Source organism: Phoenix dactylifera, unplaced genomic scaffold, assembly GCF_009389715.1.
Source record: "Phoenix dactylifera cultivar Barhee BC4 unplaced genomic scaffold, palm_55x_up_171113_PBpolish2nd_filt_p 000222F, whole genome shotgun sequence".
Classification (NCBI taxonomy): Eukaryota; Viridiplantae; Streptophyta; class Magnoliopsida; order Arecales; family Arecaceae; genus Phoenix; species Phoenix dactylifera.
In genome coordinates this window covers 704477-848655 of record NW_024067730.1, presented here as the reverse complement: position 1 = coordinate 848655, position 144179 = coordinate 704477, and the positions used below count along the sequence as shown (strand labels likewise).

At 42.9% G+C, this 144179-nt stretch overlaps 6 protein-coding genes across 8 annotated transcripts; all 6 read right to left on the bottom strand.

Moving 5' to 3' along the window:
• Positions 1-29316: 29316 nt before the first annotated feature.
• On the bottom strand, positions 29317-33785 carry LOC113461325 (fasciclin-like arabinogalactan protein 8). Its single transcript, XM_039117445.1, has 2 exons — positions 29822-33785; positions 29317-29730 (listed from the first exon to the last, which is right to left on the bottom strand). The coding sequence occupies exon 1, from the start codon at positions 33597-33599 to the stop codon at positions 32952-32954; it is 648 nt and encodes a 215-aa protein (XP_038973373.1). The 5' UTR covers positions 33600-33785; the 3' UTR covers positions 29317-29730; positions 29822-32951.
• Positions 33786-38361: 4576 nt separating this feature from the next.
• LOC103697381 lies at positions 38362-39000 on the bottom strand. The gene has a single exon (XM_008779221.1). The coding sequence runs from the start codon at positions 38998-39000 to the stop codon at positions 38362-38364; it is 639 nt and encodes a 212-aa protein (XP_008777443.1).
• Positions 39001-52079: 13079 nt separating this feature from the next.
• LOC113461540 lies at positions 52080-73375 on the bottom strand (the record flags this gene model as incomplete). Its single annotated transcript, XM_039117428.1, has 7 exons — positions 52080-55931; positions 59422-62578; positions 68851-68857; positions 68958-69023; positions 69796-69847; positions 71553-71816; positions 73328-73375. Coding segments are annotated over 7 exons (7446 nt in total), but the record flags the coding sequence as incomplete, so codon positions are not given.
• A 9547-nt stretch (positions 73376-82922) lies between these two features.
• On the bottom strand, positions 82923-84311 carry LOC120105194 (pectin acetylesterase 5-like). 3 transcript variants are annotated; one of them, XR_005507566.1, is made up of 5 exons: positions 83748-84311; positions 83567-83644; positions 83372-83477; positions 83121-83266; positions 82923-83033 (listed from the first exon to the last, which is right to left on the bottom strand). XR_005507566.1 is itself a non-coding variant. In XM_039117443.1 (5 exons), the coding sequence occupies exons 1-5, from the start codon at positions 83764-83766 to the stop codon at positions 83042-83044; spliced, it is 360 nt and encodes a 119-aa protein (XP_038973371.1). In that variant the 5' UTR covers positions 83767-84311; the 3' UTR covers positions 82923-83041. The 3 variants fall into 3 exon arrangements, 2 of the variants coding, with proteins under 2 accessions (XP_038973371.1, XP_038973372.1); XM_039117443.1 differs by having other exon boundaries at positions 82923-83056; positions 83752-84311; XM_039117444.1 differs by having other exon boundaries at positions 83752-84311.
• Positions 84312-106372: 22061 nt separating this feature from the next.
• On the bottom strand, positions 106373-121645 carry LOC113461252 (putative disease resistance protein RGA3). Its single transcript, XM_039117442.1, has 4 exons — positions 120934-121645; positions 111686-114938; positions 111442-111584; positions 106373-106857 (listed from the first exon to the last, which is right to left on the bottom strand). Exons 1-3 carry the CDS (start codon positions 121549-121551, stop codon positions 111490-111492), a joined length of 3966 nt encoding a protein of 1321 aa, XP_038973370.1. The 5' UTR covers positions 121552-121645; the 3' UTR covers positions 106373-106857; positions 111442-111489.
• Positions 121646-138509: 16864 nt separating this feature from the next.
• On the bottom strand, positions 138510-139434 carry LOC103696867 (calmodulin-binding protein 25-like). The gene has a single exon (XM_008778591.4). It carries the CDS (start codon positions 139283-139285, stop codon positions 138692-138694), a length of 594 nt encoding a protein of 197 aa, XP_008776813.2. The 5' UTR covers positions 139286-139434; the 3' UTR covers positions 138510-138691.
• Between the last annotated feature and the right edge of the window lie 4745 nt (positions 139435-144179).

Genomic DNA, 144179 nt, shown 5'->3' with positions numbered 1-144179 from the left:
GCGAAATTGGGGCTAGGCACGCGAGCGCCGCAGATGGCCCCGCGGAGCTCGAGCCCCTACGGTCAGAGCTCGGGACCTCCATCCGAGCAGGCCCAGAAGATTCGACCTGGGCTGCGCTCGCTCCGGCGCCCGCGCCATGTGACGTCCGAGCTCTTTTCCGAGGCTCGAGTGGGGCCCCACCACTCTCAGCGACCCTCTTCTGGAACCGGGCGTAAAGGGCCGCATTCTTTGTCACCATTTTCGGAACATCTGGGAGCAAAAAATGAAAGAAGTCAAATGTCTGGAAAAGAGGAAACAGAGCAGAACAAATAGTAAAAACTACCCTTACCCTGAGGGCGCGCCGAGCTCAGCCAACATTGACCAGAGCGTCCTCGCCCATAAGGTCGTTCAGCAAAATGTCCTCTTCGAGGCCACTAAGAGCGTCGAGGATCTTCTGCTAGCCCTTGGATAAGCTTGGGAGCCTGTTGGCGGTTTTGAGCCGGGCTTGCTCCCATTGAGAATCGAACCCTCACGTCCGCTCAGAAGACAAAAAGAAAAACTTCTCCTTCCATCCATGAATGGATGTCGGAGCACCCCGGAAGAGTGGTCGACCATCCCGAAGGGCAAGGTAAAGCCACTCTCCATCTCCCGGGTTGGACTTTAGCAAGAAGTACCACCGGAAGATGTTGACGGATGTCGGCAACCTGTGCGCCAGGCACAAGGATAAAAAACCGACAATTGTCCTCCACGTGTTCGGAACAAGCTGCGCCGGGACGATTTGGTATGCCGCCAGCAACTCATTCACAAACCCATGAAGAGGGAATCGCAGGCCAGCCCAGAGTGATTCCAAATACACTCCGATTCGGCCCGGAGGGGGCCTCGTCACCCGATCCCCCGACCCCACGAGTTCCAGGCGGAACCCGCACTGAGGAAAGAACCATTCCTCAACCATTTCCACCTCCTCACTGCTAATGGTGGACCCAACCTCGTCAGGACCACGACTCATCCTAAAAAGAAACAGAGAAAAAAAAAGGGGGGGGAGAACAAAAAAGGAGCAAAAACAAAAGCCCCCCGAGTAGACCAGAGGGAACACCTACTAGGATCTTTGCTGAAGACGTCAAAGGATTGGAGGAGAAACGGAACAATTTCGGGAGGCCGCCGGAAGAGATAAAAAAGTAAGGAATGCTAGAGAACAAGAAACAAAGGTCGTCAAATAGAAACCCTCAGAATCGAGTTGAAGATTTATATAAACCTTTCCAGCGGCCCGGATTGGCGAGACAGGACCCCATCTCCCGTCCAAATCGTGCCACGCGTCGGTCTCGGGAGGCCAAAATGGCATATCTGATTCAGATTGACGCTTTGGATAACGGATCAAGGCAGCGTCTCATCGGATCGTGTAGCTCCATCATGAGCCCACGACGCGAGGCCGCTTCAGGTGGCAAAAGGGCGTTGTTCCGCCTTCTCCCATTAATGACACCTCGAAGAGTGTAGAGCGCCGTAAAATTCGAAACTTCCTGGACCCCACCGGTGCGGCATTAAATAGTTCAGGGCGCCTTTAAATATCTACTTCCCACGTCCGAGCTCGCAAGCGGCTCGAACTAGAAAGTCGGGGGGTAGTGTTGGAGGAAAAACTAAGTTATTTCGGAACGACCAAAAAGCGGGCGCCCGACCAGCGAACGCTCGACCTAAAGGCGCCCGATCAAAAGGCGGACGACCAGCGAGTGCCCGACCTGAAGGCGCCCAACCTGTACTGGCCCAGCTCAACGCCCGACCAGAGGCTGGGCTCCGAGACGCCCCGCCCGAACGTTCGACCTCGACCTAACCTCCTTCAGGAGCCTCGCTTCAGAAACCTGACCTCACCACTCACCGTCACCCCTACCCATGGCTCAATCAGAAACCATACCCTGCTACCACCGTCGACAATTAATGCGCATGGCCTCTGCAGGCCTCCGGTTCACTCAACCATTAAAGCGTATGGCCTTTGCTGATCTCCGGTTCATTCAACAATCAATGCGCGTTATCTACGAATCTCAAGCTCTCCACGGCAGGCAATTGAACCACCCCGCCACGTCCGATCAACCACGACAATTCACTGACTCCGGTCTGATCTTCCACGACACTGTATTAATGCCCACGATCGTGTTCAATTATAACAAAGAAGAACCATTTGCCCCGTCACTTCACAGGTAATACAATACCCCTCTATAAAAGGAAAACCCCTCCACCTGAGAGGGGGTTGGACTCTGAAACCCAAAAAAATATATCTCCTCTCTCTCCTCTTACATATTAGCCCCCTCTGACTTAAGCATCAGAGGGCCGACGCCGAAAACTCCGGCCACGGCTTCCTGCAGGTCTCCCGAAGAGAGCCGTCCGCCGCCGCACCACCAGCCGGAGCTTCTCCTCAGCCGGACCACCTCCCCTTGCCATTCAAGTGCCGGAGCTCCTCCTCCTCAGCCGACGGCCGCCCCCGGGTCCAATTTCCAACAACACCTCATATTGATTTGTAATGAGATAACTGCATCAGCTTCAAGCGAGAGAGTTTAGAATATGCACCCTATCAAATCCACCTTTCTATCCAAACCTTCTATCAAATAACCTGTGGTACTAACCATTGCATGATTGAATATGTTTAAATAGAAGTTGAAATGGCTTGCACTATTTATTTGATTGTCCACTGTTAATTAGTGAATGGAAGATTTTTGCATGCTTTAAAATAATGAATGGAGCAAAACATGGACCAATGAGATCTTGTTTGGCAAGGATACAAGTTTTTGAGCGCTACTTATAGATTAAGTACCGTGCACATGCAATGGAAGTGGAATGACATCTATTTTTAATTAGTTTCGTAAATTAAAGTTTGCAGAGCGACCACTAGCTGACTCATATGCTTAGCTCTTCTATGTAGCCGTTAGTTTACAGCATGGTGATTCAACTCAAGGATTGCCCGATATGCGTGGGGTCAATAGGTATCTTGCTTGGATCGGACACTGGGGTAACTTGAATCACAGTGAACAATCTAATTAAAATTGAGCGATCCAACTCAATGACTCACCAAAGATTTTAGGCAAATCAGTGGTTCTACTCAATGCTCTGTGTAGTTATATAATTAATTATTATTTTTCCAACATATATTGCAAATATATTTTTTATTTAATTTTTAGAAAAATTATAGGGATACTCCCTTAACTTTGGATGTGTCTTAGAAACATCCCCTCAACTTTAAAAAGTTTCAAATGGACAATTCAAGTTTCCAAACTATTCCAAACCAGTCTTTCCATTCATCTCCATTCACAAAGAGGCATCCCATGACCATCATATGGAACATAAAATTGTATTATGACCAAAATATCCTTCATATTAGTGTTTGTGGGGTGTAAGTCGTGGCATTAAAATGCAACAAATCACATGACCTCGTGTGATTCATTTGTAATTGTTGGGGGAAAAATGGATTGCTCAAAATGTGTGAATATATCGTCGGCACTTGATGGCGAGCGCGACAGCGGCAACCCTCAAGGCGCCCGACCCTAAGGCACCCGACCTCAGCATGCCCGGCCTCAGAGTTTGCAGCCTTGGTCTCAGTTAAGTTGAGCCCGATCGACCTCAAGCCCAAAGAAGACCCAGTCAAAGAAAGAGGCAGACCCCTCCACTCCACCGAAAATCAAGTCCCCCTCCTCCTCATCTGGAGTCCAATCCCGTGATCTCTGCCTCAACGACTGCCAACGATTAAATGCGCACGATCTCAACGAACCGCCAGCTAGTCCAAAATCTCGGGTCGTCTATGGTAACTCATTAATTCACACGATCACGTCCAATCACTACGGTAACTCATTAATTCGTACAGTCGCGTTACAGGTAACCCATACACCCCTCTTATAAAAAGGAAAACTTCTTCCTTTTGAAAGGAGATCTTTTCATTTACGTAATCTTTCTGCTTGTTCCACAAAAAAAAACCGTCTGACTTAAACATCGGAGGGCCGGTGCCGGAACTTCCGGCCACCGGCTTCTTGCAGGTCCCTTAGAGAAAGCTGTCCACCGTCGCATCCCCTGCCGGAGCTCCTCCTCCTCGGTCCATGGTTACCCCCGGGTTCAGTTTCCAGCAACAGTAATAATTATGTCTAGAGAAACCACAAAGCATACATGGAGGAAAAGGGAGGGTGGGGGAAGGGAGAGAAAGATACCATGGAGGTATCTCGAGCAAGTTATGGTCTTGCGCCAGTGATGTCTACCATTATAGAACAAGGGCACCATTAAGGGCATCATGGATTGGCACGAATCACGGTTGACATTTCTTTGGATGCGGAATGTACAAGGGAATGTTGTCATTTTGTTCCTATTTTCATATTTACTCTTTGATCTTTGTTTTCAATCTCCAATCTCAAATTGGTGTTTCAGGTAAATAGGGTGTCCCGCTCCTGACCCAAGATCATGATCCGAGGATCGCGATAACCACCGCGTACTGATAAAAAACTCTCTCCACAAGCATGCAAGGCATCTCATCTCAATATCATAAAAATGCAGTGGAACAACCTTAAATAATAATATGCAACTTTATTTCAATAACTAACTCAAAATTTTAATACCTCATCATTCTATCAATATTCTAGGCAGTTCATCAATTTAAATAAACTCTAATCTAAGATAATCTGTGCTAATATTCTGCAACTCGCTCTCCTATATTGAACCCCGGTCATGCTAGCTCTTTGGATCTATAAAAATAGTAAAAAATTATGTAATAAGCCAGACAACCCAATAAGTAATGAATACCTTAACTAAACAATTCATGTAATTACATAAATATAAATACAAATTATAATGAATCAGTATAAAGACATAATTAATTCTATTTTAAAGCACAAATCCATTAAAAGCCATATGCTTCAAATATTCATATATGTAATTATAAATTTGATTCAAAACAAATCACATTCAACTCAACAGTATTTAAACTATGACCACATTTATACTGTGGCTAGGCCAAAAATAGAACCGCACTTATACCCTGCGGAGTGGGTCAGAATACTGCACTTATACCATGTAGAGAAGGATAGAATACCATATTTATATCATGTGGTAGGACCAGAAACAGAATCAATAAGCTCAATAATAATCGAAGTACCAATGCATAATCCCCAATTGGCAAGGTCCAAAATATAGTCTAGCTGAGAGTTCAAATCTGATATATATCAAAGTTCTTTTTACAAAATAACATATATATCCTAATCTAATCAATATAACAATAGTCCAGAAAATATTACTCCGAATTACAAATCTATTTTTCATTCAAAACGTCATCTCATACAATCCATAAATCACATACAAATTGATTAACAATTTCTTTGATGTAAAAACAATATTATATAAATAAAAAAGACCAGGCCTAGTATACTGGTCTTACATTCTCCCCCCATAAAAAAAATCCAAAATTTTGTATCTATAGTTCAAAGAGTAGAGAATACTTCTTCCAAATCAAGTCATAACACTACTCAAATCAAAGTTAACTTGTCCGACCAGTTTCAAAATAATTCATTTCAACACGCTTCTACTGCACGACTCTAATCCTAACTGACAATATGCCTGTGTCATGTCTTGTGGAGTGATTGATTAAAACCCCATTTGATTTTGATGAGCTCAAAGCAATTGAGTATATCTTGTGATTACTAATGAATTCAATTGAGTGTTTCAGTGAAAATCCTGTCCAAGTGTTTCTAGACTTGGTTCATAGTATTTTGGATAAGTTAAGAAGTCTGCATGAACCAATGTCTGAGACTCGAGTCGACTCCCGAGTATCACGAGTCGACTCCAAGCGTATCAAGGTCACTGGCACGAGCTCGAGTCGACTCCTGATCAGTACGAGTCGACTCCGACTGAAAACAGACAGAAGGACAGAAGAGCAGTTTTTCAGGTCTGAGATTCGAGTCGACTCCAGTGGAATGCGAGTCGACTCCCAGCGGTACACACAGAAAAAGTCAGAGAGCGTTTTATGGACTCTGAGATTCGAGTCGACTCCAGTGGAACGCGAGTCGACTCCCAGCGGTACACAAAGAAAAAGTCAGAGAGCGTTTTATGGACTCTGAGATTCGAGTCGACTCCCGCAGTACGCGAGTCGACTCCGAGACTGTGCGACCATCGACAGACAGAAGACCATGTTACTGCCTCTGAGATTCGAGTCGACTCCCAGACAGCTCGAGTCGACTCCAAGACAAGCTTCACGTCAAAAGGCAGAAGACCAACTTTCGGAAACTGAGAGCCGAGTCGACTCCAAGGAAGTTCGAGTCGACTCCAAGACTGGATGAGCCAAAAGACAGAGAATCGGGAGTTCGGGCTCTGAGATTCGAGTCGACTCTCAGGATAGTCGAGTCGACTCGAGTGGACAAAATTCAAATTTGGATCCACGGACTACAGAGGATGAGCCGACTCCAAAATTGCCAGGTCAGCGCCAGAAGTTGGCGAGTCGACTCCGGGTCAAGACGAGTCGACTCCCAGTCAAGACGGCAACTTTAATTCAAACTGGGAACAGTTGCCGAGTCGACTCCGGAAAAGCTCGAGTCGACTCCTGCTACAGCCGAGTCGACTCCTGATCGCGCGAGTCGACTCCAACCCACCAACGGTCACATTGTCAGGCTGCGCAGAGTGTGCAGAACGGCCAGAAAAAGCAGAGTAACGGCTAGTTTCCGTGGGGGTTGGCTTAAATAGCCACAGAAGACTGTAGCAAGGTAGAGAACACACATTCCACTCCTAGCATTCAAGTCTTCAAGCTCTCTAAGTGCTCTTCAACGAGAAAAAGGGAAGATCTGCATTTACTGCTCCACCAACATCTTCCCAGCATTCAAAGCTTCCTCCTCCTGCTTTCAAGTCGATCACTCTTTCAAGAGGAGACCGGAGTTCCAGAAGCCACACCTCTTCACCATCTTAAAAGCGTTTGAGGGCTTCTAACTCCTTTACGATTATATTGTTTTAAATCTGCTTTTTGAGAAGCTATTTTCTGTTTTCTTCTATCTCGTGTATTTACTTGATTCAATCGGGAGATTGAATAAAGGGGATTAAGGTTGGTTGGTGAGCCGGTTTAAAACCAACGAGTGTAAGGGTTTGATTGTGATCCCGGAAAAACAATCGGAGTGGTTCTAGTCGGTGAGCCTGGGAAAACCGACCGAGTTCGTTGTGAGCTCGTAAAACAACAAGTTCGGTTGTGAGCTTGCAAAACAACCGGCTGTAATCCAAGGGGGTTATAGTAAAATTCCCAAGTGAGACTTGGGGAGTGGACGTAGGAGCAAGGGTTAGCTCCGAACCACTATAAAACTTTGTGTTTGTAGTGCATTGTCTCTCATCTTCTTCCCCACACATTACTCACAGCACTTAGCTTTAATTAAATAACTGGCTATAGTATTTAGTTAATCATCCACAAAGTTTTAATTAGCTAAGTTAATTTAAAAACCCAATTCACCCCCCCCCCCCTCTTGGGTTGTCTATCTGGGCAACAAGTGGTATCAGAGCCAAAAACTCTTCCACTCAAGAGTTAAAAGATCAAAATGACAACCCCATTTGGATCTTCTCACATTGAGGGTCAGTCCACCCAAAGACCTCCTTTCTTCAATGGATCCGACTACTCATACTGGAAGGCTAGGATGAGAATATTCATCCAAGCCCAAGACTATGAGATGTGGACCATTGTAGTGAATGGCCCATACATCCCATCCACATATGTAGAGGGTGTTAAGGTACCCAAACTAGAAACGGATTGGGATGAACATGACATGAGGAAGGCACAACTAAACTCTAAAGCAATGAATGTGTTTTATTGTGCCTTAGACCGTAATGAATTCAATAGAGTTTCAACTTGTAATTCTGCAAAAGAAATTTGGGACAGACTTGAAGTGACCCATGAGGGCACGAATCAAGTCAAGGAATCCAAAATAAACATCTTGGTTCATAAATATGAACTATTTAAAATGGATTCAAATGAAACAATCACAAGCATGTTCACTAGGTTTACTGATATTGTCAATGGCCTAAAAAGCCTTGGCAAGAACTATACTAACAGTGAACTTGTTAGGAAAATCCTTCGGTGTCTACCAAGGTTGTGGGAAGCCAAGGTGACGGCGATCCAAGAAGCTAAAGACTTGAACAAGCTTCAACTTGAAGAGCTCCTTGGATCCCTGATGACGCATGAGCTTACCATGAAACAACACAACGAGGAAGAGTCCTCCCATAAGAAAAAGGTAATAGCTTTAAAATCTACTTCTTCTAACAAGGACCTGTCTTGCAGCAGCAGCAGTGAAGAGGAAGAAGATGAGGAAGATGGTGGTGAGGCACTTCTTGTGCGCAAGTTCAAGAAGTTTATCAACCACAAGAAGACGTATCATCAAAGGAGAGGTCCCTCAAATTTCTACCGCAGAGACAAAGGTAAGGAAAGGAAAAATGAGGGGATTGGGTGTTACGAGTGCAAGAAGCCGGGACACATAAGAGCAGAGTGCCCCTTACTGAAGAAGGGGAGTAAGTACAAGAAGAAGAAGGCACTTGTCACCACCCTATCGGACTCCGACGCATCATCTTCATCATCGGATGAAGAACAAGAAGAGAAGGCCAATTTCTGTTTCATGGCCAACGAAAATGAGGTAATCTCCGATACGCATTTTGATTTTACATTTGATGAACTTTATGATGCGTTCAATGAATTAATGATTGAGTATAAGAATATAAATGTTAAAAACAGAGAACTAAAAGTAACTAACCAAAGTTATATTCATAAGCATGATTCATTAATTAAGGATAAAGATAATCTCACCAAAGAAAATCTAGAACTTAAGACAAGCAACCAACTCCTAATTAAGAAGACTAACACCTTAACGAAAGATATTGAGAAACTAACAAAGGAATTTTTAGATCTCAAAAACCATAAACAAGTCTTAAACAAGGATCTAACTAAAGAGCTAAATGATCTAAAAACCGAAAATCAGACATTAACTAAAGAACTAAACAAATACAAACCCTTAGTTGAAAAATTCACATATAGTTCTGAAAAGTTAAACATGATACTTAATAATCAACGAGCCGTATTTAATAAAGCGGGTTTAGGGTATAAACCAAGGAATAAGCAAAAACTTCTTAGTAACTTCTTTGTTAAAGCTGGGGAAACTAAAATTAAGAAAATAACTTGCTTTTGTTGTGGAATAGTAGGACATAAAGCAAATGCATGTAATTTTAGGAAAAGTAAAACTAAAAGAAAAAATAAAAGGGTATGGGTTCCAAAAGGAACCAACTTGACTAACCATGAAGGACCCAAGAAAACTTGGGTACCTAAGATGACATGATTTGCTTGTGTAGGAGTGTCTTGCAGCCAAGGTCAACAAAAACTGCTGGTATTTGGATAGTGGCTGTTCAAGGCACATGACGGGTGATAAAGATCAATTTTTCACCCTTGAAGCTAAGAAGGGAGGTGCTGTGACTTTTGGAGACAACAACCAAGGTCACATCATTGGTATTGGTAAAGTTCAAATCACCCCTTCTACCTTTATAGATAACGTTAGATATGTTGATGGTCTAAAGCATAACTTGTTAAGCATTAGTCAATTATGTGATAAAGGATATGATGTTATGTTTAAACCATCACTATGTATTATAACAAATCCTAATGATAATAGTTTAGTTTTTAAAGGGATGAGACGTGGAAATGTATATGTGGTAGATCTAGAAGACCTTACAAAACATAACCAATGTTTAGTTGTTAATGAAACTAAAGAAAATGATGCTAGTTGGTTATGGCACCGTAAGTTAGGTCATGCAAGCATGGATACAATAACTAAACTAGTTAAAAGAGACACCGTGATAGGTTTGCCAAAATTAAAATTTGAAAAGAACAAAATATGTGAAGCATGTCAATTTGGCAAACAATCTAGAAACTCTTTTAAATCCATAAAATGTGTCTCTACTTCTAGGCCTCTAGAATTACTACACATGGACCTATTTGGTCCAACTAGAACAACAAGCCTAGGTGGAAACAAATATGGTCTAGTTATAGTAGATGATTACTCTAGGTACACATGGGTCATGTTTCTAGGGCATAAGGATCAAGCATTTTCTATGTTTAAGAAGTTCCATAAGGAAGTAACAAATGTTAGAGAGTCCTCAGTTATAGCTATTAGAAGTGACCATGGTACCGAATTCGAAAATCAATTATTTGATGAATTTTGTAGTAAAAAGGGGATAACCCATAATTTCTCAGCACCTAGGACACCACAACAAAATGGAGTTGTGGAAAGAAAAAATAGAACCCTAGAGGAAATGGCTAGAACGATGTTATGTGAAAGTAACCTCCCTAAGTACTTTTGGGGAGAAGCCATTAATACTTCTTGCCATATATTAAATAGAGTTCTATTAAGACCCATCATAAAGAAAACACCTTATGAACTGTGGAAAAACAGAAAACTAAAGGTTAACTATTTTCATGTTTTTGGATGTAGGTGTTTTGTACATAATAATGGGAAAGATAATCTAGGGAAATTTGACCCTAAATCTGATGAAGGAATATTCTTAGGTTATTCTACAACTAGTAAAGCCTATAGAGTCTTTAATAAAAGAACACTAGTTATAGAAGAATCTATACATGTTGTATTTGATGACTCTAGTGACATCTCCTCTAGTAAGAAAGCCAATCTTGATGATGATATTGAAATACTTGAAGAAAAGATAGATGAGATGGGATTACAAGATGATAATCAAAAATTGATTGAAGAAGCATCATCAAGCCAAGAGCCTATTGTGGATCATGGGTTAACAAAAGCTTGGAGGTATGCTCATGGGCATCCTAAGGAACTAATTCTAGATGATCCATCCCAACCCGTTAGGACTAGAGCATCCCTTAGAAATTTGAATAACCATCTAGCTTTTGTTTCACACTTTGAGCACAAACATATAGAAGAAGCCGAAAATGATGTAAATTGGATAAATGCAATGCAAGAAGAACTAAACCAATTTACTAGAAATAAAGTGTGGGATCTAGTAGAGAGACCTTCTGAATATCCAATTATAGGTACAAAATGGATATATAAAAATAAGCTAGATGAAAATGGAATTGTTATAAGGAATAAGGCTAGACTAGTAGCAAAGGGTTATAATCAAGAAGAAGGTATAGACTTTGATGAAACCTTTGCTCCCGTAGCTAGACTTGAGGCTATTAGACTATTATTAGCATATGCATGCTCTAAGGACTTCAAGCTATATCAAATGGATGTAAAAAGTACTTTTCTAAATGGGTTTATTAATGAGGAGGTATATGTGGAACAACCTCCTGGTTTTGAAAATCATCAATACCCCAATCATGTGTATAAACTGAACAAAGCACTTTATGGTCTAAAACAAGTACCTAGAGCATGGTATGAGAGACTTAGTAAATTTCTATTAGAACATGGATTCTCTAGGGGAAATGTAGATACAACATTATTTCTGAAAAAGAAAAATAAGGATATGTTATTAGTACAGATTTATGTTGATGATATCATTTTCGGTGCTACTAACAATCGCCTCTGCGAGGAATTTGCTGATTTGATGCAGAGTGAGTTTGAGATGAGCATGATGGGAGAGCTGAACTACTTCCTCGGGCTTCAAATCAAACAATCTGAAGGAGGCATCTTCATCAATCAAGCCAAATATATCAAGGAGATGCTTAAGAAGTTCGATATGGAGGGAAACAAGTCAATCAGCACCCCCATGAGCTCATCATGTAAGTTAGACCAAGATGAATCAGGTAAATCTGTAGATCAAAAACTTTATAGAGGTATGATAGGTTCTTTACTGTATCTTACTGCAAGTAGGCCTGATATTATGTTTAGTGTGTGCATGTGTGCTAGATATCAGGCTAATCCTAAAGAATCACACCTAGCTGCAGTTAAGAGAATCTTTAAATACTTAATAGGAACTAAGAACATAGGGCTGTGGTACTCTAAAGAATCTAGCCTAAACTTAATAGGGTACACAGATTCAGACTTCGCTGGATGTAAGCTTGATAGAAAAAGTACCAGCGGGTCTTGTCAATTTCTAGGAGAAAACCTAATCTCATGGTTTAGCAAGAAACAAAACTCGGTTGCATTATCCACTGCAGAAGCTGAATATGTTGCAGCCGGGAGTTGTTGTGCTCAAATCTTGTGGATTAAACAACAATTAGAAGATTATGGCATTAAACAAGATAAAATCCCCATTAATTGTGATAATACAAGTGCCATAAACCTAACTAAAAATCCAATTCAACACTCAAGAACTAAACACATTGAGATAAGACATCACTTCATAAGAGATCATGTATTGAATGGTGATGTGACTCTCCAATTTGTTTGTACTGATGATCAATTAGCAGATATTTTCACAAAACCCCTAAGTGAAGAGAGGTTCAGTGTACTTAGGAGGGGATTAGGAGTGATTGACCCATCCTAGTGGGAGTTTCCACTAGATTAATTGATTTTGATGGTTAAAATGAGGTTAAAATAGAGTTTCTATTCAATGATCATCAAATCAGATCCCAACTAGGTGATTTTCCCTCATTTGGCACGGTTATAGCATGATTTTTAAGTGTGTGCCAAGGTTAGAGACGACTCGAGTAAGTTTCAGAGCCGGCTCCTAAGGGGGAGTCGACTCGCGCATTTTCTGGAGTCGACTCGAGGTCGAGTCGACTCGCGACTCAGGGGAGTCGACTCGCAGTCGGGATCCGACTTTTTAACCCTAGGTTTGTCGTTTCGCAAACACTTTTTCTCAAGCCGCCACTGTTCACAAAGCCCTAGAGCCGACTCCTAGGTCATCCTCGATCGTCTCCAAGCCCTTTTCCCGTCGATTCTTCGCCGGACATTGAGTTTCCGTCCGTTCCTAGGTCTTTTCAGGTCAGTTCCGAGCTTCCTCTATCGATCCTTCTTCGTTCTCTAGGTTTTCATCTCGTTTAGGTCAAGATGCCTCGCAAAGGAGTTGTTAGAAAGAGGTCCCGTCCCGTGGCCGGTCCCGAGCGGCGCTCCAAGGCGCGGCACGATCCCGCGAGGCAACCTCCTCCGGATCGTTCCCCGCCTAGGGTGGTTCATGTTAGGCCGTTGGCCGGGAAGGCCGTCACCTCCGGGAGGTATGTCACTTTCGACTATCTCTCCCGGGAAGGATTCACCATAGGCGATAGGCTTAGAGCCCAGGGTCTAGAGTACTTCCTCACCTTGGACCTTTCCACCTATCCTGGCCTAGTTCAAGAGTTCTACAGTACCGTCCATCGGGGAGATGGAGGTATTGAGGGCACGGTATTAGGTGTCCCATTGCGTGTCACAGAGGACCTCATTGCCCATATCCTCCACCTTCCATTAGTAGGGGTGGCTCCTGCACATCCTGAGGATAGATTTGAGGCCCTTACGATCGTCTTAGGGCATCCACCTCAGTCTCCCCTAGATGAGGTATCTGCTAGCTCACTTCCTATTGAAGTGAGAATCCTTTTGAGCATTTTGTCCAGGTCCATCTTCCCTAAGACAGGGAGATTTGATTTTGTGAATGAGAGGGACCTAGCTGTTATGTCTTACATTCTTCAGGACACCCCGGTCAACTTCCCCAAGCTCATTTATAGGTATATGTGTGAGCCCCTGGATAGACCTAGGCTCTCCCTCCCATACGGAATGATATTCACTCTTCTCTTTAGGCAGTACGAAATTTCCATTCCTGAGAAGGAACCCTCTCGTGCCTTGCGATGGACTGATCGCTTGGGTACGGGGACCATGCACAGGATGGGATTTCGGAAGAGAGAAGGGATCTGGGTTAGGAAGTCCACTCTCACCGCTCAGACCACCAGACCATCACCCAGTCCTGAGCCAGATTCTGACTACCCAGAGTTCCCAGACCATCCAGACCTTCCATCCACTCCTCCTGCTCCTACCACCTCTGCCGGACCTTCCTCCTCAGCTCCACCATCTATGGAGGTCCGTATTGATCCAGAGCAGCTCCGGGAGCTGCGGCAGGAGATCGTCCGAGATTTGAGGGACGAGCTGCTCCGGGAGCTCCGAGGTTCCGTGCCAGCTCCCACTCCTGCACCCACTCCATCCTCAGCATTGGTCCCATCCTTGACAGCCGTGACAGACATGACGGCTGAGGTGCGGTAGGAGATCTACAACATTAGGACCCTGGTGCAGGCCCAGTTCCACAGCATGAGCGAGGTCACGAGCACCACGAGGAGGATGCGGGATGACATCCGCCGTGACATGCACACCACCACCGAGGGGGCCGAGCGCTTGTCGAATGTGCTCATCGACAAGCTGGACGCACTTCAGACCTCGGTGACTGGGCTTCAGACGTCGGTGACTGAGCTCTCCACTACACATAGCAGAGCCACCACGTCTATTATCACGCAGCTGGGCCATGTTACAGAGGCAGTCGCCCTCCTCATGGAGCAGAGCCGATTGAGAGGAGGAGTCACATCCTCGAGAGGAGGAGCTACATCCTCCAGAGGAGGAGATGTATCCTCGAGAGGGGGAGCCACATCCTCTAGAGGAGGAGATGTATCCTCGAGAGGGGGAGGCACATCCTCGAGGAGGTCATAGATGATTTTGAGTTGTGTTTTGTCTTCTTTTGTATTGTTCTTGCTTTACCTATTGTATGCTCAAATGTATTCACCTTCATATCAATACAATGAGTAGACATCTTATCTTCATTTCTGTGCCATTTGATGATTGACTGTGCCATTTGTGCCATTGATTGTGTGTGATTACCTCCTTTTTGGTATGATGACAAAAAGGGGGAGAAATGTGTAAGTATAAAATATGTAAAAGGGGAGAAATATTAAAAAATATGTAAAAGAAATCAATGAAAATAAATAAAACGATAAACTCTTAAAAACACACATAAATTTGTTCTAAGTGGATTCGGTACCTCGAGGCTCATTATCTCTCTTTTGGGGCTCCTAATGGAGTAATCTCCAGAATCTATTCAAGGGATATTCGGAGATTAGCTGAATCCTACTCAAGAACAAATTGACAGATTTTCCCTCTAAAGATAAAATTCAGTTCAAAAAAAACTTCAAAGCATGAAGAGGAAATTCAGAAAATCAAAATATAGTTGAATGCATATGTTGAGGGAGAGAATCTGAATTTTAATCAAGCTAAAACATTAATGACATATAAGCCAAACAATTGATTGCATAATATGAAGGCTTATATAATTCCAAATGAAAGGGGGAGCTTTAACTCCGAAATTTAATGTTTCACTCCCTTCAAACTTGGATAAATTAAATTATCAGACATTTGAATTCATTTATGGATTTTACTTCATTGTTTTATGAGTAATTCATTTTACATATACTCAAAGTTTTGTCATCATCAAAAAGGGAGAGATTGTGGAGTGATTGATTAAAACCCCATTTGATTTTGATGAGCTCAAAGCAATTGAGTATATCTTGTGATTACTAATGAATTCAATTGAGTGTTTCAGTGAAAATCCTGTCCAAGTGTTTCTAGACTTGGTTCATAGTATTTTGGATAAGTTAAAAAGTCTGCATGAACCAATGTCTGAGACTCGAGTCGACTCCCGAGTATCACGAGTCGACTCCAAGCGTATCAAGGTCACTGGCACGAGCTCGAGTCGACTCCTGATCAGTACGAGTCGACTCCGACTGAAAACAGACAGAAGGACAGAAGAGCAGTTTTTCAGGTCTGAGATTCGAGTCGACTCCAGCGGAATGCGAGTCGACTCCCAGCGGTACACACAGAAAAAGTCAGAGAGCGTTTTATGGACTCTGAGATTCGAGTCGACTCCAGTGGAACGCGAGTCGACTCCCAGCGGTACACAAAGAAAAAGTCAGAGAGCGTTTTATGGACTCTGAGATTCGAGTCGACTCCCGCAGTACGCGAGTCGACTCCGAGACTGTGCGACCATCGACAGACAGAAGACCATGTTACTGCCTCTGAGATTCGAGTCGACTCCCAGACAGCTCGAGTCGACTCCAAGACAAGCTTCACGTCAAAAGGCAGAAGACCAACTTTCGGAAACTGAGAGCCGAGTCGACTCCAAGGAAGTTCGAGTCGACTCCAAGACTGGATGAGCCAAAAGACAGAGAATCGGGAGTTCGGGCTCTGAGATTCGAGTCGACTCCCAGGATAGTCGAGTCGACTCGAGTGGACAAAATTCAAATTTGGATCCACGGACTACAGAGGATGAGCCGACTCCAAAATTGCCAGGTCAGCGCCAGAAGTTGGCGAGTCGACTCCGGGTCAAGACGAGTCGACTCCCAGTCAAGACGGCAACTTTAATTCAAACTGAGAACAGTTGCCGAGTCGACTCCGGAAAAGCTCGAGTCGACTCCTGCTACAGCCGAGTCGACTCCTGATCGCGCGAGTCGACTCCAACCCACCAACGGTCACATTGTCAGGCTGCGCAGAGTGTGCAGAACGGCCAGAAAAAGCAGAGTAACGGCTAGTTTCCGTGGGGGTTGGCTTAAATAGCCACAGAAGACTGTAGCAAGGTAGAGAACACACATTCCACTCCTAGCATTCAAGTCTTCAAGCTCTCTAAGTGCTCTTCAACGAGAAAAAGGGAAGATCTGCATTTACTGCTCCACCAACATCTTCCCAGCATTCAAAGCTTCCTCCTCCTGCTTTCAAGTCGATCACTCTTTCAAGAGGAGACCGGAGTTCCAGAAGCCACACCTCTTCACCATCTTAAAAGCGTTTGAGGGCTTCTAACTCCTTTACGATTATATTGTTTTAAATCTGCTTTTTGAGAAGCTATTTTCTGTTTTCTTCTATCTCGTGTATTTACTTGATTCAATCGGGGGATTGAATAAAGGGGATTAAGGTTGGTTGGTGAGCCGGTTTAAAACCAACGAGTGTAAGGGTTTGATTGTGATCCCGGGAAAACAATCGGAGTGGTTCTAGTCGGTGAGCCTGGAAAAACCGACCGAGTTCGTTGTGAGCTCGTAAAACAACAAGTTCGGTTGTGAGCTTGCAAAACAACCGGCTGTAATCCAAGGGGGTTATAGTGAAATTCCCAAGTGAGACTTGGGGAGTGGACGTAGGAGCAAGGGTTAGCTCCGAACCACTATAAAACTTTGTGTTTGTAGTGCATTGTCTCTCATCTTCTTCCCCACACATTACTCACAGCACTTAGCTTTAATTAAATAACTGGCTATAGTATTTAGTTAATCATCCACAAAGTTTTAATTAGCTAAGTTAATTTAAAAACCCAATTCACCCCCCCCCCCCCTCTTGGGTTGTCTATCTGGGCAACATGTCTAGATTTTCTAAAATTACCAACTTTTTAGTGCATGCATTGATATAAAGGCTTCAGAAATTTGAATGTTCATATTTTTCTTTTGATAGTCATTAAGGAAATGTTTGGCAACCACTTACTCTATTCTAACAATATAATAAGTCATCTAACAAAAGCAGTGGGTATGAGTAATACTCGTATCAAACAATACATATGAATAAACATTAGAATTAGATTTGTACCTATCACTATCACATTAGTAGCTTGTGCATCTTGTTGTGTAAGAGCATAGACTCTTCATTGGGTCTAGGGCTTTTGACTTCCATCCTTATTTTGTTTAGCTATCTTGACAGATTGATCCTCATTTCTTTGTGAACATAAAGCAATTTTATGACCTATCTTACTGCATCAAAAGTAGGCACTGGTGATCCAATGGCAACTCTTGTCAGCATGAGCTTTAGCACATCTACAACACTTGATGCGATCTGTCATCCTAGAATTAACACTTGTTAATCTCTTGTTTGAACTCCCGATGTTTACATTACTTTATCCTTGAGATTCGTTTGACCTTTTTTTTTTCCTTGAGATTCGTTTGACCTTTTTTTTCTTTCGATTTCTCTCTCTCTCGGCACGAGCTTTGTTGCATTCCCTTTTAATTATTAATGCTTTGTTGACCACAGACGCATAGGTAATCAACTCATAAGGTACTGCTTGTTTTCTAATTTAGTCTTCAGTCCCATCTCAAATTTATGCACTCGATCTAACTCATTCTCGACTAACCTTGAAACAAATTTAGCCAACTCTGTAAATTTAGCTTCACATTCTACAAGTCAAACTTCTTTGTTTTAGATGAATAAACTCCTGCTCTTTCTATGTCCTCACACTCCGAGAGAAATACTTATCATAGAATATTCCTTGGAATCTTTTTCCAAGTGAGTGGTTCCCTATCTTTCTCATATTTATGTTCCAACATCTACCACCAGTTGAATGCCCCACCTTGCAACATATATGATGTATAAAAAATCTTCTCATCATCATGGCATCTTTGAACGGTGAATTCTTTCTCCATCTCTATAAGCTAATTTTCAGCTTCCAAAGGTTTTATAGTCCCCTTGAAAGGTGGAGGGGCCAGCTTCTTGAACTCTGCTCTATTACGACGCTGCTCCCCTCATCCTTGTTGTTGTTGTGCATGATGCGGCTGTGTTTGTTGTTGTTAAGTCTGTTGCTGTTGGAGCAACTGCTGCGACATTTGTTGTTACATCTGCATCATACCAACTAAAGTTTGCATAATCTGACCTAAGCCTAGTTCTTGCTATCCTCTCTGAGTATTCTTGGCAGAATAGATGGCTCCTTCCTGCTTAGGAGTGCCACCAACTTGGGTGGGAGTACCGCCATCTTGTTGGTTTGATGCCTCTCTAGCAGCACCTCGAACAGTCTTTTTCATCTGGTGTGGAGGTATCCTAACCTATTTTCATCAGATAGCAGCAAACCCTTAATAAGCTTATCAATTAATTATCAATTATTAGAATAACTTATGTCATAATCATCACAAACAAATATCCCACTATCTCTAATGTCTACCCACCTACACTCATGTTATATCAGATTCTATAACTTATGATTCATTCACTTATGCTCTAATACTATATTAATTGCCACGCCACTAACCCGAGATCATGAGCAGAGAGTCGCGGCAACCGCCGCATACTCATAGAAAACTCTTCCTATAAGCATGCAAAGCATGTTATCATGATATCATAAACATGCAACAGAACAACCTTAAATGATAATATGCAACTTTATTTTAATAACTAACTCAAAATTTAAATATCTCACAATTATAATAATATTCTAAGGTAGTACATCAATTTAAACAAACTCTAATCTAAGATAATATGTGCCAAAGTTCTTCTAGTCACTCTCCCATATTGAACCTCGGTTATGCTAGTTCTTCGAATATGTAAAAACAATAAGAAATTATATAATGAGCTAGACAACTAAGGTCCTGTTTGGGGGAGCTGTTAGTAGTAAAGCTTTTGAAAGTAGAGCTGTCTGAAGCAGAGCATTTATAAAAAGCTGTTTGCTGTTTGGTAACTACATTTCTAAAGTGCTGTGGCACTTTAACATGTGTTTGGTAAACAAACTGAGAAAGTACTTTTGTGTGACAAAATAACCATAAAAGACATTACCAGTATTATACAATAGAGCATAATAAAATATAATATGTATTAATACATAAATATATGATATAGTATAATATTAATGTAATGTAATAAAATATTATTATAATATAGTACTATAACATTATGTATTATAGAATAATAATTTAATATAATATTAAATTATTTAACATAACATATCAATGTATTATGATATAATGTAATATTATATTATATTTATAGTATAATACAATAATAAATATATAAAATATTATAATTATTAGTGTAAATTAAGTTTTCATCCTTCTAATAACCATTTATCTCTCTAATAAATTTTCTAGCTACGTGATAAAATTGGTTAAATAATTACTAATATTATTTATTTATTTATTTATTTAGATCAGATTATTTGCCACTCACTCATTATTTTCCTTTTTATTTATTTTATTTAGTTATTTATTTATTTATTATTTTATTTCATTGAAATATAGAGGCGTCGCCGGCCATGGGTGGTGGCCGGCATGGTGGCTACAACCATGGGCAACCACGAGCTCCCAAAACAAAAAAAAGAAAGAAAAAAAAAAGAAGAGGAAGAAGGAACAGTGACGGCGGCGTTTAGAGGAAGAAGAAGATAGAGAGGGAGAGGAAGGGGATGGGTGAGAGAGGAAGAGGCGGGATGAGGGTTTTGGAGGAAAAAAGTGAGATTTAAATGGGATATTTTGGTCCAAAAAACAGCTTCCCGACAAAGCTGAAAACAGCGTTTTCGGAATCTCAAAAGCTGTTTTCAGCTTCCCGCAAAAGCTGAAATAGCTTTCCGAAAATTTTACCAAACACTATTTTTTATCTGAAAGTACTTTTGGAGGGCCAGAAAGTGCTTTTTGGCCCTCCAAAAGCTCCCCCCAACAGGGCCTAAGTAAATAATGAATACCTTAACAAGATAATTCATTTAATGACATGAAATATAAATACAAATTATAATGATTTAGTTTAAAGAATAATCAATTCCATTTGAAAGCACAAATCCATCAAATTCCATATCTTTGAAATATTCATATATGTAATCATCTAATACGAAACAAATCACATTCAACTCAACAGCCTTTAAACTATGGCCACACTTATATCTTGTAGCTAGGCCAAAAATATAACCATACTTATACCCTATGGAGTGGATCAGAATACCATACTTATACCCTACGGAGGCTGCCAGGTTACCACATTTATATATTGTGATAGGGTGAGAAACAACATCAATGAGCATAATAATAATCGAAGTGCCAATGCATAACTTCCAATTAGTAGGGTCCAGAATTTAGTCAAGCTAAGACTTCAAATATTATACATATCAAAGTTTTTTTTACAAAATAACATATATATCTTAATCCAACAATGTAACAATAGTCCAAAAAATATTACTTCGAATTACATATCTATTTTTCATTCAAAAGACCATCTTGTAAATTCATAAGTCATATATAAATTGATTAAGAATTTTTTTGTTATAAAAATAATATTATATAAATAAAAAATTTAGAAAAGGTAGATCATTACTTACCTTGCATGAGCAATGAATGGACAATCCAACTGGTCCTGAAATCCTCCTTTAGAACTTGGTTCCCAATGGTGATTAGACACAGCGATCGAGATTTGGAGAGAAAACCAAGAGAATCTCCAGCCATGGGCTCCGATCTCGGCTGCAAATCTCCGGTGAGTGGAAGAGGTACCGGGGAGGACTCTAAATAGGCCTTGGTCGTAACTGGAATTAGGCTTAGAGTCGGATTCCGTCCGACCATCTCAGAGAGGAAAAGACTCCCAATTCCGTCCGACCATCTCAAAGAGGGAGTCTTGGGAGTCTCTTCCTTCTTCACACGGGCACAGCACATGCATTTTTTTTTTTTTTTGTTTCGTTTGGGCCAAAAGGACTGGGCTGATCAAGTGGCCCTAACTCAGTTTACTGGGTCTTACATAGGCATTGTGATTTCTTCTGTTGGCACGATCCACCTTCAAATGCTAGAGGCAAGAAGATCATTAACAAGATCATGCAGCAAAATAGAAAGCTTGACGCCCAATTTTCGTGCTGCAAAAGAAGGATCAAATTGGCGGTGTTCGATATGCTAATGTCTTGGGTTGTTGTGGCTAGTTGTTTTATGGTACCTTGATTTTGAATGTTTGATATGTTAAGGATCCCTAGTTGAATGTTTCGTAGTTCGAGGAATGTTGCAGGTTGGATGTTTTGGGATTGTCCCAAGTTATATGTTTTGAGGGCTATCCTAACTTTTTTTGTAATTTCTAAACTATCTATGAAATGAGAATGATATTTAGCTTAATTAAATGGCTTTACCTGATATACTAGGATCTAGTTTGCATTGAAGGCACTCCAAAGTTTTCTGATCCCAAGCATCTTCCAAATACCTTGCACATGTCAACTCCAAAATGAATAACCGACGACACATATTTATCTAATAAAGATACCCTCTAAACTTTTACATTATTCCACTCACAATCCTTCTACTGTTCTATCTGTTTCACTAAGGCCCCCTCGACTTTTTCAGTAGATCCACTGACATCCCCTCTTCTTTTATTCTGTTGGAACAATATCCTCTGTAGTTTTGTTTCTGTTTCACTGGGATCCCTCTACTTTTAAGCTATTGCGGACACACACACCCTCTGTAGTTTGAAAATGGCAAACTAGAGGTACCCTAGTGGTGGGGACCAAGTGTCGGTCATGCACTTCCCACACCAATGGGTTCCCTCTTAGCCTTTGGCGTTGGCCCAAATCAAGGTGTGCCGCCTTGACCGAATGTAGATAGCGCTAAGTCAAAAGGGATAATCGGCACTTTGCTCCTCCAAACTCCAAGTATGCTCGGCTATGGATGGAGTCTTGCACTCCTCCTCGGAATCTAAAGCTTTGCTTGCCAATAAAGACAACTCATTTGAGAATGCAGAGGCATCAAAGGCAACTTTGATTCAATTTGAAAAGGAAATACAATATCTAAGGAGGGATTGATGGTTCCCTTCCTTAGCCAAATCCAAGGGGGGTTGATTTACCCTGCCTTGGCCCAAGTCCCTTAGGACCGAAATTAGGCAATAATGCCTACCCAAGCCTATGGCCGAATGCACTTACAAGTGGCTAACTATTCAATGGTTCAAAAGTTTTTCCCCCCACTTCATTTGGCTCTATTTGTAGACTCCCTACAATGGCCTACAATGGCTTCCATTCGGCTGGCTGTTTGCATGCTATGGCAACTCCTTGGGAACTTCCCTTGCATGGCTTGCTGTCTTGATTCGGTTGCCATTTGGTTGGCTGCTTGCTTGGCTTGGCGGTGGTTGCTGGTGGTTCCTTGCTGTTGTGGCCTTGGCCTGCAGTTTTGGATGTTGGCGGTTTCTTGCTGTTGGCCAAGCTTTGGCTACTGCAGAGGCTGAAGTTGGCTGCTGTTGGCACTTGCCTCTGCAGAAGATGGAACCTGCTGTCATGGCCCGGCGCACTGGCTTTGCCCGTGCCGCGCGCGGTCTGGCGGGCTACGCGTTGGCATGGGCAAACCAGGCGCTGCCTTGGTTTTCCTTCGCCTGACCTTCTGGTTTGTGGTCGGATCCCTTGGCTGCGTTGGTTCTGTCGGTCTGGCCGCTGGGCGCATGGGCGCTGAGCGTCTGGACGCCGGTCGCCTGGGCGCTGGGCGTCGGGGCGCTGGTCGCCTGGGCTCTGGGCGTCTGGGCGCTGGACGCCTAGCGGCTTGCCGGTTGCTCGATGTTGGCTCCCGCGCGCGCATGGGCTCGGTCGGTTGGTGGTTGGCGCGCTCGGGCGGTTGCTGTCTGCGGCGCATGGCACGCGCGCGCGCTGGCGCTGGCGGCCACGCGCCTGCGCGTGCCAGCGGTTGCCTGCCGTTGCCTCTGGCGCGTGCGCGCGCCGGTCTTGGGCGCCAAGGGCCCGCGCGCGCTGGCGGTTGCCGGCCGTTGCTCCAGGCCTGTGCGCGCGACGGTCTTTGGCGCCAAGGGCCCTTGCGCACGGCGCTCCCTGGGCGCGCGGCGGTTGCCGCCCGTTGGTTGCCTCTTGCCCGCGTGCCTACTGTGCCTTGGCGCGCGCGGCCCGCTGCTGTCGGTTGGCCCTCTGTGGCTTGCGCGTGCCTTGGCTTGTGCTGGGCTTGCCTTGGCCGCGCCTGTGCCCGTCCGGATATTGATGGCTTGCTGGTGTGCGCGCGCAATGGCTTGGACCAAAGGCGTCCAATCCTTGCGCGCGGCTGGAATTCTGGTTTGGCCCTGCCGGCCAATGGATTTGCCTTGCGCTTGGTCCTTGTGGCCTGTCGGATGTCTCGGTTGCAGTGGCGCCCCAGCCGAAGGTCTGCGGCCTTGGGCGCGCCACTGCTGTGCCCAGTCGGTGTTGCCAATGGTCCAGCCCTTGCTTGCCAAGGATGGCCGAACCTCGGTTGTGCCCCAAGGAATGAAAGAAGGCCTTTGGGCGGACATGAGCCTTGCTCTTGCTCCGCCTTGGCCTTCAAGATTTGGCTGATTTGGTGAGGTGAATTAGGAGGAACCTCACCATTCCCCCCCTCTTGAAGAACTCCCTTGCCCTCAAGGGTGATGGGTCGATAATCTTCCATCTCAAACAGTGGGCTTCCTTCTTTTCTTGACAAGGCATCGGCTACCTTATTGTCCCTTCCTGGTTGATAGACAATGTTATACTCAAATCCCAATAGTTTCACCAAGAACTTTTGCTGCTCGGGCGTGGTTATCTTTTGTTCTAGGAGATGACGGATAGCCTGTTGATCAGTCACAATGGTGAACCTTCGCCCCAATAGATATGGCCTCCAGATTTTTACTGCATGTACCACAGCCATGAGTTCTCGGGCATAGGTGCTGCTGGCTTTTTTCTGTGGTCCTAATGCCTTTGACATGAATGCAATGGGTCTTCTGTTTTGAACTAGCACTGCCCCAATTCCATCTCCACTTGCATCTGTGTAAACTTCAAAGGGAATGCTGAAATTAGGCAAGGCAAGGACCGGTGTTTGGGTCATCATCCTCTTCAAGTCTTCAAATGCTTTTCTTGCCTCATCCGTCCAAGTGAACTCTCCCTTTTTCAGCATGTTTGTCAAGGGCTTAGCAATCAACCCATAATTTTTGACAAACCTTCTATAGTAGCTGGTCAATCCAAGGAATCCTCTCATTGCGGTGATGTTTTGGGGAAAAGGCCAATCTACCATGGCCTCAATTTTCTTTTGGTCTACCTTGACTCCTTCTCCCGAAATGATATAGCCCAAATACTCCAATTCATGTTGCATGAATGCACACTTGGATGCCTCGATGTAGAATTGATGTTCCTCTAGGATTCTTAGGACCAACTCCAAGTGTTCCAAGTGCTCCTCCACTGTTTTAGAATAAATCAGAATGTCGTCAAAGAACACAATCACAAACCTTCTTAGATAAGCCCGGAAGATGTCATTCATTGCCGCTTGGAATGTTGATGGTGCGTTACACAAACCAAAGGGCATGACTAGATATTCATAGTGGCCCGAATGTGTTCTAAATGCAGTCTTGTGAATGTCTTCATTCTTCATTCTGATTTGATGATATCCGGCTCTTAAATCTAGCCGAGTGAAGATTGTGGCACCATGCAATTCATCCAACATTTCATCCACTGTTGGTATTGGAAATCTGTCTTTGATTGTTGCTTCATTAAGGGCTCTATAATCGGTACAAAATCTCCATGTGTTATCCTTTTTCCTAACCAAGAGGACGGGTGATGAAAAGGGACTAGAACTTCTTCTAATGAGCCCTTGCTTAAGCATGTCGTCAACTTGCTTCTCAATTTCTCCCTTTTGGAAGTGGGCATACCTATATGGTGGCACATTCACGGCCTTGGATTCATCTTTAAGGCGTATAGGATGATCATATAACCTTTGAGGGGGTATGGTCTTTGGTACTTCAAGGACTTTCAAGTGTCTTTCTAGTAATGGCCTCACCGAACTAGGGACTCCTTCTAACTCCTCTTTCATGGGCTTTGGTTCGGTTTGGTCTTGAGTGGCTAACATTATGGCTACACATAGGGCACCCCCCTTGCAAAGTCTTTCTAAGGTATAAGCCTCACATGGTTTAACTTCACTACTCCCTAAGGCAACCCACTTCTTCTTTTGACTACCCAATTTGAATTCCATTGTCATGGATCCAAAATCAGTGATCACCTTCCCCACTTGTCGTAACCATGCATTTCCAAGGACTATGTCAAGGCCTACTAATTGAATCACATGAAGATCAGCCATGATTCTTACCCCTTGAATGTTCATCTTCACTCCTTGAATGACTTCCTTGCATGTTAGCTTTTCCCCGTTGGCCACCTTCACTTCAAATGGTTGAATGCTTGTAGGATGTAACCCCAACCTTGGCACAATGGCTGCATTGATAAAATTGTGGGATGATCCGCTGTCCACTAACAGTGAGACTTCATTTCGGCCGACCCATGCAAGTAACCTCATTGTGCTTGGTTTTGGCACCCCTGTCAAGGCATTCAAGGAGAGTTCTGCATCACTTTCCTCCGCCTGCACTTGACTTGGCTGAATGTGGGATTGCTCTTCATCCGGATCACTTGCTTGGCTATTTTCTGCAACTTCAATTTCTGCATCTTGGACTTCAATTAGGAATGCTTGCCCTGATTTGCACTTGTGATCACGGCCCCATTTCTCTCCACATTTGAAGCACAATCCTTTCTTGATGAAGTCTTGGACTTCCTCCCTTGACAGCCGCTTGACTTGTGGCTGGTTGTTCTTTGGGTTGCTGCCGACTGCATCTTTGGTCTTCCATGGCACTTTGGTTGGCATGGCCTTGGCTTCCCGGCTGATGGACTCCTTGATCAATCTCCTCTCGGACAGAAAGCCATCATCTAGGATTTCTGCAATGCGCATGGCCTCTTGCATGGAATTGGGTTGCTTCAACTTGACCTCCTTGGCAAGCCAAGGTTTCAAGCCATCAATGAAAGTTCCCATCAAGGCTTCTTCGGACCAACCCGTCACCAATGTTTGCAAGTGGCAGAAGTCTTCAACATAGGCCCGCACCCTTCCTTCTTGCTTGATCTTTGCTAGTTGTCCATGATAATTCACAATAGGGGATGGCCCCCATTGAGTCATGAACTCCTTTACAAATGCAGTCCACCCCAATCTCCTTCCTTCTTTTTCATAGATGGATCTCAACCATCTCCACCATTTGCTTGCCTTGTCTTCAAGATGAAAACTAGCAAGTGTGACTTTCTCCTTATGTGGAACTTCATAGACATAGAAGAATTGTTCCACCTTGTCCATCCATTCAAAAGGATCTCCCCCACTGAATTTAGGAAAGTCTATCCTTGGTTTTCTTACTTCTCTTCTAGGCTCTCCCTCATCTTCTTCAACATCTCCATGGTGATGCATTCTCACCCTTTCTTCTCTTCTTCTCCCACTCGGTCTAGTGGCAATCCGGGGCTCTTCATCGGACTCCCTCACACTATATGTTTCTTCATACTCCACTCCTCTTCCAAACCGGTCCACACACACCCCAAATCCTTCCACTCGACTCCCTCTTCTTACTCTTTCACTCCTTCTTTCTCTAACCCGGCAACCACTATAGTTGCTTGCCAATTCTTCCTCACTTCCCCTTCCTTGGTCCTGCTCATTAGCATGCGGCCAAGACTCCTTGTTCTTATTTTTTTCTCCACTCGAAATCCTCCTTTCCAACCTCTCCAAACTATGATTGGTATCCCTCCTTATTTCAGCCATGGAATGGGAGATTTCTTCCAAGGCTTTGGTGATTCGGTTGGACTGAATTTCAAGGGCTTCAAGCCTTTGGCTACCCTCGGCTTCCATGATAATTTTTGTGGTAGATTCAGAACAATCCTTCAAAAGTATTCAAAGGCAATGGCGCTACCTTCAAGATGATCTTCTTGATGAAGTGATCTCTCAATGAAAGCACCAAATTGGTTGGGGACCAAGTGTCGGTCATGCACTTTCCACACCAATGGGTTCCCTCTTAGCCTTTGGCGTTGGCCCAAATCAAGGTGTGCCGCCTTGACCGAATGTAGATAGCGCTAAGTCAAAAGGGATAATCGGCACTTTGCTCCTCCAAACTCCAAGTATGCTCGGCTATGGATGGAGTCTTGCACTCCTCCTCGGAATCTAAAGCTTTACTTGCCAATGAAGACAACTCATTTGAGAATGCAGAGGCATCAAAGGCAACTTTGATTCAATTTGAAAAGGAAATACAATATCTAAGGAGGGATTGATGGTTCCCTTCCTTAGCCAAATCCAAGGGGGGTTGATTTACCCTGCCTTGGCCCAAGTCCCTTAGGACCGAAATTAGGCAATAATGCCTACCCAAGCCTATGGCCGAATGCACTTACAAGTGGCTAACTATTCAATGGTTCAAAAGTTTTTCCCCCCACTTCATTTGGCTCTATTTGTAGACTCCCTACAATGGCCTACAATGGCTTCCATTCGGCTGGCTGTTTGCATGCTATGGCAACTCCTTGGGAACTTCCCTTGCATGGCTTGCTGTCTTGATTCGGTTGCCATTTGGTTGGCTGCTTGCTTGGCTTGGCGGTGGTTGCTGGCGGTTCCTTGCTGTTGTGGCCTTGGCCTGCAGTTTTGGATGTTGGCGGTTTCTTGCTGTTGGCCAAGCTTTGGCTACTGCAGAGGCTGAAGTTGGCTGCTGTTGGCACTTGCCTCTGCAGAAGATGGAACCTGCTGTCATGGCCCGGCGCACTGGCTTTGCCCGTGCCGCGCGCGGTCTGGCGGGCTGCGCGTTGGCATGGGCAAACCAGGCGCTGCCTTGGTTTTCCTTCGCCTGACCTTCTGGTTTGTGGTCGGATCCCTTGGCTGCGTTGGTTCTGTCAGTCTGGCCGCTGGGCGCATGGGCTGGGCGCATGGGCGCTGGGCGCATGGGCGCTGAGCGTCTGGACGCCGGTCGCCTGGGCGCTGGGCGTCGGGGCGCTGGTCGCCTGGGCTCTGGGCGTCTGGGCGCTGGACGCCTGGCGGCTTGCCGGTTGCTCGATGTTGGCTCCCGCGCGCGCATGGGCTCGGTCGGTTGGTGGTTGGTGCGCTCGGGCGGTTGCTGTCTGCAGCGCATGGCACGCGCGCGCGCTGGCGCTGGCGGCCACGCGCCTGCGCGTGCCAGCGGTTGCCTGCCGTTGCCTCTGGCGCGTGCGCGCGCCGGTCTTGGGCGCCAAGGGCCCGCGCGCGCTGCCGGTTGCCGGCCGTTGCTCCAGGCCTGTGCGCGCGACGGTCTTTGGCGCCAAGGGCCCTTGCGCACGGCGCTCCCTGGGCGCGCGGCGGTTGCCGCCCGTTGGTTGCCTCTTGCCCGCGTGCCTGCTGTGCCTTGGCGCGCGCGGCCCGCTGCTGTCGGTTGGCCCTCTGTGGCTTGCGCGTGCCTTGGCTTGTGCTGGGCTTGCCTTGGCCGCGCCTGTGCCCGTCCGGATATTGATGGCTTGCTGGTGTGCGCGCGCAATGGCTTGGACCAAAGGCGTCCAATCCTTGCGCGCAGCTGGAATTCTGGTTTGGCCCTGCCGGCCAATGGATTTGCCTTGCGCTTGGTCCTTGTGGCCTGTCGGATGTCTCGGTTGCAGTGGCGCCCCAGCCGAAGGTCTGCGGCCTTGGGCGCGCCACTGCTGTGCCCAGTCGGTGTTGCCAATGGTCCAGCCCTTGCTTGCCAAGGATGGCCGAACCTCGGTTGTGCCCCAAGGAATGAAAGAAGGCCTTTGGGCGGACATGAGCCTTGCTCTTGCTCCGCCTTGGCCTTCAAGATTTGGCTGATTTGGTGAGGTGAATTAGGAGGAACCTCACCACCTAGTAGATCCAGACTGTAGAAATATATCTGCATAACTACACTTGGATTCCTTCCAGATAATCAACTGATACCTAACATTCAAAATAGAATCACTAGAGAAGAATCAAAACACTTGGAAACCTGTTGCACTTGCTATATCACAAATAATTCAAAATAGAAGAATCTAAACAGAATCAAAACAAAATTCATCATTCATTGTACGACAAAGGCATTAGAATATATCATAATGTACACCAAAAGTATCACAACGTATTACAATCAAAAGTATCACGATGTACACCAAAACAGAATCCTCTCTCCTCTCTACCATAATAGCTGTAGGACAAACATACTGTCAGACACCATGTATACAAGAACATAATGATGGCTATGAGGGTGTTGGCTGGAAGACTGCTGCTGGCTGTGAGGATGATGGCTGGGAGGTTTCTGCTGGCTGCAAGGGTGATGGCTGGGAGGTTTCTGCTGGCTGCAAGGGTGATGGCTGGGAGGTTTCTGCTGGCTGTGAGGGTGCTGGCAGGGAGGCTGCTGCTGGCTGGGAGCAAACAGCTCTCTTCTTGGATGGTCTCTGAGAGCGAGGAACCTCTCTGACCTGAAACAATAAACCAAATATGAACCATTAGTCCATTACAGTAATAGTGGCTGAGTGACAGTAATAGTAATACTTGTTCTCTCTCTTTTACCACCCACTTGGCTGCTGTCTCAACTAGATTAACTAGATCTACTTCCCTGAACCTTCCTCTCTACCTTCTCCTTCCTGGACCCTCTGCAAGTGCTAAAATTATGCCCCCATTGTAGGCAATTGCTACATTTCAGTGAGACGCCCTTTCTTCTAATTCTAGTTGAATCCTTTGGCTCATACTCTTCCTTTTTTCTTGTCTCCTTCGGCTCATCCATTGATAAAGGAGTATTACTTTTTAGAGTGGGAATAATTCCAAAAAAAGAGACTAAAAAATGTACAGTAAAGCAGTCTGCCACCTTGATATAGTTGGAGATTAGGAGAGATAAGACAGGTTTTCAAGAATTTTCACATAATTGCGTCAAAATGTCACCAAACATCATAATCATTTTACCATTTTGGATTTGAGGCATAATCATTTATGAGGAGAATGTCATTGTATTCTCCCCAATAACTTTTATTTTACTTGCAGTTTTCTTTTAGATTTGTTACATCTTGATGGAGCACTAGTAAGCATTCCCCTTTAAATTTTTTATGGCTTTTCCTGTTCTTTCCAAAAACTTCCTAAAATGTAAAAGACATTATTCATATTCATAGGGAAGGTAGTAGGATTGTTGGTACCCATAAACTAAAGTGCCAGCTAAGGATATCATGGGAAAGTGATACAGGATGATCAATCATTTGAAGAAAGCAAGAATGAAGGTACGATATATTGACTAGTATAGAATATGCCATGTCGCATGTTTTATAATTTAATACGACCACTAATATAGTCAAATTACAACTAAAGAATAGTAAGCCTAGTAAGCTTAGTGGCACGTTCAGTGGGATCTTGTGTAGTCATCATCACATTGGTTCCAATAAGACGCTGTGTAACTACCATCATGCCATTGTAAAAGAAAGTCAAGAAAGTAGCTACAAAGAAAGTGGCCGTTGTGCTAAGGCCACTCGTGGAGCGGTATGAATTATTTACAGCTTCAATAGCGGAATGAGTTAAAAAGCTTGTTCCTATAATAAAAAGCTGATATGTTCAACCACAGTCCATTGCCGTATATCCTGTCGAAGAGGAAACTGATCCTATCCTTCTGGTGGATTAATCAATTTTACATGGAAGTATTGCAGTTCCTGAAAAACCCGAATTTGAGGTTCAACCACAGTCCATTGCAGTTTATCCCGTCGAAGAGGAAACTGATCCTATACTTGTGGTGGATGAATCAATTTTACATGGAAGTATTACAGTTTCTGAAAAACCCGAATTTGATGTTTCAGCTCATCAAGAGGTAACTGCTGAATATTATTCAATAGAACTCTTGGAATTCATTAATCAAGGGAGCACAAAAATCATGCCAGCAAGGTTACGTCAAATTGAACAGTCAAAGGATATTTCAGTCAATACTTGGTTAATATTTGAGATTATTGGTCATAGTGAATTGTAGAAGATTGCTAGTGAAGTTAGCAAATCTATGCCGAGAATAATTCTTGACCGCTTGTCCAGGAATAAAGAGCAAAATTTTAATAGCTTTACAGCACCAACAATTTGCATCACAAGGATTAGGGGGAAACCTTATCAAGGGGGGCGACCTTATCAAGGGGTGCATTTGGAGCTTCTCTATGTGATGCATACTCTATATGCCAAGAGGCAGCATGACAATATAGACATCGCTTTGGCCTAATACCCAGCAATATATATAATTAAAGATCCTCATGTGGATTATGGATAATATGGGTCTCAATATTATACGAAAAGCTGCTTGAAGATCGAAATGATAAATTCGATTTGAAAACGAACTAAATAAATAGTATTATATATTATCTAGTTAGGGATTTCACAAATGTTTTGGCCAAAAGGCCAGTACAAATGATAATGCCTTACTATGATAGTTTCCATTCTATAGGCCTTTCAAATTTTTAGTCTCTTCCACTCTTTTTGGAAAACATTGGATGGCGGTTCGTAGGATACTCTTGCTCTCTCTAGGAGTTATAGTTTTCAGTAGCTGTCAGGAGTTATAGTATTATATATCATCTAGTTAGGAGGAAGAAAGATAAGCGTCGAGAGAAAGATGCAATGCCTATTTATGGAGATAATGTGTGCCTTATTAGAAGATAAACCAAAATCCCCATTAATGCAGAAGATAACACCGGATCTCTATGGACACGGAAGATCCTTTGAGTAATGTGTGGGCCATTCTAGTCCATAAGAGTATTCTGTGAAGGAAGACATATGGCAAATCGAGATTATAATTGCGGGATTTTATTCTACAAGTACCGAAGGGATGATGACAGACATTCAGTTGGTCTCTTGATCATTGGCCAACAAGATGTGACGAGCAATGTTTGCACCCATCTTAGCAATCTAGGTGGCACCAAGAGCAGGTGCCACTTGGATCAAGTTTGATGATTCATAATCGATGAGGGTCATGTGACTCTTGCTGAACTGGATAGAGTTTAGCCGTAATAAATTTCACCAAGTGTGAATGCACAGATAGAAGAAAGAGGGTGAGAGCTCAAGATCTATCCATGATCAACTCCAATACATATGAGTAGATCGAGATGATCAAAGCGATCTTAGAGATACTTCCAAGTACAAGAATTGTATTATGGGCTCAAAATAGAGACGACCAATACAAGTCATGTTAGGATAAGCTAAAACTGATGATATATGGCTATCAATTTGATGGTTAATATACTGGAAGATAACTAGCGTCAGTTATTAAAGCCGTTAGATGTAGAGGCCATGCATGGGTAGTAACTACCGGAATGGACAATTATTATATTTTAGTAATTTGTACTCTGTATTAGGATCCTTGGACAATCAAATCAATATATTTTATCTTATCTTAGTTTTCCATAGTTCATACCTTAGGAGTAGCGCTATAACTTAACTTAGATCTATACTACCTAGCCAAGCACTTGGACTCATGCTATTTTTTATCCATCCTTCAATCACCATCACCTTGCTTGTTGATCCGATGCTAGTGACACACTCGGAAGCATCTACTCTCACCATTTGGTCTGTTACCACTAGAGGTGGGCATTGGGCCGGGCCGCCCATGGCCCGGCACGGCCCGGCATGAAGCGCTTGCTACAGTAACGGGTCGTGCTAGGCACGGCTCATAAAAAGGAGCCGGGTTGGGTTAAGAATTTCTGGCCCGCGGGCCGAGCCCGGCACGGCCCATAAGGGCCTGGGCTGGCACGATTCGTAGGCCAAGCACGGCACGGCCCGCGGGCCAGCCCGGAACAGCCCATAAGGGCCTGAACCAATGGACAGATGCGGTGCTGGCGACACGGGAGGTGTCGAGGGAGACGTCGTCGCCGCGGGAGACGACGGAGAAGTCGTACCTGCCGGTGCCAGTGGAGGCCATGGTGGCGATCCGGCCCTTGGCAGTTTTGAGCGAGGATTTGGGGGTGTAGGTGAGGAGGGCGTGGTACTGGAGGAGGGTGACGAGCTCGGCGCTGGAGAGAGAGTGGAGATCGGGGACGCCGGAGGCCTTGAAGGCCTCGTCGTTGGGGGCGAAGAGGGTGAGGCCTTTATCCATGGCGGACTGGAAGATCTTAAGGACACCAGACGAGGCGAGGAGGGAGGCGAAGGTCTTGCAGCCGGCCTTCTCGAGAAGGGCGGTGAGGTTGGAGGAGGCGGCGGAGGGGGCGGCGAGGAGGCCAGGGAAGATGATGGGCGCAGATATCTCAAGGACAGAGAGGTTGTAGGGGACCTCGCGGACGGTCTTGGTGTAGGAGTCGAGTTTGGAGCCATAGGCTAAGCCTGGCACGGCCCGTCTGTCCATGGCGCCCGTGCCAGGCTTAGCCCGATGCCCATCTCTATTTACCACTCTCTTCTGGCACACCCAAACAGGACTCCACTAACAGGTCTCATGGCATGTCCAAACGAGAAGGAAAGCACACCAACAGAAATCGAATTAAATTAATGAAAAATAAAAAATGAAGTAAAAAGCTAAAAATATAAATAAAAATATACAAAAATAATAACAAAGTAAATATGAAAATGTAAAATACTGACAATTATAATAGTATAATGATTGTTACTTAAAAAGTTCATCATATAGCTATGTAATACAATAGAAAGTCCCCCAAAAGAACTATTGTGATTGGTAACAAAATTTTCCTTAGTTAATAATTAATATAAAATTGATATATTTTGGTAAATAGCTAAACAAATATTAGCATTTAATTTAATATTTCTTTTCCAAGCATTCCTTTGTTTTGCTTTCAAAAAAGGGATTAGAATCCTGATTCTATCTCCCCGTCTTCTAGTCATGTTCCATTCCAATTCCAATTCCAATTCTTCATTCTTGTGAACCAAACATCAGAGTGGCTTTGGGATTTGAAGATAGATTCCAGAATTGATGCAATGCCTAAGAGACTTGAGCTATCAATGTGAGAACCTTTTACATTACCTTGTGCTACCATATTTTATTAAAAATCATCATATTAAATTACGAAAAAATATTGATATGAGCATTTTCATTTTTTAAAAGCTGTTTTGTGGATTGTTTTGGTTCTGCTAAAATGGCATTGACTAATTCTAACTAAGATTTACTGGATCCGTATTACTTAAAAGGCCCATTTAAATTTGAAAACAAGCAAACAACACTTACCAGCATGCAAAGGCTATCACATCCACTTGCTAATATATGTGCTGGATTACCTTTTACTGAAAGATGGGAAGATGAAGAGCAAACAGAGTAACATATCAAAGTGGTTGCATTAAAAAGCTTCAGTAATTTCCACAAAGTTGCCATTGCAAAATATACCTGGGCTGGTTTTTGTTAAAAATCAAGAGGATTCACACTCACAAATTATTCTATGGAAGAAAAGTGGAGAGGATTTTAGGCACACATGAATAACTTGTATTCCACTTATTTTTTCTTAAAAAACAACTAGAGTACATGGATATTTATAGGCATCATTAGATGGTCTTTTAACCTTTCTAATTGAATTGGTCATTACACCATTCATAACCCCAAATAAATCTCAAATAACTCCCTCTAAATAAATCCCTTATAACTCTATGTAACTCCCACATGACTAAAAACCCAAAAGACATGTAACTCCCATATGACTAAAATGCAATTACAAAATAAAACCATAAGTTACTAATATTAAAAAACAAGTTTAATAACCAACACCCTCCCTTAAACTTGGTTTTGCAACTCCAAGCAAACTCCTTAACTTGCAAAATGTTTCACTCTTGAGGGGCTTAGTGAAAATATCGGCAATTTGATCTTGAGACTTCATGTACTAGAGCTTCACTTCCTTCTTAGCCATATATTCTCTAATGAAATGATACTTTGTATCGACATGCTTGCTTCGCTCATGAAACACCGGATTCTTGGCTAATGCTATTGCTGATTTGTTGTCCACAAAAATCTCCGTTGGTTCTTCTTGTAACATATGAAGCTCCTTCAACAAATACCTTAGCCAAATAGCTTGACAAACACAACTTGAGATGGCAACATACTCCGCTTCACAAGTAGAAAGTATCACAATAGGTTGCTATTTTGAAGACCATGTAAAAGCCGCACTTCCCATAAAGAAAACATATCCCGTCGTACTTTTTCTTTCATCCACATCTCCGGCCCAATCACTATCACTATATCCAACAAGTGTGAAGTTATCAACAAATGAATAGATTAGACCATAATTAAAGGTACCTTTGATGTAGCGGAGAATTCTCTTGGCCACCTTCAAATGGGATGAAGTAGGAGCTTCCATATACCGACTAACAAGCCAACCCCAAATAGAATATCCGGCCTTGTGCAAGTTAAATATCTTAAACTTCCAACAAGACTTTTAAAGAATGTAGGATCTACCTTTTCTCCATCTTCATATCTTGATAATTTGACTCCACATTCCAGGAGGGTGCTCACCGAATTGCTATCATCCATCTTGAACCTTTTGAGAACTTCTTTAGCATAACCTTCTTGAGAGATGAACATTCCATCTTCCATTTGCTTCACTTCAATGCCAAGGTAGTAAGCCATAAGGCCAATGTCCGTCATCTCAAACTCTTGAGACATAGCTTGCTTGAATTCTTCAAACATAATAGAATTGTTGCCGGTAAAAATCAAGTCATCTACATACAAGCAAACCACGAATATATCTCCATTATCATTGACCTTTGTGTAAAGAGCATGCTCATAAGGATATTTGGTGAACTTGTTGTCTTGAAAATACTTGTCAATTTTGGTATTCCAAGCTCTTGGTGCTTGCTTCAAGCCATACAAGGCTTTTTTTAATTTCAAAACTTTGTCTTCTTGCCCTTTCACAATATATCCCAAAGGTTGTTTCACATAAACCTCTTCTTCAAGAAAACCATTCAAAAAAGCGGACTTCACATCCATTTGATGGATTCTCCAATTGTTTTGTGCCGCCAAAGAAATAATTAATCTAACAGTTTCCAAACGAGCAACGGGTGCAAATACCTCATCATAATCGATCCCAGGCCTTTGGTTGTATCCCTTGACAACAAGTCTTGCCTTGTGCCTCTCGACTTCTCCTCTTGAATTCTTCTTTGCTTGTACACCCATTTGACTCTGATTGCCTTTTGCCTTTCCGGAAGAGTGGTGAGCTCCCAAGTTTCATTCTTCTCTATGGCTTTGATTTCTTCATTCATAGCATCTCTCCACTTCTTGTCGTGAGTTGCTTCTTCAAAGCTTAGAGGTTCACTACCGGCAAAAAGACAAAAAAGTGTTAAATCACTTAATCTTTTCGTTACCTCATCCATGGCATCATATATGTCTTGAAGACTCCTTGTGCCTCTTGGTCCTTCACTTGAACTTGCCTCACTTGATGATGGAGATGATTGCACTTGAGCGGATGATGGAGGTGTTGAAGGTGGAGAAAGGGGCTCCACCTCTTCAAAGAAAGGAAAAAAGTCATACTCTTCTTTTGGAGAATTCCAATCCCATGAACTTGCTTCATCAAATTCAACATCTCTACTAGTGATGATCTTGTGACTTCTTGGATTGTACAACTTGTAGCCCTTGGACCTTGCATCATAACCGATGAAGACCAATTTTTCACTCTTGATATCTAGCTTGGAGCGCTTTTCATCCAGCACATGTGCATAGGCTATGCTTCCAAAAACACGCAAATGATAGACACTTGGTCTTCTTCCACTCCATGCTTCTTGTGGTGTTTGATTTGGCACACTCTTAGTAGGACACCAGTTGGATAAGTACACTGCACAATTAACGGCTTCGGCCCAAAAATCTTTGGGCATATTCTTGCTTTTTAACATACTCCGAACCATATTAAGGATGGTTCTATTTTTTCTCTCCGCAACCCCATTTTGTTGCGGGGATCTTGGAACCGTTAAAGGATGGTGAATTCCATTTTCTTCACAAAAATTTTTGAAAGCATTTGATGGGAACTCACCTCCTCTATCGGATCGTATAGCCTTTATATCAAAACCACTTTGTTTCTCAACAAGTGCCTTGAATCTTTTAAATGCTTCAAACACCTCCGATTTTTCTTTAAGAAAATACACCCAAGTTTTCCGGCTAAAGTCATCAATAAATAAGAGAAAGTACTTGTTCTTACCAAAAGATGGTGGATTGAATGGACCACAAACATCTGAATGAACAAGTTGTAGTGGTTCTCTTGCTCTTGTGCTGGCTTCTTTTGGAAAGCTTTTCCTTGATTGCTTGCCAAAGAGACATCCTTCACAAAGTTGATTTGGGTGGTCAATAAAAGGCAACCCATTCACCATATCCTTCTTGGCCAATAATTCTAGCCCATCAAAATTCAAGTGCCCAAGCCTCAAGTGCCAAAGCCAATTTGGATCTTCAACACAAGCTTTCAAGTATTTAGCAACAACGATTTGAAGGTTGAGCAAAAACATGCGGTTTCTTGTCATTTTAACTTTGGCCACTAAACTTCCGTTTTGATCTCTTATCGAAAGACTAGGATCTTTCATTTGAATATCATAGCCTTTCTCTAAGAGTTGTCCTAAGCTCAAAATATTATTTTTCATGCTTGGGCATAGAAAACATTAGCAATAAATTGATGATCACCATTTCTCAAGCGAATCAAAATTGTACCTTTCCCCTTGATCGATACTTTGGAAGAATCTCCAAAAACCACATTACCGCTTGCAGTTTCATCCAACTCCACAAATTTGCTTTTGTCACCGCACATGTGGTTGCTAGCCGCATTGTCAAGATACCATAAATCATGATCTCCATTTTTTTCTCCTTTGCATGCCAACAACAAAGTTTGCTCCGTCTCTTCATTTTCAACATAGTTAGCTTCTTCGGTATTTTGAGAAGAACTTCTACACTCCGAAGCAAAATGACCATATTTTTGACAATTATAGCAACGAATTTGAGATTTATCATACCTCCCTCCATTTGATCTCGAATTGTTTCCTCTTCCACGTCCTCTTGATTGATACCATTCTTGCTTCTTTTCTTCTTTGTTGGATGATCCACGACCACCTCTTCCTCTACCACGTCCATTTCTACGTCCACGACCTCTTTCGCCTTTCCAACTACGATCTTCTTTTTCTTTCAAAGAGACTTTTGTTTATAACATTTGCTCTAAAGTCCCTTGTTTCTTGACAACCTTCTCTTCATGAGCTTGTAGTGACCCCATGAGTTGATCGATTGTCATGGAGTCTAGATCTTTGGACTCTTCAATGGCTACAACAATAAAATTGAACTTGGGATCCAGTGAACGAAGGATTTTTTCAATAACCCTCGTATCACTCACATTTTCGCCGTACCTCCTTAGTTGATTTACGACGGTCAACACCCTTGAAGAGTAATCCGAGATTGATTCGGATTCTTTCATATGTAAGGCCTCAAATTCACCACGCAAAGATTGAAGACAAATCTTCTTGACTTTGTCAACTCCTTGATAGGAGTTTTGGAGAATCTCCCAAGTTTGCTTCGAAGAAGTTGCATTAGCAACTCGTTGTAGCATGCCATCATCCAAACATTGATGGATGATCATGATGGCCTTCCGATCCTTCTTTCTTGTGGCTTGTAAGGACTCCTTTTGAGCTGGAGTCAAGGAATCTTCATTCTCCGATTCCATGTAGCCTTTGTCAACGATCTTCCACAAATCTTGAGATCCCAAGATTGCCTTCATACGGATACACCAATTTTCATAGTTATCCTTGGTGAACCGCGGCATAAGAAACGGAAGCATTCCATTTGCCATCACTCTTTCTCACAAGAAAAGTCTTGGCTCTGATACCACTTTGTTGGAAATCAAGAGGATTCACACTCACAAATTATTCTATGGAAGAAAAGTGGAGAGGATTTTAGGCACACATGAATAACTGGTATTCCACTTATTTTTTCTTAAAAAACAACTAGAGTACATGGATATTTGTAGGCATCATTAGATGGTCTTTTAATCTTCCTAATTGAATTGGTCATTACATCATTCATAACCCCAAATAAATCTCAAACAACTCCCTCTAAATAAATCCCTTATAACTCCATATAACTCCCACATGACTAAAAACCCAAAAGACATGTAACTCCCACATGACTAAAATGCAATTACAAAATAAAACCATAAGTTACTAATATTAAATAACAAGTTTAATAACCAACTGTTTTCTCAGAAATGATGACCATTTGTAACCGTGCTACCCCAGACAGCATGGCATAATCCATAGAAACTACTGAAACCAAATGACAAATAACATAGGAAGAGAGTATCCTTATAAGGGAATGATATTTCTAAAAACTCAAAATTACTTAGTTCTAATTGACAGCAAATCAAGAGAAGTGAAGACAATTACAGCACTATGGAGTGAAAAATTAAATGACTGTTTCCCTATAAAAGAGTGTATCAGTTTGTCAACAACCGAACACGCACCATCTTGGTGCAAACTGTATAATGAATCATCCAGATAGGCAAGTTATATGCGAAACTCTGCCGATGGAAGGATAAAGCCTAATCAACATTGCAACCTTCACAAAATTTGTGATAGAATGCTGTCACAAGTAATATTCCATCTATAGATACTGCACTGGAGAACAAAAATAAGAATTTTATAATGCGATGGAAAAGAGATATTACACCTAATCTGAAAGTAGATAGATGAGAATTTCAAGATCCTAGAAGTAGTTTAAGGAAATTATCCGAGGTGAGAAGAATATGGTGTATAATGGCATAATAATTATAGAAATAGCATCATTTTGGGTGGTCTTTTTGAGGATGATAGTGGTATTTTGATGATTAATACAATGATTAAGAGTATATTACAAGTTAATTCGATACATCATTAATAAGTCTGTCACTCTCGATACATTAGTATAATGAGATTAAGATGTATTTCAATGATTATTAATGAGATAAAATTTGTGATAGGAAAGAGATAGTGAATTCTAAATTCTAATTCGGCAAAGTTTCAAGTGAAACATACTTTTAAGTGGACAATAGTAATTTTCATTGTTTGGAGTATGTAGCACTACCATGACATATATTCAAAATTGTTTAAAGGTTATTTCATTGATTATATGGATGAATCTAACCTTAAGTTGCAGCAAAGTGTGGATTGAGTCGACCCCAAGATTGATTGAGTCGATTCCGGCACATCAAGAAACCATCTGGCACACTTCTGCAAAAATGGCACGGATGAACAGTACTTGGGTCGACCCAAGAAAAGGATGAGTCGACCCAATCCTCAAGCCTCAAGAAAACAGTTCTCTGGAAACCCTGAGAGGGTCGACCCAAATGAAACTTGAGTCGACCCAAACTTGAGTCGACCCCAAGTTAACATGAGTCGACCCAAAGGCAATGACATTCAAAAATAGGTTCTCTGGAAACCCTGAGAGGGTCGACCCAAGTGAAAGTTGAGTCGACCCAACTGAACCTTGAGTCGACCCAAGTGAAGGAAGGCTGAAATGCAAGGTTCTGTGGTTCTGAGAGGGTCGACCCCAGTAAAAGTTGAGTCGACCCAAGTGAAAGTTGGGTCGACCCCAGTAAAAGTTGAGTCGACCCAAGCACGGGCAGAAGCATAACGGCTAGTTCTGCAGAAGTACTTTTTGACCTCCCAACAGTGAGTAACGGCTAGTTTTTGAATTCTAACCATTGGGGCTTGTCCAATGGATGAAGGAAACTATTTAAAGTGACACTATTCATCAGAGGAAACATCCTTTTGAAAAATATCAAAGCTTACACAAGAAAGACAAGTGCCCTAATCTTCTTCATCCAAGTGCTTCATTCAAGAGTCAAAAGAAAGTGGTTGAGCAGATTCCAAGAGATATTAAGAGCTCCATCCACCCTTGAAGAGTGAAGCATTCTTGACAAAGAAGAGAGAAGTCTCATCAAGCGATAACTATTCTCTAAACTCTTCTTTGTAGCTTATATATGTTATATATGCTCATCTAGGAGCTTCAACTTTCTTCTTTCTTTTTATTAATCACCTTGTAAAAGTTTGTTGGTAAGCCCGCAAAACCAACGGTGTAGGTTTATTGGTGAACCCGTAAAACCAATTGTGAAGGTTCGTTGGTGAGCCCGTAAAACCAACATAGGTTCTTGGTGATCCCGGAAAACCAAAGTGTAAAGGTTTTTGGATTGTGAGCCCGGAAAACAATCCAACTGTAATCCACGGGATTATAGTGAATTCCCAAGGGGTCGCTTGGGGAGTGGACGTAGGTGCTTAGGAGAGCACCGAACCACTATACTTCTTGTGTGTTTGTATTGTACATTGTTCTAATTTCACTCACTCATCAATTGACAGAGGTAAGAAGAGAAACCAATTCACCCCCCCTCTTGGCTTGTCACCTTGGGCAACAAGTGGTATCAGAGCGAGGTGCTCATATAGTATTTGTTGATCTCACAATCAAGAGACAAAGATCATGACAACCCAAGTGGGATGTTCTATGAGTGAGGGGCAATCCACAAATAAACCTCCTCTATTTAATGGCACTAATTACACATACTGGAAAGCTAGGATGAGGATATTCATTCAAGCTCTAGACTATGAAATGTGGTATATTATAATTAGAGGACCTCACACACCCACAATTAGTATAGAGGGCACTATCATTCCCAAACCAGAATGGATTGGAATGAGAATGATAGAAGACTAGCACAATTAAATGCTAAAACAATAAATGTACTTTACTGCTTACTAGATGTAAGTGAATTCAATAGAATATCTACATGCATCTCCGCAAAAGAAATTTGGGATAAACTTGAGGTCACACATGAAGGAACTAATCAAGTTAAGGAGTCAAAGATAAACATATTAGTACATAAGTATGAGTTGTTTAAAATGGAATCCACTGAGTCCATAACTGAAATGTTTACTCATTTCACGGAAATCATAAATGGGCTAAAGAGTCTAGGAAAGTCTTATACTAACTCTGAATTGGTGCGAAAAATTCTCAAGTCTCTACCAAAAGTTTGGGAGGCCAAGGTAACCGCAATTCAGGAAGCAAAGGACCTCAATACACTGCAATTGGAGAAACTTCTAGGATCACTCATGACCCATGAGTTGACTATGAGGCAAAATTCAGAAGATGAGGTCAAGAGAAGAAAGACCATTGCCCTAAAGTCTACCACTCCAAAACAAGAAACTGAATCGGAAGAATCTGATAATGATGATGAACTTGATGAAGAAGGAATGGCTATGCTTGGAAGAAAATTCAAAAAATTTATGAGAGGTAAGAAGAGATTTCATAAAAAGAAACCCTTCTTCAAAGGTAGCTCAAGCAAAGAAAAGGGTAAGGACAAAGAGAAAGAAAAGAAAACACCAATTTGTTATGAGTGTAACAAGCCCGGGCATTTTAAGATAGATTGCCCGGAATTAAAGTGGATGGCAAGGAAACTTAAGAAGAAGAACTTCATGGCTGAATGGAGTGAAAGTGAGGAGTCAAGTTCGGAAGAGGAAGATCATCAAGAGACGGCCCAAATCTGCCATATGGCCAATGACGATGAGGTAGATTCTGAACTTGAATGTGATTTTACTGTTGATGAATTACATGATACATTTTTAGAACTCATGGAAGAACACAAAAAACTGATCAATAAAAATAAAGTTCTAAAAGAAGAAAATCAATCCCTTATCAAAGATAAGCTGAAACTATCTAATAATTATGAAACATTAAGTAGGAGACTCACAAATGAAACCAAGAATATAATTGCTGAAAATGTCAAGTTAAAAGAAGATGCTGAAAAATATAAATCCTTAGTAGACAAGTTTACACTTAGCTCAACCAAATTAAATATGATTCTTTATAGTCAAAAAGCTGTATATGATAAAGCTGGATTAGGATATAAAACAAATAGAAAACAAAAATACTTAAAGAACATATTTGTAAAAGCTAAAAATGAAAATATAACTTGTCATTGTTGCAATAAATTAGGACATAAAGCATATGAATGTAACTATAGAAAGTCTAGCTACAACAAATTGAGTAACAATTATAAGCTTAAATCCAAGAAAGTTGGGTTCCAAAAGGAACATCAAGTACTAACCCTAAAGGACCCAACTTAGTTTGGGTACCTAAAGCTCATTCTTGATCTTGATTGCAGGGGTGTCTTGCAGCTAATAAGGTGGATAAACGATAGTATCTAGATAGCGGCTGTTCAAGACACATGACCGGTGACGTAGACCAATTTATCACCTTGGAGTCTAAGAAGGGTGGAGTAGTAACCTATGGAGACAATGGAAAAGGGTTTATCATTGGAAAGGGTAAAATTTTCATTACTCCATCTACCTTCATAGAAAATGTCTTATTAGTTAATGGTTTGAAACATAACCTACTTAGCATAAGCCAATTTTATGATAAAGGGTTTAAAGTCACATTTGAAGCATCAGTATGCATAATCACAAATCCTAAAGATAATAGCATTGTACTTATAGGACAAAGGCAAAGAAATATTTACATGGTAGATCTTCATGAATTAGGCAAGAAAAATGGATTATGTTTAATTACTAATGAAGAAAAGAAAAATGAAACAAGTTGGCTTTGGCATCGTAGACTATGATATGCTAGTATGGATTTAATATCAAAACTAGTCAAGAAGGAATTAATAAAAGATATGCCAAAATTGATCTTTGAAAAGGACAAAATTTGTGGACCATGCTCATTAGGAAAACAAACAAAATCATCCTTCAAATCAAAGAATATAGTATCAACGACTAGGCCTTTTGAACTCATACATATAGATCTATTTGGACCCACTAGAACTGCGAGTCTAGGAGGGAAGAAGTATGGACTAGTTATAGTAGATGATTTTTCAAGATATACATGGGTTTCATTTTTGGCACATAAGAATGAAGCATTTTCAGCATTCTTGAAACATTATAATAATATCATAAATGAAAAGAAGCTCACCTTAATAGCAATTCGAAATGATCATGGAACTGAATTTGAAAATCAACACTTTGAAGAATTTTGTAATGAAAATGGTATCTCACATCAATTTTCAACACCTAGAACGCCTCAACAAAATAGGGTTGTTGAACGGAAAAATAGGACCTTGGCAGAAATGGCACGCACAATGTTGTGCGAGTCAAATCTTCCAAAGTACTTTTGAGCTGAAGCTATAAGCACTGCTTGCCATATTCTAAATCGGGTTTTAATACGACCTATAACCAAGAAAACTCCTTATGAACTTTGGAAGAATAAGAAACCAACCGCTAAATATCTTAGAGTATTTGGATGTACATGTTTCATTTTAAACAATGGCAAGGAGGATCTAAGTAAATTTGATGCCAAGTCAGATGAAGGTATCTTCTTAGGATACTCCACATCTAGCAGGGCATACAGAGTGTTTAATAAAAGAACTCTTGTAGTCGAAGAGTCAGTTAATATCATATTTGATGAGTCTGATAGTGAGTCTGCTAGGAAAGAAAATATCCTTGATGATGATGCAGGAATTATTAACTTTGAAAAATTGAATCTTGATGACGTGCCGAATCAAGATAAGAAAAATGATCGCGTGCCACCACAATCTCAAGACTTGCCAAAGGAATGGAGATATGCATATGGACACCCTAAAGACTTAATCATTGGTGATCCATCTCAAGGGGTAAGAACTCGATCCTCTCTTAGAAATTTAAATGATTATCTTACTTTTGTTTCACAGTTAGAACCTAAGACTTATAAAGAAGCTGAAAAAGATACCAATTGGATAAATGCTATGCAAGAAGAATTAAATCAATTCAAAAGAAGTAATGTATGAACATTAACTGAGAGACCAAAGCATAACTCTGTAATTGGAACAAAATGGATCTTTAGAAATAAATTAGATGAAAATGGGGTAGTTATAAGAAATAAAGCTAGACTTGTAGCTAAGGGATACAATCAAGAAGAAGGGATAGACTTTAAGAAAACATATGCTCCCGTGGCTAGATTAGAGGCTATTAGGTTACTTCTAACTTTTGCATGTTTCATGGATTTCAAGTTGTATCAAATGGATGTAAAAAGTGTCTTCTTAAACGGTTTTATAGAGGAAGAGGTATATGTAGAGCAACCTCTTAGTTTTGAAAATCATGAATTGCCAAATCATGTGTTTAGACTACATAAGGCATTATATGGACTAAAACAAGCACCTAGGGCTTGGTATGATCGACTAAGCAAATTTCTACTGAATAATGATTTCAATAGAGAAAATGTAGACAAAACACTTCTTCTTAAAAGAGAAGACAAAAATCTGCTAGTGGTACAAATATATGTAGATGACATAATTTTTGGTGCCACAGATGACAATCTTTGCAAAGAGTTTGCTAATTTAATGCAAGGAGAATTCGAGATGAGTTTAATGGGAGAACTAAATTTCTTTCTCGGGTTACAAATCAAACAAACTAAAGAAGGTATCTTCATTCATCAAACTAAGTATACAAAGGAAATATTAAAGAAGTTTGGGAATGAAAATCACAAGGGAGTAGGCACCCCAATGAATCCCACTAGTAAGCTAGACAAAGATGAGAAAGGAAAAAGTATTGATATGAAGCTTTATAGAGAATTAATTGGATCCTTACTCTACCTTACTGCTAGTAGACCAGACATAGTGTTTAGTGTGGGAATATGTGCTAGATACCAATCAGATCCTAAGAAGTCACACTTAAGTGCTGTTAAAAGAATCCTTAGATATTTAAGAGGAACTACAAACATAAGATTATGGTACTCAAGAGACTCCTGTCTAGATTTGCTTGCCTTCTCAGGTGCAGATTTTGCTGGATGCAAATTAGATAGGAAGAGCACTAGTGGAACATGTCAATTTTTAGGAAATAACTTAGTATCATGGTTTAGCAAAAAACAGAATTCAGTAGCACTGTCAACGGCTGAAGCTGAATATATAGCTGCCGGCAGTTGTTGTGCTCAAGTACTATGGCTTAAGCAACAACTAGAGGACTATGGAGTTAAACTAAATAACATTCCTATAAAGTGTGATAATACTAGTGCCATCAACCTTACTAAAAATTCGGTTCAGCACTCTAAAGCCAAACACATTGAAATAAGATATCATTTTATTAGAGATCATGTGCAAAATGGAAACATATGTATTGAGCATGTATGTACTGAGAAACAATTAGCTGACATATTCACAAAACCTAGATAGATTTTGCATGCTAAGGAGGGAATTAGGCATATGTGATCCTTTTGATTGAGGAGATATAAAAAGGAGCAAGCCGTATCATGATACTCTCCTCCCATTTCTAAAAACCCATGAAACATTAGTCAAACTAGTCATCTATAAATTTCTAACTCATGTATCATTGTCCCAGTAAGAATTTGTAAGGATTGGAAGAAAAGAAATTTTTTTTTAAGGGAAAAGGAAGAGAAAGAAAAATTTCTGAACTTGGGTCGACCCAACCAAGAATGGGGTCGACCCAACGTTGAGTCGACCCAAGAAAAATCTAGGGTCGACCCAACGACGGGACCCCACTGTTAAAAGGGGGACCCGTGAGCTATCTAGGGCACTGTATTCTCTTTGTCCTCTTCCGAAAACTCTATTCTCCACTCTCAAATCTCTTCCAATCATCTCCAAATAGTAGATTAGATCAAGATCTTGAAGAAATGGGATCCAAAAGAGCCGTAGCCAAGCGATCCGGGAGGGTTTCACGGACCACCCGTGCGGATAGAGTTGCTACAGAGCCTTCTACAGTGTCTCCACAAGGTGAGACACATGTAGAGCCTCCTCCTCCCTCCCCTTCAGTCCAACTTGCGAAATTTGCGGGGAGACCAGTTACCACGGAAAGATGGATCCACTCCGAGTTTTTGGATCAAGAAGGGTTCCGTTTGGGGGAATGGATCCGAAGGCAATGATGGGAGTATCTTTGCTCCCTAGATGTGGTGATCTACCCAGGATTGGTTCGTGAGTTCTATGCCTTCCTGAAAACTGGAATGGGAGGGCTTATATCTGAACTCCGAGGGGTAAGGGTTAGGGTTTCAGAAGAGAGTTTGAGTGAGTTGCTTCATCTCCCCTGCGAAGGAGCAACTCCAGAAAAGCCCGAAAATAAGTTGAGAGCCTTGCAGTTGATTCTTGAGAATGAAGACTTTGATTATTCAGAAAATGTAATAGCAAGCTCTCTTTCAGCTGAAATGAGGTTGTTGCACAACTTCATAGGTCGGATTTTATTTCCGAAAAGCGGAAGATTTGATCTCATTTCTGAGCGAGACCTGGTCGTCATGGAGCACATTATTCAGAGCATTTTCCTGAACCTCCCAGCTATGATACTCAGGCAGATGAGAAAGGTCATATGCAATTCCAGAGTCTCCCTGCCTTATGGTATGATACTCACCCTGATCTTCCGACAGCATGATATATCAGTAGAGGGAGAGATCTCCAGGCATCTACTATTCACTGACACATACACTGCACGATCCCTTATTCGCATGGGTTATGAGAAGGTGAACGGGCAGTGGGTACGTGCAGGAGCTGGGATTCAGGGTGATGCACCAGAGATTGGAGACCCCATCCCTGAGGATGAGGAGCCTACGGATCATCCTACAGCACCTTCAGAGGCTGGACCTTCGTCATCTGTTCCTGCGGGATACACAGATGAGTTTTGAAGTAGGATGACTGAGCTTATGTCAGCTCAGACGAGGACTATCACTGATGGACTGACGAGCAGATTGGATATTATGACTGCTGAGATTAGCGATCTTAGAGAGCAGATAGAAGCTCTACGGAGAGAGAGAGAGGTTCATGGACCATCTGTGCCCCAGGCAGCTGAGTCAGAGATTTCGGCACAGAGTCATCCAGCTCACCGAGCTCCACGCCAGACTCAGTCCCATCAGGCTCGACCTCCCCTCGCCACTTATGCTAGGAGGATGAAGACTAGATCACAGCCATTAGATACCCTCTAGGCTGATATTAGCATTATGATTAGAGCCTAGGATATGTATCTAGTTCTCATATGTATTGTGTTGATCATGTACTTTGTACTTTGATTGAGGAACATTGTATTTGTTTTATTTTGACATTATTGTACTACAATGTTCCATTTTGATCCATGAAATTGAAATGTTTGTTAATTATTGTGTCTACTTATCTATTCCCATGCACCTATTTGATGATAACTAAAAGGGGGAGAAGCAAGGAAAGAGAAATAAGTTGACAAACAAGTTGAAAATTATAATAGGAAAGGATATACATTTAAAGGGGAGCAATTTGTAACAATGAAAATGTTAAAGTCTAAGATTTAAATCGAATTTCAGAATTTGGCACATAGAATTTCAGAATTTGGCACATACCTTTCACACCTCGATACATAATCTGAAACTCATACTTTATCTCAAATTTTTGAAGTTTCATCTTTAATGAAATATAAAAGAAAGGGGGAGTAATTCAAAAGGTCAAATTGGAAATATTTGGATGAAATAGGGGGAGACTTCACTCTCAAATTTGAAAAGCTGAAAATCAGCAACTTGAGCCCTTCTAAAACTAATTTTAAGATAAGTATCAATAGGCTCATACTCAATATTTTGTAATCATCAAAAAGGGGGAGATTGAGGATGATAGTGGTATTTTGATGATTAATACAATGATTAAGAGTATGTTACAAGTTAATTCGATACATCATTAATAAGTCTGTCACTCTCGATACATTAGTATAATGAGATTAAGATGTATTTCAATGATTATTAATGAGATAAAATTTGTGATAGGAAAGGGATAGTGAATTCTAAATTTTAATTCGGCAAAGTTTCAAGTGAAACATACTTTTAAGTGGACAATAGTAATTTCCATTATTTGGAGTATGTAGCACTACCATGACATATATTCAAAATTGTTTAAAGGTTATTTCATTGATTATATGGATGAATCTAACCTTAAGTTGCAGCAAAGTGTGGATTGAGTCGACCCCAAGATTGATTGAGTCGACCCCGGCACATCAAGCAACCATCTGGCACACTTCTGCAAAAATGGCACGGATGAACAGTACTTGGGTCGACCCAAGAAAAGGATGAGTCGACCCAATCCTCAAGCCTCAAGAAAACAGTTCTCTGGAAACCCTGAGAGGGTCGACCCAAATGAAACTTGAGTCGACCCCAAGTAAACATGAGTCGACCCAAAGGCAATGACATTCAAAAATAGGTTCTCTGGAAATCCTGAGAGGGTCGACCCAAGTGGAAGTTGAGTCGACCCAACTGAACCTTGAGTCGACCCAAAAAGGTGTTGAGTCGACCCAAGTGAAGGAAGGCTGAAATGCAAGGTTCTGTGGTTCTGAGAGGGTCGACCCCAGTAAAAGTTGAGTCGACCCAAGTGAAAGTTGGATCGACCCCAGTAAAAGTTGAGTCGACCCAAGCACGGGCAGAAGCATAACGGCTAGTTCTGCAGAAGTACTTTTTGACCTCCCAACAGTGAGTAACGGCTAGTTTTTGAATTCTAACCATTGGGGCTTGTCCAATGGATGAAGGAAACTATTTAAAGTGACACTATTCATCAGAGGAAACATCCTTTTGAAAAATATCAAAGCTTACACAAGAAAGACAAGTGCCCTAATCTTCTTCATCCAAGTGCTTCATTCAAGAGTCAAAAGAAAGTGGTGGAGCAGATTCCAAGAGATATTAAGAGCTCCATCCACCCTTGAAGAGTGAAGCATTCTTGACAAAGAAGAGAGAAGTCTCATCAAGCGATAACTATTCTCTAAACTCTTCTTTGTAGCTTATATATGTTATATTTGCTCATCTAGGAGCTTCAACTTTCTTCTTTCTTTTTATTAATCACCTTGTAAAAGTTTGTTGGTAAGCCCGCAAAACTAACGGTGTAGGTTTATTGGTGAACCCGTAAAACCAATTGTGAAGGTTCGTTGGTGAGCCCGTAAAACCAACATAGGTTCTTGGTGATCCCGGAAAACCAAAGTGTAAAGGTTTTTGGATTATGAGCCCGGAAAACAATCCAATTGTAATCCACGAGATTATAGTGAATTCCCAAGGGGTCGCTTGGGGAGTGGACGTAGGTGCTTAGGAGAGCACCGAACCACTATACTTCTTGTGTGTTTGTATTGTACATTGTTCTAATTTCACTCACTCATCAATTGACAGAGGTAAGAAGAGAAACCAATTCACCCCCCCCCCCCTCTTGGCTTGTCACCTTGGGCAACACTCTTAGATAAACAATTGAAGTCAAACATACGAAAACAATACAATAAATGAGAAGAAACTACTGGTATGAAATATTAGTTATTTCTTCCCATTTAAATCAGTCAATCCAGTTCCAAGGGAAATATATCCCTTGAAGCAAAAAGAAAGGAGGCACTGTGTGAGAATATGTGCTATGAAGGACAGTAAAAGAAAAGAAGGCATACCACTGACATCGTAGCTGAGAAGAACATAGAGTGCAGATAAAGTAATAAAAAATCTGTAATGAAAAACTTTAATAAAAAGAACTAGGGCAGGGCATCAAGAAAGTTCATATTGAAAATTGGAAATTAAAATAATATGAACAGATATCAATAGTTAACAAATGAAAAAACAAAATTGAGCTCACACCAACAAGAATAGGTGGGTGTATGCATGAGACAGAGGAGGTGCAGTAGTGGATAACAATGTCAGATATGTGACATTGTTGTGAATACAAATAATTATTAAAATATTTATATGAAAAAAAGGAGCATTAACTATTCATGCTCAGTTGCCATAACTATAACAATGGGTCAACAAGAAATAACCCAAAGCCGTCCAATGTCTTTATGAATCCATCTTCACCATCTAGTCCAATCGACGTCTGTGTTTCCAGACAATCTAAGCTTTTGAAATCCTCGGTGTAACTTCCCATCTAATATTGCTGAATTTTCCCCTCATCTTTCAGATCCTTGTATTCAAAATAGAACCCCTGTTGGCATCAAGGCCTCCACTGATCTTTATCGGACTACACTTACACCATCTTAAGCAGTTTATCCATTATGTTATATTTCAGTTAACCTGAAAGTTCACATTATTTCTAGTATATCTCAGAATCTTGAAGTGGAGAACAGAGCAGATATCAGATTTCAGAGATGCAAGAGACATGGGGAAGTTAAAATGACAGTTAAAACAACGGTTATTTCAGAGATTTCCCAGTCACACTAATTGGTTGGGAGCAAGTCCCTTAATGACAAATATAATACACATTCAAGATAGCTCAATTTGACATGATCCAAACCCAAACCTAGAGGAAATATGAAATTCTACCTGCAGCCCAGATCCGCTGAAAATTAAGTCCACAACTCATTGCCCACCCAATCTTTAGCAAAAATAATAGGACAAATTGTCAGGTTGTTGAGTGCCATCTAGGACCCTAATCATCAGTCATGCAATATATTACAAAAAGCTACTGATGGTTTCCCTGACAATTACTTAAACTGAACTATAGAAAAGGAAATGAGAGAAGTGTCTCTAAAAACTAAAAAGGTGAAAAAGTTTAATGGTTGCAAAGGATGAGCCTTGTAATTAAACTAAAAATACTTAGTGGCAGCACGGAAAGAACTGGAAAGAGAAAACCTTGAGAAGAATTGTAGCATGCTTGTACAATGTATTGTAAGCAATTGGAAGCAAGGTTCGCCGTCTCAGTACGGGACCCCATACCGGTACCGCACTAGTAAAGTGTCAGTATGGTACAGTACGGAATTTTTTTTTCATACCAAGTGTCAGTACGTCACCCGTACCAATACCAGTACCAAACCGGTACAATACCGTATAGTCCACCCGGTACTGTCCGGTTCAGTACGATACGGCATACCATGGTTGGAACACATCATATGAAGGACACCACAACACATCAAGAACAACCTGAAATTTGTCAGGGGTGCTTAGGCAGGATTGGTATCCTCAAAGCTATCAATGTTGTTGAAGTCTGAGATCAGATAGTAGATCCTTCTCTGCTTTCAACAAAGCAGCACTGCAGCGCAATTGTCGATAATCGTGATCGCTGACCTGGTCAGTCCAAATGAATGAAGTTCGTTTAATTTTACTTCTGTTACATTCATAACCATAGTAGGCAACAAATTTACTCATTAGAGTGAGGAGTGAGCAACCTCTGCTGCTGCCGCTGTTGTCATGCTCCACTGCTGCCATCATTGACCTGACTGGGATATCTGAAACAAAGCCCCAATACGCTCCTCCTGCCATGCATTGTCTCTCCAAATCTGGACAATTCTTAACCCACAAGCACTTAAGGTTACGAAGGCACAGTAGCAAACTGTTTGGCAATGAGATCAGGTTAGGGCAGTCGGTAATAGTCAATTCCTCAAGTGCATTAAGGCCTTGCCTCCCCTCGGGCCATGAGCTGAGGTTTGGTAGGTCTTGAATTCTAAGGCGTACTAGTGCTGTGCAGCATCCCAGCCCTGCCGGCAAGGAGAAGACCTTAGGGCATTTGGCAATCATTGCTTGCAGAAGCGATTCTGGGAACTCAGGTAATATTGTCATATTTTGGAAGCCACCTAGTTCTATTACTTTCAAAGTGGTGAGGTGTTTTAGTGAGTCCTGTGGAAGGTTGGCTAACTTCTCACATCCTGTAATGGCAAGCATTTCAAGGGAAGTGAGGTACTGCAATTGCAACCCACCATCTACTTCTGATGATGATGAGCCAATTAGGTTGCGACAATAACAAATTCGCAGACATATGAGGGAGCTCAAACCTTGGAGAACCTCAACTGGCAAGAAATTTAGGCCATCACACCATTCTACTGATAAAGACTGGAGAGAGTTCATTTTCTTCCAGAGCCCCAGTGATGATAATGAAAACATAGGCTCCTGACAACCTCTAATCGTCAATTCTTGAAGGGCTGCCCTGGTCTCAACCTCCTCCTGCTCCACAAGCAGTGTCAGTTTGGGACACTCATGCATTTCTAATCTTTCTAGAGTTTTCATACATCCGAAGAACCCTTTGGCAGGAAGGAGGGCTGAGCAATATTCTATATCAAGATTTCGAGTTGTAGGAAACAGTGGAATGTTCTTTAGTTTAGGACAGCTGCTGATTTTCAAGCTAGCAAGCTGAGGAAATGATGGTCTCTCTCTAATGCCCTCCCATTCTTCCAAATTAGCCATATTATGCAATCTGATTTTGCTCAGTGAAGGGAACAGTGTACTGTTTTGGTCTGTGCCTGCACTGCCATAGAAACTGGTGCCACCCATGTACTTCACGGAATCCATATTCTCCATCTCTAGAATTTCCAGGAAAGGAAGTTGTCCAAGCTGAGGAAGATGCTCACATCTGTTGCAGCCTGTCAGAATGATTTCAACTAGATTATTAAAGAGCATTGGATCTTGCATCAACCAAGCTGGAAACTGGGTGCCTCTGTAATTCCGCAATGTGATCCTTTTTAAGCTGTGGGGAGGTTGAAGGGCTTCAAGCACGTTCTCCACATGTCCTTCCTCCTGTAGATCAGCTGACATCCCCCAGTCTAACTTCAGTACTTGAAGATAGTGTTTGGAACCTAAATTGACATCGCGAGCATCTTCTTCACTATTTACATTCTTAAGGTTACACAACTCTAGCATTCCCTGGAGGTTTAAATTCTTCAGCTCTCCTATGCTGCCACTTCCAGACTCATTGCCAAGTATATACCTTGTGAGTGTCCGTAAATGTTTCAAATGCCCCATCCCTTTGGGCATACACCTTAAACTATAACAACCATCAAGGTACAGATGTCTTAGATTGGTCATGTTTCTCATTCCTCTTGGGAGCTGGAGAAGACCTTCACAGTGGATGAGCTTCAAAGTTTGCAAATAAATGAGGCTACATGTGTTTTCAGGTAAGGTTTCAATATTACTGAAAGAGATATCCAGGTACCGTAATAGTTTGAAACGCTCCATAGATATATGACAATCTGATATGCTAGTGTAACTCAAGTCTAGCACTCGCAAATACATGTTTTTTGACAAGGTGGCCCGGGAATGAGGATTGTCAAGTGCACCATGACTCAATAACAATAGCGTCCGCAAGGTCTTAGCAGAGGATAAGGTGTCTATGTTTGATAGGTCTGCAAAATAATTTATGGACAAATGACGGATTTTGCTATTTCTATTTGAAATGCTTTTAGGATTGTCAAAAATATGACATTCATTTGCCATGATGGATGATGCCAGGTCATGTATGAGGTCATGCATCTTGCATATCGTTTTTGTATCACTATCATACCATCTTTTAATTTCCTTTACTTCTTGGAAGAAACACCTCCATGCCAGCTCAGTAAAAATTTCATGGCCCTTCTCCTCAAATTCCATGTTTCCTTGGGTTGGAATGAGACCATTAGCCATCCATAATTGAATTAGATTATCTTTGTCTATTTCATAATCCTTTGGAAAGATGGCGCAATAAGAAAAGCACTGTTTCAAATGGGAAGGCAAGTGATTATAGCTCAACCTCAAAGAAGGTAGGATCCCATCATCTCGTGATTCCCAAATTTCACTCTGCATCACAGACCTCCATTCCCACTCCTCACTCTTGAGGCGCATTAAGCTACCTAGTGTTTTTGCTGCCAAGGGCAAGCCCCCACACTTCTTGACAATCTCCTTGCCTATTGTTGCCAACTTCTGGGGTTCTTCTGTGCTCTCAAATGCTCGCTTCTTGAACAAAATCCAGCAGTCCTGCTCAGACAAGGGAGCCAATTGATAAGCCTCGACCGTACCCACAATTGATGAAACCATCTTACTGCGGGTAGTCACTATAACTGAACTGCCATCTGCGCCGACGGTTAGCAAATCTTTCAACCCATACCATTTCTCTTCATTCTCATTCCATACATCATCTAACACCAGAAGGAATCTTTTTGCGCTCAAGATTTCTCTAAGCTCCTCCTGCAACGGATCCATATCTGAAACCCTGCATTTTTTCTTAGTAGCCGATTCAATAATTGCCCTAACAATCTTCCGGACATCAAAATCATCCGAAACACAGACCCAAATCCGTTTGTGGAAATGTTGTACCACTCTCTCGTCATTATACACCATCTGTGCGAGCGTCGTCTTTCCAAGGCCTCCAATCCCCCAAATTGGAACAACTGTAGCACTCCGGCTTCCACTTTGACTGATGAGCAGCTCCACAATCTTCATTTTATCTTCTTCCCTTGAAATGACTTCTGACTCGCTGATAAAGGAATGGGTTTGCAGTCTATCAGTCATTCCAAGCCGCATAACAACGTTGCCACCACCACCACCAATACCACCAGCGGTGTTCAAGTGAAACTTGGACCGCTCCGCGGCAATGTCATCTATTCTTTCCACCATCTCTTTGATTTTTGGGGCCACTCTAATGCGAAACCAGAGAAAGTTGATGCATGAGGAGAAGAAGCCCTTCACCTTTTCGATCATTTGCCTGTGATGTTGTGCTACTTCCCGCCGCAGATCCTCGTAGTAGAACTCGTCCAGGATGTCGTCGGCGTCGTAGGCGGCATCCTTGAGCTTGGCTAGCCAGGTTGTCAGCGCCCGGTCTGTAGGCTGCTTCTCCTCGGCGTCTTCGAGCACAGCTTGGATGACGGACAGCGTGCTCTGGAGCCTGGCCAGCTCCTTTTCGACGCCCCAAATATTTCCCATGCGACCCTGGATCACGAGAACGGATTTCTTCAGCACCATCTCGACAAAGGGAGAAAGGAACATGGTGGCGTCCATCCTGACTTGGTAGACGAATAAGAGATGGGAAAGGTGGGAATGGAAGAGCAACATGGGAGTTGGGTGTCTTCTCCCCTGATTTCAGAACACTTTCAGAGAAAGTGGATGGGAAAAGGAAAAGGCGAAGCCCCTTTCTCCCTTAGGAAGCAAGGCATCGGGTTCCTCTTTTCCGAAGCCATGCCTGGCGATGAATCGGGTTTCCATCTTTCGTGCGAATCCACCGTTAGATCACCCTGGACACAGATATCAAAGCAATCCTAATCCGCGTGAAAGCTAATTGGGAACTACTGGGCCCGACATCGTAACCGACTCAAGTTGCCGCATCCCCAAATCCACCTAATGGATGCCTTGCAGCGGACGGATTTTCATTTTAATTCTACTAGATATCATGTCCATTATGCATCCTAATTATGTTAGATTCTATATTAGAATATGAGTGTAACTTATGGGTTTAATTAGAATGTCTCCTAATTACAAAATTATAGCCTTCCATGCCTTCTCCACATCATCAATCCAAGAGATCCTTTTTCACTTTTTCTTTGATATGCTCAAGCTTTGCCTAGAGCCCCAAGTTGCATATTTAAAATCTAATCTCTATTTCTTCCACTTCTTTATCTGTTTGATTCTAATAATGTTTCTTATTTTTTTGATTATACAACCCATTGATCATCAGATTAAAATAAGGAGATAATGTATCTTATTTACATTAATCTAGAAAAAATAATTAAAATTATTTTTCTGATGTCTAGTATCTTACTTTTCAGAAAAATATTTTTTAACAGAAAAGTTACTTCCCAAAACTTTTTATGTTGCTCTTTATCTTATCAAAGGATGTGGTTCTTTGACTAATGATAGCCTGATTGATGTTGTACAATGTAATGTTCTATTGTCGTATAATTCTGGACATTTTGTGAATTATGATCAAAGGATTACCAACTTGATTCTCCATTTAGCATGGTGATCTTAAGACGATTCATTGTAAAAAATAAAAGATATCATCAGATTGACTATTTTTCATTGAACAAGAAGAATACGCTGAAAACTCTGCCTAGAATCTTACTTATTAGAAAAATAATTATTTTACGTCAGATTGAATAAGAATCTGATGTACTATAATCCTATTTTTTGGTAGTGTATCTTATTTACAATGAGAATCAGTTCGTCATCATTAAAATAAGATACATCAGATTATATTTTTTCTGATAATATATCTTATTTTTTTGATGTATATATAATTTTGCTTATTTTTTTGATTAAATGCATGATGGTTTCTAAAAACTTAGGATATATGTTTTTCCTAAAACTTTTCTTTGAAACAACTTATCCCGTATTGCCACCCAGGCCTTTCATGTGTAATTCTTAATTCTCAAAAAAAAATTGTTTTAATTCTGATTATTCCTCTTTAGTAAGGAAATGTTTTTAAGTATTCTATGCCTTCAATACTAAATCATGAAGTTTGTAGCACGAAAGCTATATTTTTGTGATTTAGAAAGAAAAAAAAAACTTCATGCAAGGAAAGTAAAGAAAGATTAATGGGTTTTCTTTCTTGCAAAGAAAGATTCTCCACTAGTATTATGAGACCTCTAAGCATTTAATAGCAGAGAAGGGATACTCTTAAAAGTATTTGGTGTTAGCAGTACGTGCCCTGCTTGCTGGTCTAATGCATCAAATTATTTTAGTTGTGCTTCCTTATGTTGTTGTTTGAATATTTAGGCAAGTTAAATTTGTTTTCTATCCACTTAAAAAACATGTTAATCTTTCTCTCTTATTCTACCAATCCTATCAATAGTATGTTTTATTTATCATAAGTGTGTTCATTAAACCTCAATGATTTCGGACACGCGCTGTGAAGAACAAAGCTAGTCATAAAAAGCAAGAAATAACGCATGCGACAAGTGGTAAAAACTTTACATATGTTCGAGAAGAATGGTTACATTGTTGTGCATTTAAAATTTTCGATTTACTATATGTCTATTACCTATTCCCATGATAACTCAAAAACTTTCCAATTTATACATGATGATAGAGGAAGAAGCATGGTAGAGAACCAACAAGGGATAGTTTTTATTATTACACACCGATGCAAAGATGGATCTTTGATGAACATATATTTGAAAAATGTTATTGTACGCTACAATTTTTTTATGCATTATGTTATTTAACACACATACAATGAAATGGAAAATTCAAATGACATTTCGAATCTGTCTATTTGAATTAATTAATTAGTTGTGAATTTATTGGAATTTTTGTTAATCTTAGGCCTTGCATGATCTTTAGGGCACTGCTCTAGGGCTCATGCGGCCGGTCGCGTACCGGACCCGGGTGCTGGGTTCGGGGCGTGAGAATAATACTCATTGCAGGTTGTTCAATTTGACATGATCCAAACCCAAACCTAGAGGGAATATAAAATTCTACCTGCAGCCCAGATCCACTGAAAATTGAGTCCACAACTCATTGCCTACCCAATCATTAGCAAATAATAGGACAAATTGTCAGGTTACTGAGTGCCATCTAGGACCCTAATCATCAGTCATGCAATAAATTATAGAAAGCTGCTGATGGTTTTCCTAACATTTACTTAAACTGAACTACAGAAAAGGAAACGAGAGAAGTGTCTCTAAAAGTTACAGAGGTGAAGAAGTTTAATGGTTGCAAAGGATGAGCCTTGTAATTAAACTAAAAATACTTAGAGGCGGCACAGAAAGAACAGGAAAGAGAAAACCTTGAGAAGAATTGCAGCATGGTTGTACAAAGTATTGCAAACAGTTGGAACACATCAGATGAAGGGCACCACAACACATCAAGAACAACCTGAAATTTATCATGGGTGCTTAGGCAGGATTGGTATCCTCAAAGCTGTCAATGTCGTTGAAGTCGAGATCAGACGGTAGATCCTTCTCTGCTTTCAACAAAGCAGCACTGCAGCGCAATTGTCGATAATCGTGATCGCTGACCTGGCCAGTCCAAATGAATGAAGTTCGTTTAATTTTACTTCTGTTACATTCATAACCATAGTAGGCAACAAATTTACTCATCAGAGTGAGGAGTGAGCAACCTCTGCTGCTGCTGCTGCTATGTTCTGCTGCTGCCGCTATGTTCTGCTGCTGCCATCATTGACCTGACTGGGATATCTGAAACAAAACCCCAATACGCTCCTCCCCTCATGCATTGTCTCTCCAATTCTGGACAATATTTAATCCACAAGCACTTAAGGTTACGAAGGCACTGTAGCAAACAGTTTGGCAATGAGATCAGCTTAGGGCAGTCGATAATAGTCAAATCCTCAAGTGCATTAAGGCCTTGCCTCCCCTCGGGCCATGAGCTGAGGTTTGGTAGGTCTTGAATTCTAAGGCGTACTAGTGCCATGCAGCATCCCAGCCCTGCCGGCAGGCAGAAGACCTTAGGGCATTTGGCAATCATTGCTTGCAGAAGCGATTCTGGGAACTCAGGTAATATTGTCATATTTTGGAATCCACCTAGTTCTATTACTTTCAAAGTGGTGAGGTGCTTTAGTGAGTCCTGTGGAAGGTTGGCTAACTTCTCACATCCTGTAATGGCAAGCATTTCAAGGGAAGTGAGGTACTGCAATTGCAACCCACCATCTACTTCTGATGATGATGAGCCAATTAGGTTGCGACAATAACAAATTCGCAGACATGAGGGAGCTCAAACCTTGGAGAACCTCAACTGGCAAGAAATTTAGGCCATCACACCATTCTACTGATAAAGACTGGAGAGACTTCATTTTCTTCCAGAGCCCCAGTGATGATAATGAAAACATAGGCTCCTGGCAACCTCTAATCATCAATTCTTGAAGGGATGCCCAGGTCTCAACCTCCTCCTGCTCCACATGCAGTGTCAGTTTGGGACACTCATGCATTTCTAATCTTTCTAGAGTTTTCATACATCCGAAGAACCCTTTGGCAGGAAGGAGGGCTGAGCAATATTCTATCTCAAGATTTCGAGTTGTAGGAAACAGTGGAATGTTCTTTAGTTTAGGACAGCTGCTGATTTTCAAGCTAGCAAGCTGAGGAAATGATGGTCTCTCTCTAATGCCCTCCCATTCTTCCAAATTAGCCATATTATGCAATCTGATTTTGCTCAGTGAAGGGAACAGTGTACTGTTTTGGTCTGTGCCTGCACTGCCATAGAAACTGGTGCCACCCATGTACTTCACGGAATCCATATTCTCCATCTCTAGAATTTCCAGGAAAGGAAGTTGTCCAAGCTGAGGAAGATGCTCACATCTGTTGCAGCCTGTCAGAATGATTTCAACTAGATTATTAAAGAGCATTGGATCTTGCATCAACCAAGCTGGAAACTGGGTGCCTCTGTAATTCCGCAATGTGATCCTTTTTAAGCTGTGGGGAGGTTGAAGGGCTTCAAGCACATTCTCCACATTTCCTTCCTCCTGTAGATCAGCTGACATCCCCCAGTCTAACTTCAGTACTTGAAGATAGTGTTTGGAACCTAAATTGACATCGCGAGCATCTTCTTCACTATTTACATTCTTAAGGTTACACAACTCTAGCATTCCCTGGAGGTTTAAATTCTTCAGCTCTCCTATGCTGCCACTTCCAGACTCATTGCCAAGTATATACCTTGTGGGTGTCCGTAAATGTTTCAAATGCCCCATCCCTTTGGGCATACACCTTAAACTATAACAACCATCAAGGTACAGATGTCTTAGATTGGTCATGTTTCTCATTCCTCTTGGGAGCTGGAGAAGACCTTCACAGTGGATGAGCTTCAAAGTTTGCAAACAAACGAGGCTACATATGTTTCCAGGTAAGGTTTCAATATCACTGAAAGAGATATCCAGGTACCGTAATAGTTTGAAACGCTCCATAGATATATGACAATCTGATATGCTAGTGTAACTCAAGTCTAGCACTCGCAAATACATGTTTTTTGACAAGGTGGCCCGGGAATGAGGATTGACAAGTGCACCATGACTCAATAACAATAGCGTCCGCAAGGTCTTAGCAGAGGATAAGGTGTCTATGTTTGATAGGTCTGCAAAATAATTTATGGACAAATGACGGATTTTGCTATTTCTATTTGAAATGCTTTTAGGATTGTCAAAAATATGACATTCATTTGCCATGATGGATGATGCCAGGTCATGTATGAGGTCATGCATCTTGCACATCGTTTTTGTATCACTATCATACCATCTTTTAATTTCCTTTACTTCCTGGAAGAAACACCTCCATGCCAGCTCAGTAAAAATTTCATGGCCCTTCTCCTCAAATTCCATATTTCCTTGGGATGGAATGAGACCATTAGCCATCCATAATTGAATTAGATTATCTTTGTCTATTTCATAATGCTCTGGAAAGATGGCGCAATAAGAAAAGCACTGTTTCAAATGGGAAGGCAAGTGATTATAGCTCAGCCTCAAAGAAGGTAGGATCCCATCATCTCGTGATTCCCAAATTTCACTCTGCATCACAGACCTCCATTCCCACTCCTCACTCTTGAGGCGCATTAAGCTACCTAGTGTTTTTGCTGCCAAGGGCAAGCCCCCACACTTCTTGACAATCTGCTTGCCTATTGTTGCCAACTTCTGGGGTTCTTCTGTGCTCTCAAATGCTCGCTTCTTGAACAAAATCCAGCAGTCCTGCTCAGACAAGGGAGCCAATTGATAAGCCTCGACCGTACCCACAATTGATGAAACTATCTTACTGCGGGTAGTCACTATAACTGAACTGCCATCTGCGCCGACGGTTAGCAAATCTTTCAACCCGTACCATTTCTCTTCATTCTCATTCCATACATCATCTAACACCAGAAGGAATCTTTTTGCGCTCAAGATTTCTCTAAGCTCCTCCTGCAACGGATCCATATCTGAAACCCTGCATTTTTTCTTAGTAGCCGATTCAATAATTGCCCTAACAATCTTCCGGACATCAAAATCATCCGAAACACAGACCCAAATCCGTTTGTGGAAATGTTGTACCACTCTCTCGTCATTATACACCATCTGTGCGAGCGTCGTCTTTCCAAGGCCTCCAATCCCCCAAATTGGAACAACTGTAGCACTCCGGCTTCCACTTTGACTGATGAGCAGCTCCACAATCTTCATTTTGTCTTCTTCCCTTGAAATGACTTCTGAATCGATGATAAAGGAATGGCTTTGCAGTCTATCAGTCATTCCAAGCCGCATAACAACGTTACCACCACCACCAATACCACCAGCGGTGTTCAAGTGAAACTTGGACCGCTCCGCGGCAATGTCATCTAGTCTTTCCACCATCTCTTTGATCTTTGGGGCCACTCTAATGCGAAACCAGAGAGAGTTGATGCAGGAGGAGAAGAAGCCCTTCACCTTTTCGATCATTTGCCTGTGATGTTGTGCTACTTCCCGCCGCAGATCCTCGTAGTAGAACTCGTCCAGGATGTCTTCGGCGTCGTAGGCGGCATCCTTGAGCTTGGCTAGCCAGGTTGTCAGCGCCCGGTCTGTAGTCTGCTTCTCCTCGGCGTCTTCGAGCACAGCTTGGATGACGGACAGCGTGCTCTGGAGCTTGGCCAGCTCCGTCTCGACGCCCCAAATATTCACCAAGCGACCCTGGATCACGAGAACGGATTTCTCCAGCACCCCCTGCACAAGGGGAGAAAGGAACATGGCGTCCATCCTGACTTGGTAGACGAATAAGAGATGGGAAAGGTGGGAATACAAGAGCAAAATGGGAGTTGGGCGTCTTCTCCTTGATTTCACAACACTTCAGAGAAGTGGATGGGAAAAGGAAAAGGCATCAGGTTCCTCTTTTCCGAAGCTATGCGGCTATGCCCGACAAGATGAATCGGGTTTCGATCTTTCGTGCGAATCCACCGTTAGATCACCCTCGACACAGATATGAAAGCAATCCGAATCCGCGTGAAAGCTAATTGGGAACTTCTGGGCCCGACATCGTAACCGACTCAAGTTGCCGCATCCCCAAATCCACCTAATGGATGACTTGCAGCGGATGGATGATGACTTGCGAAAGCTGATTTTATTGACCGCCCATGTGCCCAGGTGAAAGCTAGCGTGCATTTGCCGAGGTACACCATACGAAGTCGCATATATTTTATGATATTTATCCTCCTGTTATTAAAATGCAGATTGTGTGCATATTAAAATTAATATCCATCAATCTTATATACCCTTCTAGCCAACATAAGTCAAAATTTGTCAAATTAAGTCTATCCTTATTTGGTCTGCCAACTCATTATTCTTTGCTTGTATTCATGGGGACAAATTAAAACACGCTATCGGAATAAACAAAGCTTATAGAGATAGACTTTTCTTCTATGTATAATACAGAAAGGTATGGTGTCCGGCATTTCTTATCCCATCCCTACTAGGATTTTCATTTTAATTCTACTAGATCTCATGTCAATTATGCATCCTAATTATGTTAGAATCTATATTAGAATATGAGTGTAACTTATGGGTTTAATTAGAATGTCTCCTAATTACAAAATTATAGCCTTCCATGCCTTCTCCACATCATCAATCCAAGAGATCCTTTTTCACTTTTTCTTTGATATGCTCAAGCTTTGCCTAGAGCCCCAAGTTGCATATTTAAAATCTAATCTCTATTTCTTCCACTTCTTTATCTGTTTGATTCTAATAATGTTTCTTATTTTTTTGATTATGCATCCCATTGATCATCAGATTAAAATAAGGAGATAATGTATCTTATTTACATTAATCTAGAAAAAATAATTAATTTTTTTTTTCTGATGTCTACAATCTTACTTTTCAGAATAATAATTTTTAACAGACAAGTTACTTCCCAAAACTATCTTATGTTGCTCTTTATCTGATCAAAGGATGTGGTTCTTTGACTAACCAAAGCCTGATTGATGTTGTACAATGTGATGTTCTATTGTCATATAATTCTGGACGTTTTGTGATTTACGATCAAAGGATTAACAACTTGATGGGCACAATAACACTTGCTCCATTTAGCATGGTGATCTTAAGATGATTCATTGTAAAAAATAAAAGATATTGTCAGATTGACTATTTTTCATTGAACAAGAAGAATACGCAGAAAACTCTGCCTAGAATCTTATTTGTTTGAAAAATATTTATTTTACATCAGATTGAATAAGAATCTGATGTACTATAATCCTATTTTTTGGTAGTGTATCTTATTTACAATGAGAATCAGATCAATCATCATTAAAATAAGATACATCAGATTATATTTTTTCTGATGATGTATCTTATTTTTTTAATGTATATATAATTTTGCTTATTTTTTTGATTAAATGCATGATGGTTTCTAAAAACTTCAGATATATGTTTTTCCTGAAACTTTTCTTTGAAACAACTAATCCCGTATTGCCACCCAGGCCTTTCATGTGTAATTCTTAATTCTCAAAAAAAAATTGTTTTAATTCTTATTATTCCTCTTTAGCAAGGAAATGTTTTTAAGTATTCTATGCCTTCAATACTAAATCATGCAGTTTTTGTGATTTAGAAAAAAAAACTTCACGTAAGGAAAGTAAAGAAATATTTATGGGTTTTTTTTCTTGCAAAGAAAGATTCTCCACTAGTATTATAAGACCTCTAAACATCTGATAGCAGAAAAGGGACACTCTTAAAAGTATTTGGTGTTAGCAGTACGTGCCCTGCTTGCTGGTCTAATGCATCAAATTATTTTAGTTGTGCTTCCTTATGTTGTTGTTTGAATATTTAGGCTAGTTAAATTTGTTTTCTATCCACTTAAAAAACATGTTAATTTTTCTCTCTTATTCTACCAATCCTATCAATAGTATGTTTTATATATTACAAGTGTGTTCATTAAACCTCAATGATTTCGGACACGCACTGTGCAGAACAAAGCTAGTCGTGAAAAGCAAGAAATAACGCATGCGATAAGTAGTAAAAACTTTACATATGTTCGAGAAGAATGGTTACATTGTTGTGCATTTAAATTTTTCGATTTACTATATGTCTATTACCTATTCCCATGATAACTCAAAAACTTTCCAATTTATACATGATGATAGAGGAAGAAGCATGGTAGAGAACCAACAAGGGATAGTTTTTATTATTACACACCGATGCAAAGATGGATCTTTGATGAACATATATTTGAAAAATGTTATTGTACGCTACAATTTTTTTATGCATTATGTTATTTAACACACATAAATGAAATGGAAAATTCAAATGACTAACTATGTATTAATATCTTTATCTTATTTAGGAACACAGCAACCAATGAAGGATTGCCAAGAGAGCTCAAAAATTGGTAGTGTATTAGATGATACTTGAGTCCTAGGAGCAGACAAAAGTAGCCATGTTCATATACTCGGGCTTTGTCCGACCCATTTTCAAGAGGGAATCTTGTAGCCGAGTAGAATGCAAAAGGAAAGCTTCAGAGATTGAAACGGAACTTGCTAACTCGAGAGAGAAAATTAAGTTCTTGTATTTTCTTATTGCTAAACTAACAACAAGGCTAGAAGTTGTGAAGAAGAGGAATCATGACCAGGATGCATCTAGTGGGAGAAGAGAACGTGAACCAGATAATCCAACACAAGCAAGTGCTTCCCTAGTCCAATTATATTGCTCTTTAGATTTTTTAAACCTCAATTTTTGATTGAATTTTTTGGTTTTTGTAAGGTTGGTGATGCTGCTAGCACCCATAAAGAGTTGCCTGAACAATAGACACAATCCTCGTCATCCGGCCATTTGCATCCACTCAATCAGATAACTAGTTCTTCAAAAATTTAGTTTCACTTGTTAAAATAATCAATTCTTGCATAATATATTTTTGGCTTTAGTTCTAATTTTTTAATTAGAATTATAAGTTACAAAATATAAGAGCTTACAGGGCAGTCAAAAGAAGCAGAGAAAAGGATCTCTTATTGAGCAAAACAAAACAATCCCCCAGGTACAGGCTTTTTCTTATCTTTGAAAATGTCATATCACTTATGAGTTTAATATATCAACAAAAGGGTTTCAAATTGTAGGATGGATGTGAAGTTTATTTACTGGGTCTCAACAGGAAACCTAATTCTTGCGATGCCGGGGGAATTCTTTTTAGTAGGAGTCCTACAATAGTTATTGGTGAGGTAGCACTGAGACTTGAATTCTGGGAAGTATTGATTATGGTTACAATGAAGCGTGATGAACCGCTAATAAGAGAATATGGCCATTACAAAAACTATTGGTGATGCAACTAGTTCAAGAGTCGCTTCACCATCAAATTATATGCTTGCTATTTCTACATTTTGACTCTTTGATAATAATGAATATGAAAGTGTAGTCTAACTTATAATTATCTCTCTTATTTTTTGCAGGTTGTTCATAAATAGAAGGATGATGAGATCGATGCAGGGGGATAATGTTGATAACCCTTTTTTGGCCAACCTTACTTTGAACTTAATTGTAGGAATACAACGAACGACATGATTGTTTTATTTGGGATTTTTTTTATAGGTTCAAACTATAATGCAGATATGAAACTTAATTGTAGGAATACAATGAACGACATAATTGTTTTATTTGTACTCTATATTTCATTAGCTTCTTCTTGAATGGTTTGGATGCCACAATGTAAGCAATCAAAAAATTCCATTTACTTTTTGTAAATGAATTGTATCAAAATATTTATTTCAATGAAGTATTTTGATTGTGCAATGATGTTCCTAGTATCATGATATTTGCTAGTATGATATTTTCTCAAAGGTAGTAAAAGTATATAAATTATATTTCTAATAGGATGACTTTTTCTGGTTCCCTCTGGACCAAAGGTCAACCCTTCTGCGGTGGTAGGCTGTAATGGCTAGTTTTTCAGCAAGAACGAAGAGCATTAAATGGCCTCTAACCTTTCTTCAGAGGTCTTCAATGGCTAGTAATCTCTCTCTCGCAGCTTCTTCTCATAAATAAGCCTCCAAATTATGAAAAACAATAAGGAGAAATCAAGAAGAAATAAGAAAAATTAAGTGAGAAAGCATTCAGATCATTCATTGAGTGAGAAACATTAGATCCAACTTGACCAATCCTTTCAAAAGAATTTATTGAGCCTTTCCTACTGATGTGGACATCAAGAGGCTTTTCCCATCACTTCAAAAGAGGTCTTAATTGATTTATTTCTGCTCACTAAGGAGCTTTAAATGTATTCATTGTATATTGATTGTTGTTACATTGTATTTCATTGTACTTGTGGGGCAAGTTTCGATTGAGCTGAAATTTAGCGAGCTTGTTCCGTACATTAATGAAGTGTGTGGAAGGCTGGCTCGTGCTCGGAAAATGAGTGACTAACTTAGAGAGCAAGGATTGTTTGGTTGGTAGTATCTGATATTGTAATCATTTAAGTACGATTAATGGATTGAAATTCCCAAGTAGATAGATTGGGGAGTGGACATATGTATTGAGTTTGGCACTGAATCACCATAAACTTCTATATTTATGGTGTTTTGATTGTGTGCCTTATTCATTTTGCTTATCACTTTACATATTGCTCGTTTCTCTTATTGCGCATCACATACATATTAGTAATATCATTCCGCTACACTTGTAGTCTAAAATTTTGAAAAACTCAATTCACCCCCCCTCCCTCTTAGGCTGCATAGCTGAGCAACAACTATAATATGCATGAGTAGATCCACACGATCGAAGCAATCATAGAGATACTACCAGGTACAAGAACTGTATTATGGGTCAAAAAAAAAAGAACCAATCCAGGTCATGTTAGGATAAGCTAAGATTGATAAAATATGATTATCAGTCAGATAGTTGATACAAGATGACCGTACTAATAAATATGCATAGTGAAAGATAACTAGTGTCAGTTACAAGAACTACCAAATGTAGAGGCTAGACATGGCTAGCAACTATCAGAATGTATAATTATTATATTTTAATATAAATAATAAATTTGTACTTTATATTAGAATCTTTAGATAATCAAATCAATGCATTTTATCTTAATTAAGTTTAGCATAGTTCATACCTTAGGCATTGTAACTTAACTTAAATCTATACTGCTATAGCCAAGTGCTACACCCTACTCCTATTTACATTCATCTCCTTCGAATGGTGGTGTGATGGTGGCAAAAGTTTTTGAAGATTAAGGCACTTGGATTCATGTCGTTCTCTATCCTTCCTTCAATCGCCATTACCTTTCCAGCTGATCCAGCGTCAGCAGCATGCTCGCATACATCTATCCTCACCATTTGGCTTGTCACCATCTCTTCTGGCACATTCAAACAGGACTCTACCAATTTGTCCCACGGCACATCCGAATGAGAAGGAAATGAAATAGAATTAAATTAATGAAAAATTCAAAATGAAGCAAAAAGAGAAACAAAAATAATAACAAAATAAATATGAAAATGTAAAATTATAATATTATATTGATTGTTACATAAAAAAATGTTCATCATATAGCTATGTAATACAATAGAAGGTCCCCCAAAAGAATTATAGTGATTGTTAACAAAAATTAGTTAGTTCCTTAGTTAATGATTAATATAAAACTGATATATTTCAGTATATAGCTAAACAAATATTAGAATTTAATTTAATATTCCTTTTCCATGCATTTCTTTGTTCTGCTTCCAAAAAAGTGATTAAAATCATGATTCTAATTCTCCGTCTTCCATTCATGTTCTATTCTGATTCCGATTCCATTTCTTGTGGACCAAACACAGTAGTGGCTTTGGGATTTAAAGATAGATTCCATAATTGATGCAATGCCTAAGAGACTCGAGCTACGGATGCAAGAACCATTTGAATTACTTTGTGCTACCACATCTTATTAAAAATCATCATATTAAATTAAAAAATATTAATACAAGCATTTTCATTTTTTAAAAGCCGTTTTGTTGATTTTTTTTGGTTCCGCTAGAATGGCATTGACTAACTATAACTGGGATTTACTGGATCAGTATTACTTAAAAGGCTCATTTAAATTTGGAAACGAGCAAACAACACTAACTGGCATGCAAAGGCTATCACAACCACTTGACAATATATGTCCTGGATTACTTTATTCCTGAAAGATGGGAAGATGAAGAGCAAACAGAAGAACATTTTAAAATGTTTGCATTAAAATGGTTCAGCATTTTCCACAAAGTTGCCATTGCAAAATATACCTGGGCTGGTTTTCTCATAAATGATGACCATGTGTAATTGTGCTTCCCCAGATAGCATGGCATAAGCTGTAGAAATAACTGAAACCAAATGACAAGTAACATAGGAGGCGTATCCTTATAAAAGAATTAAACTTCTAAAAACTCAAAATAACTTGGTTCTAATTGACAGCGAATCAAGAGAAGTGAAGGCAACTACACACTATAGGAAAACTAACCTATCCCGGCGCTTTTTTGGACCCTTAGCGACGCTTATAAGTGTCGGCTAAAGTACCGCCGACGCAACGCTAAGCGTCGCCAAAGTGTCGGCGATACCAGAGTGGCAAAAACTTTTGCCGATGCAGGACGAAAGCGTCGGCAAAAACCAGGATTTGCCGACGCTTATATAGCGTCGGCGATAACCCGACGGACAATTCCTCACGGTTTTCCTCCTGGTTTTCCCCGACGCTTTAGAGCGTCGAAAATTGCCGACGCTTTAAAGCGTCGGCACATCCGCATTTGCCGACATTAATGTAAGCATTTGAAGCGTCGGCATAAGCGTGCCGGTGCTGTGTCACGACGTCTTTTACCGACACTTAAAAGCGTCGGGACTTATTTTTTTAAAAAAAAATAAAAATACCAATTCATATTATAAAACACACATTACAAAACATGAATTATAACAATATAAACCTGTATTATATTGATACATTGAGATAAACACTTAGATCATTCGAAATATGAATATTGTCATATTTGATTAAAAATTTGCTTAATAAGTTTCAAATTACAATGTTCTCTGAAAAATAAGAAACATATACATATCAAACTCATAAAAAATAGTCTAGAATGCATTAGAGACAGGATTCAGCTCCATCATCATCATCTCTACAAGCATTTGAAGTATTAGGAATCTATAAATAAAAAAAAAACCTTAGAAGTTAGGAATAATGTGATACATTAACTTATATATCATAATTGATAATATGTAAAGTATTCAAATATATATAGTTATTTACCTGAGAAGGGAGAAATCGTTGTAACATGGATGAAATATTCGTAAGCTGAGACTGCAAATTTGCTTGGTTTTGCTTTAGCTCTTCGATAGTTGTTTGAAGATGACGAACTTCTATAGTGTTACTATCTTCTTGGCATTTCTTGTATATGTGCCCACTGAAGACAACTGAGTGGGGGTAACTCCAACGCCATAACCCCTCACTCGACTATAACGCTCTGGGCCTATCAATTCAGCGAGCACTTGAGCTTCAATATGATTGGTCGCGTCGGATGATGATGACCCCGCGACGCTCTGAAATAAGATTTGTTTCCCTATCCTATATCTCTCCAAAAAAAATTTAAATTAATGCATGCCAATAATAGAACCAAAAAAAATACAGCACAAGTCAAAAATGAATACATACAATTATATCTCTTGACTCCTCCCGAACAAAGTTGCCATCTCGGTGGGTGCGAGTCATCTTATAAAACTCCACCCTACCAGGCTCCCTCCCATTATCATCCATCTACAACAAAAAATATATTTCAAGAGTATACATGCTATATGATAGAATAATTTAAGATAAATTTAAAGAGTTTCAAAAAAACTTACGAATTCAGCTCTACGCCTCGCATAACTCATGGAGCCTGAAGTATGAGGAACAGTCTGCGATGCTCGAGCAGTTCTACCAATATTGGAATATGTCTTCCCCGAAAAATAATAAACAATGTAATTTATACAATGTATAAATTTCTAATCTATAACACTACCAGAAAACACGCGTATAGTGACAGAGATTCCCGTCACTATATCGTGTTTCCGGTTACTAATACGGAATTTGTGACCGGAGCTTGCGTCACTGAATTGGTTACAAAAACACGCGTCACTAAATTCTCAGTGACGGCGGCGATTCCCGTCACTAACCTCTGTGACAGAACCGCCGTCACTAAGCCGTTACAAATTCAAGAATTAAATATTTAAGAAATTACGTATTTTCCGTCACTATCCAATTGCGGCGTTAGTGACGAAGGTAACTTGGTCACTGATTTTGTCGCAGAATATGGTCACAAGTTTGGTCACTGATCTGTCACAACCTTCAGTGACAGATTTAGTCGTCACAAACATGGTCACACATTTTGTCACTATATTTGTCATTAATCCCGTCACTGACCCTCAAGACAAGATTACCGTCACTAATTTATTACAAACGCTCTGAGCAAAATCAATTTTTATTAACCAAAATTCTGTCACTAAGTTTATGACTGCTCGTCACAATACTTGGTAAACAATTTAGTAACAAAAATTTGGTCACTAATCACAATGTAATAACCTGGTATATTTGGTACATTGATTGGCTCATAATAATAATAACAATAATAATAATATCATTAATAACAAAGGCATTCAACATTACGCAAAAGTCATTTAAAATATCATTCAAAATAGGCATCAACATGTCTTAAATCCATCAAAATTAAAGTCTAAAAATATATCATAAAGATCAACAGAGATTTCATTCTTCCTAGAAATGCAAAGACCTATCATCTAAGGCAAAAGCAATCATAATTAATGAAGCATGATCAGCAGAACCAGAATCACCATTACTCCCCCGATCTGCATGCCTTGGTCCAAAGCCAATCTCTTCTCTCATCTTTTGAAGAACCTCCTCTTGCCATTTCTTCATGATTTTGCACTGCACCATTCATTTCTTCATCATTTATTTCTCCATTTGTATCTACCTCTTCATTCATGTCCCCATCAGGAATGTAATCATCATCATCATGACATTCCTCGACATGCTCAGGCAACCTAGGAGGTTGAGGAGGAACTTGAGTAGCAGCCAGTATTAAAGATGCCTTTCCATTACCTCTTGGTTTTCCTTTTTTCTTGGCCATATGTTGCCCAGAGATGGTCACCCAAGAGGGGGGGTGAATTGGGTGTTTTAAAACTTCTGTCTAATTAAAAAATAAAACACACAAATGTATAAGCTAAAGCTAAAATAAAGCTATGAAGATAAACATCGCAAACACAAGCTTTTATAGTGGTTCGGAGCCTCCACTGCTCCTACATCCACTCCCCAAAGCACCTTTGGGAATTTTCACTATAATCCACGATTACAGTACGGTAGTTTTGCGAGTTCACTACCCAACTCGTTGTTTTACACCGGGCTAACAACAAACCCTATAACCCCCAATTTCACTTAGGCTTGGGACGCCTTTCCCTTGTTCCAAGTCCCTTGACTGGAACAAGCACCACAATGAAAGGTTTTACAAAGGATTGAAAAGCTCTAAATAAGCAAATATGACAATGATAAACAATAGAACCCGGAAGAATCCTTTTGCCGTTGGAAGCATGGGAAATGATGATTCTTCCGATGTGAATCGCGTAGGCTTGAGTATGAGCTTTGAATCCCGAGCAGAAGAGAGTGGTTGAGCTTGAAATCACTTGGGAAGATTGAAAGCACTTGATTTCTTCACTTGAATGCACTCACTCCCTTGAACTTCTCTCTCTTGCTTCTCTCTTAAATGATCTAGCTTTTGGTTGGTGAAGAGTTGTTGAGAAGCACTTAAGAGGTCCCTTTTATAGCCCAAAAAGCAAATATAGCCGTTAGAGATAAAGTAAAAGAGATTTGAAATTCAAACCAAACCTGCAAAAGTTGTCAGTCGCGTCCCAGGCGCTCCGGAGACGTCTCCGCTTCAACGCGAGACGTCTCGGCTGTATAAATTTACTTTTCACTTTGTTTGGGGTCGACTCGGCACTTTACGGGGACGACTCTGGAATTATATTGTTTGAATCCTTGTTTTTCTGTTTTCCTGAGAGGGTCGTCTCTGTACTTTACGGGCTCGGCTTGTTTGCACTTTTTGCATGGGGACGACTCCGCTGCCTTGGGGACGACTCCGCTGTTATAACTCCGAAAAACATGTCTTCTGGAATTCTCTGAGAGAGTCGACTCCGCTCTTTCAGGGGACGTCTCCGCTGCCTTATCACCGAAAATGACATCCTCTGGAAAACCCTGAGAGAGCCGACTCCGCTATCTCGGGGACGACTCGGGAAGTCTGCTTTTTACTTGCGGGGCGACTCCGCGTACGGTGGGGACGTCTCGCGCATATCTCTTGAAAACTGCCTTTCTGCCGCCACTGAGAGAGTCGACTCCGCTACTGAGAGAGTCGACTCCGCTATCGCGGAGACGACTCGGCAGGTGCCGGGGACGTCTCCAGACGTGCCAGTTCTTCCTGTTTGTCCCAGAGACGTCTCTGAGACAACCCGGAGACGTCTCGGCTGTCCCTGAACTTTTTCTTTCATCTCAAAAATTCTTCAATAAGTCCTTAAAAAATCATGGGAACTTGCCTAGACATTTCTTAACAATATTCTTAATAAAATACATGAAATCCTCAATTAAATTGTTAAGATAAATGGAATTATACTCTAGTGTTTTGTATTCATCAAAATCCATTAGGGGGTCAACAATCTCCCCCTTTTTGATGATGACAAAACACTGAGTATATGCAAAATTCGAATTTTAAACATATACACAGTATTTGATCAGATGTACAAGCATAATGTTTTGATTAGAGCTAGATACAGTGTGCATAATTCAAAATAGTCAATTTTCAATTCTATCATTATGCATAAGATTGATCTTTATAGCTCTTAAGCAATTTTAGCATATCAACTGAATTTGAATTAAGTTAAAATTTGAAAGCTAAGTTCTTTTTGACTCCCCCTTTCTTTCCCAGAAGGGCAATTATCTAAAAGCCAATATTTTTCAATTTTATCTTTTCTAATTCAACTTTGGAGTATGAATTTCGTATTTTGCATTCCAATGTATCCAATATCCATATTGGTTCTACTCTTGGTTCTACTCCCCCTTCTATATATCTACTCCCCCTTTTTGTCATCAACAATGAAGGGGACAAATTATCCTTCCATGAACTACTCAAGGAGATTCAAGTTGTGCTCTCCCTGTCCAAGTTATTTCTATTAAAGAATTTTAGTCATTCATATCACTCCCCCTTTGTTTTGGAATTCATTTTAGACTCCTCTTTTTGTTTAACATAGTTATCACAAGATGTGCTCCCCCTGTGTCATATGCATGGATAAGTTGTGTTGAATTTGAATACTTAAGGTATGTTATGAGATTTTTATGGCACATCATAAGAAACACATACACAGTCACAGAATCACATACACAGTAGCACATACACAAGGTTTCAAAAGAAATTGTATTCATGTATCATTGTAAACCTTTGAAGTCAGTACATAGTTAAAAGAAGAAATCATTACAAGTATTGATTTCTACTACAAAAAGTGTTTCAAAATAGCCTAGGGTATACAAAAAGAAGATCCCTAGATGTCTACACAAAGTCCCTTATCGGCGACGTTGCTCATAAGCCCTACAAGCTGCATCTATAAATGCATTGATTGAATCCATTAGGGTCTTGAACTGATCTCCCTGTGACTTATGGAAGGCTGCCACGAGTGCTTCAAATTCTATGGTTGCCATTTCAATTCTTCCTCTAAGTTGGGCAACCAAGGTGCCCACATTTCCTTCTGGGCTTGTCAACTCTTTAAGACTCTTTGAAATGGTCTTCAGGCTGTCCTTTAGCTCAATTGATCTGAATGTTTGGGTGGCACCCACACCAACTATTTCTTGCGTTGTAGCTTCAATTTGAGCTCTAATTTCCTTCAGCTCTTGTAGAAGCCCTTCATGTGAAGCTCTGATGGGGGCCAACTCAGTAGAGATCATGGATCTCATTTCCTCCCTCATCTGCTGGCAAATGACAGATGCTAAGGTACGCATCTGGTCTTCTGATAGGAAGGAGGGCCCACTGACTGGAGGAGGTGGTGGCATGGATGTGGAAGGTCCAGCTGAGCTGGAGGGTATATCAGAAAAATCCATGTGGCTGGGTGGAGGAGAGTGGTGGTCAGACTCCTGATGTGGGATCTCAGGCTCTAGGGTTTGAGCTTTTCTTTTTGGTACCTTGACCCAAGACCCATCTACCTTTTGAAACTCCATTCTTCGCATTGTGCCCTCATTATAGTAGTCGGTGTTTCTCAAGGGTTTTGCAGGTTCATTTTCGGGAATGTGAACCTTAAAGTGTTTAAATACTAGGGTGAATATCATGCCATAGGGTATACTAAACCTAGAATACCTATGACATAGAGCAATGTAGTTTAACATGAGTCTAGGGAGGTTTAGAGGAATCCCTAGTAGGATATGGTGCATGATAACTAAATCTCGCTCCGAAACAAAATCGAAGCGACCGATTTTAGGAAACAAGACCCGGTTGACAATACTTAAAAGTAATCTCATCTCGGCATTTAGGTCTTGTAAGTTCACTACATCAAGAGGGCCGCAGTCCTCTCGTCCTAAAAGTAAGTTTAGGGCTATTTTCCTTTGGGGATGTGAGGTTGGAGCCTCACCGTCCTTAGGGATTTGCAAAACAGTGGATAAGATGTCCTCATTAATTTCTACTAATGTCCCCCGGACATATGCAGTGTACCCTAAGTCCCCTAAAGCCATATTACTAAACATTTCTCTAACAAGGCCGGGGTAGGTCGAGGTATTGAGGGTACAAAGGTGCTCCCACCCTTGGGCTCGGAGTCTCTCTCCAATAGAGAACCCCTCATTATCTAGAAAATGAAAATCTATGTACCTCCCGGTTGTTACTGTGCGATTTGCACAGGAAATAGTTGTGGTCGGCGGAGCAACCGGAGGTGACGGCGCGGAAGGTTCTTCCCTCCGTTCCTCACCGTCGGCCGCTGCCCTAGGACGCCTCCCACCAGTCCTCCTAGCTCTTTTGGGTGCCATTGAATGGAAATCCTAGGGAAATGAGGAGAAAGAGGCTAGGGTTTGTGTTGGAGAAAAATGGAGGCTAGGATTTTTGTTTTTGTCGGGGATGAAAGGGAAAGCTCGGGTCGGCTCGAGCTGTTTCGACCTATTTTAAAAATCCTCGTTCGGTCCCCGAGACATCTCCGTGACTAAGGCGAGACGTCTCGCCTGGGGGAACGTCTCTGCGATTTGCCAGAGACGTCTCCGGCACTGAAAAATTTCAGACTGAATTCTATCTTTTTCCAATTTTTTATTTAATCACCCTAATCAACATGATTTCTTTTGATAAACACAGAGTGAATTTGTTTGTGATCCTCCCCCTTAATAATACATCCTATAATAATTTGATAATGATTTTTGAATTATTAATATTGAAATGAGGAATGTTTGACCAAATTTCGAATACCTATGAAATAGGCTCTGAAAATATCTCCATGAAGAGTCCAAGGGAGGGTAACCATCCTCCGAAAAGTCAAACAGTTCGTCATTTAGCTTAGATGAATTCATGCTTTCACTTATGTTTACCTTGAGGTGGATTACTAGTTTGAGTAGCAAAGCAATGCAATACAAGTTCAATTTATTTGCTAGGATCATACAAGCTCAAAGCATTCCTTAAGAAGTTGAATCTATCTTTACAAAGGGGCTTTGTAAAGATATCGGCCAATTGATTTTCAGTACATACATATTCAATCATCACATCATTTTTCAGCACATGATCCCTAATAAAATGATGCCTAATCTCTATATGCTTTGACTTAGAGTGTTGGACAGGATTTTTTGTTAAATTAATTGCACTTGTATTATCACATTTAATTGGTATATTATCCATTTTGATACCGAAGTCTTCAAGTTGTTGCTTAATCCAAAGAACTTGGGCACAACAGCTTCCAGCTGCAATGTACTCAGCCTCAGCTGTGGACAAGGCAACTGAATTTTGTTTCTTGCTAAACCAGGAAACCAAATTAGCACCTAAGAATTGACATGTGCCACTTGTGCTTTTTCTGTCGAGTTTGCATCCGGCAAAATCAGCATCAGAATAAGCAATTAAATTTATGTCAGATTGTTTAGAATACCATAAGCCTACATTAGATGTCCCTACCAGATATCTAAAAATTCTTTTAACAGCTTGCAAGTGTGATTCCTTAGGACATGCTTGGTATCTAGCACACATACAAACACTGAATAATATATCTGGTCTACTAGCAGTAAGGTAAAGTAATGAGCCTATCATACCTCTGTACAATTTGCAGTCTATACTTTTACCTTTTTCATCTTTGTCAAGCTTGCAACTTGAGCCCATGGGTGTGCTGATTTTCTTTGCATCCTTCATCTTGAATTTTTCCAACATTTCCTTGACATATTTGGACTGACTGATGAAGATGCCTTCCTCTGATTGTTTTATTTGTAGCCCAAGGAAGAAGTTGAGCTCACCCATCATGCTCATTTCAAATTCTCCCTGCATAAGCTTGGCAAACTCTTGACAAAGACTATCATTAGTAGCACCAAAAATTATATCATCCACATAAATTTGTACAAGCAGTAAGTCATTTCCTTTTCTTTTAATGAAGAGGGTTTTGTCTACATTTCCTCTCTTAAATTTGTTTTCAATTAGGAAATTACTTAATCTTTCGTACCATGCCCTAGGGGCTTGCTTAAGTCCATACAATGCTTTATGCAATTTATACACATAATCTGGATGTAAGTGATTTTCAAAACCTGGAGGTTGTCCTACATAAACTTCCTCCATTATATAACCATTTAAAAACGCACTTTTTACATCCATTTGATAGAGTTTAAAATTCATGAAGCATGCATATGCCAAAAGCAGTCTAATAGCTTCTAACCTAGCAACAGGAGCAAAAGTTTCATCGAAATCTATTCCTTCCTCCTGATTATAGCCTTTGGCCACTAGCCTAGCTTTGTTTCTTATTACTATTCCATCTTCATCTAGTTTATTTCTATATACCCATTTGGTGCCTATAATTGAAAAATTAGGGGGTCTTTTCATTAAAGTCCAAACTTCATTTCTTTCAGATTGGTTTAATTCCTCCTTGCATAGCATTCATCCAATTATCATCTTTTTCAGCTTCTTCTAGTGATTTAGGCTCGATTTGTGAAACGAATGCAAGATAATTACTAGTATTTCTTAGAGAGGATCTTGTCCTTACCCCTTGTGAGGGATCACCAAGGATTAGATCCCTTGGATGACCATGTGCATACCTCCATTCCTTAGGAAGATCTTGATTTCTCAACGGAGGTTGGTCTTCTTCTTCATCTTGCTGAATTGTATCTTCTTTGATCTCATCCTCTTGTTGTTTGTCTTGTATGGAGAATTCTTTCATTCGGTCTTCAAGTATACCTGCATCACCATCTTCTTCTTTTCTAGAAGAATCTCCATTAGCTTCATCAAAAACAATATGAATGGATTCTTCAACAACGAGAGTTCTCTTGTTGAAGATCCTGTATGCTCTACTAGATGAGGAATAACCTAAGAAGATCCCCTCATCTGATTTAGCACTAAATTTGCTTAGATTGTCTTTTCCATTATTTAAAATAAAGCATCGACAACCGAAAACATGAAAATAGCTTATATTTGGTTTCTTACCTTTTATTAACTCATAAGGTGTTTTCTTCAAGATGGATCTAACTAATGCACGGTTTAAAATGTGACATGCAGTATTTATTGCTTCAGCCCAAAAATATTTTGGTAGATCCGATTCGCACAACATGGTACGAGCCATATCTGCTAGTGTGCGATTCTTCCTTTCTACCATCCCATTTTGTTGGGGTGTCCTAGGTGCCGAGAAATTGTGATTGATACCATTTTCGTCACAAAACTTTTCAAAGTGCTGATTTTCAAACTCGGTACCATGATCACTCCTAATTGCTTTTAGTTTAAGATTGAGTTCATTCGAAACTCTATTATGAAACTTGATAAAAGCGGGAAAGGACTCATCTTTATGTGCAAGAAATGAAACCCATGTAAAACGTGAAAAATCATCAACAATTACAAGACCAAATTTCTTACCCCCTAGACTAGCAGTTCTAGTGGGTCCAAACAAATCCATGTGGATTAGTTCTAAGGGTTTTGTTGTTGAGACTATGTTTTTAGACTTGAAAGAGCTTCTCGTTTGTTTCCCTAATTGACATGCAGCACAAATTTTGTTCTTTTCAAAATCTATCTTTGGTAGTCCTTTGACTAGATCTTTTGTAATCAATTTAGAAATTAAATCCATGCTAGCATGTCCTAACCTACGATGCCATAACCAACTAGTCTCATTAACTTTGGGACTCATGGCTACAAGACATTGGCCATTCTTCATGGTGAGATCATCAAGATCAACCATGTAAACATTTCCATGCCTATGTCCTGTGAGTATGATCTCATTGTCAATTGGACTACTAATTATGCATAGTGATGATTCAAATGACACTTTAAATCCCTTGTCACAAAATTGATTTATACTTAATAGATTATGTTTTAGTCCATTAACTAACAATACATTGTCAATAAAAGAGGAGGGTGAAATGGAGATTTTACCAACACCAATGATTTGACCTTTAGCATTGTCTCCAAATGTGACTACTCCTCCTTCTTTTGATTTCAAAGTGACGAAGAGACTCTTGTCACCGGTCATATGCCTTGAGCAACCACTATCAAGATACCACATTCTCCTTTTATTCCCGGCTGCAAGGCATATCTGCAAAATGATCATGTGAAGCTCTTAGGTACCCAAGTTTTCTTGGGTCCTTCGTGGTTAGTGTAGTTGGTTCCCTTAGGCACCCATACTTTAGTTATGTTTTTAGCTTTCACAAATGTACTCTTGTTAGTTGGGATCTTTCTTTGAATACAAGAGTAGGCTTTATGTCCATTCTTTCCGCAATGAAAGCATGTAGGTTATTCAGTTTTTACATCTTTTGCTTTTACAAAGAAATTCTTTAGATACTTTTGTTGTTTGTTAGTTTTATATCCTAATCCGGCTTTATTAAAAACAGCTCTTTGATTTGAAAGAATAAGATTTAATTTTTTAGAGCTTTGTGTGAATTTTTCAACAATTGGTTTGTATTTATGTACCTCATTTTTAAGATTTAAATTTTCTTTAACTAGTTCTTCCTTATCCTTTTTAAGGGATTCAACATTTTGTGCAAGTGAGGTATTATTATCAAGTAGAGATTTTACTTTTAGATTTAATTCCTTAATTAGTGTTTTTCCCGTTTTATTTTCAATGCTAAGTTTTAAGTTTCTATTTTCTAGGTCAATGGTGTTAATATTTTTAACGCTCTCCTTCTCAATCAATAGGTTTTCAATATCTTCTTTCAGTTTTTGATTGGAGGCTTTTAACTCTTTATTCTTTGCTCCTAACATACTACAATCACCCATAAGTTCTTGAAAAGCTTCATACAATTCTTCTAAAGTAAAATTTATAGTTGAGTTTTGACATACCTCGTCGTCTTCGAATGCCATGAAGCACAAATTGGCGGTCTCTTCCTTCTCTTCCTCGGAGGATGATGTGTCACTATCATCCCATGTTGCTTTCAATGCCTTCTTCTTCTTCTTTCCAAAAAACTTCTTTTGTTGAGGGCATTCGGAACGAATGTGTCCCGGTCTCTTGCAATCGTAGCATATGATTGGGTCTCTTTCTTTTTCTTTTTCTTTTTTCCAATCATTTCTCCCTCCAAACTTTTTCCTTGGAAAGGGTTTCTTTTTCCTCATGAATTTTTTAAACTTCCTAACTATCAAACCCAAGTCCTCGTCCTCACTTTCTTCCTCACTCTCACTACTTTCTTCTTCACACACACTCGAAGTAGCCTTGAGTGCAATTGTCTTCTTCTTTGGCAAATCATCTTCATGTTGCTTCATCGTGAGCTCATACGTCATCAATGAGCCCAAGAGTTGTTCTAGCCCCAAGGTGTTGAGGTCTTTGGCTTCTACGATCGCCGTGACCTTTGCTTCCCATGCTTTCGGCAAAGACCTGAGAATTTTACTTACAAGTTCCGGATTAGTATAAGATTTACCCTAACTCTTTAGACCATTAGTTATATCGGTAAAGCGTGTAAACATGCATGTGATGGTTTCATTGGGTTCCATCTTAAACAACTCATATTTGTGAACTAGAATGTTCACTTTGGACTCTTTGACTTGATTTGTACCCTCGTGGGTAACTTCAAGCCTATCCCATATTTTCTTAGCGGAACTACATGTGGAGACTCTATTAAACTCATTTACATCTAGAGCACAAAATAATGAGTTCATGGCTCTTGAATTGAGTTGAGCCATCCTATCATCATTCTCATCCCAATCCTCCTCAGGTTTGGGAACTGGAATGCCATTAACCATGTGTGATGGTTCTTGTGGTCCCTTGACTATAACCCTCCACAAGGCATAGTCTTGTGCTTGAATGAAGATTCTCATTCTAGTCTTCCAATAGGTATAATTTGTCCCATTGAAGAGTGGAAGTCTATTGGTTGCTTGCCCCTCAGCAGGAACATTGTTAAAGGGTGTTGCCATCTAGATCTTTGGCTAAGACGGTTAGGTCTTTCAAGAAATACACAGAGCACCTGCTCTGATACCACTTGTTGCCCAGAGATGGTCACCCAAGAGGGGGGGTGAATTGGGTGTTTTAAAACTTCTGTCTAATTAAAAAATAAAACACACAAATGTATAAGCTAAAGCTAAAATAAAGCTATGAAGACCAACAATCGCAAACACAAGCTTTTATAGTGGTTCGGAGCCTCCACTGCTCCTACATCCACTCCCCAAAGCACCTTTGGGAATTTCCACTATAATCCACGATTACAGTACGGTAGTTTTGCGAGTTCACTACCCAACTCGTTGTTTTACACCGGGCTAACAACAAACCCTATAACCCCCAATTTCACTTAGGCTTGGGACGCCTTTCCCTTGTTCCAAGTCTCTTGACTGGAACAAGCACCACAATGAAAGGTTTTACAAAGGATTGAAAAGCTCTAAATAAGCAAATATGACAATGATAAACAATAGAACCCGGAAGAATCCTTTTGCCGTTGGAAGCGTGGGAAATGATGATTCTTCCGATGTGAATCGCGTAGGCTTGAGTATGAGCTTTGAATCCCGAGCGGAAGAGAGTGGTTGAGCTTGAAATCACTTGGAAAGATTGAAAGCACTTGATTTCTTCACTTGAATGCACTCACTCCCTTGAACTTCTCTCTCTTGCTTCTCTCTTAAATGATCTAGCTTTTGGTTGGTGAAGAGTTGTTGAGAAGCACTTAAGAGGTCCCTTTTATAGCCCAAAAAGCAAATATAGCCGTTAGAGATAAAGTAAAAGAGATTTGAAATTCAAACCAAACCTGCAAAAGTTGTCAGTCGCGTCCCAGGCGCTCCGGAGACGTCTCCGCTTCAACGCGAGACGTCTCGGCTGTATAAATTTACTTTTTACTTTGTTTGGGGTCGACTCGGCACTTTACGGGGACGACTCTGGAATTGTATTGTTTGAATCCTTGTTTTTCTGTTTTTCTAAGAGGGTCGTCTCTGTACTTTACGGGGACGTCTCGGCTTGTTTGCACTTTTTGCATGGGGACGACTCCGCTGCCTTGGGGACGACTCCGCTGTTATAACTCCGAAAAACATGTCTTCTGCAATTCTCTGAGAGAGTCGACTCCGCTCTTTCAGGAGACGTCTCCGCTGCCTTATCACCGAAAATGACATCCTCTGGAAAACCCTGAGAGAGCCGACTCCGCTACCTCGGAGACGACTCGAGAAGTCTGCTTTTTACTTGCGGGGACGACTTCGCGTACGGTGGGGATGTCTCGCGCATATCTCTTGAAAACTGCCTTTCTGCCGCCACTGAGAGAGTCGACTCCGCTACTGAGAGAGTCGACTCCGCTATCGCGGGGACGACTCGGCAGGTGCCGGGGACGTCTCCAGATGTGCCAGTTCTTTCTGTTTGTCCCAGAGACGTCTCTGAGACAACCCGGAGATGTCTCGGCTGTCCCTGAACTTTTTCTTTCATCTCAAAAATTCTTCAATAAGTCCTTAAAAAATCATGGGAACTTGCCTAGACATTTCTTAACAATATTCTTAATAAAATACATGAAATCCTCAATTAAATTGTTAAGATAAATGGAATTATACTCTAGTGTTTTGTATTCATCAAAATCCATTAGGGGGTCAACACCATAGCTGCACAACAATAAAAAGTTATAGTTATTTCACAATATAAATGTCAACAAATCCAATCAAAGTAAAGAACAATCAGTGGACCTGTTGCTTTCCCTTTGCTCTTCCTCATGTCTGCACAATTATAATTTATAAGTCTAAAATTAGTTATATTAGCATTTCCAAGTGGACAAAGTAATGAAATAAGGCAACGATATCTACCTTATTATTAATTTTTGGAGAATTTGGAGAGTGCCATGTGATATTGCTTATTGTCTGACAATGTATGAAGCAAGAATCTATAAACATGCCCCCATTCCTGTTATGCTGAAAATCACTCAAGGAATTAAGCAAGGCAACCCTGAATCCTGCCAATAAAAAATGCAAGGGAGATATTTTTTTGTACTAATCATCAGTGCCAACAGAAATAGAAAGTTAAAAATCATGCAAAATGAAACTTTGCAAGTTATGACCTTGGAGAGATTCAATCTGGTTGGAATCACAATTGTGAATGTTCAGCTTGCACCTTTGCCATGATTGTTGAGTATCAGATGATTCTGGAGCCAATATATGTTGTATCTGAATACATTGTAAACCATATTGTGAAATGATATTTGAGAAATTACACATATTGATAAACAAAAGAAAGCATAATGGATAAGCATTACCTGCCAAACATCGTATGCTGGGTTGAGAATAAAGAGTGGGGTGTCTATGTTCTTAATAATCTCATGTGCAAAGAAACACTGAAAAGAAAATTCGACGCAAAATTTGAAAAAAAAAATGCATAAGAGGGTGCTTTCATCAACTGGTGGTAATGTAGATGATAACAAAAAGCAGAATGAAGACCTGCCTGAGATGGTTCCATCCTTGAGGTGCAATCCTGAAATTTCTTTTCTACATCCTGAAATCAAATTGGTCAAGATGGTTCCATTTATGCAAATAAAAGAAGATTAAAACTATTCTTTAACTTCTAAAGCCAGTGACTAAAACTAGTGGTAGTTCTGCATGAAATCTCAGAGGTAGAACGAAAGTTAACCGTAGACCAGAAAAAAGATACTATGCACAGAACACTATCAGGAATGGAGCTCAAATTTAATAAAACAGTATTGAAACAAGAATATATATAAATGCAGCTTGATGATGAAACCAGTAGCCCTTAGAATAATCATATGTCTCTACATACTCAAAAGAATGTTAAGAGAAGATCAAGAAACACAAGAATGGACAAATATATTAAAGTTATTGGTATTCTGGTGCATAAGCCGCTACATCATATAGTCAGATTTAAATAGAATCGATGAACATAGCAAAAGAAATAGCCTAGCCAAAAAAATGCAACAATAATACAGCACGTGGTTTCATAAGAGTCATTTTCAGACTCCACATCATTAAGTCTCTGTGCATATCAGAACAGCTTACAGACCAGCATATTTCCAGTAAATAAAGGTACACATGATCCATTCTATATATTTAGAATCTGAAACATGCTGTCTAGGAGAATATTAATCACTGAGTTCACATTATGGGTCATCTTCACTTTTAAAAAGGTATGACAGACAAGACATTGAAATTTTACAAAGAAACATGCACTGAATAACAAAAGAGCAAGGATGTAGTGTTGATATATTGTAGATAAAAGTTTACACGATTTCCACCTAACAAATATAGATCAGAAGAAAAGCTATAAATATTCTATTTGTAACATGAATTCATTGAGAGAGAAGACCTAAAGGCGGATAACATCATCATAGAAAGATCAGATGAACCTTCTCTGAGAAATATCCATCCTGCAAGAAGAGAGGAAAAAACAAGTAAAGTAGATCTAGTCAATATGAACACAAACACCACCTTTGAATTTTCAGATGTATCAATTTGGCCAGTAATATTTGCACTTTATCTTGAAACTCTTCACGAAAAATGATCAAAGAAACAGACAAATTCCATGATTCAAAAATTTGGAACTCAAAATCAGATCAAAATGCAAATAGTTTGACTTAGGCAAGTTAACCTGAACATATTTTGTCAAGCTTTGATTAATACATATACATAAAGTACAGAATGAGTGAAGTTACCCATATTCACTATCTGAACTAAAATAAACTTTTAGTTAGAAAGAAGAACACTCTGTCACATAGAAAAACAGTAAGCATAATTGAATTAAGTTACATCTGTAATTCATGTACTACAAGATTGGATCCTACAAACAAGCATGTCTCCCTATTTAATAATTTCTAGGATTTGAATGCCACCAAGATGAAAACTAAGCTTAGAGTCAAGTTCTGGTAGGCTCTGAAAATGTGTTCATCTCAAGTTAGTTTCTAGAAAGTGGATTCAAATTTTGGGTATCTAGGAATAACAAATACTGATATTGTCAGCTTTTAGTAACCTTCTGAGGTTAAGGTCCAACATGACTAGATATGGTCAACTATCACCAACCAAAATAATGTCACAGTCAACCATGGCCAACTATGGCCAGACAGAAACAAATAAACAATGCAATATTCAACTCTTCAAAAAGTTACTATGGAATGTATTCAAAAGAGAGGTGCATATGCGTCCAAGTTACACAAGCCACAATATCTACCTACATTTAGATGCCCTGAGGTGGATAACTTAAATGTCTTAAGGTAACCAACTAGAAGACGTGAGAAATCCACTCTCAAACAGTGCATGCAAGAGATAGCCATGAAGTGTTGTGCAAGAATTAGTCATAAAGTGCACAAAATATTGTCAGAGACATACTCATCAAGGAAAAAGCCAGCATCTGCAAGACATTTAACAATGACCTCCTTCTAAAACTAGAATAGGTTTAGGTCCAAGACCATATATCCAAAAGAAAAATAAGATTTTTATTATAGTATTAGTTACAAAAATATTCAACTATATCGGCAAAGAACATATAGAGCACAAACCCTGTCAACCGTCTTTGCATTTTTTTCCAACAATAGATCAGATCAGATACATAGCACAAACCAATGCCACTCTGTCTCTTTTCTCCCCCTTCCAGATAGAGAAGTTCGAAAAGGGACTACCCGCAGCAGAGGGGGGAGGAATAACCCTCTCTGCCTTGCCTACCTGCAGCAGGGGAAGGAAAAGAACCCCTCAAGGAGGGAAAGAAGAACCCTAGCGCGGCCGTCGACAACTGCGGCCATGACGGCGATCAAGCGCGGCGCCGGATCCACAGGTGGAGACCCTCGGTAGGTTCCTTCCCCCTTCCTCTTCCTCTTCTTCGTTTCTTTTATTTTGTTATAATGGGGTAAAAGGAAATGGGGTTAGGGGTTACCTCGCTCCGGGAAGAACCAAATGTGGGTTCTGAAAACCCTAGACGGCGAGCAAGAAGGAGGGGGGCGTCGACGGGGTGATGTAGCCGCGATGATCTTGTCCCGGGTGAGAGTTGGATCGGCCGATCGGGGGGCGTGATGTAGCCGTGGTCGCCGTCGACGGGTAGGCAGGAATGGTCGGCAAGGGGGAGCCGAAGAGGAGAGGGCAGAGGTGGAGGAGAGGAGAGGGGAGAAGAAAGGGGAAGCCGCGATGCCAAAATCCCTAAACCTCCAATCGGGTGACGCCAATGTGTTATACTGACCGGGCTGATAGGGAAGTGCTTCGAATTGGCTCCAAATCGGGACTGGGTAAGTCGGTCTGCAAGCCAAATTTCATATGAAACTATTTTTTATCTATAAAGCTGATTGGACGGAACTTGATGTCTCCCAGCTCCCCACTCACGAGGACAAAAAAAAAATCCCACACCTTCTTCCAAAATCCAATCCCATTGCATGAAAGTAGCAGTAGGGGTGCAAATGGATCATGGCCGAATTTAGGTTATCGAAAAAATTTGGGCAGAACGGCGGGCACACTTAGTTTCATTTTGAATTTTCCTCCCTTTATTTTTTTTAAAATTTAAAATTACTCAAAAATAATATTTTTAATATTTTTAGAATTAAAAATTAAATTTGGTGATGGAAATTTTTGTCAAACACCCGTCACTGCCAAAAATAATTTTTTTAAAAATTTATAAACACTTGGGTTACGATATTTGTGACGGCTGAATTTGTCACTGTCTCGTTGCAATTTCGGTTATCATTTTGCTGACAGATATCCCGTCACTATGATGGTCACTAAGTTTTGGCGCCCATCCTACCCGCGCATTCTGTGACCGGTCTGTCACTAATCTGTCACTAAGTTTACACCACGGTGACCAAATTTCTGTCGGTCACTAATCCGTCACAAATAGTGACTGATAACGGTCCGTCACTAATTTTCTGTCACTATACGCGTGTTTTCTGGTAGTGTAATAATAGTAAATACAATCTAAGGTATTGAAAAAATATACACAACCTGAGCTCTCTCGGAAAACCAGTAATGGACAAGCTCCCTCCACTGATGAAAGATTACATATGGAGGACAAACACGGGCCACCTCCTCTTCAGTCATGCCCTCATGCTTCCAATCCACTTTAGCTTCGCCTTATATTCTTTCCACTTGCGGTTGACGGACTTCAGCACCCAATCATGGCTATTTGCAGGAAGAACAAACTTTTTCTACATCAAAGTCAAAAATGTTATATCAATGTTAAATCAAAAAATAATTGAAGATAGTAAGCAACTTCAAATCTTTACCTCAATAACTCTAAAAAGCTCAATCTTATACGAAGGAAGCATTTCATTCCATTTTGTATAATTGAGCGGACACAATTGTCCCTTCCGGCGCAACCGATCCTAAAAAAATGGATAAAATGCTTGCAGTATTCTTGATGGGCTGCCCCAGTTCGTTGCAATAGACGACAATCTTCTCATCCTCAGGTAGGGTCCATACGTTCCGTGCTCGAGTGGGCCCTCATGTTCTCCTCACTTTCCCCAGTCCATCTATAAAATAAGAAGTCCATTAAAGGCAAATGATTTAAAATAGTTAGATTGTAAGAGAAATTAATATAAAAACTGTAAATCAAATTACCCAGGACATCCACGTCGTCCATGTCTGGACAATCTGTAGGTGGCGCGTGCTCAGACTGGGATCCGAACTGAGTATGGGGCTCATCGGGTTGCTGGGAACGATCAGAAGTAGATCCCACTGATGTGTGCTGAAACTCAATATCTCTGAAACGTTTTCCTCGCGGCATGGTGTAATCTAGTATGCACAAAAAAAAATCAATATTAGTTAAATATTAAAAGTATAGAAATAATTTATAAATTGCAAAATACTTTAATGCATAAAAGTAATGTTTTTCTTACCATTAAAAAACTAGCCAGCTCTCATTCAACATCCATCCTAACCAAACTAGTAGAATTCAGTTCATCAATTGGCACAACATTAAAAGGCATACACTGAGTATAAGTCTCATCATCCTCCTCTGCTAACCCTTTTCCCATATCATACAAGTCCCTAAGTTTAGTCTTAATAACAACAGACCAATCTTTATCTTTCGAGTCTTGCACGAAGAACACTTGTTGAGCTTGAGATGAAAAAACAAATGGGTCATCTTTCAATAGCACACCAGTATGTATCAACCTTAAAAAATTTACTAGTGTGAAGCCATTTATATCTTGCCTCAAACCTTTAGATGAGTTTATATCCACCCAATCACATCGAAATAATACTACCTTAAAGTTTCCGTAATAATCCAACTCATAAACATCTGTTTGGGCACCATAATAAATTTTTCCATCCGCCTCAACCATAACTCCACTATTTTGGGTTTTTCTAAATTTTTCATGTTTTTTTTTGCATAAAATTTAAAACCATTTATAATGAACCCATCATATCTGTTGACAATATTGTTCGGACCTCGAGCAAAGACTATTAATTCATTGGAACAATGTTTCTCCATCATGGTCGGTACCTAAAAAAATTTAAGTCAGATAATAATTAATTTTTCAAAGTTCCGATCGTAGAATATAATAAAAGACCTAATAGGATCAACGTATAACCTGTTTTAATAACCATTCAGGAAATAACTCAACCAACCATCTTTGCTCAATCCTTGGGGTAGGATGAATGTTATTGTTGGCGCTTCGCTAAGCTACTAAAAATTCTCTGCACGAGAAAAAAATTATTTGTTTTGAATATTATATCTGATATGATAGTAAATTGTGGTTTCTTATAACCATACTGACCTGCGATACTCGAATATTAAGTTACTGTGAAGTAAGACATAACGATGTGCATGTGCCAATAATTTGTGATGAACTACAGTACTTTCAGCTTTCCTCATAAATCTTCCACTAGATGAGAACTTGTACTCCTCTGCATTATGTGTAATATCATAATTCCTTTGTGGCCGATTAAAAGCAGTTTCAACACCTTCAAGGTATCTCGAGCAAAATGTCAAACACTCATCAGCAATATATTCCTCAGCAATCAATCCCTCGGGACAGGCTCGATTGCGACATATTCCTTTAAGCGCACAAGATACCTTCAACAAAAAAATTTAATGCTCAACATCAACATCGAGGAAGATATTAGGATACATATTCATATTAATAATAAATATGGACATTCGAGTTTAAGAATATCACCTCTCAATAGGATACATTCAACGATAGTGAACCGGTCCACCAAGTTTAGCTTCCCCAACCAAGTGAATAAATGAGTAGATGAACCATAATAGTAAAAAACCTAGGAGGAAAGATCTTCTCCAAATGGCATAGTCTTAGTGCAACATTAGACTCCAATTGATCAAGCTCCTTGGGATCAAGAACTTTGGAACATAATGCCTTAAAGAAGGATGATAACTGAGACACAATTGCAAGAACTTGTTTCTGTGTTGACGATCTTAAAGCCAATGGAAAGATATCTTGCATCAAAATATGGCCATCGTGACTTTTAAGATTCGAAAGTTTTCGCTTTTTAAGATTAACGCATCTTGAAATATTCGATGCATACCCATCTGGAACCTTCATATTTTTCAAAACCGTTAGAAAAAGATCTTTCTCTGGAATAAACATTGTGTAACATGCAGGAGGTATAAAATATTTATCATTGGGTTGTTCTTTCGGATGAAGCTCTTGTCTTATGCCCATGTCTTTCAAATCAAGACGCGCTTTCAAGTTGTCTTTGGTCTTTCCTTCAAGATTTAGCATTGTTCCAATCAAGTTATCACAAACATTCTTTTCTATATGCATGACATCAAGATTATGTCGAAGAATATTATACTCCCAATAAGGTAATTCAAAAAAAACGCTCCTTTTTTCCATAACTGCTTCTGTGTAGATACCGATCGAGTTTGTGCCATCGTCATTTTTCTGTCTATAAACGCTATCATCATTCTCGAAGTTGTCAGCGTCCTCAAAAACCTGTGTCATTGAGCTGCCAACATCCCCCCTTCCCTGCTTCTTTGAACTGTTGGATGCCTTACCAGGTATATAGTTAGTGCCATGAGTTTGTTTAAGAACTTCAGTTTCAATTGGCAGAATAGGTGCAGATCGCAACTCTATGGTACCATCAAACTGATTATTTTGATGTCGAAATGGATGGTTTGCTTCTAACCATCAACGATGACCCATGTAACAGAATTTTCTTCCATGTTTTAACCAATATGAATGAGTTGAATCTCCACAAGAAGGACATGCAATACGCCCCTTAGTGCTCCAACCGGATAAATTAGCATATATAGAAAAATCATTGATTGTCCAGATAAGAGCTGCACACAATTTGAATGTTCGGCCTGTGAAAGCATCAAATGCATCAATACCCTGCCATAACTTTTTCAATTCATCTATTAAAGGCTGCAGAAAAATATCTATATCATTGCCTGGGCTCTTATAATCGGAAATAACCATTGACAGAATGAGTGAAGACTGTTTCATACACATCCATGATGGCAAATTATATGGAGCCAAAACAACTGGCCAAGTGCTGTATGTAGAACTCATCGTTCGAAATGGATTAAATCCATCAGTTGCCAAACCCAGCCTAACACTGCGAACATCAGAAGCAAATTCGTGATGCCTATCATCAAATGCTTTCCATGCTAAACTATCCGCTGGATGTCTTAACATTCCATCCCTTGTACATCCTTCATCATGCCATCTCATTAAGGAAGCCGTCTTTGATGATGCATACAACCTTTTCAATCCAAGTATGAGAGGAAAATACCTTAAAACTTTAGCCAAATATTTTTTTTAGACTGTGCAGCATCCACTTCATTCAACAAATCATGCTCGTCTTCATTTTGTTTTTTCCATCATGAAGATCCACATGTTCGACACGAATCTTCATTGATATTTTCACCACGCTATAAAATACAGTCATTTGGACAACTGTGTATCTTCTCATGTCCAAGATTCAAGTCTTTTACTAGTTTTTTGGCTTCATAAGAAGTTGACGGCAAAATAACATCTTCTGAAAATGCATCTTTTAATAATTGAAGAAGCATAGTAAAAGACTTCCCAGACCATCCATTCAAATATTTCAAATGGAATAAATGCACCATAAAAGAAATCTTCGTAAAATTCTTACAACCCGGATATAGTTCTTTATCACAATCTTTCAGCAAGTTATGATATCGAGTTGTGTTATCTTTAGAGTCTATAGGTTCCTCAACATGTATAGATTCAGTAACGGTATGCTCATCACCTATTGGAGCTCCTTCTTGCTCCCCACTAAAATCTGTTAAATTTTAAATATTATGTTCAAGAGCATCTCTGAGTAAGCCCCTCATATCATCTTCTACAATAGGATTTCTGTCAGTGTTACTAGATCCAATACTAGCAGTATGCTCTATAATTAAGGGTTGGTTAGATGAAGACGATAAGCAAGACTCTCCATGAAATATCTATTCTGTATAACCCTTCAGAAAACCATTCTATACCAAATGTTCTTCAACAGTTTTTGGAGCGATAGCAAAACAATTTACACATTTTTGATATGGACAAAAAATATTCCCATTCATTTCAGTTTTCTCAGAAGCAAACTTAACGAAATTCTGAACTCCATTCAAATATTCGGTACTGGATCTCGACTTATTTATCCAACTTTTGTCCATTCTCTTAAAATACTGATTGAACTGCAACTAATATAAAAAAATAATAAACAAAATTAGGGTATGAATCACTAATACAATAACATATTCTGTGACTGAGCAGATAAGCTCACTCCTCATCCTCTTTTTTAATTCTTATTTAGACATGCTTTTTAGAATTTTTTATGGGATAATTTGACTATTTCAACTCTTTCATCTGAACACATTGGTCTTTGCTTGAACTAAAATATTTTGTTTGAACCCAAATTTGACTTCCTAGTATTAGATTTATTTCAGACCAGTATTGATTTGAAATGTTTTTGATACCAAGCTTGCTGAAACAGGCATATGGATGAAAAACCATGCTTCCTTCTCGTCAGTCTTAGACTCTTTAGATATTTCTTTTCTGTTTTCACATAAGAAAAGTTTTTAGTTTATCTAAGTTGCTTTTCAGCTTGTTGGAAACCTAGAATATACTTGTATGAGTCTGAATTCAACTCTTATATTGAGTATTTGTGGAAGAGAAATGGGGCAGTAGTTTGAGTTGCATTATTGAAAATCAATAATTTTCAATACTGTTTATAAAAACAAGTTTATGATGGCGTGCATGATCAGAAGATACGAAACAAGAAAAGCATCAACGATACATAAAAATCATAGGCAATGGCTACTCCTTTGAAGGCCGACATGATTTGGACGAGGGGGAAAACATTCCAAGAAACCTTACTGTTGCTGGAAATTGGACCCGGGGGCAATCTTCGGTCGAGGAGAGGAAACGACTGTTCGTTCTCACGGCGGGGCGGCGTCCTCCGTCCGGGGCTGTCGGAGAGAAGGAACAGCAGGTCCTCGCAGCGGGGCGGCGATCCGTTGGCTGGCGGCGTCCTCCGTCCGGGTGCCTGCACACGAACCGGTGGCCGGGTTCTCCGGCGCCGGCCCTCCGACGCTCAAGTCAGGGAGGGGGCAAATAGTGGGGAGAAGGAGATAAACAGTGATTTTTGGGTGTATGAATGTTCCGATCCCCTCTTGGGAGGCCAAGGCTCCCTTTTATATGCGGGGGTCGGTTTACCTGTGATGTAACAGGGCGAGGCCGTAGTACGGCTTGGCATGTTGTTCAGGTCGGCGCTCGGTCAGGCGAGTCATTGCACTGATGTCGGCGGTATGGCCGAGATCAGAGACTTATCATAGTCGACTAGACCCTGCTGGGTCGATTTGCCGTGGAGAGCCGGGGATCCGTAGATGTCAGGAGCCATGCGCATTTATTGTGGAGTAAGCCGGAGATCCGCATTTATTATGGGGTAAGCCGGAGATCCGCATTATTGGTGGAGTAAGCCGGAGATTCGCATTTATTATGGAGTAAGCCGGAGATTACAGCGGCCATGCGCAATAAATGCCGGAAGGGTGTTAGAGTACGGTCCTCGGACATCGGGGTTTCTCTTAGGTCGGAGGTTTCGGGGTCGGTCATCTTGTGGCCGAGCGTTCCGAGGTCGGACGCTGACTTCGGCTGTCCGGGGTCGGAGGTTGTACGGCTTCTTAGGGGTATTTATGTCATTTGGGGAAACTTTATTCCCCCCAACACTACCCCCCGACTTCCGAGTTCGAGCGGCTTGTGGAGCTCGGACGTGGGAAGTAAAGTCTGTCACTAAGGTTGGGGGGAAGGTCTCGCCCGCCCCCTTGTGCTTTCCGGAGCTTTTATGGTGAGATATGCGCCCTTTGGCGTCTCGAGGCTGCTTTATTCGGTGAGCTAATGATGGAGCTCGTATCATCATGCTTCTTGAATCGCCAGGATCATTTTACGGCGGATTAATAATGGGGGACCTCGAGCTCGTCGAGGCGGTGTCTCGATTCCGTAATCGATGTTTCTGGCTCATTAATGAGTGTGCCGTTACGGGGTTTGAAACGGGCACGCGGCGCGACCCGAGGTCGGACGCTTTCGATTTCATGTTACTGGATCATAATTCCGAAGAAGTGGAGGCCTCATCGGGGCTCCACGTGTCCCAGATCTTATTAAACGAGGGGAGCGGGGGTTACGTCCGCTCGTTCCTCAGGACGATTTGATTCTGTGGGCCCATGATGAGGCCCCGAGATCCGATGGGACAACGCTTCGATTTCGTATCCGATTCATTAGACCAGAGTGAATACGGTGCCTCGGCTTCCGAGGTCGACACGTGGCGCAACCCGGGGGGATGGGAACCGACCCCGTCGATCTGGGCCGTCAGGGGGGTCTATATAAACCCCACGAGTCTGCCCTAAAGGTCTTGTTTGGCTGCCTCTTATTTTCGTCGTCTTTCCCCCCTGCTTTCTCCCTCAGCTGAGTCTTGCTGGTGGTGCCCGGAGCGATTTCCGGCAATGTCCAGTAGGTTTTCTTCCCGTTTTCACTAGGGTTTCCTCTTTTCTCCTCCTCGTCAACCTCCATTTTCTACTCTTAACTTTTGCTCCACTCTTCCGTAAGAATGGGTTCCGGTCCCGAAGAGGTTGGGTCGAGTCTGTCGGAAGAGGAGCTGGAGTTAATCCGCTCCCGTTTCTTCTTCCAGCCCGGGTTTCGCCTTGAAACCGCAGGGCCGGAAGATAGGGTGACGCAGCCGCCCCCAGGTCGGATCGCGGTTTACCGCGAGACACTTTGGGCGGGCCTGCGTTTTTCCGCCCATGAGTTCGTGAGCAACTTGCTGGCCGAGTACCAACTCGTCCCGGCGCAGTTGGCTCCGAACTCATGGAGGACCATAATTGGGTTTTTATCCCTGTGCCTCGGGCACGGAATCCCGATTACGGTAGGCCTTTTTCGCCGGTGTTTTCTGTTAAAGAAAAATCCGGCGGACGTAGGGTGGTTATATTTCGCCTTTCGGGGCGGTATGTCACTCTTCCGGGGCGCCCCTTCCTCGATTCACGAGTGGAAGAGGAAGTTTTTCTTTCTGGCGTCTGCGGCGCCTTGGGGGTTCGAGCCAAGGTGGGGACACCCTCGGCTGAAGGCCCTCAACAAACTCTCCGAGCCCACGGGGAGGGAGCTGAGGACCCTGGACTCTTTGCGAGCCCTCGGGAGGGGCAACGACCTGACCGAGCTCCTGCGGGAGGACGCCCTGGCGAGCGTGGGTCTGAGCTCGGCGCGCCCCGAGGGTAAGGGCGGTTGCATTATTCTATTTATTTATTTCTTGTTCTCCGTCTTTACGGTCACTGGTCTGACTCTTAACAAAATTTTTGATTTCAGATATTCCACGCATGCCGACCAGCAACACATCACTTTTCTCTCGCCTGAGGAGGCGAGAGGCCGAGGTCGGGGGCGCAGTGCCCCAGCCTCGGAAGAGGGCGAGGACGGACGGTGCTTCTTCGTCGGCCGGGACGAGTGGCCCCGAGGCGGGGGCCCCTGCAGCCGACCCGAGGCGGGAGCGGGTTGTTGGTGATGCGGGCCCGTCGGCCCCTCCTTGCCCTACCCCCCTTTCCCAGCGGGGGGAGCCGTCCGTGGTCCGGCCGCAGCAGCCAGGACCCGGGCTTACCCGAGGCACCGAGGCGAGCGGCTCCGGGACCTCGGGTTCGATCGTGCCAAGCTCTTCTCGGGCTTTCCGAGAAGAGTCGGCCGAGCCGGACTCTCCTACTCCCGAGGGGCGCTCGGCCTTTCAAGATGCCGAGGTCGCACGCTCCATGTTGCGGCGTGCGGTGCTTCCAGCGGACCGGGCCGTGTTCCGGGGTATTTCGCTGGAGGAGGTCGTCGGCAGTGCTTACTGCAACACTGCCCGGGTAAGCTTTCTTCTTAATTTCCCGGAGTTTTTAGCGTACATATGTGCTTTTCAACTCACAATACCCTCGCTTCTTCCTTTTCAGCATATTCTCGAGCTCGACACCATGGCGTTCATCGCCCATGGGTATCGGGAAGAAGTTCAACAGCTCGGCCAGCAACTGGAGCCGGCCAAGAAAAGAGTCGCCGAGCTGGAGGCGGCGTTGGCCGCGGCCGAGGTTCGGTGGACAGCCACCGAGGCTGAGCGCCTTGCCATGGTGGGGGCGCTCGAGGAGGAGAAGGCGGCTCATGCCCTGACCAGGGCAACCATGCGCGGCGCGGAGGCGCGCTTAGGGGAGGTCCAGGCCAGGGTCGCGGCTCTCGAGTATGAGGAGGGGGTCTTGCGCCTCCGACTCGGGCAACTTGAGGCCCGGGAGAGGAGGGCCCTCGAACGAGCCGAGCATGCTGTGGAACTCTTCAAAGAGTCGCAAGAGTTCCGCGACATGTTGGAGGAGGAGACGGTCGACGGTTTCCTTCGAGGCTTCGAGAACTTCCGGGACCAGGTGCGCCGGTACTGCCCTCAGTACGACTTCTCGACGGTCCGTCCGAGGGAGGACCGGGGCTGGGGGTCCGACGTGCAAGCCCTTCCTGCCATCCTGACGTCCGAGGCGGGAATATACGAGCAGGACCCTGCCGAGCCTTCGACGGGGGTAGCCGAGGCGGGCGGTGTCATGGAGGCGGCTCCGGCGGCCGAGTTCGATGCTGTCCCGGAGGCGGCACCCGAAGCTCCTGCTCCCGGCCCCGAGCCTGTTCCGGAGGAAGATCATGAGGTCATCAATGTGCCGGATGACCCCCCGGATGTGGCCCCCGCCGCTTAGGACTTAAGCATATTTTTCTTTTCTTTTTCATTGTATCCGGGGTCGGCCCTTGAGTGGCCGACTTCCAATTTTGTAATTGGCCCTCCGGCCCTTTGTTAATGAAGAAATGTTTGTCATTCTGTGTTCATCTTTCCCTCTGTTGTCGTGGATGAGGCTAGAACCTTGGCTAACCGCCTCGACGACCTCTAACTTCGTATTTTAATCTTTGGGCTGCTTAACGAAGCTGCCCTTTTCCCTGGCTATATCTTAGCCTTCTCGGATTCCAGTCGTCTCGACTAAAGGGAGCTCCGAGCTTAGGTTTCTAGAAAATTTCTCTAAGTCCTATAACTCGGATCTTAGAGTCGTGGGAGTTGCCACGTTTGGCCTTTAGGAAAATCTTAAGGCACCGAGGTCGGGCCTTAGCCCTTCAAGTGGGACCGGAATAGGTCTATTCGTGCCGCTATTCGGGGAGTTTAGTCGGGTTTCCGAACTCAACTCCGAACCTCTCATAGGGAGCGCGGGCTAATAAACAAGTTATTGCCGAAGGTTTTCATAGTTATCGTCCTCGGACCCTGCCGAGATTTCGGCGAACAAGGCTGGGATTCCCAAAGATCGCCTTGGTACCTGTGCTTGGCTGGTACATTCGTGGCCGGGACCACTTTCCCAGCTGGACGTCGGAGTTTACTTAGAAGAGCCGAGTTGGGCCCTACTTTATAAAGCCTTAGTACGGATTACGGAGACTTGACGAACAGAGCAGGCATAATGAGGTTGGGAGGTCGGTCTTAAGCCGACCCAGCGAAGAAGCCCGGCTTTGGGGCAAAATAAGACTCCAACATTGGACGAGATCCCGCTTGGCAATATGTAGATAAAATTTGACAAGGAGGGCGTCTAGTTGGGTGTACCGCTTGCATTCCCGGGGTCATGCTTCGCATGGTGGAGTAGGTCGCTTCCCTTCCTCGTCGACCTCCGGAGTCATTTTTGACTGGTAAAAGGGGCCCGGGCTTCCCATGGACCCGGCGACTCTCGCCGGAGTTGAGAGGATCTGGGGAGGCTTTGTTAATTTGTAGCCCTTTGTGAGATCGAGGGGGCTTAAGACCCTATGGTCGGACCTCGGAGCGCCTCAGCCTTGGTCGAGGGATCTCACATCAGGTCGGCGGGTTTGTGGACGCCTTGCTGACCTGTGATACCTCCCGAGGTCGAGGGAGTCTGGTTCTCTACGGTCGACTCTCGGGGCATCCCGACCTTAGTCGAGGGATCGCTCGCTTCGGGGGTCGGGGATCGTCGACCGCTCCCGGGGGTCCACTTTGTGGCGCCCCGGGTGGAGCCACCCTTTCCACCCCTCACGGCGCCTTCCCGAGGTCGAGGGAGTCTGGTTCTCTACGGTCGACCCTCGGGGCATCCCGACCTTAGTCGAGGGATCGTTCGTCAGGTCGGCTGGTCTGGGCACACTCTACCGACCGGCGACGCTTTCCGAGGTCGAGGGAGTCTGGTTCTCTACGGTCGACCCTCGGGGCATTCCGACCTTAGTCGAGGGATCGCTCGCTTCGGGGATCGGGGATCGTCGACCGCTTCCGGGGGTCCACTTTGTGGCGCCCCGGGTGGAGCCACCCTTTCCACCCCTCACGGCGCCTTCCCGAGGTCGAGGGAGTCTGGTTCTCTACGGTCGACCCTCGGGGCATCCCGACCTTAGTCGAGGGATCGTTCGTCAGGTCGGCTGGTCTGGGCACGCTCTACCGACCGGCGACGCTTCCCGAGGTCGAGGGAGTCTGGTTCTCTACGGTCAACCCTCGGGGCATCCCGACCTTAGTTGAGGGATCGCTCGCTTCGGAGATCGGGGATCGTCGACCGCTCCCGGGGGTCCACTTTGTGGCGCCCCGGGTGGAGCCACCCTTTCCACCCCTCACGGCGCCTTTCCGAGGTCGAGGGAGTCTGGTTCTCTACGGTCGACCCTCGGGGCATCCCGACCTTAGTCGAGGGATCGCTCGCTTCGGGGATCGGGGATCGTCGACCGCTCCCGGGGGTCCACTTTGTGGCGCCCCGGGTGGAGCCACCCTTTCCACCCCTCACGGCGCCTTCCCGAGGTCGAGGGAGTCTGGTTCTCTACGGTCGACCCTCGGGGCATCCCGATCTTAGTCGAGGGATCGCTCGCTTCGGGGATCGTCGACCGCTCCCGGGGATCCACTTTGTGGCGCCCCGGGTGGAGCCACCCTTTCCACCCCTCACGGCGCCTTTCCGAGGTCGAGGGAGTCTGGTTCTCTACGGTCGACCCTCGGGGCATCCCGACCTTAGTCGAGGAGGCGCTACGGGGGGCCGCGAAGGTACTACCCCGTTGTTGGTGTCGAGCGCCACGGGGGACTGCGAAGGTACTACCCCGTCTTTCCGAAGTATCGAGGGGTCTGGGCACGCACTGTCGACACTCGGGGCATCTCGACCTTAGTCGAGGAATCTCGCTCCAGTCGACGTTTCACCATCCTGCGATTCTTCCCGAGGTCGAGGGAGTTTGGGACTCTACGGTCGAGCCTCGAGGCATCCCGATTTTGGCCGGGGGATATTCGTAAATTCTCGGAGTTCCAGCTTCGTGGGATCAGAGTCCCTTCCAGGGACTTCAATTTGTACGCCCCTGGCCGTTGTACCCGGGCGATTTGATACGGTCCTTCCCAGTTTGGGGCGAGCTTTCCTTGCTCGGTTGGTTGAGAAGCCTCGGCTTTCCTGAGGACGAGGTCCCCTACTTTGAAGAGCTTGGGCTTAACTCTGGAGTTGTAGTATTGGGCCGTTCGCTGTTGATATCTTGCCATGCGCACCCGGGCGACCTCTCTTGTCTCTTCGACGAGGTCCAAATTGCTCCTGAGCTGGGAGGAATTGGTATCGGGGTCGTAATGCTCCACCCTCGGAGAAGGCAAGCCGATCTCCAATGAGATGACGGCCTCAGTGCCGTATGCTAGGTTGAAGGGGGTCTCTCCCGTGGGCAATCGGAACGTGGTCCGGTACGCCCAAAGGACATTGTACAAGTCCTCGACCCACTGTCCTTTGGACCGATCAAGCCTAGCTTTGAGTCCCTGCAAAATAGTTCGGTTAGTTACCTCAGTTTCCCCGTTTGTCTGGGGATGGGCAACCGAGGTGAAGCGATGATCAATGCCGAGCTCAGAGCAAAACTCCCTGAAATGAACATTGTCAAATTGTCGACCATTGTCAGATATAAGGATACGGGGTAGTCCGAATCGGCAGATTATAGACTTCCACACGAAGTCCCGCATCTTTTGCTCGGTGATCCGGGCGACAGGTTCGGCCTCGACCCATTTGGTGAAGTAGTCGATGGAGACGACCAGGAACTTTCTCTGTCCGGTGGCCAGGGGAAAGGGCCCCAGGATGTCGATCCCCCATTGGGCAAACGGCCAGGGGGCGATGATGGAGGTCAGCAGGGCTGAAGGTCGACGCTGGATATTGGCGTTTCGTTGGCACCGATCGCACTTGCGGACGAAATCCGTTGCGTCCTTCTGGAGTGTGGGCCAGTAGTATCCCTGCCGCAGGATCTTGTGGGCCAAGGCTCGACCCCCCAGGTGATTTCCGCAGATCCCTTCATGGACCTCTCGGAGGGCGTAATCCGCCTCGGAGGGGCGGAGGCATCTGAGAAGGGGAGAAGTAAATGATTGTCGATAGAGTTTACTCTCGTACAAGACATACCGGGGAGCCTGGCGCTTGATTCGGCGAGTCTCCGTCTCGTCATGAGGTAGAGTACCGTCCTGAAGATAGCAGACGAGCCCGTCGATCCAGCTTGGCTCGGAGTCAATGCACATAGTGGGCTCGGGTTCCTCCGTGCTGGGGACCCGAAGATACTCGAGCGCTGTTCCCTTGGGAAGCTCGCTCATGCGGGAGGTGGCCAGTTTGGATAGCTGGTCTGCCCTGAGGTTTTCCGCTCTGGGAATATACTGAATATTGAAAGAATTCAGGGCAGATGTGAGTTTCCGCACCTTTTGGAGATACTTTTGCATGGATGGCTCTTTAGCTTCAAAATCTCCTTGGACCTGGTTCACCACCAGCTGGGAGTCGCTAAAGGCCGTCAGGTCTCCCACTTTTAGTTCTTTCGCCAGCTTGAGCCCGGCGATGAGAGCCTCATACTCGGCCTCATTGTTCGAGGCCGGGAACTCGAGGCGCAGAGCTTGCTCGGCCACCACTCCATCTGGACTGGTGAGGATAAGTCCGGCCCCGCTGCCCCCCGGGGTCGAAGACCCATCTGAGTGCAGGACCCATGGCTGTTTCGGGGTCTCCTCCACGGACTCGGATGGCGGCTCGGGGTCGTCCGGAAGGGTGCACTCCACGATGAAGTCGGCGAGTATCTGAGTTTTGATAGCCGGCCTGGGCCGATATTCTAGGTCGAATTCCCCGAGCTCGACCGCCCATTTGGCGATCCTCCCCGCACGATCCGACCTCTGCAATATCTGCTTCATAGGCTGGTCGGTTAATATAACTATCGTGTGGGCTTGGAAGTAAGGCCTGAGTCTCCGAGCCGAGTTGATGAGAGCGAAGATGGTCTTCTCAAGTTTAGAATATCGGGTCTCAGCATCCCTGAGAACCCGGCTGGTGTAATAGACCGGCTTTTGGAGCTTGTCTTCTTCCCGGACGAGGACCGAGCTTACTGCAGCTGGGGAGACGGCCAGATATAAGTAAAGAATTTCGCCCTTCTGGGGCTTGGTGAGCAGCAGGGGAGAGGCCAGGAGGCTCCGAAGCTCTTCGAAGGCTTGCTGGCATTCTTCTGTCCACCGGAAGTCTTTCGGCCGTTTGAGGCTCTTGAAGAAGGGGAGGCAATGCTCGGCTGATCGAGAAACAAACCTTCCCAGGGCGGCTATCCGCCCCGCGAGCCGCTGCACCTCCTTAACTGTCTTTGGAGGCGACATCTCTTGCAGTGCCCGAATTTTCTCCGGGTTGGCTTCAATTCCGCGTTGGGTCACTATGAAACCCAAGAACTTGCCCGAGGTGACTCCAAACGCGCACTTCGCCGGATTGAGTTTCATTTGGTATTTTCTGAGCTTGGCGAATGTCTCGCCGAGATCGGCTATGTGGTGTTCCGCCGCTTGGCTCTTTACCAGCATGTCGTCCACATAGACTTCCATGTTCCGGCCGATCTGGTCTTTAAAGATTTGGCTGACCAGTCTCTGATAGGTGGCCCCACCGTTTTTCAGGCCAAAGGGCATCACCTTGTAGCAGTAGGTGCCCTTGTCGGTGATGAAGGCCGTCTTCTCCTCGTCTTCTGGCGCCATTCGGATTTGGTTATATCCTGAAAAGGCGTCCATAAAAGTTAGCAGTTGGTGTCCTGAAGTGGAGTCGACGAGCTGGTCGATGCTCGGGAGAGGGAAGCTGTCTTTTGGGCAGGCCTTGTTCAGGTCGGTGTAGTCCACGCACATACGCCATTTTCCGTTGGCCTTCTTTACGAGGACTACATTGGCGAGCCAATCCGGGTAGGAGACCTCCCGGATGAAGCCGGCTCTGAGGAGTTTGTCTACCTCCTCGGCCGCAGCTCGTTGTCGCTCAGGGGCGGAGCCTCTTTTCTTCTGCTTTACAGGCCTGCTGGTTGGCCTCACCTGGAGTCGGTGGACCATGACCTCGGGGTCAACTCCTGGCACGTCCGCGGGTGACCAGGCGAAGACGTCAGCGTTGTCCCGCAGGAAGCTGACGAGGCGATTCCTCTCATGGGCGCCGAGGCCGGAGCCAACCTGCACGGTTAGCTCGGGAAAATTTTCTTGTAGTGGGATTTGAATAAGGAGCTCACCGGGCTCTACTTGCTTCTTCCAGAGGGTGTCCCTCGCATCGAGGGTTTCTATGGGCAGTGAAGGGCCCATCGGGCGGTCTGGTGCCTCGGCTGGTTACTTTACTGTGTGGGCCGCCATGTAACATTGCTTGGCGACCAGTTGGTCTCCGCGGACCCCGCCCACTTCTTGGCCGGTGGGGAACCGCATGAGCAAATGGCGGGTTGAAACCACGGCTCGAAGGGCGTTTAACCCTGGGCGCCCAAGGATGGCGTTGTAGACCGAGGGCAGACGGACCACCAGGAAGTCCGTCCTCACAGTGCTCTCCCGGGGGGCGAGGCCAACTGTGACAAGGAAGCTAGCCTCACCTTCAACCGGGACCGCATCTCCGATAAACCCGACCAGCGGGACATTGATTCTCCGGAGGTGTCCTTCTGTCAACCCCATTTTTTGGTAGGCATGGTAGTACAAAATGTTGGCTGAGCTTCCATTGTCAACTAGGACACGCTTTACATCAAACCTATTTACAATCATTGAGATGACCACAGCGTCATCGTGAGGGGTCTCAACCCCTTCTAAGTCCTCGTCCGAGAACGAGATGACTTCATCAGTGCGTGGGCGCTTCGGGGGTGCTCCCTGGGCGGCTGTTCCTGTCGAGGTCCGCCCAATCATGTTGATGGTGCCGGCGATAGGCCTGTTGCCGCCAGGATTTTCGGTTGGTGCGTCATTCTCCGCCGGCCTCCTTTCCTCATGTCGGTTCCTCACGAACCGGTTGAGTACTTTCCGTCTGATGAGCGCTTCTATCTCGTCCCGGAGTTGGAAGCAGTCCTCCGTGTCGTGCCCGCGATCTCGGTGGAAGCAGCAGTACTTCCTGGGATTTCGGGGAAATCCCGTGTCTCGCATAGGAGGCGGGGGTCGGAAGAAGTCCCGACCCTCAATTTCCATCAGGATCTCGGCCCGAGGAGCATTGACGGGTGTATAGTTCTCATACCTCGCCTGGTACGTCCGGGGCCGTGGTGGAGACCTCGGGTGAGGAGGTGTCCTCTGCTGAGGTCGCCCCTGTTGACGGGGCGGGCTCCTCAGTCTGGGGAGATTCTTCTCTCGGCGGGGAGATCGGCTTCTTTGTCGACCGCGCTCCTCGCGGCGCTTCTTCCGCTTCTTCGAGGTGGGCTCGATTGCCCCCCGTCTGGAGGCGACTGCCTCCTCGGCCTTGGCGTACTTCCGGGCTCGGGCAAGCATTCCGGTGAAGTCGGCCGTGAAGCTCTTCTCGATGGAGAAGAGGAATCGATAGGAGCGGACCCCAGTCTTCAGAGCCGACATGGCTATCGATTGGTCTAGCTTGCGAACCTCCCATGTGGCGGCGGTAAAGCGATCCAGGTACTCTTTGAGGGACTCCCCCTCCTTCTGCTTGATGTCCAGGAGGGAGTCTGATGTTCGTCGCTGGCGCCGGCTGGCAGCAAAGTTGGTGGCAAACTGCCTGCCGAGCTGCTCAAAAGAGGACACCGTGTTCGGCTTCAGACCAGAGAACCAAAGCCGAGCGGTCCCTCGGAGGGTTGCTGGGAAGGCCTTGCAGAGTATGGCCTCCGAGGACCCTTGTAGGGCCATGAGGGCCCGATAACTCTCCAAGTGGTCGAGGGGGTCGGTGATTCCGCTGTAGGGCTCCACCTGAGGCATTTTGAACCTCGCGGGAACTGGCTCGTCCTCGATCTGGCGGGAGAAGGGGGACTTGGTAGTGAACTCAAAGTCCCCTTCCTGTCTTGCCTTCTTGCTGTGGAGTGCCGCAATCTGGCGCTCCAGATGCTCGACTTTTCGGTCGAGCTCCCCCACCCGTGGGATTGTCGCTGTGGTTTGCGCCAGCTCACGGTGATCCGGGGCTGACTCCGCCTCAGAAAGTTGGGGTCTCCGGTCAAAACCTTCTCCCGGTAACTCTCTCCAGGGAGAAGCTCGTTCTCCATCGTTGGCTCTGGAGGAGCCATGCAAATTTTGGCTGGGGAGAACCGGGCCGTTGGGGAGACACTCCGGCGGGGCTTGGGCCTGCGGGGGAAGTGCCGGTAAAGCCTCCACGCGCCGCAGGCCCTGAACGGCGGCAGCCAGGGCCTGGACTTGCTGTGCCAGGGCATTGAACTGTTCCGGCTGGACCTGAGGAGCTGGGTCAGCCGGAGTTGGAGAATTCTGGACGGAGTGTCCAGGACTTTGCGGGGGACGCCGGGAGACGTTAGAGGTTCCCTTACTTCTCAACTTCATGACTGCTACTCGGGCCCTTCCTCTAGCGCCAACTGTTGCTGGAAATTGGACCCGGGGGCAATCTTCGGTCGAGGAGAGGAAACGACTGTTCGTTCTCACGGCGGGGCGGCGGTCTGTCGGCGGGCGGCGTCCTCCGTCCGGGGCTGTCGGAGAGAAGGAACAGCAGGTCCTCGCAGCGGGGCGGCGATCCGTTGGCTGGCGGCGTCCTCCGTCCGGGTGCCTGCACACGAACCGGTGGCCGGGTTCTCCGGCGCCGGCCCTCCGACGCTCTAGTCAGGGAGGGGGCAAATAGTGGGGAGAAGGAGATAAACAGTGATTTTTGGGTGTATGAATGTTCCGATCCCCTCTTGGGAGGCCAAGGCTCCCTTTTATATGCGGGGGTCGGTTTACCTGTGATGTAACAGGGCGAGGCCGTAGTACGGCTTGGCATGTTGTTCAGGTCGGCGCTCGGTCAGGCGAGTCATTGCACTGATGTCGGCGGTATGGCCGAGATCAGAGACTTATCATAGTCGACTAGACCCTGCTGGGTCGATTTGCCGTGGAGAGCCGGGGATCCGTAGATGTCAGGAGCCATGCGCATTTATTGTGGAGTAAGCCGGAGATCCGCATTTATTATGGGGTAAGCCGGAGATCCACATTATTGGTGGAGTAAGCCGGAGATTCGCATTTATTATGGAGTAAGCCGGAGATTACAGCGGCCATGCGCAATAAATGCCGGAAGGGTGTTAGAGTACGGTCCTCGGACATCGGGGTTTCTCTTAGGTCGGAGGTTTCGGGGTCGGTCATCTTGTGGCCGAGCGTTCCGAGGTCGGACGCTGACTTCGGCTGTCCGGGATCGGAGGTTGTACGGCTTCTTAGGGGTATTTATGTCATTTGGGGGAAACTTTATTTCCCCCAACACTTACATATCTGTAAGAGGAGTCAGAGCAAGAGGCAATCCATTGTACCGGAGATAGTAATGAACAGAAGAAGCCCAAGTCTCTGGAAAGCGCAAATCTAGAAGTACCATTGCTCTGCTACCATGTTATTATAACAACAGATGGATGAAGTACAAAGGGGAAAAAAAAAAAAGAGAATACAAAAGGAAATGAGATAAGGTTTCGCGATTTTTGACATGAGAGTTAGAAAAACATAGGCATGTAGACCAAAACTGAATACAAAAGTCATAAATGCTGATTATTGCTCGTTTTCTTTATTCTTCATTTTACCAACATTATATTTCACCAAGTTAATCAAAACATTTAGAGATTATAACGCTATCACGAGATCAAAACTGCGAAATTAGAACGGAATAAGAAAAATATCTTCCATACATTCGGCTGGAGATTCGTCGGGAGAAGCGGTTGGAGGAGAGGGTGGGGAGCCGGTGTGCGGAGGACGCCGCATACTGGACTGTTGCCACCGAAGAGGAGGGAGGAGGAGGGGACAAGGGTCGGCGCTCCGGAAACCCTAGAAACCCTAGGTTTTGGAGAGCGTGGAGGCAGAGGAGGGAGGAGCTAGGGTCGGCTAGGGCTTGATATCGATCGAAGATGGGGGAGAAGGGGGCGGCCGCTGGGTTTTGTTTAGAATTAGGTTTTCGATGATACGAATACGCGTCGTCGTAGGTTGTATAATACGACGATGCTAATTAGCGTCATATTATGCCGACGCCTTTTAAAGGCGTCGGGCTTTTTAGGCGCTACATACAAGCGTCGGCAAAAAAACGTCGGCGAAAACTAATTTTGCTGTAGTGACAGCACTATGGAGTGAAGAATTAAATAACTGCTTCCCTATAAAAGATATGTGTTATCAGCTTGTCATCAACCGAACACGCACCATCTTGGTGCAAACTGTATCCTGAATCATCAAGATAGGCAACTTATACACCAAATTCTGCTGATGGAAGGGTAAAGCCTAAATATCATTGCAACCTTTACAAAATTTGTGACAGAAAAACGTTACAAGCAATATTCTACATATAGATACTGCACTGGAGAACAAAAATAAGAATTTTATAATGCAATGGAAAAGAGATATAACATCCAATCCAAAAGTAGAGAAATAACAATTTCAAAATCCTAGAAATAGCTTAAGGAAATTATCTGAGGTGAGAAGAATATGGTGTATAATGGCATAATAATTATAGTAGCAGCATCAATCTGGGGGGTCTCTTAGATGAATAATTGAAGCCATACATATGGAAACTGTCACGCCTTGGGCCCAGAGTGCGACAGATGCCGCACACCTGCACGACAGACCGTACAGGCATGCAAGGCTCTGCATTATATCAAAGCAATGACAAATTTCTGATTTTTTTTATTAATAATTTACTCAAAGCAATCTTCCAAAGTTTCAAAATAACATATGACAACATAAATCAATTTCTCTAACTAGTCTATCTAAAATGCCAATAACTGAAAGAAATCTTCAAGAATCTAGCGCACTTTCCAAGTCCCGTGTGATCACGTGTCTGAATCTGAAAAATAGAAAAAATAGGATGATGAGTTACACTAGCCCAGTAAGCAACACAATACCCCAAATGTGGGGCCAAACATGCCAAATATTTAATTAAAATATAAAATTATCGACTGAAAAATAAATCACAAATGACATTTTTACAAAAACTCTGATATTAGAATTCCAACATCAATAGGCTATGACTACGTAACCTAATGGCATGGATCGCACAAAATACCAAAAACTATTATTATTAACCACAAGTGGCAACGGTATCCAAAAACTACAATTCTAATAACTGATGGCAACGGTGTCCAAAAACCACTATTCTAATCACTAGTGGGGCAGTGTCGAAACTAGTTTCTCATAGATACAAGTCGACAGGGCCAACAAATAATTTCAATTGGCAGGGCCAGAACATATCCTAACCATGCTGAGAATACGTACATATAAAAATAAATTGCATAAGTTGCCCAGTCATATTTTACAGATTTCATAGCATATAGCAAAATTTTCAAATGATATCTAACATGCTTGACCTATTTTACTAAATACAAAATATATTTCAAAATTTAATCAACTAATAATTATTTTGCTAGTAATTTGGAAAATACACTTTGAAGCATTAAGTTACTTATCTCTTCTTGCTTTAAATCCCACTTTAAACAAACGTGTTACATACACCTATTTAATATCATTAAAATGTTATTAATTTTAATATAATTTCAGAAATGAAAATAAAATACTATGGTCTCATGCCCCCATATCAGTTCGATCCAAACAAGGAGGATTCAACATGTCAGAGGTGAAGATCGAAAGTGGTCAAATCTAGTTGGGGTTGAAGTCATAGTTGATCTACCACCTAGGTACCGAGGCGATTCATGGTCTCTAAACTAGTTAAACATTGATCTGAGCAACAAGAAGAATAAGGCTTACACTAGGATCTCCGAGCATTTCTAAAGTGAGAAAAAGAGAAGAGAAAATCTCAGCTCAGGTCTGGATTTGGTTTGATCTTGATCTTGGGCTCGGTCTGAGTGGCTCGGGTCGACAATTATAAGAAAGGTCCAGATCTAGTCAAAATGTGGGCTTGCTTAGAGAGAGAAAAAGATACACGATTCAAGGCTAGTTGAGCTTTTGGGCTTGATCCACTTAGTTATGTTCAATCAGAGGCTTGGCCTATTCAGTCCAATTTGACCAAAATCAAAAAGAGATATTTGGCCTGGGTTGACCTAAATCAATCAATGTATCTGGTCCAAAATGAACAGACTCGGCCCACAATGGATGAACTGGGCCCAACAAGGCCCAAAAGAAATATAGCTTACAATAGATAAGCAGGGCCCAAAATGAATGATCGTGGCCCACAATAGGTAAACAGGGCTCAAAAGATATACGGCCCACAATGGACACGACCCAGCAGAGTGAATAGGGCCCAACATGGCCCAAAAAGTATATGGTCTACAATGAGCATGACCCAACATGATGAACAAGGCCCAAGCTTGGCCACATTGGCACGGCCCAAATAAGTGAACAGAGCCCAAAATGGGCATGACCAACAGGGCCCAAAATAAATGCATTAGGCCCAAATTCGAACAGGGCCCAAACGAATGACCATGGCCCAATCACGACCCAAAATGGTGTTCTTCATCATCAATCATTATATATATATATATATATATATATATATATATATATATATATATATATATATATATATATATATATATATATATATATATATATATATATATATATATATATATAGTAACAAGAGAAAATGGAAAGAAACTAAAGAAAGAAGAAGGAGAAAAACAGGGTGAAGGAAGAGAAAGAAGGGGGAAGAGGGAGGAGCTCCAGCCACCCGTTGCGCGGCCAGCAAGAAGGTAGAGACCAAGTGTGTGTCCTCAATTTAGCCCGAACAGAGATGCCAAAGTGGCTTCGGTTTGACTTGAAATGGAAAAATAGAGGGGAGAAAGCTTACCAGCGAGCGACGGAGGCGGTGGATCATAGCCATGGGTGGCAACGGGTGGCGTCCAGTGGCTGCTACCATCGGCAAAGATAGATCTCAAATCAAGGAAAAAAACAAGGGAATGACTACAAAATGTCTTCGGGTGGCGTTCGGCCGGGGTGGCGCACCGGCCACCAGAAGGAAAGGAGGAGAAGGAGGGAGAGGGAGGAGATGGAGGGGAGGCTCAAAGGTGGATCAGAGTGGATTGATCTTTGGAAGGAGGAGTTTTTATAGGTGGGTTTTGGCCCGTTAACTGCCGCGATTCTCATGACAGCTGATCAGAATTTGTGGCCATTCAAGCGGCCACGGGGTGGCCGTGGGCCTGTCGCGGAACGGCCGCGGCGCCCCCGCTCCCATCTCACCTAAAGAAGGTGGAGAGGATCGCGATCACTATCCTCTGTTCTGGCTCTTCACAAGGGCCTTGGGCTGCGTTATCTTGCGAAAACAATACAATAAATGAGAAGAAAATACTGGTACAATATATTAGTTATTTCTTCTCATTTAAACAAGTCAATCCAGTGCCGAGGGAAATATGACCCTTGAAGCAAAAAGAAAGGAGGCACCGTGTGAGAGTACGTGCTATGAAGGAGAGTAAAACAAAAGAAGGGATACCATTCACATTGTAGCTGAGAAGAACGTAGACAGTAGATAAAGCAATAAAAGAATCAGTAATTAAAAACTTTCATAAAAAGAGCTAGTGCAGGGCATCATGCAAGTTCATACTGGAAATTTGAAATTAAAATAATATGAACAGATATCAGTAGTTAGCAAATGAAAAAACAAAATTAAGCTCACACCTACAAGAATAGGCGGATGTATGCATGAGACAGATGAGGTGCAATAGTGGATAACAATGTCAGATATGTGACATTGTCCTGAATACTCATAATTTCAAATTTTTTAAGACAAAAGGAAGCATTAACTATTCATGCTTCAATTGCCATAACTATAACAATGGGTCAACAAGAAATAACCAAAGCCATCCAATGTCTTTATGAATCCATCTTCCCCATTTAGTCCAATCAAGGTCTGCGTTTCCAGACATTCTATGCTTCTCAAATCCTTGGTGTAACTTCCCATCTAATATTGATGAACTTTCCCGACATCTTTCAGAACCCTGTATTGCAATTTGCAAATAGAACCCCTATTCGCATCAAGGCCTCGACTGATCTTTATTGGACTAGACTTACACCATCTTAAGCAGTTTATCAATTATTTTATACTTTTAGTTAACCTGAAAGTTCATACTTTATTTCTACTATATCTCAGAATCTTGAAGTGGAGAACAGAGCAGATATCAGATTCAGAGATGCAAGAGACATAGGGAGGTTAAAAGAACAGTTATTTAAAGAAAAAAAAGCTATTAAGAAGTAAAATTGAGATATGCTGCAAAGTTCCTTTATGCTTGTGGATCCTCAATCAAACAATTCAAGCAGTTTTCAGAGTAAAGTAATATACCAAAAAATTAGGTTCCAAAAATCAATTACAAATGTAGGACCCAGATATGCATTGCAACATGAACTAGTAATTGGTTTTTATGCAAATCCATTATGAAGTTTAGAAGCACCCTAACCCTCTTTAAGGGTGTGAATAGACAATAAAACAATTTTTTATGGATGTAAAGTACAAAGAATGCATAACCATATGAACCCAAGTAAGGACTGAGCTATATCTAAAATCATCCCACAACCCCTTGGTATGATGAAGGGAAAAAAGGAAAAAAATTAAAAATAGAAAAAAATCAGGACATTGTCATATTATACGCAATCATTAAGCTCAGTCAGCTTATTAATCCATCTAATCCATATTCCCATCAAGTGAAAGCTTTTACACTCTTAACTTGCATATTGTTCTTAAAAAATCCTTATAGCCATAGTATTAATTATTTCCTGCTAAACGAACAATAGTACTGACCCTTTTTTTTTTTACTTGACAAATTACAGCCTAACCCTCTCCTCTTCAAGTGCTATAAAACAATAAGACAGGTTTGCTGTAAAGCCTCCCAACAATTATAATCATCATTAGAATTCATCTCAAATAGACCAAACTATAACTCGCATGCAAGTTTTTCTTGACCTTACCCATTCCCAATCACACCCATTGGTTGCCACAGAGTCCCCTAATGACAAATATAATATTCATTGCAGATTGTTCAATTTGACATGATCCAAACCCAAACCTAGAGGGAATATAAAATTCTAACTGCAGCCCAGATCCACTGAAAATTAAGTCCACAACTCATTGCCTACCCAATCATTAGCAAATAATAGGACAAATTGTCAGGTTACTGAGTGCCATCTAGCACCCTAATCATCAGTCATGCAATAAATTATAGAAAGCTGCTGATGGTTTTCCTGACATTTACTTAAACTGAACTACAGAAAAGGGAACGAGAGAAGTGTCTCTAAAAGTTGCAGAGGTGAATAAGTTTAATGGTTGCAAAGGATGAGCCTTGTAATTAAACTAAAAATACTTAGTGGCAGCACAGAAAGAACAGGAAAGAGAAAACGTTGAGAAGAATTGCAGCATGGTTGTACAAAGTATTGTAAACAGTTGGAACACATCAGATGAAGGGCACCACAACAGATTAAGAACAACCTGAAATTTATCATGGGTGCTTAGGCAGGATTGGTATCCTCAAAGCTGTCAATGTCGTTGAAGTCGAGATCGGATGGTAGATCCTTCTTTGCTTTCCACAAAGCAGCACTGCAGCCCAATCATCGATAATCGTGATCGCTGACCTGGACAGTCCAAATGAATGAAGTTCGTTTAATTTTACTTCTGTTACATTCATAACCATAGTAGGCAAAAAATTTACTCATCAGAGTGAGGAGTGACCAACCTCTGCTGCTGCTCCTGTTGTCATGCTCCACCGCTGCCATCATTGATCTGACTGGGATATCTGAAACAAAGCCCCAATACTCTCCTCCCCTCATGCATTGTGTCTCCAATTCTGGACAATTCTTAACCCACAGGCACTTAAGGTTACGAGGGCACGGTAGCAAACTGTTTGGCAATGAGATCAGCTTAGGGCAGTCGGTAATAGTCAATTCCTCAAGTGCATTAAGGCCTTGCCTCCCCTCGGGCAATGAGCTGAGGTTCGGTAAGTCTTGAATTCTAAGGCATACTAGAGCAGTGCAGCATCCCAGCCCTGCCGGCAAGGAGCAGACGTTAGGGCATTTGGAAATGATTGCTTGCAGAAGCGATTGTGGGAAATCAGGTAATATTGTCATATCTTGGAAGCCACCTAGTTCAATTACTTTCAAAGTGCTGAGGTGCTTTAGTGAGTCCTGTGGAAGGTTGGCTAACTGCTCACATCCTGTAATGGCAAGCTTTTCAAGGGAAGTGAGGTGCTGCAATTGCAACCCACCATCGAATTCTGATGATGACGAGCCAATTAGGTTGCGACAATAACAAATTCGTAGACATTTGAGGGAGCTCAAACCTTGGAGAACCTCAACCGGCAAGAAATTTAGGCCATCACAACATTCTACTGACAGAGACTGGAGAGAGTTCATTTTCTTCCACAGCCCCAGCGATGATGATGAAAACATAGGCTTCTGGCAACCTCTAATAGTCAATTCTTGAAGGGATGCCCTGGAGTCAACCTCCTCCTGCTCTAGCAGCAGTGTCAGTTCATGACACTCCCGCATTTCTAATCTTTCTAGAGTATTCATACATCCGAAGAACCCTTCGGCAGGAAGCAGGGCTGAGCAATATTCTATCTCAAGATTTCGAGTTGTAGGAAACAGTGGAATGTTCCTTAGTCTAGAGCAGCTGCTGATTTTCAAGCTAGCAAGCTGAGGAAATGATGGCCTCCCTCTTATGCCCTCCCATTCTTCCAAATTATCCATATTATGCAACCTGATTTTCCTCAGTGAAGGGAACGGTGTACTGTTTTGGTCTGTGCCTGCACTGCCATAGAAACTGGTGCCACCCATGTACCTCACGGAATTCATATTTCCTATCTCTAGAATTTCCAGGAAAGGAAGTTGTCCAAGCTGTGGAAGATGCTCACATCTGTTGCAACCTGTCATAATGATTTCAACTAGACTATTAAGGAGCATTGGATCTTGCCTCAACCAAGCTGGAAACTGGGCGCCTCTGTAATTCTGCAGTGTGAACTTTTTTAAGCTGTGAGGAGGTTGAAGGGCTTCAAGCACATTCTCCACATGTCCTTCCTCCTGTCGATCAGCTGACATCCCCCAGTCTAACTTCAGCACTCGAAGATAGTGTTTGGAACCTAAATTGACATCGCGAGCATCTTCTTCACTATTTACATTCTCAAGGTTACACAACTCTAACATTCCCTGGAGGTTTAAATTCTTCAGCTCTCCTATGCCGCCACTTCCAGACTCATTGCCAAGTATATACCTTGTGAGTGTCCGTAAATGTTTCAAATGCCCCATCCCTTTGGGCATACACCTTAAACTATAACAACCATCAAGGTACAGATGCCTTAGATTGGTCATGTTTCTCATTCCTCTTGGGAGCTGGAGAAGACCTTCACAGTGGATGAGCTTCAAAGTTTGCAAACAAATGAGGCTACATATGTTTTCAGGTAAGGTTTCAATATCACTGAAAGAGATATCCAGGTACCGTAATAGTTTGAAACGCTCCATAGATATATGACAATCTGATATGCTAGTGTAACTCAAGTCTAGCACTCGCAAATACATGTTTTTTGACAAGGTGGCCCGGGAATGAGGATTGACAAGTGCACCATGACCCAATAACAATAGCGTCCGCAAGGTCTTAGCAGAGGATGAGGTGTCTATGTTTGATAGGTCTGCAAAATAATTTATGGACAAATGACGAATTTTGCTATTTCTATTTGAAATGCTTTCAGGATTGTCAAAAATACGACATTCATTTCCCATGATGGATGATGCAAGGTCATGCATGAGGTCATGCATCTTGCATGTCGTTTTTGTATCACTATCATACCATCTTTTAATTTCCTTTACTTCTTGGAAGAAACACCTCCATGCAAGCTCAGTAAAAATTTCATGGCCCTTCTCCTCAAATTCCATGTTTCCTTGGGTTGGAATGAGACCATTAGCCATCCATAATTGAATTAGCATATCTTTGTCTATTTCATAATCCTTTGGAAAGATGGCGCAATAAGAAAAGCACTGTTTCAAATGGGAAGGCAAGTGATTATAGCTTAGCTTCAACGAGGGCAGGATCCTATCATCTCGTAATTCCCAAATTTCACTCTGCATCACGGACCTCCATTCCCACTCCTCACTCTTGAGGCGCATTAAGCTGCCTAGTGTTTTTGCTGCCAAGGGCAAGCCCCCACACTTCTTGACAATCTGCTTGCCTATTGTTGCCAACTTCTGGGGTTCTTCTGTGCTCTCAAATGCTCGCTTCTTGAACAAAATCCAGCAGTCCTGCTCAGACAAGGGAGCCAATTGATAAGCCTCGACCGTACCCACAATTGATGAAACTATCTTACTGCGGGTAGTCACCATAACTGAACTGCCATCTGCGCCGACGGTTAGCAAATCTTTCAACCCACACCATTTCTCTTCATTCTCATTCCATACATCATCTAACACCAGAAGGAATCTTCTTGCTCTCAAGATTTCTCTAAGCTCCTTCTGCAACGGATCCATATCTGAAACCTTGCATTTTTTGTTAGTAGCCGATTCAATAATTGCCCTAACAATCTTCCGGACATCAAAATCATCCGAAACACAGACCCAAATCTGCTTGTGGAAATGTTGTACCACTCTCTCGTCGTTATACACCATCTGTGCGAGCGTCGTCTTTCCAAGGCCCCCAATCCCGAAAATTGGAACAACTGTAGCGCTCCGGCTTCCACTTCGACTGATGAGCAGCTCCACAATCTTCATTTTGTCTTCTTCCCTTGCAATGACTTCTGACTCGCTGATAAAGGAATGGGTTTGCAGTCTATCAGTTTCTCCAAGCCGAGTAACAATGTCACCACCACCACCACGACCGTTTCTCCATACGAACTTGGATTGTTCCGCGGCAATGTCATCCATTCTTCCCACGATTGCTGCTATCTTTTGGGCCATTCTAAAGCGAAACATTAGAGAATTGTGGAAGGAAAAGAAGCCCTGTACCTGTTGAAATATTTGTGGAAGAAGAGAAAAATAAGAGAATTACAATGTAGAGGAGTAGCAAGAGGCTGACAAAGTTTGTTAAGGTCGACTAAATTTGACACAATTAATCACAAATCAACCAAGGTGAAGTTTGGTAAGGCCGACTAAGTTTGGCATAATCAATCACAAATCAATCAAGGTGAACTTTAGTAATGCCAACCAAGTTTGGCACAATTAATCACAAATTAATTAAGGTACTAATCAATCATATAATTTTAACATCCCCCCTCAAACTTAATGCGGTAAAATGGACACGAACTTGAGTTTGGAAACAAGATCTCGAAAGATGCCAGGAGAATGAGCTTTCGTGAAGATGTCCGCGGTGAGGACAGATCTCAGAGATAAGGCAACCAAAGCTCAACGATGCTCGTAGACAAAGCACCATAGAAAAAGAGCAAGAGAACTCGTACTGGATGATGAAAAAGCCGAGGGCAGCAAATAAAGCCAGAGATTGAGGAATGGGACGGCGCTATGCAGATGTACGCATCCATGATCAAGAGCGAAACCGCACCTGCCAAGTTTACCAGCCAAGTTTCTGACGGTACGGTGTGGTGCGCTGATGCTAGGGTTTGGAGCGAGACCACATCTGCCAAGTTTACCTGCCAAGCTTGTAACAGTATAGTTTGACGCGTTGCTGCTGGGGTTTGAAGCGAGACTGCGCCTGCCAAGTTTATCCGCCAAGTTTCTGACAGTACAGTTTGACGTGTTGCTGCTGAGGTTTGGTGCAATACTGTGCCTACCAAGTTTATCTGCCAAGCTTCTGACGGTACGGTTTGGCGCGCTGCTGCTGGAGTTTTGAGTGAGACCGCGCCCGCCAAGTTTATCCGCTAAGCTTCTGACGGTATGATTTGGCGCGTTGTTGCTGGGTTTGGAGAGAGACCGCGCCGGCCAAGTTTACCCACTAAGCTTCTAACGGTACAGTGTGGTACGCTGCTGCTAGGGTTTCAGCTTGGGAAGAAGACAACGCCCCCAAAAAAAAAACCCTTCACATGAAGAAAGCATCCACGGTAGCCCAACAATTTTTTTTTAATTGAAAGTCAAACAAAAAAATAATGAGAAAATAACAAAAAATAATTCAAGAGAAAAAGAAGGAAGAAAGAAGGCTATGATTTTACAAGGTTCTCGATGAGAAGAAGGGGCTTTGAAAGTCGCCGAGGCCGAAGCCTCGGCTATCCCTCCCAAATAAGGCAGAAGAAACAGAGGATCTATGAGCGACGACGACCACAAAAAAGGTGAAAAAGAGGATGGCAATAGGTTACGTGTTCGGTGGGCCTGATACCATGTTGAAAAGAAGAATAAGAGAAGAGAATTGTATTTCTGCTTGTCTGTTACAATATACAGGAGCAGCCTTTATATAGACTAGGAGGCTGACGAAGTTTGGTAAGGCTGGCTAAGTTTGGCACAATCAATCACAAATCAATCAAGGTGAAGTTTGGTAAGACCAACTAAGTTTGGCACAATCTACAAGATAACGTGCTGGAGCCGGCAGCCCAGCCAACTTCAGCCCAAGGCCCTTGTAAGGAGCCAGAACAGAGGATCACGATCCTCTCCAGCTTCTTTGGGCGAGATGGAAGTGGGGCACCGCGGCCGTTCCACGGCAGCCCCACAGCCACTTGAACGGCCGCTAATTCTAATCAACTGCCGTGAGAATCATGATGGTGAGCAGGCCAAAACCCACTTATAAAAAAAACCGCCTCCTTCCAGAGATCAATCCACTCTGATCCACCTTTAAGCTTCTCCTTCGTCTCCTCCCTCTCCCTCCTTCTCCTCCTTTCCTTCCGGTGACCGACGCGCCACCAAGGCCGAGCGCCGCTCGAAGACATTTTGTAGCCATTCCCCTATTTTTCTCTTGATTTGAGATCTATCTTTGCCAATGGAAGCAGCCACTAGACGTCGCCGGTTGGCCACCCATGGCTGAGACCCGCCGCCTCCGTCGATCGCTAGTAAGCCCCCTTTCCTCTACTCTTCGATCTATAGTCGAATCAAGTTTTCTTTTCATTTCTCCTATTCTGGATCCAAATGGAGGACTCGATTTTTTCCTCTTCTCACCAGCCGCCGCAGCAGCAACCGGCTGCTATAGCCGTCAACGGCTGGCCGACAGCCCCTAGGCTGGCCGCCGCTGGAAACTCTCCTCTCCTCTCCTTCCTCTCATCTTCTCCTCCTTCTTGTGTTCTCAACCGGATGAAGAACCCCAATTTTGGGATGTGATTATTCATTAGGGTTTTGTTTGAATTTGGGCCCAGTTCATTCATTTTGGGCCCTTTTGGGCTGTCCCCATTTTGGTCCCTATTGGGCATGTTAACTTTGTTGGGTTGTGCCCATTGTGGGCCAAAAATGGGTCAGTTTAGCATTTTGGCCCCTATTGGGCCATAACCATTGGGGGCCCGCTCATTCGTTATGGGCCTGTTCATCCATTTTGGGTCGTTCAACCATCATGGGCCCATTCATCCATTGTAGGCCCATTCATCCGTTGTGGGTTTGTTAACCCATTATAGGCCCGTTCACCCATTGTGGGCTCGTTCATCCATTGTGGGCCCCTTCATCCGTTGTGGGCCCATTCATTCATTGTGGGCCTGTTCATCCGTTGTGGGCCTACTCATTCTTTGTGGGCCCATTCATTCATTGTGGGCCCATTCATCCGTTATAGGCCGTATTCATTTTGGGCCCTGTTCGTCCATTGTGGGCCATGTTCATTTTGGGTCGTGATCATTCATTTTGGGCCCTACTCATCTATTTTTGGCTGTATTTCTTTTGGGCCTTTTTGGCCCTATTGATCCATTGTGGGCCGAGTCCGTTCATTGCGTACCGGATACATTAATTGATCCAAGTTGACCTAGGCCAAATATCCCTTTTCCAATTTTAGTCGAATCGGACTAAATAGGTCAAGCCTCTGATCGAACTTAACTAAGTGGATCAAACCTGTTGTGGTTCGAATCTGGCCCGAAGGTGACCACGCCGGGGGAGTCAAAGGAGCTGCTGGTTATTTGGAGGAAGAAGACGGGGCCACCTCCTGCGCGGCGGCGGCGGCGGCGGCGGACCTGCACAAAGCCTCACTGGTATTTTCGGTGTGGGCCCTCCGACAATCAAGTTAAAGTGGGATAAGTTTGGTCCAGCCAAAAGTCCCTTAGAAGTTACTTGACCGGGCTATTTGTAGTTCCGGTGGAGAGGCTCAGGTGGCAGAGGCATTGTCCGCCCTCATTATGAGAGGGGGTGGCTCTGAGTCAAATGGCGCGCAGCTAATATTGGCCAGTGGCATATAGGGCTGTCTGTTCTCGAGAACGGTAAGGTGTTGACAGTCGTAGTAGGATATAGCCGGAGTAGTCATGGTGCTGTCCTTTGACTGTCGAGGGCCAGCTCTCGAAGTGTAGCGCGGTGGTGTTGTAATGTATGGCCACGTAGGAGGGCGTGGGCATACACATGGGTGCGGCTGTTGGCGAGTTCGAACTCGTTGAGAGGTTGCATCATGCGTTTGGCGAGGTCGACTAGACGGATGCCGAGGATAGCTCAGCTCTCTAAATTTCGAGGTGTACTCGGTGAAGCGTCCCGAGCTCGAGAGTCGGGGCGTACTACTGAAGCGGTCGCCCCGAGCCCGGTCGGGGCGAGTCGGCGAATATTGAAGGTCGATGGACCTTTTGGCAGAGTCCGAGGCCATGATGATTCTGAGTCGGACCGAGGATCCAACCGGTCGGTGTTGGCATTTATTGGGCCAAAATTGGGCGGCCTTTTTGTTTTGGGCTGGACGATCCATTTTGCCCCGCATCAAAACCCAAAAGCTTAAATAGCCTTAGATTGTGTATCTCTTTCTCTCCCTAAGCAAGCCCACGTTATGACTAGAGCTAGACCTTTCCTCTGATGGTCGATCCGAACAATTAGGACCAAGCCCAAGATTTGGATCAGATCAAATTCAGACCCGAGTTGAGACTATCTCTCCTCCTTTTTCTCCCTCTAGACAAGCTCGAGGATCCTAGTGTAAGCCCTGTCCTTCTTGTAGCTCGGATTTAAGTTAACCCAATTTGAAAACCCCGAACTGCCCTAGTACCTAGGTGGCTGACTAGCCATTACTTCAGTCTCAGCTAGATTTGGTCACTCTCGATCTTTACCTCTAACCCGTTGAATCCTCCTTGCTCGAATAGAACTGATTTGGGGGCATGAGATCATAGTATTTAATTTTGACTTTTGAAATTATGTTAAAATTAATATGATTTTAATGACATTAAATAGGTGTATCTGATTTGTTTCTCTAAAGTGGAATTTAAAGCAAAAAAAGGTAAGTAACTTAATGCTTTAAAGTATATGTTTCAAATTATTGAAAAAATAATTATTAGTTGATTAAATTTTGAAATATATTTTGTACTTAGTAAAATGGGTCAAGCATATTAGATATCATTTAAAAATTTTGCTATATGCTATGAAATCTATAAAATATGACTGGACAACTTATGAAATCTGTTTTTATATGTATGTATTCTCGGCATAATTATAATCTGTTATGGCCCCATCAATAGGAATTATTCATTGGTCCTATCGACTTGTATTATGAGAAATTAGTTTCGACACTATTGCCATCGATGATTAGAATAGTGGTTTTTGGACCCCGTTGCCACCGGTGATTAAAATGGTGATTTTTGGACACCGTTGCTACCGATGATTAGAATAGTGGTTTTTGAATACTGTTGCCACCAGTGATTAAAATAGTAATTTTTGGACACTGTTGCTACCGATGTTAGAATAGTGGTTTTTGAATACTGTTGCCACCGGTGGTTAACAATAGTGATTTTTGACACTTTGTGCAATCCATGCTACTGGGTTACGTGGCCATAGCCTATTGATGCTGAGATTTTGGTATAAAAACTTTTGTGAAAATGATAATAAGTTTCGAAAAAAATTATATTATTTGTGATTTATTTTTCAGTTATTAGTTTGTATTTTGGTTAAATATTTGGCATGCTTTGACTCTATTCTAAAATATTTTGTTGCTTACTAGGCTAGTATAGCTCATAATCTTATTTTTTTCTATTTTTTCTGGGCTGCAAATAGATCGGATTGACCTGTAACCCGACCTAATCCGTTTAGATCCGATCCGACTCGTTTTGAAGAACCTGTAGGGCTGGGTCGGATCTTAAAATTGAACCCATTTTATTTTCGAATCGGTTCTGAATTTACTAAATCCATATTCGATCCGATCCGTATATAAAATATTAAAATATTACTATAAATAATAACCGTTCAATGTGCACTAATTTTTAGATATAATGTAATAGATGTTACTATAAATAATAACCGTTCAATGTGCACTAATTTACTATAAATAATAATCGTTTATTACACGTAATATAATAAATTATGGTGCGGCATCCAAGGATGTCTTGTATGTTCCGAATTTTTTAAATCTACACGCATCATTAAAGAACCTAACTCGGTAAGCAGATAATGCTGCATCCATTGAAAGATGTAACTGTTTATTTTTCTTCTGCCAAAATTGCACTCTGGTTTTCAGCCCAAAAAAAAAAAAAAAAAGTACACTCCGGCAAGCTGGCCTTAATTTAGATGCAGGGTCACATAATTGCAGCATAAGTTGCATGCGTGCGAATCAAATTACATGATTCTCGTGGGTGGGAGCCGACCCACTGTTGTCCCATCCGTCGGACGTGACAAAATCCAACCCCCCCCCCCCCCCCGGGCCGCGCGTGACGAGCCAACCGCCTGCAGCACGACGTGGCACCTCCAGCAAGCTGAAACTTTGGAAGATTGCGTGAATTATTGGTTAAAAAATAAATTTTAAAAATTTATCATTATTTTGACATAATCTGCAGTCTTAAATATATATACGGTTTATTATGAGATCTCGAGACGTGATATAATCGATCACAAATCAATTAAAATAAAATTTAATAAAGCTACCTTAAGTTGATACAATTAATCATAAATTAATAAATGTCAATGATTTCAACGTCACCTTTTTTATCATTTTGCTGCCATGTTCTTCCGCTTCCCGCCGCAGAGCCTCGTAGTTGACCTCATCCAGGATGTTGTCGGCGTCGTAGGCGGCATCCTTGAGCTTGGCTATCCAGTCATTCAACGCCCGGACCGCCCGGTCTGTAGCCTGATTCTCCTCCACGTCCTGGAGCGTAGCTTGGATGAGGGACAGCGCGCTCTGGAGCCTGGCCAGCTCCTTGTCGACGCCCCAAATTTTTCCCAAGCCACGCTGGATCGCGGAAACGGATTTCTCCAGCACCACCTGGACAAGGGGAGGGAGGAGTATAGCGGCGGCCATCCTAGCTTCGTAGAAGAAAGAAATGTGGGAACGATGCAAGAATAAAAGAGCATGACATGAGTCAAGCGGCTTCTCCGGTCGTTTCAGAATATTTCCTAGTAGCGGATGGGGACAGCAAAGGACGATGCAAGAATAAAAAAAAAAAAAAAAAAAAGCAAGACATGAGTCAAGGGAAGCGGAAGCTGGCGAAAACTTTCGGCGCATGGGTTTCCCCCTCTCCTTCCTTCCAAAACAAGCGGAAGCTAACTGGAAACTTTCGGCGGCCCATGCTGGGCACTGTAACTCTCGTCCTTGGATCATTAGTTTCTGAAGTAAATGGCATCCAGATCCTCGCAGGACTCCATCCGTCGCCGGATTCGGCTCGAGTTGCTACGTCCCCAGACGAAATTAACCATCGGATGGATGCTTGCAGCGGATGAAAAATGACTCGCAAAAGGTGATTTTATTGGACACACAAGTTAAAGGTGGCGTACAATTGCCGAGGGACAGAATCTCGCTGCCATCGACCGCCGCAAATGGAGTCCGTGACTCCCAGTCACAATATTCGCATCGATAAAAATAATCGGTATGGACATGCTTATCGGAATAATCTCTCTTATTTTAATATATCCCTATTCCTTTACTTTTGCATTTTTTTTTTCAAATGAGATTTTTTATTAAAAAGATAGAAGGGGAAGCACATGAAGTCCCATTTTGTCTGCTAACTCATTGTTCCTTGCTTGCATTGATCGAAACTGTTGCTGGAAATTGGACCCGGGGGCGGCCGCGAATCGAGAAGGAGGAGCTCCGGTGGGAGAATCGGCGGATGGCGGTTCGTCGTCTGGCGGCGTCCTCCGGAGGGGCCTGTGAGCGAGAACGGTGGGCGGTGGATCGTCGGCGTGCGGCTCCTTCCGGAGGAACCTGCAAGAAGCCGGTGGCCGGGCTTTCCGGCGCCGGCAACTGTTGCTGGAAATTGGACCCGGGGGCGGCCGCGAACCGAGGAGGAGGAGCTCCGGTGGGAGAATCGGCGGACGACGGTTCGTCGTCTGGCGGCGTCCTCCGGGGGGGGCCTGTGAGCGAGAACGGTGGGCGGTGGATCGTCGGCGTGCGGCTCCTTCCGGAGGAACCTGCAAGAAGCCAGTGGCCGGGCTTTCCGGCGCCGGCCCTCCGATGCCTAAGTCAGAGGGAGGCTTAATTTTGGAGAAGAGAGAGGGACTGTATGTGAAGTCCGAAAAATCCCCTTGGGAGGAAGAAGCCTCTTCTATCTCAGAGGGAGAAGCTCCCCTTTTATAGGGAGAGTGGCAGGATTACCTGTGATGTGACTGGGCGAATTAATGGGTTACCGTCACTGTCAGGGAGCTGTCACGATTGATCGGACCCGTTGGGATGGTTGAACCGCCGGCCGTGGTGGGCATGGGGTCCGTAGATGACAAGTGCATTGATTGCTGAGTGAACCGGTGGTCAGAAAGAGCCGTACGCTTTGATGGTTCAGTGATCCGGAGATCATCTTGAGCCGTGTTCATTTAATGACTGAGTGCATCGGAGGCCTGAGGGGGTCTCATGCATTAATGATAGGGTGTGCCGAATGCCTGCGGAGATCTTGTGCCTTCTGGTCTCGGCTCTCTGGTCTCGGCCTTCTGTGCTCGGCCTTCTGTGGTCGGCAGCCTTCTGTGCTCGGCCTGCTGTGCTCGGCTCGGCCTATGAGCTCAATCACTTAGAAGAGCCCGATCACTTGGATGAGCTCGAGAGCGGAAGAGCTCGATCACTTGGATGAGCTCGAGAGCGGAAGAGCCCGATCACTTGGATGAGCTCGAGAGCGGACGGATTTAGGTGCTATAATTGTATTTGTGGGGTGGTCCATTTTTCCACCAACACTACCCCCCGACTTCCGAGTTCGAGCTGCTTTTTGGCTCGGACGAAGGAAGTAGTCCAGTCGTCGATCATCCTGTAATATAGCCAAATATGTATAGAGATGTACGTGCCAAGTAGGGTGTACCTCTCATGCAGTTGGAGTTAAGTGCTCCAGGTTGACTCAGCGGCCTTCTTTGGCCTTGTCTGTTGACGATCAAGCCGAGATCGAGCCGAGCTCGATAGCCGATGGAGATCGAGCCGAGCTCGATAGCCGATGGAGATCGAGCCGAGCTCGATAGCCGATGGAGATCGAGCCGAGCTCGATAGCCGATGGAGATCGAGCCGAGCTCGATTAGTCGATGGAGATCCTGAAAATAGATAAAATATTGAAATTATTTGAAGCCAAAGTGGCGTCCTGTACCTTTTGGAGATATTTTGATGGCTCCTGAGCTCCAAAGTCCCTCAGGACTTGGCTCAGCACCGGCCTTCTTTGGCTCGATTTTCTGGGAGGTGTTCTGCGCTCGGGCTTCTGAGCTCGCGCTTATGAGCTCAGCAGCCTTATGGTCTCGGCCTTCTGAGCTTGGCCTGCATGAGCTCGGCCTGGATGAGACTGCTGCAGGTCGTGGCTGCAGCATGTGGATGACGAGCTCGGCCTTCTGAGCTCGGCTCGGCCTGCATGAGCTTGGCCTGGATGAGCTCGGCTTGCATGATGAGCTCGGCTCAGTCTTCTGAGCTCGGCTTGGCTCTCTGTGCACGGCCGGGGCTTCGGTGGTGGCGACGCTCTGAAGGAGAGCAACGTCACGAGCGCCGTCGTAAGGACTTACACCCATGAGGAGGGAGTACATAACTCTCCTTCTCCAGACCTCAGCTTTTATTTCTCTTTTCCTCCAACTCGTTGATGTGAGACTTGGGCTACTACTTCTCACTAGTTGCCCCCACGTACGTCGTTGTAGCGGGAGCCATGCCTGATTCGAGATGGCTCGGGAGAAAGTTTCTTCCTCTGCTTAACATGAACCCGTGGAGGCGGCGCAGGAGGAGCCTCCACTTGCTGCAGGCTTTGGGCTGCAATGGCTAGCGCTTGGACTTGCTGCACTAGCGCGTCGAAGTGCTCGGTTTGGACTTGTGGAGCTTGATCTGCCGGAGGTCTTGGTGGTGGATTCTGGACTGAGCGCCCGGGGCTTGGAGCATGATGCCGGGAGGTATCAGAGACTCCTCTGCTCCTTAGTTTCATGGCCACAACTCGGGCCCTTCCTCTAGCGCCAACTGTTGCTGGAATTTGGACCCGGGCACCAGCCCGCACACCAGCCGAGCAGGGAAAGCATTCGCGTCCCTTCCAGAGGTATTGTCCGCTTTGGGGATCGGAGATCGTTGACCGCTCCCGAGGGTCCGCGCTGTTCCGGCGGCGCCCCGGGTGGAACCACCCTTCCCACCCCTCACGGTTTTATCCCACAAAAGGGCCCTCTGGAGGAAAGGTTTACACCTCCTCATTATAAGGCACAGACCTTTCCATTGATTAGAGCATGATGCCGGGAGGTATCAGAGACTCCTCTGCTCCTTAGTTTCATGGCCACAACTCGGGCCCTTCCTCTAGCGCCAACTGTTGCTGGAAATTGGACCCGGGGGCCGCCACGAAGCCAGGGGAAGGAGGGGCTCCGCCGCAGGGACAGTGGATGACCGTGCGCCGGCTGGTGGCGTCCTCCTGGAGGGGTGCAAGTCCGCAGTAGGAGCGGTGGTCGATGGCGTGCCGGCGGGTGGCGTCCTCCTGGGGGGCGTAAGTCCTGCAAGAAAACCGGTGGCCGGGCTCCCCGGCGCCGGCCCTCCGATGCTTAAGTCAGAGGGGGCAAATATGTGGAGAGAGCAGGGAAGCGAGTATGTAGAAAATCCCCTTGGGAGGAAGAGGCCTCCCCTGTTGCTGGAAATTGGACCCGGGGGCGGCCGCGAACCGAGGAGGAGGAGCTCCGGTGGGAGAATCGGCGGATGGCGGTTCGTCGTCTGGCGGCGTCCTCCGGGGGGGGCTGTGAGCGAGAACGGTGGGCGGTGGATCGTCGGCGTGCGGCTCCTTCTGGGGGAACCTGCAAGAAGCCGGTGGCCGGGCTTTCCGGCGCCGGCAACTGTTGCTGGAAATTGGACCCGGGGCGGCCGCGAACCGAGGAGGAGGAGCTCCGGTGGGAGAATCGGCGGACGACGGTTCATCGTCTGGCGGCATCCTCCGGGGGGGCCTGTGAGCGAGAACGGTGGGCGGTGGATCGTCGGCGTGCGGCTCCTTTCGGGGGAACCTGCAAGAAGCCGGTGGCCGGGCTTTCCGGCGCCGGCCCTCCGATGCCTAAGTCAGAGGGGGGGCTTAATTTTGGAGAAGAGAGAGGGACTGTATGTGAAGTCCGAAAAATCCCCTTGGGAGGAAGAAGCCTCTTCCCTTTTAGAGGGAGAAGCTCCGGCGAACACTGGCGGGCGGCGATCCGTCGGCGGGCGGCGTCCTCGGCGAACACTGGCGGGCGGCGATCCGTCGGTGGGCGGCGTCCTCCGTGGGGAGGCCTGCAAGAAGCCGGTGGAGCTCCGGCGAACACTGGCGGGCGGCGATCCGTCGGCGGGCGGCGTCCTCCGTGGGGGGCCTGCAAGAAGCCGGTGGCCGGGCTTTTCCGGCGCCGGCCCTCCGATGCTTAAGTCAGAGGGGGGCTTAATTTTGGAGAAGGAGAGGGACTGCATTTTCAAGTCCGATGCCTCCCTGGGAGGAAGAAGCCTCTCCTATCTCAGAGGGAGAAGCTCCCCTTTTATAGGGAGAGTGGCAGGATTACCTGTGATGTGACTGGGCGAATTAATGGGTTACCGTCACTGTCAGGGAGCTGTCACGATTGATCGGACCCGTTGGGGTGGTTGAACCGCCGGCCGTGGTGGGCCTGGGGTCCGTAGATGACAAGTGCATTGATTGCTGAGTGAACCGGTGGTCAGAAAGAGCCGTACGCTTTGATGGTTCAGTGATCCGGAGATCATCTTGAGCCGTGTTCATTTAATGACTGAGTGCATCGGAGGCCTGAGGGGGTCTCATGCATTAATGATAGGGTGTGCCGAATGCCTGCGGAGATCTTGTGCCTTAATGACTTGGGGATGGTGGCAGATTGAAGTGGAGTCATATATTTAGTTGTCAGATCCTTTGGAGGGTTAGGCGGAGATTGGATATTTGGCCAAGGCATGGGCTCGGCGGGGTTGCCTTTCTGGTCGGCGCTCTCTGGTCTCGGCCTTCTGGTCTCGGCTCTCTGGTCTCGGCTCTCTGGTCTCGGCCTTCTGGTCTCGGCCTTCTGTGCTCGGCCTTCTGTGCTCGGCCTTCTGTGGTCGGCAGCCTTCTGTGCTCGGCAGCCTTCTGTGCTCGGCAGCCTTCTGTGCTCGGCCTGCTGTGCTCGGCTCGGCCTATGAGCTCGATCACTTAGAAGAGCCCGATCACTTGATGAGCTCGAGAGCGGAAGAGCTCGATCACTTGGATGAGCTCGAGAGCGGAAGAGCTCGATCACTTGATGAGCTCGAGAGCGGAAGAGCTCGATCACTTGATGAGCTCGAGAGCGGAAGAGCCCGATCACTTGGATGAGCTCGAGAGCGGACGGATTTGGGTGCTATAATTGCATTTGTGGGGTGGTCCATTTTTCCACCAACACTACCCCCCGACTTCCGAGTTCGAGCTGCCTTTTGGCTCGGACGAAGGAAGTAGTCCAGTCGTCGATCATCCTGTAATATAGCCAAATATATATGGAGATGTGCGTGCCAAGCAGGATGTACCTTTCATGCAGTTATAGTGCTTTAGGTCGACTCAGCGGCCTTCTTTGGCTTGTGGTCAACTCAGCAGGGTGCCCCCACTTAGATCGGGGCGTGTTGCCGTAGGAGGCGTCGAATGGCGTTGAAAGGCGTCGAATGGCGTCGAAATGTCGTCGAATGGCGTCGAAGTGTCGTCGAATGGCGTCGAAGTATCGTCGAATGTCGTCGAATGGCGTCGAATGGCGTCGAATGGCGTCGAATGTCGTCGAATGGCGTCGAATGTCGTCGAATGTCGTCGAATGTCGTCGAATGTCGTCGAATGGCGTCGAATGGCGTCGAATGTCGTCGAATGGTGTCGAATGGCGTCGAATGTCGTCGAAAAGTCCGAAAAATTCCCTTGGGAGGAAGAAGCCTCTCCTATCTCAGAGGGAGAAGCTCCCCTTTTATAGGGAGAGTGGCAGGATTATCTGTGATGTGACTGGGCGAATTAATGGGTTACCGTCACTGTCAGGGAGCTGTCACGATTGATCGGACCCGTTGGGGTGGTTGAACCGCCGGCCGTGGTGGGCCTGGGGTCCGTAGATGACAAGTGCATTGATTGCTGAGTGAACCGGTGGTCAGAAAGAGCCGTACGCTTTGATGGTTCAGTGATCCGGAGATCATCTTGAGCCGTGTTCATTTAATGACTGAGTGCATCGGAGGCCTGAGGGGGTCTCATGCATTAATGATAGGGTGTGCCGAATGCCTGCGGAGATCTTGTGCCTTCTGGTCTCGGCTCTCTGGTCTCGGCCTTCTGGTCTCGGCCTTCTGTGCTCGGCCTTCTGTGCTCGGCCTTCTGTGGTCGGCAGCCTTCTGTGGTCGGCAGCCTTCTGTGCTCGGCCTGCTGTGCTCGGCTCGGCCTATGAGCTCGATCACTTAGAAGATCACTTGATGAGCTCGAGAGCGGAAGAGCTCGATCACTTGGATGAGCTCGAGAGCGGAAGAGCCCGATCACTTGGATGAGCTCGAGAGCGGAAGAGCCTGATCACTTGGATGAGCTCGAGAGCGGACGGATTTGGGTGCTATAATTGTATTTGTGGGGTGGTCCATTTTTCCACCAACAGAAACAATGAAATTTGCAATTAGAATAATCAAATCCTATATGGATAGATAATGCAGAAAGACAGTGTGTCCAGCTCATGAATGTTCAGAGTCATTTTTTATCCCAACCTTATTAGAATTTACATTTTAATTCAACTAGTTATGCATCCTGATTATATTAGGATCCATATTAGAATATGAGTCTAACTTATGGGTTTAATTAAAATCTCTTAGCTACAAAATTATAGCATAATATCCAGCCTAACTAATAAGAACCTTATTCGACTTAGAGTAGACGATGGAAAAAAAAATAGAGTATTGTTTGACTTGGAGTAGGAGATAGAGTCCTATTCAATTTGGAGTAGATGGACTGATCCTCCATGCCAATTTCTTACAAGAGCTATGAAATTTAGCCTCCAACGGTTATTTAAAGACCCCCACACTTTTTGTCGCCTCACCGTTGATAGGTTTGATTGATCGCCACCCCAATTGATTTCTTTTCTTTCTCCCCTTGACTTCTAACGATCTTGGCTCATGATGCTCATTCGAGATTTCAGTTAAACACTCACCGGAGTTTAGGTTCTAAGAGAGATTGTCGAAATTATTTGGACCTATAATTTTATTTCACTCAAAAAGTAAGTAATGTGACCATTTTTTTAGATTTATCAACAAATTATAAAATTATTATATTAATAAATTGAAATCATACTATTCATGATGCAACCATCCATAAAAATACAAGAAACACTCTTACTCAATCATAGCCCTATCCAATTCTGTCTTATATTCTTACTAATAGGATTCAACCAACTAGCACCCTATATCAACTATTAGATTTATTACTTTTCCACCCTTCATTAAATTCTAACCCTTAAACCACTTCTTTTCCTAAATAAATACCCCTTATTCCACCTCAAAGGTGAAAAGAAAATAAGGAAGATTTGAAAGCCTATAGGTGACTTAGCAAGAATTTATAAAAAAATACTAGACCTTCATCCTTTTCCCCATGTCATATCTTTTATCTCTATTCGGACCAAAACTCTAATCTTATCACTCATATCTAGCCTTTGCACCTAAAACAGGAAGAAGACCTCCTTTGTTCCCCTTGGTTGGAGGCTTCTTTGATGAAAGGCTTGATACCTAAGAGATAGGGAGAGGAAGAGGTAGCTACAGGCAAGCCTAAACTGCTACATCTTTTTCTCCCCCTCTTTTGGGCTTTTTATTTTGTTTTCTTCTTATTTCTTTATGTTGCCTAGCTATGCAGCCCAAGAAAGGGGTGAATAGGATTGTTCAAAAAATTAAAGTAAACTGCAGCAGACTGAAGATTTACTAAGTGCGATTGGAAATATAAACTATGAGCAAGTAAGAATGCAAGAGAATGATACATACAATCAATCACTACAAACACAAGAATTTATAATAATTCGGTGTCAACCTTGCTTCTACATCCACTCTCCAAGACACCTTTCTGGAGAATTTCAACCTAGTTGATTTTTTCTAAAAATCAATCAAAACCACCACCAGGCCTTTTCTAGGCTTAACACAATCCAATTCCAGATTTGGATGAAGCTTTTTTCAAGTTTCAATCCTGAAAACTTGTTACAACAGAGTATAAGAAGAAAAAGTAACAAAAAGAAATTACAGCCCCTTAAAGACAAATAGACAAAGAATCAATAGAGCTTTGGAAGTAGGTGGTTAGCCTTGAATGAGCATGAATGCTCTACACCAACTCTTTCTGACAATAAAAGATGTGCTTGTTTGCCTCTCAATGAATGTACTTGAAGTTGTTCTTTTTTTTTTCTTATCTCTCTTTTTCTTATGTTCAAATTCTTTTCTTGTTGTCTTTCTTCTGTTATTCCTATACATTTATATTCTCAAAAAAATGGTTGAAAGATATTTTTAGCCATTAGATAGGGTGAAAGAGTCATTGGGAGGTCAGAACGGCCATTCTAATTTATAGAAAAACTAGTCGTTACTGTTCTCAGGCGTAGATGGATCGACTTAACTTCTTCAGGGGTCGACTCATGATCTTTAGAATTCGACTCGTGATCTCAGGGGTCAAAGGTCACAAAAGGTATAAAATTGGGTTCAATTAATATAGCCATAGGATTCATATGGTGAGGAAGCAAGGATCCATTCACTCATCTCTACTTATCGATCGACAAAGCAAATATAGTATGAAATACATACTACAATAGAGCTCTCTTTTCCAAAAAGAGTGTAAGTCTAATCTCTCGCCATACAAATCTTACTCTAGTAACATAAGAACCTAACTTGAGTTCTCTATTTGTTCGCCGCTTAAAGTGCCAAATTAAGATCTCGCATTCAGCTATCTACAGGCTAGATGAATTTTGGGACTATTCATTTTAGTCAACAAAAGAAATGTCCTCATCATGGCTCCAACCAAGAGACATGCACGAACATGTGTCTCATATTTGCTTTGTATGCAAGCACTAAAGACGATCACTTGTGCGGGTAAGCTAATCAATGCCTGTTGAGATATCTTTATCATGGGCCCAATTGCATATCGAGTGTGTGCTAATTTACCAAATAATATCATGCCATAATAATGAAATAAAACATCATGTGCATTAATCATAAAATAATATCTCAATATATATTACATTATGAAATAATTAATTAAAACAAACACAATTATAATCTATGCAGTCCTTGTGCCCTAACTTGAGCCAAATGTATATCTCTTGTTATAGGTTTTGTCTGGGGATCAGCTATCATACAACTCATAGATCTGTGTTCCAAGTTTACTTCATTTTTGTGCCACAATATCTCGAATGAAGTTAATTAATTCCTGTGTTTGATTATTCGATGATATTTGGGGTCTTTTTCATGGGCATTGCCAATGCTGCCATGATATCATAATGAATCTTAACAAGCACTAAAGCCTATGCAAAAATTCATAAGTGCTAAAGGAACCTCCTTAACCAAACAATTTCTTGGACCGCTGCTAAATATGCAATGAATTTAGCCTCCATGGTGGACAATGCTATACATGATTGCTTCTTGCTACTGCAAGTATCAGCATCATCATTAAGTAAGAACACATATCCTATTGTCGATTTGCACTCCTCTGGGTCACTACTCCAGTCAGCATTACTATATCCGACTAAGTGCAAACCCGACCCCTAATAGCAAAGCATGTAGTGTGTTGTCCCTTTTACATACCTAAGTAGCCTCTTGACCACTTTCCAATGAGCATATCCAAGGGTTCTATTGGAGCTTATTGACCTGTCTAACTGCAAAATAAATGTTGGGTTGAGTATACGTCATAACATACACCAGACTACCAACAGTACTTTCAAAGGATACTCGAGCTATCTTTTCCATTTCTTCTGGCGTCATGGGATACATTTCTTGGCCCAACATTTCACCTTTCATAACGAGTGTATATGGGCTTGTATTTGGAAATATTCAAGGTTCTTCTCAATGTAAGTATTTGGCACTAAACCTGATGAAGTTCCTTTATCTAGCAGGTAAAGGAACTTCATCTTGATTCTCTACTAGGCTATTAGGAGCACCTATGTTTGGATCCTCCATCTTATAGAGATCTACTTCCCTAATTACCACTCCTCTCCTTGGGAAATCCTCCTCTAAGAAATCCACATCCCGTGAACATACAACCCTTAAAGCACTTAGGGTATCAAACAAAGATACATTTCTTCTCTTGGGCCTAACTTTCTATGACTATGAGAAGTGTTGTGAGCATAAACTATCGATCCCAAGGGCATAATTTGCCTAGGTCAGGCTTCCTGCCATTCCATAACTTATATAGGGTGGAAAGTACTGATTTAGAGGGCATACGATTAAGAATATAAGCAGTATACGATTAAGAATATAAGCAACATACAATAATGTGTCCCCCCAAAATGAGATAAGCAGGTTGGTTTGCATCATCATTGACCTCACCATGTCTAACAATGTACAATTCCTCCTTTTAGCAGCACCATTATTGTGATGTGGCTGAAATCGTTAATTTTCTAAGAATTCTTTTTTAATCATAAAGCTTTTTAAATTGCTGAGAAAGATACTCACAACAACAATTAGCTCTAAGAGTTAATATTCTTGTCTAATGGATTCTTAACCTCTTTCATATGTCGTCTAAATCAATCCAATACTTATGACTAATGGAAGATTAAATAGACATGACTATAGCGTGAAAAGTCATCTATGAATGTGATGAAATGGGAAGCCTCTTGTCTAGCCCTCATATTCATTGGGCCAAAGATGTCTAAGTGAATTAACTCTAAAGGATTAGATGCTCTTATAGTTGTACCAAATGATTTTCTAGTTGACTTCCCAGCTAAATAATCACATGTTGGTAGGAAAACTTTGGTAAGATTATCTGAAAGGCCTTCTCTAACTAAATTAGCCATCCTATCTTGCCCAATATGGCCTAAACTAGCATACCATCTAACATAACCAATAGCAGCATTATCACTAGACATCAATAGAGAATATGAACTTTGATTAAAACCAGATGGTCAATGTCCTACCATAAAGTCATCTAAAACAAAACCAGAACCATAATACATAGTACCCAAATACATATAAACATACTCAAACTCAAAAATAAACTTAAATCCCAAGCTAAGCATGGTATTTATAAGGAAGAGATTCCACCAAGTTTCTGGAGCATGTAGAACATCAGGAAGAAATAGCGTGCAACAACCAAGCATGTCCAGCTTGTAGGTACCAACCCTGACATCTCTTTTACTAGATCCATTTCCCATGACAAGTTTTCAACTTCTAGTAGGAATCTAGTGCTACTCCATGAACCCAACTCAGTCCCTTGCTACATGTTCTATTGATCCTGTATGTACAATCCACGTAGGGAGAGATTGAGTAATTAATACTTGACTGCATAGCAAACACTATAGCAAAAATGGGTTTTCCCAACTCTTAGCTGCCGACGCAAAAAAGGAGTGTCTGCAATTTGGTCACCGTGCTAAAATTTGCCGACGCTTCTTAGTGGCATCGAGTGGAATCCAGATTAGATAATGCTTATGACTGTTGTCGGAATCCTATAAAAAATTACACTTATAAGCATCGTTATAGATCAAGCTTTGGCCTCTAACACCAAAGTTGACTATAGGAATGGGGAGCCTGGGACTAAGACGACGCTTATAAGCATCGTCGGAGACCATTTTCCCTCCACCCAAATAAGATATAGGTCGTCCTACTGCCATTTGGTGCCCTAAAGCACAACCCAGCTGCTGCCAGAGAGGAGAAGCGGCGAGTTGAAGTCAGTCGGTCGGTCCCTGTCTACAATGATGACGAGGTCCAGGTCGTACGTGGCACCCACAAGGAATAGGAGGGCAAGGTCGTACAGGTCTACCGCAAGAAGTGGGTCATCCACATCGAGCGTATCACCAGTGAGAAGGTGAATGGATCCACCCAGCTCCTCCAAAGTACAGCCAGCTCCTCTGCGGTGATGCGCTAGGCGGACCAAATCGGCCGCCTCGGTGCTTCTTGGGCCACCGCAAACCATGTCGGATCCGGCCCGGTCATTCTTGGAGGAGGTCCCGCCCTCCCCCCTTTGGACACAAAGGGTCGTCGCCTGTGTTGGCCTCCAATCCGGCCGGCACAATGGCTCTGCGATCCGCCAAGTGTCGTCCAACAAGTGTTTGAAGAAATGCCCACACAGTAGCCCGGTCACACCATGCATCTCCCTAACTTAGGATTCTTAGTGTTTGTTGTCTTTGTTATTGTATGTTCTGCAGCTTCGGTGATTGGGAGGACTTTTGAGGGTTTCACTTTTTACTTCCTATTTTGATCTAGATAAATCTCATGTTTTAGTGCCTTATAGATTATCTCAGAAAATGTGGTTTGGGCATTGGCTTCGGACAAGAATGTGCTTCTATCATATTAATCCTAAAATCGGCTTGATGAGATTGCATTGATAGTGTTCTCTTCGTTTTTAAAGTTAATGCTATGTTTTTTTTCTTTTTTTATCATCCTTGTGGAAGAGGGGATTTTCTGATGTTCTGAAAATTTATTTATTTTGATAAATTTTGATTTTATAGCTACTCTACTGACAGTTAGCGATGCTAACCGCCGACGCTAAAAAGCATCGCTAAAAACCGACGCTGAAGTGTGCCTTCTTTCATAATTGAAAGAGACCATTTAGCCTTGTCTTTTCTTCCACCATGCGCCCCTCTTGCGCTTGGACTTCACCCTCCTGGGCACATCCCCATCAGATCCCTCATCAACAACATCTCTTTTGCGCTTGTTGCTGGATGCAACATGAGCTTGATTCCACCACATAAGCGTAACCCTCAAGCTGTGCGGCCCCACGGTGCTCATCCTCCAGCTCAAGATGACGCGCCAGATCATCGAGTGTCTCGATGTTCTCATTATATATGTATGATGCGCATCCTCATATCATTCGAGGAATTGGAAGGGGAATGGAGGATTACTTGGATTTGCTGTTCGTCGGTCAAGACATTTCCAGCTGCCCTAAGATCGTGAATCATAGATAACATAATCCATAGATGCTGTTTCATAGTGTTCCATAAATAATTAATCCATGCCAATTAAATGGAATTAAATCCAGGAAATAATTATGCATGCCAATTATACCGTAATATGCTTATGAAAACATCGAACCATGCTTGCATGGTCATCATAATTAAGCATCAGAAAATATTTGGAGCTTAATATGAGATTATCAAAACATAATTTCATAAATGTGTAAATATAATATGGCTGCTAATCCGGCAATTTTCGAACTTTTCTTGCCCACCCTCCCATAAAGGACTTTCAAATTTATCCATGCACCTCTGTCCATTAATTATCCACTCTTCGTCTGGCCCAAAAGGCACTTAAAATGGGCCATCCTGGTGCGCACCACGCCCTCCTACTTGGCGCAAAAAAGAACAATTTTGATTAAATCTTAAAAGATAATCAAAAATTAAATAAAATTTAAACATTGTTCAAAAAAATAAACTTTGCCATATAGACGAATTCTTTGTAAAAAATAAAGCATCGTGCTGAAAACCACTTTTAAAAACCATCTCTTTCTCTTAATAGTGATGGTTGTACTCATGTCAAATTAGTGTGAGTAGCCGGTGGAGCATAAAAAAAAAAACCACCTCTTCAACCACTGCAGGCGCCCTATGCGAAATCAGGTGCGCGTGGGCCTCCAAGCCTCGGATTGGCACGTTCCAGCGCCGCAGCGTGCATGTGACGGGTCGTGTCAGGCATTTGGTGCCGCACGCGGGATGCATGGCGACACGTCGCTGTGGCACGCCGGCAAGGCGCGTCCAGGTCGTGTGCCACCCTGTACGTGTCCGCATGTCATAGCAACATGACCGTTGGACTCATCTCAATGGGGCCGTCGGCGATCGGCAGTGGGAGGAAAGTGGTGTGTGCGTCACATGCCCCTCTAGGACTGGGAATTGTTTTTGAGATACTCTCAATTAGCCACAATTAACCCACACAACCAAATTATGCAAATTAAGTACCAATCAAAATCTTATCAAGAGTAAAATCTTTGGTACTGATTTCGTAAAAATAAAATGCTAGTATGAGAGAGAAAATGGTAGTTACAAGTCACGAAATAGATTTGCAGTTTTCTCTCAAACTACGCAACCATTTATGCTCAAAGCTTCCGGTGCACAACATACATGAATTTCATGGCCTCAAAAAAAGCTTACAAAAAGTTGCCATGAAAGACTATTGGACATGGTAAAAGTGCCATGTTCATGTACATAGGCTTGAATTCACGACCTCCATGGACGTCATATATCAAAATGAACCCCTAGTGCATTTCGGGCGATAAGAATAACCATATATAGCAGGCTCTAATACTAATGAGAAAACTAAAAATTCCAAAACAAAAATTACATAAACGAAACTATAACTTGTATACCTTCAAGTAAGCCCAAATGGATCTTAGACTAGTTGTTTTAACATCTTCTAGAATGAAAGTGCGCTATGAAATCCGTACTAGAAGAGTAAAGATAATGGTTCCACAACACAAAAGCCTTCAACTATGGTGAGAGCTTTTTCGTTGCGTCATGCGTGTTTCTACATGTTTTTCTTCTTCTTATGTGTTGTTACAAAAGACTCGCTTTATAGGGGAAAACTAACTGGTTTTTCAGCCTCGCAGGCCCATCATAGATAGAGTGGATAACTCCCACTCTCTCATCCCATATATCTTATTTCTCTAACTAGGTCGGATCCACTAATGGGAGACCCGATTTGGATCCAAATCCAGCAGATATTGAGGCTGTTGGGGAAAGAAACATGGGTTGTTAGTATCTCTGGCTTGGCTAAGGGTTGCAAATTAATTGTCCTAATTCACCCATTAGTAATTGGTATTTCATTGTTTGGACTAGTATGTCCATGTCACACTATTATTTTACTATAATATTCTCCTACAGCATACTTTGTGTATCTTATATGATGCACCGGTGAGACTGATTTAGATAACCCAACAGTGAAAAAGAATTGGATATATTGACCCAAAAGTGAATTTTGTGAACTCTTCTAACCGGTCAATGGATTTGATAAATGAGTTGATTCAAGATGAATGTTACCATATATCAATAGAAGTTAAAATAATGGTCATCATACATTATAGACGCCAATATAATGATTTTAGAAACCCCCATTATGTTTGATATATTTATGATGGAAAATTAAATAACAATCATTATTTAGCCGTTAATATTCTATTACAATGGACATTCTAAAATGTTCGCCCGTTCATCTAAATATAATATTTTTAATCTTAAATGTCTATGTCAAATGATAACAATATGATAATATAATTATTTTGAATAATTCATTTGATTGTGACAAGCGACTTTTGTTATGTATGTAATTTTTGTTATATGTGTATTTGGTAAATAATGTATATATAATTTTAAAAAAAATAATATTTTTTTTAAAAAAATAACTCTAACTATGCTTTAAGCGTCAGCAATACCAAAATTTTCGATGCTTATAAGCGTCAGTAAATAAAATTTCTACACTCATATTGCCGACACTTTTGCGACGCTTTAGAAAGTATCGGCAATAAAATAATCGACGCCGGTATATGCATTAAAAAACGTCAAAAAAAATAATTTTTTTTTGTAGTGGCAGTTTTTGTCCATTCAATAAGCAGTTGCTTAAGCAAATAGCATCATTGTTTTACTCTTAACCAATTATTTCATTGCAACAGCGAATAACAGCCATTTGCGATTTATTTTAAATATTTTTTATATTGCATAATCTTGATAAAATATTCGACCATGCAGCGGAGTGGTCGGAGTATTTATATTTTTTATCGCTACAGCATTGTTCCATGCAAAGCTATCACGCTAATTTCTTTCGAACAAATGAACAAATATTACATCATCCCTACGAAAGCATTGTGTTGGAAGCATGCTTGGCTGCAATCAATCGGTTGACGGCAACCGTGCACAGGCGTGAAAGTCCCGAGGATGTAACGTTATTCTACTGACTCTGGAAGTCAACTAATTCGTAGAGCGCTGGAGTGCTATTTGGTTAACAACAACAACCACTCTGTCCGCTTCTGGGGATCTGGTATGGTGACTGGCATCACAGTAGAATTGGATTACATCAGAGGCCGTTGAATTAACTGTACACGCATACTATCTTGACTTGCACTAGTCCTGCCTAAGCTCTGGACTTCATGAATGGAGTTGGTGTCTCTTGCAGAGCACTTGGTTGCCTCGCCAGTCCCCAAGACCAGAACAGAAAGAAAAAGAAAAAGAAAAAGAAAATCTCCTGTTTGGTCTAGAAATCAGAAGAGAACAAGGCTCCGATACATGAAGGATAGAATAGCCGCCCATATGAAACTGGGACATGCATGCAGTCAGTGCAAAAAGGTTTTTAGAATATATATTATGCTTGAATCCGCATTCAAACGACAAGCCTGAGTTTGGCTCTCACAAGTCGGAAGATTGTAAGCAGCATCAATTTTGTACGCAAAGGAAAAGAGAAGAAATCTTGCTGATGAATTCTGGGATCAGATTGATGGCTTTAGAGCATCAGATCATATAACACCAACGATCAAAGCTTCCAACGTTTTATGTTTGCGTGATTGAAGAAAGCATATCCTTCCATCGACAAGTATTCATAATCGTTTTGCAATGATGGACACAAGAAATTTAACTTTACATGCATGTCTTTGAGACAGCTCACATAAAGGTATGCAATAATTATATGAATTAAGAGCAATTTGTGGGAACAAATCAACCGGAGCTGAGGTTTATTTTATGATCTAGGATCACATATCTGGCACTCCCCATCATTAACATTGATGAACAGTCAAAACTACAACAGCATGGATTTCAGAACAATTACTTCCATTTTGTGATTACTTCCATGGCTGAAATGGTACTGCTCATAACAGTGCTCTCAGTTATGTTATCTTCTACCTACATACAATTTTGGAAAGCTTTATTCTCCCACTTCAATCAAAAAGCACCGTTAAAGTTGACATGAGCCATTCATCAAGTTTCAGAAGATCTCCGCATTATCTCCATGAAAAGGACGCTGACCGTCCATAATATTCTCAGCAGATAATCACTATATTCGGTCAACATCTTATATTAAACTATCGTAAAAGGAAATTTAAAAAACAACATTAATATAGCAAATAAAAAAAGAAAAATACGACAAAGTCCCAACTCGGCCCCACCACATGTACATCACATGGGAAATCGTGCGCTGTACAAATCACATCCATCGGATCCGTATCAGACGTCTGATGAAAAAAGTAAGGCAAGGAAAATATATATAATTTTCTCCGTTGTTAGATCACGCTCCACGACTCCAAAGTGGGGAAGCTTGCTAAGGGGTCGAAGTCGAACGCCGGGGCCTCGACCGCCGCCGGCCCGAACGACAAGCCGTGGGCCGCAGCGGCGTGTGCCGCGTGTCCTACCAAACCGGCCCGGTCGAGCAAGAAGGCGGACGTGTCGAGCGTCGGCAGGCAGCTCTGCGGCTCAGGCTTCAGCACCGGCTCGACCGGCAGGCCGGCGTCGCCGAGCTGGATCCCGGTCACCTGCTGGACCATCTGGCGGAAGTTGGCCGGGTCGGCGTTGATGTAGGTCGTCGAAGTTCGCTTCGACGACGCGCGGGACTTCCTCTTGGAGACCTTCGAGCAGGGGGAGCACGGGATCGGATTCCGGCGGCGAGTGGAACCGGAATCGATATCGGCGGCGGCGAGGTGGCGGAGGAGGGAGGAGGAGGCGGCGGCGGAGAGGGTTTCGGGGGAGGAGGAGGAGGGGAGGTTGGGGGCGGGGGAGTCGTCGGAGAGGGAGATCTGGAGGGCTCTGGTGAGTTCTTCGCTCTCGCGGGCGAAGGCATCGGAGATCCAGGACGCCCAGGTCGAGCAATTCTCTGCCATCTTGGACGGATTTGGATTAGAATTTATGGGAAAATTTTGTGAAGAAGAAATGTTGCCGAGTGGAGTTGAGAGAAGGGTTTTAGTAGGAGGAGGAGGAGGAGGAGGAGAGGAGGGGAGAAGTGATGAGGGAGGAAGAGAGGGGAAAGGGAGGCGGTTTTAAAGGGGTTTGGGATGCTCAGCTCTCCAAAAGGGTCTCATTTAATAGGGCTTTGGGGGAAACCGCGTTTCACGGGCCACGTGTCTCCTGGCGGCCAAAACTAAGTGTCGGAGCAATGGTTTCAGATTTATTTTTATTTATTTTTTCCTGTCCAAAATATTTTCTCTCAATTTTTTTTTCATACAGATTTTTATTTTATTTAATTTTATTTTTTAGAATAAGACGAAAGAGAGTAACAAAGCATATACAGGAAAACTCCTCATGCGTCCAAAAAAATCTCTTTGAAATGCTGAACAGAGGAGGCAACCCAACTAGCAATTTGGTTCATCTTTTGATACACAAGCACAATTTAAAATGTGCCGCACCTCTCCACCAATCATCGGATGTCGCTGAGCTGCTAAGGGTCTACAACCTCTTTCTATTTTTTCTTTCGTATCCAATCGATTACTGTAGCTGCATTTTTCCCAAATAGAATGTGCTTGGCCTCCCACATCGGTTTCACATAGGTCTTGCATTTTCATAATATTTTTAAGAAAAAAAAGAAATTTCAGGGAAGATGACGCGTTGACGCTCCGAGCCGCGTCGTCGGTGGACCCCATGCGTGGGGGCTGGGCCTGTTGGTTAAATCGCTCTCATGCTTGCTGTCCAAGCGTCAACCATGGTTAAATCGCTCTCGGGGTTGGGCCCCGTTGACAGCTTCTCGAAATTTGACGCCTTTATTCTCTTATTTACTTGCAACTGGCGGCTGCCACCTAATTAGCCCACCAAACAAACAGCACCTCTGCTTTAGATTATCTACATTACTATGCTTATCCAACGAGCCCATTCAGGAAAAAATTATAGCTTGCACCATATGACCATGCACACTATTAATCATAATACTTTATTTTGCAAACATTATTTATCAAGCGATTATTTTGATTAAACAATTTGTATGGGCATGTGATGCATGTACGTAGAATTAATTTTTTTTAGTTGGATGGATTTACATATCATACATAATATTCATAAATATGTTCAGGTCTACCAATACATCATCCGTCTTTGAGCTCCCCACTAAAAAAACCAAAAAGGTTCAAATACTGACCAAAGTGATAAGCCAAGTGCAACGCAACCTAATCCACAGACATATTCTACTTTTTGAATATACCTAGAAGTCTAGAAGTATACTGACCTATGAGATATACGCCAAGAAGACGACGAATTGATCTCAGTTATTTATGTTATGATATGAACCACGGTTTGGTAACATAATGAAATCGTCAACCTAATTTTGCGCCCTGAATGATGAGAACGTCTTGAGGGTACGACAGTGAATTGCGGCAATGGACTGCGGTAAGATGGGGACGGGAGGGGAAGACGAAGAGCCAGAGTTCCTACGTCAGCGATGACATAATTAAATGAGCTGAAGTGGCGTCAGGGATGCGTGTCGCATGGTTCTAGAGGGAAGGTGACAGCTGGATTTTGAGAAGAAGGATTGGCCGGGTTTTTTTTTTAACAAAAAAGTGACTGCTCATTTCATATAGGGTATAGCCTCCCAGATCACAGAAAAGTAAAAAATATAAATGAGAATGAATGTCTGATACAGACGTCCACAAAAAATCTTCGAAATGCCGGACGACAAAGGAGACGACCCAATCTGCTGCCGATTTGCCTCTCTGAATACGTGTACTACCTGAAAGTCACCTATCAACTGAGCCATCCTACGAGTCTTCCAGATAAGAGGATAACTATCGCCATACCGATCCGCTCCTCGGATCCAATCGATCACCACAAATGAGTCTCCCTCGAGGTACACCCGATCGACGCCAAGTACCTACAAGGATTGACCGGTTGAGTCTCAGGCTAGAACATCGTATGGAAAAAAGAATCATCGCCGTTTGTTTGGACTTCGGATTAGATTCGGAGTCATCTAGACCCATAGAGAGTCAAATCGGATTGACGGAGGATACTTGTAGCCCCGTTTGGCACGGTGTCGCCCTATAAGTGGATGTGACTTGTTCTCGAATCTGGACGCTCCTTCTAACAAGTTTAAACTTTAATTTTATTTTACAGGCTAGTCAATTAGGATAATTTTGTTTATAGATGAAGATTTTTTTTTATTTGTGCTGCGATAGAAACGAAGAGTTTCGAAACTAGAGATTGCGGTAACTTGGAAGTTGAGCTAACATCATAAGAAAATTTAAAAAAGAAGCAAAAAAAAAAGACGTTCCAATATGTCCTCATTACAACAAATAAAATATTAAGTTCTCCGTAATACTCTTGGACTTCTCAAGGGAAATATGCAGCTTGTGCTTCATTAAATGAGTCCCTATCATGAAAAGATACATCATCATGAGGAGATAGAGAAGAAAGAATAGGAGTTGTGATGAGTTAATGCACGTATATGGTTATAGTACTGCTTTAGAAATTGAAATGTGCTGTTATGAATTGGCCCGCTGCAGATGCGCAAAAATTATCAGGTAATGAATTATTACTGCATAATCCAAGCATGCATAAATCATGAAATAAATATTTTAAAATTATTAAAAAAATTGTGATATGGTTCGAAGTAGCTTAGCGCTTTAACTAAACGATGACAGATGTTCAACAAAATCAACGACCAATCAAATCTTCAAGCAATTAGCATGATTAATTATAGATTGCACAATTTCAATAATATCCAAAAAAAATATCGTAACCGATCAGATCAACAGATAAGAAAAGCGTCGGATTGCGGCACACCTAAAAAAGAATATTATAACTACTATGATCAATAGATATAGAAAGAACTCAACTGCTCATCTGCGAGTTGCATGATTTTAACCATGCAGATTCGTGTCCTTTTCTCTATAAATACCAAGCATAGAGACCCCTCAAGTATGAAAGAAATCCAAATACAATACTCTTATGCTTCTCTCCCTTTCATCTCTTCTACTTCCTCTTGAAACTCTGTCTAACTTAAGCATCGAAGGGTCTCCAGCCGGATACATTTTAGAGACCCCATGTGGTTGTAGAATAACTCCAGTACTATGCTATGCCCCTCTAACTCAACCAAACAGAATGGCATACCTGTCAGCTCATCTATCCATTAGGTCAAGTTTTGAATGACAATATATTGGCACTAACGGAAGGGGGCCCTCTTCTTTTGTGGTTTTCTTAAAGATCTAAGAGAGATGAAGTGTCACGCCTTGAACCAAGCATGTAACAAACACCGCATATTTATAGAAAAGACTGTTGCCCAAGAAGACAACCCAAGAGGGGGAGGGGGGTGAATTGGGTTTGGATTAATTCTCGACCAATTAAAAACTATGATTAGTAATTAACTAAATCGATTGCAAGCAAATTAGTTAAGTTACTAGATGAAGTGAATGAAGAGAGAGAGAGGACAGCAGCCAATACAAACACAAACCAATTTATAGTGGTTCGGAGCTAACCCTTGCTCCTACATTCACTCCCCAAGCTTAACTTGGGAGTTCACTATAATCCCTTGGATCACAGCCGGTTGTTTTACAAGTTCACAACCCAACTTATTGTTTTCGCGAGATCACAATGAACTCGGTCGGTTTTCACAGGCTCACCGACTAAAACCACCCGATTGTTTTTCCGGGATCACAATCGAACCCTTACACCGTTGGTTTTAACTTCGGCTCACCAACAAACCTTACAACCCTTGATTCAATCCCCTGATTGAATCAAGTAAGAAAATAGTTTGGAAAAAGATACAAGGAAAGCTTCTTAACAAGCAAATATGAATCAATATGAATAGAGTAAAGTTAGAAGCCCTCAAACAGATTTCGGAAGAGGAAGAGAAGGGCTTCTCGAGCTCTGAGTCTTCTTTTTGAGTGCACTGAAGATCTGATGTCAGAGGAAGAGCCTTGAATGCGAAGGGAAGACTTCTAGGAATGTATTGAATGCGTTTCTTCCTTCTTTTGCTTGTCTTTTCTCCCAATAGACTCTTGATAGTTGGAAAACACTTAATGCACAGATGGAGTAACTCTCTTAATATCTACTACTGTTCAATCTATCTATTTAAACAGTCCCACTTGAAAAATAGCCGTTAGATACTGATTTGTGGCCGTTCTGCACAGTCTGCACCTCCTGACAATGTATCCGTTGGGGTCGGAGTCGACTCGCTCAATCTGGAGTCGACTCGGCTGTTGCTGGAGTCGACTCATGCTTTACTGGAGACGACTCGCCCACTGTTCAGGAATTGAATTAAAGTGTTGTCCCGTCCTGGAGTCGACTCGGGCCAAACCTGGAGACGACTCGCTAAGATCTGGAGATGACTTGGCATTTTGGAGATGACTCGTTCTCAGGATTTCAGAGATCTATTTTTCTGCATTTCTCTCTCGAGTCGACTCGGATCATCTTGGAGTCGACTCGGTTCTCCGAGCCCGAAAACTGATCCTCTGTCTTTCGAGTTGAACTACCTCGGAGTCAACTCGGATTATCTTGGAGTCGACTCAGCTCTCAGAGCCCGAAAATTGATCCTCTGTCTTTCGAGTTGAACTGCCTCGGAGTCGACTCGCACTTTGTTGAGGTCGACTCGCTGACTTGGGGTCGACTCTCGTATTCTCGGAGTCGACTCGTTTACAGAGTCACTTTGTTTGGTTTTCTGCCTTTCAGCCTGCTTTCCTCTGAGAGTCGACTCTGGCATTATTAGGAGTCGACTCGAATCCTTCTGGAGTCGACTCGGTAACAGGGTCTAAAAAATACTTCTCTGTCTTTCTGTCTGCTACTCCTTGGAGTCGACTC

What these genes read in the sequence shown, in the direction of transcription:
- LOC103696867 (XM_008778591.4), bottom strand. Translation starts at nt 139,285, where the DNA reads ATGGCAGAGAATTGCTCGACCTGGGCGTCCTGGATCTCCGATGCCTTC.
- LOC113461325 (XM_039117445.1), bottom strand. Translation starts at nt 33,599, where the DNA reads ATGGACAGACGGGCCGTGCCAGGCTTAGCCTATGGCTCCAAACTCGAC.
- LOC120105194 (XM_039117443.1), bottom strand. An exon ending in CAGCATACGATGTTTGGCAG is followed by an intron (nt 83,478 to 83,566) that starts GTAATGCTTATC and finishes CAATGTATTCAG; the next exon opens with ATACAACATATATTGGCTCC. An exon ending in CCAGATTGAATCTCTCCAAG is followed by an intron (nt 83,267 to 83,371) that starts GTCATAACTTGC and finishes TTTTATTGGCAG; the next exon opens with GATTCAGGGTTGCCTTGCTT.
- LOC113461252 (XM_039117442.1), bottom strand. Translation starts at nt 121,551, where the DNA reads ATGATCCAAGGACGAGAGTTACAGTGCCCAGCATGGGCCGCCGAAAGT. An exon ending in GCAGCAAAATGATAAAAAAG is followed by an intron (nt 114,939 to 120,933) that starts GTGACGTTGAAA and finishes ATATTTCAACAG; the next exon opens with GTACAGGGCTTCTTTTCCTT. An exon ending in CAACAGGAGCAGCAGCAGAG is followed by an intron (nt 111,585 to 111,685) that starts GTTGGTCACTCC and finishes TGGACTGTCCAG; the next exon opens with GTCAGCGATCACGATTATCG.
- LOC103697381 (XM_008779221.1), bottom strand. Translation starts at nt 39,000, where the DNA reads ATGGCAAATGGAATGCTTCCGTTTCTTATGCCGCGGTTCACCAAGGAT.